At 42.1% G+C, this 130,467-nt stretch overlaps 2 protein-coding genes and 1 long non-coding RNA gene across 3 annotated transcripts; all 3 read left to right on the plus strand.

The window, feature by feature from the left end:
* Positions 1-1,746: 1,746 nt before the first annotated feature.
* Positions 1,747-12,730, plus strand: btbd17a (BTB (POZ) domain containing 17a). The gene is made up of 3 exons (XM_033611428.2): positions 1,747-1,902; positions 5,820-6,114; positions 8,029-12,730. The coding sequence occupies exons 1-3, from the start codon at positions 1,827-1,829 to the stop codon at positions 9,101-9,103; spliced, it is 1,446 nt and encodes a 481-aa protein (XP_033467319.1). The 5' UTR covers positions 1,747-1,826; the 3' UTR covers positions 9,104-12,730.
* Positions 12,731-15,446: 2,716 nt separating this feature from the next.
* On the plus strand, positions 15,447-62,945 carry map2k6 (mitogen-activated protein kinase kinase 6). Its single transcript, XM_033611440.2, has 12 exons — positions 15,447-15,807; positions 37,742-37,805; positions 39,497-39,545; positions 42,517-42,630; positions 42,916-43,035; positions 46,210-46,326; positions 46,436-46,487; positions 50,695-50,822; positions 53,574-53,651; positions 56,117-56,256; positions 58,053-58,098; positions 59,381-62,945. Exons 1-12 carry the CDS (start codon positions 15,717-15,719, stop codon positions 59,456-59,458), a joined length of 1,077 nt encoding a protein of 358 aa, XP_033467331.1. The 5' UTR covers positions 15,447-15,716; the 3' UTR covers positions 59,459-62,945.
* A 1,981-nt stretch (positions 62,946-64,926) lies between these two features.
* On the plus strand, positions 64,927-66,984 carry LOC144459480 (uncharacterized). The gene is made up of 2 exons (XR_013488446.1): positions 64,927-65,133; positions 65,211-66,984. It is a non-coding gene; the product is annotated as an uncharacterized LOC144459480 (long non-coding RNA).
* The last annotated feature ends 63,483 nt before the right edge of the window (positions 66,985-130,467 follow it).

The raw sequence follows: 130,467 nt of genomic DNA on the forward strand, positions 1-130,467 counted from the left end.
AGAATGGGACCAAGGATTGAGCCCTGGGGCACCCCATATAACATCAGAGTAGACGAGGACACATAGTTACCTATGGAGACACAAAAACGTCTATTTGACAAATATGACATGAACCATTGTCCGGCTTTCCCTGAGATACCAACATATGTATTTAGTTGGTTGATGAGGATGGAGTGATCAATGATATCAAAAGCAGCACTCAAGTCCAGTAAGACCAAGATGGAGAGTTACCCTTTATCAGCCTGCATAAGGATGTCATTCATGACTCATAACAGAGCAGTTTCAGTACTGTGGTTTTGACAAAAACCAGATTGAAATTTATCTAAGATATTATGTCCTTCAACAACTTGGAGAAGCTGCTGAGCAACCAGTTTTTCCAGTATTTTGGAAATGAAAGGTAATTTTGAGATGGGTCTGAAACTGTTCAAAACGGCTGGATCAGGGCCAGGGTTTTTTTAGGAGTGGCTGGACATTGGCTGTCTTAAACTGATCAGGGACAGAACCAGAGGTGAGGGACGTGTTTGTAATAGTGAGTGCAGCAGGGCCAATGACAGGAAGGACCTCTAAAAAGAATTTGGGGGGTAAGATATCAAGATTGCAGGAAGAGAGGCCCCCAAAACTGGGTATTTTAAACCCAAAAATGATCTTTTCCTAACCATAATAAGTTGTGTTTGTGCCTAAATCGAACCACATGTAAACCACAGTGGTGTTGAAATGTTTAGTTTGATATTATGCTGCATAATAACAGGCAAGTTTGATGTACTTACGATGCCAACATTTACCCAGCCGATCATGTCCCCAAAATGTGGTTAGAAATGTAATATTTGAGTTTTTTCAAGCTAAATTAAACTTTTAATTAAGCTTTCTCAAGAAAAATTAAAAGGGCAAATTTTTCTATATGCACATTGATTGAATGACTGACATGTTGGCTAACATCCAGACACACAGAGATGCTTTCTATCTAGAGCCAGACTGGTACAGAACTCATCCTGGTGGATCACCATCGACTCTGACACAGATCAGGGTCAACAACTCCGACGTGACACCACAAAACCAGATCTCAAACATAAGCTGCACAGGTATCAGATGCAGAGTCAGTCTCACTGATTTTCTTGTCGGAAAAAATAACTTGAGTTTTGCAGTTTTTGGTTTGTGATTTTAAACATTTTCCAAAAACTGATGACAGTTTCAGTCAGGATCAATCAGCGAGGGATATTGATCGTATAACTTACTCCCTCCTAATGAAGCGTGCTGTCGCCTGAGGCTGTGAATAAATTGCTTGTGTTGCTGTGTCACGCACATGTGCTGAATTGGGTGAACACACTGACACACATAACTGTGTGGTGTGACTCCTGCCTCACTTCTTCACAGCAGTAGTTCATTATCAAGCTCTCATATTTCTCCATTCATAGCAGCAGATCCATTCTCACCTGCAGACCTCCAGTCAGGTCAAACCACAGTGTTGTAACTCCTCACACCCTGAATGTCACAGCTGTGTCTCAGTCCACAGCTGTCTGAGAGTCCCCGCGGCCTCCTCGTTGGATCAATGTCATGCAGCAGGCGTTAATACCCAAGGATAGGAAAGTCTGAATCAAAGTGGTAGCCATGGAAACAACCCAGGCCTGTTTCCACCCAGCAATCGATGAGGTTCTGTGTGTATGTGTGTGTGTGTGTGTGTGTGTGTGTGTGTGTGTGTGTGGTGGGCCGGATGTTGCGAGGAGAACCCTGTCCCACATTCAGACACAGACCCCCTCGTCCTCCACAGCAGAGTGGACAGAGACCCAGACGTACAGCAGTGAGGACGGACGGAGGGACGGAGGGAGACGATGGTGAACCAAGTGGAGATCTATGCTGGGATGCTGTTTTTGGCTGTGTGTGTGCACTCAGGGGCAGCTGCTGCAGGTAAGTTTGGTTCCTCTGCAGCTGCACGCTCACACATAAAGACTCAAACACCATTAAACAGGATGTTGAATAACTTGTGATCCAGTTATGTTTCATTTTATCAAGCTGCAGCACAAAGAATTTACTGAGTCTGGTGTGTTTGATGATTGTGGGTGTGTGGGCCACAGGCAACACTGTAAATGAGTGTTTGATGAGGCTTTCAAACTAATAATAGTAATTATTTATTTTCATGAAAATGAATCTTGTTCCTTCGTGGTGCATTTAAAGGCTCGGTCCACCCGAAGAACTTCTGTCCTTTAGATCAGTGTTTCTAAAATTGTGGTGCGTGTTCCCTGAGGGACGCCTTGGAGTACTGCAAGTTTGTTAAATGTTAATTTAAATAATATCAGTCATGCATAATTCCTAAAACACTAAATTGTCAGTGCCGCTTCCCAGAAAGACACAGCTCAATGCAACAGTGCCTTTGCATGATGACAAAATATTAGTTTTGCTTTCTGATCCTAAACATTTGAAAGTACATTTCAGTGTTGTTGTTTGTTTTTTGTTTGTTTTTTTTTAGAAATTCAGATCCTGATTGTGCCACGCTGTATCTTCCCTCTTGTGTTTTTAAAAGATGTTTTGTGCTGGTCTGGGGGTACTTGGGTACTTAAAGGGTTTTTCTGGGAAGTTTTTCCTTCTCCGCTGTGACGGTCCAAGGACAGAGGGATGTCGTATGCTGTAAAGCCCTCTAAAGGCAAATTGTGATTTGTGATATTGAGCTTTATAAATAAAATTGAATTGAAATCAAAAGGGGTAAGTTATTTTAAAAAAGTTTAAGAACCACTGTACTAAAGGAATACAATAAGAGACAGTATGAAAATTATTCAGCGTACCACGTAATATATCTAATAGTTACATCACACATCAAGGTGTGCTTTGACATACGCAGTGAATGACATATTATATCAATAACTAACAGAACCAAAATGTAAGTTTTGAAAAGAGAGAGTGGCTGAAAAATTAACAATTTTTTCGTTTTGTACCCTCTGCATTAACTTTTAATGTGGCACAAGGGCTTTATTAACATTACAATAATATATCTACAAATATATACACATTAGTATTTGTCATATATCTTAAAAATATAGAAATGAATGTGTAAGTAGTTGTGAGAATGATGTGATAAGCTTATGTGAATCTATCTATCTATCTATCTATATCTATCTATCTATCTATCTATCTATCTATCTATCTATCTATCTATCTATCTTGCTGTTGAATTATTATGACATGTTGGAGAGAGGGAGTTTAAAAAACAGTGAAGCATTCAATATCTCTTCTGATCATTGGAGATCATCACCTCTCCCTCAATATTTAGGACATGTGCATTCATTCTCGGTGACAAAAACATTAAAGTATTAGTGACTTTTATTTTGATGAACTGCTAGAATGTGATTCAGAGATGCAAGAATGCTTCACTAAAGTGCATAGCAAAAATGTGCAACCTCCAAAACAATGGTTGCAATTAGGGCCCGACCGATATGGATTTTTTGGGGCCGATGCCGATTCCGATATTATGGAATAAAAAAATCTGATAATCGATATATCGGCCGATTAAATTTTTACGTTTTTCAATTTAAAAAACCCTGAAATACCTGCTTTTGATGGCTTAAATATAGTTCAAACACTTGTTACAAAGATATATACTGAAGGAAGAACATTTTACTATTTTCAAATACTTTTATTATCAGAAATTGTGTGGAACAAGCAGCATATGAACAATCTGAACACAAAATAAATCAAAAATATGATGTGCAAAAAGGCAGTAAACCTCCAATCATGCAAAGTCTGTATGAATTAAGACATTCACATGTATGTTCACAGTACCACAGTTCTTATTATTATTGCCAGTTTAACAGAGGCAGGTTATAGTGCAAAAGGTAACACAAGAACATCATTTCTAAGTAAAACACCATATTCCCTGCATTTTATTAGTGATGAAAATATAAGTGTTAACATCGGCGTCAATCGGTCAATCGGCTAGTCGATAAATCGGTCGGCTGATAAATCGGTCGGGCCCTAGTTGCGATCACTATTAGACAAACAGAAGATGCAGCAGCTATGCACAGTTGAGCAGCTCGGTCACCAGGAGAAAATGTTTCATTAAGATTTTAACATTTAGCAAAGTGCAGGTTTGTCACAGTGTAGAACAACTCTTACTTTATTTCTCTGTTGTTTTCTTTCTTTCTTTTTTGGTACTAGATGTGAGGATTATACATAGGATATATTTACCTAACTTTCACTCACAGATTCTTTCAATGTGTATTTTTTTCTAATTGGGTTAAACCAATACATCATGTGACCTGTGTCACATGACCTCTATATGCATTCTTAAATTGCACACCTGTTTCCAATCCATTTTACACCCTGATGAAGACCTATTGGTTGAAACGCGTTGGTTTTTCCATGTATTAATAAAGCATTTTAACTACAGTCAGAGAGCCTCAGATGCATTTTCGGACTGCCTGCCTGTATCATGGACTTTCAATGTGACTATTCGCCTGTTCTTGAAGAGCACCTGACATTTTACAATTATCACTGTGCCTTAACCCAGTGCAGCACTCCTTATTTTTTCCTGAGGAGAAAATATTTGTTTCTTGGCATTGTTCATTTCTGTAAACAGATACGTTACATTTGTACATATGAGCTGACTGTGTCATCAGGAGGTGAAGGAGATGGTGGATGGCGTGACACTCAGGCGAGACACCTGCCAAGCTGCAGAGCACCACAGGCCTTAGTTTGAGACCAACAAACAACAGAACTGTCTGTTTTTAATGAGACATCAGTGTCATTTTCAGAAGCGATTGCGGCACCAAAATCATGTCATTTAAGCCAAAATATGTTGTTATGTTTTCCTAAGCATGACCAAGTGTTTTTTGTGCCACAGCTCCGCTTAATCATAACGAGATGTAAAGCAGCAGACAGTGCCATGACACTTCCATCATGAATTGATGCAGAAAAATTTCCCAGAATGCAGGATATGTGTTTAATGCACATTAAGGGAGGAGCTTAATATGCCCCCCCCCCCCCCCCCCCCCAAATATTTGGGGTACACCATAGGAAAAGAGCTATGCCCATGCTCCTGACCTGAATAATTGTTGCACAGTTCCTAATAATGTGCTTATTGTTGAAACCAGTGACCTATCTATGTCTTATTTTGATGCATTAAAGCTGACAGATGCTCCATTTGCAACTGTTTTCTACAAGTATTTCGTATGAAAATCTCCAAATATTTAGACTTTTTATTTATTTATTGGGTGAAACAACCCTGACATATCTCCCCTCCCCTGGGCTCTGGACATTGGTGGAAACTTTTTTCTCCACCAAACAGTAAGATCTCTGACCAGCTTCTTACACCTGAGTACCTCCTGCTGCGTGATCAAGCTGCACCACAAGCTGTCTTTAGTCCAGCCTGTGGTTTAAAGGGAACATCATGGCCCACAGCTGAGCTCTCGTTTTGTTCCGTTTTTAAATCGGGGGAAAGGAAGTGCCAAATATTTATGAAGAATCAGAAAGAGTAAGCACTCTTTGCGTACATGAATCAAGGCTCAGATCCCGTCAGTTACAGTAACAGCAGTCTGCAGGGGAGGTGGAGGAGGAGGGGCGTGCTACAACTGCCTCAACTGAGACAAAGCTTTAATTAAACGTGACCCACAATCCTTCATTATCCAGACAGCGAGTGCAGCTGGACTGATCAATGGCCTGGAATTGGATGTGACTGCCCCACTATCTGCCCCAGTAAACAACTGACATGCAACTTCCGTGCACTCTCTAAGAAAGTTCACTTTTTCATCCTGCCTTCAAAGTGTTTGGTTTTTACATTTTCTTTTCTTATAACTCTGCGTCTCCTCCCTCCTCCTCCTCCTCCCCCCCACCAGGCATGCTGAAGGTTGACATGGTCCAGGATGGGAGTGGCGGCGGCGGGGACACCATCAGCCACTCCCTGACCCTGGTGCAGCGTCTGGAGGCCCTGCTGATCCAGGGGAACGGCAGTGACGTGTCGCTCAGGGTGGAGACGCCCAGCGCAGACGAGGTGAAGGTGATCCAGGCCCACTCTCTGGTGCTCTCCCTGCAGAGCCCCGTGTTCGAGGAGATCCTGCTGAGCCGCAACAGCAGCATGCTGGTCCTGAAGGAGAGCTCAGACTGTGCCGCTGTGTTTGACAAGTTCATCAGGTGAGGACACGTTTCCATCTCCCTCACTCCATGAGTCACTTCCACCCTCTGCTTCACCCACTTTGATTGAGTTATCACGCCCTCTAGAGGGATGAGCTCTGAAACTGCAGCCCCACATCTGACACACAATCAATGAGTCCAACATAAAACAAACTGACCAATCAGTGAGCTGCAACAGCAATCAATAACTTAATCTATTTTTATCTCAGATGCTAATGAGGTTGATCAAAAGCTGAACTACAGTAAACCTGCCATCTGCCAGACGGACAGTCTCCTTGTTCCTGTTCTAATCTGGATGTTTTCACACAGCGCCAAAATAAAAGTGTTTTTTAACAGTGACTTTTTGTGAGAAGCTGCTTTGAGATTATTTCAGAAGAAGAATTAATTCAGTCTAACTTAACTCTTTAAAGCTGCACTTACTGCTGTTTTCATTTTAACAATGAATCAAATGAATAATTTCAAAAGGATCATCAGAACTCACAGAGACAAGGGAATGTGTCGACATCAACAGCGAGTCGGCCATCTTGGAAGGATAAGGGTTGAGGCAGATTTACACTTACAGCCTACACATATAGCCTACACTGTTGTGAGCATTTATATTTGTGCTGTCACTCAGCAGTTACACCTCCAAAACACTAGGTGGTGGTGGAGGAGTTCCTGTGAAGTGCTGTAACACACGTTAAACACACATTAAACACACATTAAACATGGCTTAATAGAGACAGTTTCAAACACAAATCAGCTTCACTATAACTCGCAGCATTCACAGACAAACACTTGTCTTTATCTGGACACATTTTCCCCACAAATACAACATGCTAACGTTATTAGCACAAGTCTATGGCATTTTACATTGTATAAATTAGCCTAGCAGCTAGCGGACATTTCCTCTACTCATATGAAGCCAGGGACAACAGCAACATTTAACAGTCTGCAGAAATGTATTGCTCATTTGGGATTAACAAGGCAATCTGAATCTGAATCAAAACAGGAGTCCACAAACTAATGGGTGATGGTCGCTACCTCCACTGGTTTTACAATCTTTAGCCCAGAACATCAAACAGACATCGAGGAACTTGAGGTGACAAAGTCTAACTGTTGCGTCACCTCAAGTTGCCTGTGTCTCAGCCAAAAAGTTGCATTTGAACATGCCACAAAGACTACAGCCAACGGCCACCTAGCACGTTGCTCTGCACCTGAGTGAGAGGAAATAACTGTCTATACCAGCAGGCAGCAGTATTTGTCATTAAAAAAGGTAAATTGGAAGATCGTAAAGATGGATTCAAGATGCTCGTATGCCAGTTAGCACATTAACAACAAAACCAGAAAAATATCTGATAATAGCTGACAGTTAGCTCGGTGCAGAAGATGTAATTTTATGCCACAGAAGTCAAACATTTTTGGCTTCATGCATCACTGAGCAAATTTCATACAAATGAACACACTCAGTAAAATATGATCTTGCAGATTTGTCTGGTTCTTAGGTTAGTTTTCAGCTTGTTGTGGCGTCTTATGCCCCCAAGTGGCCAAAGCAAGTTATTGCAGCATTAGAATGGTCAACGTATCCTCATACGACAGTTCGTATGATATCTAAAAAATGGTATTGTCACATTACATACTTATCGTATATCGTAAAGTTACATAGGTGACATGATCGTAACGTGATTGCAGCCTTACCGATTATGTGGGTTATACAAATTTGGCTAGTTAATTTTTGTGAGTGTACATATGAGCAGTGCATGAGAACAGCCTGGAATAAAACATCTGGATGTGGGTAAAATATTTTTGGAACATCCTTTAGCCTATATGGTCACATTTTGTACGTACGTTTCATTCTACACAAGTCATTTCAAAAGGTACACGTTGTGCTTCAGATGCTCCGACGTTAACCCTCTCCTTCCTGTCTCTGAGCAGGTATCTGTACTGTGGAGAGATTTCTCTGCGCCTGGATCAGGCCACACCTTTACACAAGCTGGCCACTAAGTACCAAGTGATGGGTCTCCAGCAGGGCATCACCCAGTACATGACCCAGAATCTGGCCCAGGAATCCACCTCAGGCCACGTGGCGGGCTGGTACGAGTACGCCCTGCAGGCCGGGGACGTGACTCTGAGGGACAGCTGTCTTCAGTTTATGGCGTGGAATCTGTCGTCGGTGCTGCAGAGCGGGGAGTGGGTGACCATCAGCAGCCAGCTGCTCATGTCCCTGCTGCAGCGCTCGGACCTCATCCTGCAGAGTGAGATGGAGCTCTTTGCAGCGCTGGAGGCCTGGATTATTCAGAATGAGCCCGACGGTCTGACAGCGGAGAACGCCTTGAGAGCAGTGCGTTATGCCATGATGCCACCACGGGAGCTCTTCCGCCTGCAGACCCAGTCATCGGTTCTGGCTCGCTATCAGGAGTCGGTGCGTGACCTGCTGTACATGTCCTACCAGTTTCATTCTGCATCGCCGCTGCACATGGCCAAATACTTTGACGTGAACTGCAGCCTCTTCATGCCCAGGAACTACCTGTCGCCAGTGTGGGGGTCGCCATGGATCATCAGCAACCCCTCGCGTGACGACCGCAGCACCAGCTTCCAGACCCAGCTGGGGCCCAGCGGACACGACTCCAGCAAACGTGTGACTTGGAACGCCCTGTTCTCACCGCGCTGGTTACCCCTTAGCATGAGGCCGATGTACACGGAGACAGGCGCCATGCAGCCGACACGTGTGGAGGGAGGGCGCCCTCGCATCATCATCACACCGGCCACATCCAGTGCAGATTTTGCCGGGGTGAACTTCCAGAAGACGGTGATAGTGATGGCTCAGCAGCAGGGGAAGGTGGTGGTCAAACATGTCTACAACTTCCACCAGAGCACGGAGGAAAACGGGGATTTCTTGGCCGAAGCCGACCTGTACCGCCGGACGTCGGAGTACCTCATCGACAGCTCCCTCTTCCTCCATATTGTGGTGAAGCCGCTGTACCAAACCCTCATAACCAGCAAGAACTGACCCTCTGCCCTCCTCTCCGAGACACCTTACCTCACCGAACACAGTCCAACCGTGAAGTGACATCTCACTTCTATTACATCATGAGGACGTGGATCTGAATCGTCCTCTTGTGTGATGTTTCGATCATTTGTCTCGTCTCATTTAACTTCTGTTTTCACTGGGCAACTAACGACCTGACTGTCTGAGAGCAGTTTGTAAATCATGAGTGTAAAAATCATAATGAAACATGTTTAAAGGATGAGTCTGGTGCTGTTCCATATTTTTTTTACCGTCAACAAATCCCACAAAAAAACTTTCAATGAATGTTTCTACCAACAAGTACTTGAGTGTATCAAGGCCAAATGTGGATCAGTCCACCGCTGACAATAGTCCCAAACAAATGCATGCTTTCCTCCTGTTTGAGCAATGTTTGATAAAAACTACAGTGACCAGCTGTTGCAGGAAATGCTTGTGCTGATTTTTTTTTCTTCAGAAATCATTTCACAATTCTTGTAAAATGGTACACCGTAGACACACCAACGTCTGGAAGTTGTGTGCAAATGCTGCCAAAGAAATATGACCCCAATCAGCCTGATGAGGGCGCTATAATCAAAGGTCAAGTTTGAACAGTCATAACCAGTGGTTCCTAACTGATAGGTGGCAGTCTAAAAGTGGGTCATGGGTCCATTCTGAATGGACCGCAAGGGACTCATGAGTGTGTCAAGTCAGTGTGAAATTTCTGGCACAAGCTTTTATTTTGAAGTGCCAGCTGTAGAGTAAGTAAATAATGTACAGCTATTCACAGAAACAGCAAACTAGCTCGACAACATGGCCAAATGCAAGTACGACATGTAAACAGACCTAACTCCACAACCACTGGACCAAACTTGTAGGATATGTTCACACAAGTACCTGAAACATACCCTGAAAGTTTCATTCTACTTGAACACTAGGGGGTGCTGAAAATGCTAAAAATGGGCGTGGTATGACACAAATCAGATTTTAACCAGATACTACTGTTTCAATCATAACAAAACTCACAGGATATGATTCATAACAGCATTGAACCAGGTGTGTAAAATCATATTGAAATCGCTCAATAGGTGGCGCCACCAGTGTAACATTTGGCCATAAATTAATAGCAGTTTGTCCAAACATCACTAAACTCTCTATATCTCGCTATTTTTCAATAAGGCGTCATGGTGGTGCAGTGGTTAGCTTTGTCGCCTTGCAGCAAAAGGGTTTCTGGTTCGGGGTGGGGGAGCCATGTTTGCATGTTCTCCCTGTGTCAGCGTGGGTTTCCTCCAGGTGCTCCAGCTTCTTCCCACAGTCCAAAGACATGCAGGTTAATTGGTGACTCTAAATTGTCCGTGAGTGTGAATGGTTGTCTGTCTCTATAGCCCCTTTTACACTGCCAGATTTTCGGCGAATGTTGGGCCGCTTTGCCGACAAGCTGCGAGCGTTTAGACACACAGAGCCGGATTGGCGAGTTGATCCGAGGTGCCCAATTTTCCGCCTCGTAGGGTAGACATATTGGTGGAACCCTTTTAGTTTAAACAGACCGAGGCAGCCTTCCACCACGGGAGGGGCTGTTGATGACTTGTGGGAGGAGCTGTTGATGACGCCACACGTGCGAGCCACTGGCGGTGGATAAACAGGAAACAGCTGATAGCAGGAATTAGCGAGCAGCTAGTAGCAAGAGGGAAACACAAACCTGACAGACACTGTAAAGATGAGCAACTGGGGAGACAAGGAATTGCGCGCCCTCCTTGTCCTCGCAAACGAAGAGGCCATTAACTGTTAGATGACGGGGACGGTGAAGAACGGGCCGACTTATGAGAGAATCGCCGAAGGACTGACCAGCCGCGGCTTCCCTCCCACGTCACTGTTTACGACACACGCTGAGCTACACGTTTTGTTACTTGCTCACGCCCCCCATTGCCCCGAAAAAGGCACATTCTGTATAAACAAAAGTAGGTAGGCGGCATTTTGCTGCACTCCCCGATTTTGTTTTTATACTGCCAATGCTGAAAAAACACTGATTGAGCTTTCCTGCAAATTTGCACAACTCCTGTTTAAAAAGGGTTTATGTGTCAGCCCTGTGATAGTCTGGTGACCTGACCAGGGTGAACCCCGCCTCTCACCCAATGTCAGCTGGGATCTAGTCTCTATATACAGACTCCACATTCAGTGAATGTAGAGTCTGTAGGCAAACCCCGGAGATCTTGCCTCTGGAAGAAGAGCAGAAGAGCCCTGGTTTCCAGTTGTAGGCTGTTTGTAGTCCACGTGATATTGACCAATCACGTTTGAGCCGGCTGCAGTTGTTGCCAGGTTAAACGGTCTGTGTGGTGAACTAACGAGGTGGAACATAATTGGTGTCACTGCAAACTCTGAATCAATCGCAATGGTTCATCATATTTACTTATATATAAACGAAAGTTGGAAACGGAAATTCGCCTCCTCCGCCCAAATCAAACCGGAATGCCAAAAAATTGGGGGTCTGCCCCCAGAGGCTGTATCACCATCTGCCGGAAGTCAGACGCCGAATACAGCCGATGGGTTCCGAGAATGGTTGCAATCCAACGCCCACCCCCCGCGTCCCTCAAGAGGATAAGCAGTAACAGAAAATGAATGAATGAATGTATTGAAGCATGTTTTCCCAATTGACCAGTAGAGGGCGACAGCGTTGCTGCAGAATAGCATGGCCTGACACATATTTGGTCATTTGTGAGCAACTGTCTAATCGTCATTGAACCATGTAGTTATTTTTGACGCAGGTGTCACAAACTATCAAAGGTCTTGATCCTTTGCAGTGTTCAACATTTAGCAGTCAGTGCTTACTTGAAGACCAGAACTGCATCTTGCGGCCATATTTACAAGCTTTTTTTAAAGACATCAGTAACAGACCGACAAAATGTTTGTTTTGGGATTTATTGAAAATAAGAAAAATGAATATTTCCAGTCTCATCCTTTATGCTTAAGATTCAGTTCCTGCCACACTGTCTTTGTATTAATTTAAAATATTGGTGCTATTAAACCCTGTTTACAGTTTAGGGGTCAGAGATGTCATTGATCACCCAGTACGCACTGATCTGGTCATTTGCTGGTTGTGTTTATGAATTTAACAAAGTTTTTGTATTTGGAAAGACTTTTGTAAGAACTCTTGGTTGCTGCAGTGGCTCTATGGTCAATTTTCTAGATTCTTCTAAAAGGGATTGAACAGGATTGGCTACAGTTTGAGGGCTTTTGGTTTCACCTGTGTTTCACCTGTGCTCTTTCCCAATAATTGTTGTTAGCCACTAGGAGCAGACGTCCTGTACACAACCAAGGCGAGACATGTTTGAGCTGCAAATCACTGAATCAGTGCTTATTGGGATCATCCTGTTGAACGTCAGGTGCTCCAACAGGCACATTTTTACTTTGTACTTTTACTTTAGTCATAATGTTCTTTACAGGCCAGTCTTATGAGCCTTCACACCACATTAGATGTCAGAATACCTTGTAATGTATTTATTACTGTGATTGAAGTTGTTGCCTAGATTCACTGTCTCATTGATCAATGTTTCCTGATAATAAAGATTTTTACTGAAGTTTTAAAAGTAAACTGAAAAATGTCCTGAATGTCCTTTGATTTCATGTTTTCATCAACTTCACCACAAAATAATCCATAAGTAATATTTATTCAGTTCTTTACTCAAGTCAAGTTTAATTTATTTATACAGACCAGATTAGTTTGTCTCAGAGGGCTTCACAGTGCCGGTTCTAGACTCTGGGGGGCCCTGGGCAAAAAAGCCCATCAAGACCCCGATGAATTGTGCTAATGGTTACACCTAACTTTGTACATATGACGGTCCAAACCAGCAGCATCCCGCTGTCATACAGCTGCTACAAGGGCCCACACACAGGGATGTTGGGGCAGGGGTGATGCACTGTATGTCGCCTCTATGGGAGGTTTAACAGGGAGTTTATAGTTGTCACTGCAAAATGTGCCAATATGAGCAGCCATCAGGGGCCCTTTCTGAAATTTTTTTTGGGGGGGTGAAATATTTCTCTCGTTTGCATCTTCTGACAAAGCATCCCTGGGGATTTATAATGTATAACAGAGGTGTGGCCACAAGTCACAAATTTAATGACTCAACTAAGCAAACTCAAATAAGACCTGCAGCTCGACTTGGACTTTAAAAAAAAGACTCATGACTTCACCTGGACTCGAGCCTTTTTGATTAAAAATACCTGACAGAATTCTCCCAATCAAAGATTTAAAAAGTGGAACACAAATTAATTCATTTCCCGAATGAACAAACGTTAACGCTGTTCATTCCCAGTAAGTCAACACTTAATTCCCCGACTCAGGGTAGCACACATCACAAGTGGCCCGACGCATGTGAGTAACAAAGTATTTTTTAAGCAACAATTATTTTTTTGCTAGCTAATGTTAGCTATGTTAATATTTCATGAATAACAATAATCTTTGACGTTATGATAAAAAAGAGGGGTATAGTGTAAGAGATGGAGAGAGAGTGCGACATCGTTCAAATCACAGTTGTAAAGCTTTTTCTTCTTTGTATGATTACTACCTCCCCTTCTTCATAATATATATATATATATATATATATATTTAAATATATGTATATGTCAAAATCAGAAATACTTTGTTATTACCTTATTGATCCCCGAGGGGAAATTGTGATTCATTAGTCACTCCAATGTAAAAAAGTACAGAATTATAAGTAAGAAAAAGAGTATGTAAATATATAGTTATACATAAAATAAAAAGATAAATAAAAATTAGAAATAGAAATAGAAATACAAAATATATAATAGAAATTAAGAATAAGAATCTGCTCACTGTGCTGCGTCTGTAAGTGCGTACAGATCTACAGATATGTGCTACATCACACTGTATAAACCAGTATGTTACATTCAGAAATATAAAATATGTATTTTGCTATAATGTTAACTGCAATATTTACATACAAGAATAAGAGTAACATAAGTTGTGTGCATAATATGTTGAATTAATACATAATATATACTGTAGGTGTTGGTGAGAGTAAATTAGTATACAATATATATATTTATATATATGAATAAAAAATAAAATAATAGTAAATACAACATTAATATATATATATATGTATATGTATATATACATGGGAAGAACAAGTACACCATTATCTGTATCTGTTCAACCAATCAAATGATCTGTATTTGTACTGGGAATGGGCGGAGTTTATGATAGAAGTGGGCGGGATTTAAACCGGAAGTTGTTATTTTTAAGCCTGAAATTGATAGGAATGATCAGATGTTGCAACATTTATAACCTATGAGAAAAGTATTTCCAGAACAGACTCAGAATTGAGCTTCAGACCATTTTAAATCCCAGGAGTAATTAATTAAACACAGAGGATTTTCCTTCATCATGAGAACAGATAATGACACACTTTACTTGTATGATACTAATACTAAAAAAAGTACATTATCTGTTGAGGAGACTCGTTTCATGTCAGTATTCAGTTATTTCAGTTCCTCTTGAACACTTTATGGACAGTTGAGGGTTGTTCTTAAAACATATTCTGCACATTGGCCTTTTCAGAAAAGGGAAAGCATCAGTCGTTGGCTCAACTGTGCATGTTTCATGTGAATAATATGCATCCTCTTATAGCTCAGCAGAACTGTGTGTTTTTATTAAAGAGGATCGATTATGCTTTTACTTACTTTCTGTCATATAATTACATATATATATATATATGATTATTTTAAATTGTGTATATCATTAAATTGGAATTAGATTTGTTGAAGAGCGCATTATGACTTGTTTAGGACTGGAAACTTAAAGTTTAGGACTTGGAGCTTGAGTTCAGAGACTTGAGACTTACTTGAGACTTGCAAAACAATGACTTGGTCCCACCTCTGCTGTTCAACATGTGACACTGTCTTTCACCAGACGCCTGGTACAGGTCAGGAGAAATACTGGCGTAACAGATGTTGTAAACAGAATAATAAAATCCCACGTGATTATAATTTATATAATGTGATGCATTGTTAAAATTAAACCACCAGACTGTGTGTAAAGTATCAAACTGAGCTCCACCTCGGCAGATACAATATTTGAATTTATAATTTGATTTATAATAATTTAGTAATTTAGCTCATAAAAAAAACTGTGCTTAAATATGTTGTTTGTATAAACGTCACTCTTCCTCACTGCACACACACACACACACACACACACACTGCACACCTCATTAAACCTATAAACACACACAGTCAAAACTAAACGAGCACTGAGACATGTGAGTTCGCTGTCGTATCGCCACAGACTACGTTTCCCATGATCCTTTGCGCTCCAAGCAGGAAGAACGTTCTCTCGCAGGGGCTCACACTGATCCAAGTTAGGAGCTTTCAGCTGCCAGCCTTGGCCCATCATGTAAGTGCTGCGGAGAATTCTTTGCAGTGCAATTGCAAAATTACCTCTTTTCCCGACGCCTGCGGAGCCTGTGCAATTGTAACAGCGCTCCGTGCACGGACACGCACGCTCCGGACGCAAAAAGGCTCCAAGTGCATGAAGATCGAGGCTTGTATTTTGCATCTTTGTTGCAAAGCAAGCCGCTGAAGCTCCAGTGCGAGGGCGATGGAGGGAGGGAGTGAGAAAGAAGGCAAAGTCTTTTGTGCTTCCCCTCCCCCTCATCAAAGCAAAGGGGAAATGTCTCAGCCAAAGGGAGGTAAGAATATGAAACCGATCTGTGCAAAACTACCGACGTGCAATCACGGCTGCACGGTTGGCAACATGCACCGCTGCAGCTCGAGCACGGCCGGTGCATTTTAAAGTTACATGGTTTAGAAGGGTCAGTTGCATTTCCTGTTTAAGATCTTCCCCTTTGCACAGTTCCTGGTAAGACGATGCTGTGTGTACTCACTCATATTGACGTTATTAGCGGCGCACAGGCAGGGATGTGGGGCGCCTTTAATAGTCACGAGATAGACAAGGACACTGCAACTCTTTATAATAAAGTCTGCACGAGTTGATGTATGGCTCAAGGTAAATACTGACAGCCATGTCGCGTGCAGTGCTCCAAATATGCGTGGTTTGGTGCAGGAGGGCAACATGACGTGACAGCCTGCCTGCAGCTGTCAGTGGGCAACTTTGAGTGTTTATTGGCTGCTGATTTGTTCCTGCTTATGGGACAGAAAATGAAAATCTAATAATAGAAATGTGTTGTGAGCATTGAAGCAGTGGTGAGTTCAAGAACAGGGGGCTTCTTCAGGCTATTAAAACACAAGTCTCCAAGCAAACAGTCCCATTCTGTCAGCTGCAGGCAACTGGATATGTGTCAAACCCCTGGGTGCGTGTCCACTGATGTTCTGCTCTGTCCTCAGCATGCGTACGAAAGCGTGCGTGTCACACTTTGACCCCAACTTTTATCACCGTGCAGCAACAACAACACGAGCTGTGGAACAACGTCCTGCAGCCTCAGAGCTCTCACACATCAGCAGTGAATGCAGCTTGCAGGAGAAAAAAAGCAGCTGCAGTGAAAGCAGCTCAGGCGTTTTTCCTCCCTTGTACCGTGTTTTCCAAGAAGTCCAAAGTGAGGCTGGTTCATTGCACAACATGCAGCACACGCACACACACACACACACACACACACACACACACAGAGTCAGGGGCTGTACAGGACGTGAACAGGTAGGAGACAGAGCCCCCGATGGTCAGAGCCTCACAGTGTTTATCTGGTACAGTCAATTGTCCACCCACCTACACAGAGGAACTGTCTTGTTGCAGCCAGTTCATGATGATGAATAATGCACAGACATTTTTTTTTCTTTGTAGATGAATGAGTCGGTTTGGGACTTTCCTGAGAGCAGAAGTAGGTTTCTCTTGTCATTCATTGATGTTGTACGGCGCAGGAAACAACACACACAGATCACACACAGATCTGAGCTGAACGGATGGTCGGCTGATCAATTGGTTGATTATTCAACACGTAAAGTTGTAGTCTGGACTTTTTGGAGTACGACAATGAAATTACTTCTGTGAGTCGACTCAAGGCCTGGTACGTGGTCGTGCTGCAGCTGTGTGAAGCATGAAGCCTCATAATGTTGACACAAATAATTTATTAGTGCTGCAACGAGTGGTCGAATACAGATTTTGATAATCGATGCATCTCCAAGTCGTTTATAAATTAACAATGCTGGAAGTTCTTCAGATCCAGTTCATCATACATGAGACCGTGCTGCTGATATGTTCCTAAATTCAACGCATTTTTAATTTTGGACAGTTGGTCAGTCTGATGACATCGCCTCGGACTCTGTGTGACAGATGTTTTTCCACAATCATTGGTTGTGTATCAGGTAGTAATGCCAAACATTTGTTGGTTCCAGATTCTCCACTTTGAGGTTTGCTGCCTTTTATCAGTTTAATATGATTGTAAATGGAATATTTTTTGGTTTTGAATAGTTGGTTGGACAAAACGAGCTCTTTAAAGACATCATCGTGGCCTCTGGGAAATCCTGATGGATGAATTTAATTGTTGTAAATCATTCATTATTGTGGGATTAATTTATCAGATAAAATGTGATTACATAACTGTTAGCTGCAGCTCTAAACAAATGTTACCACGTAAGTGCTGAAGGAAATTAATACACATCTGTCAAGTCACAGTAACCAGCCATAGATTGTATAAAAATAATGGATGTAGCCACGATGACATCGTCACCCACTGGATTGTGGACTCCTGTTTTGAAGCCTCGATTTTGGCATTACGGCCGTCGCCATCTTGTTGGTTTTGGAGCCAGAAGCCACCATATTTGGATGAGAGGGTGGAGCTGTGGAGGAGCGAGGGGTGGGTCGTACTGATAGACTAGTAACGCCTCACAGACAGCCTTTCACTTAAAGCAGCCCCGCCCTTAAATGTCTGTAACTTTAAGTCTTAATGAAAATGTAAACGAGTGAGTTATATAAAAAAATCACTTCCTGTACAGTTGTCATGAATGTTGAAATTAGCTACAGAGACCAAAACTGTTTTTGTGCCAGGCTGTAAACATGTTTATTTCTGCTGTAAAGTTGGACATTTAAACATGGGTAGACCCACTCAGCCTCAAGTGGACATTAGAGGAACTGCAGTTTTTGGCACTTCTGTGTTGGCTTCATTTTTTCTTTAGCTTCCGAGCTTCAGACCGCTTGGTCTCATCCATCTTTACAGTGGCAGCGTTTTCATCCTGACTACAAGTTTCGTTTGTCGTTTGAAAGACCTGTAAACACTCGGCGGACGACAAGTCATATGAAGTCGTTTGTTGCAACCATACCCCGGCCTAACAGTCGTGCTCACACCACAGAGTGACGCAGCACAATTTATTTCGGTCTCCTCAGGACAAATTAACAAATTCTGGGTCATGCAAATAGTCTTCACTTTGGACTTCCTGGTTCTTTCCATTGTTTGAAGGCCAGTGTCATTTTAACATGGGGGTCTGTGAGGAGTGACTCGCTCTTGGAGCCAGCCTCAAGTGGTCATTAGAGGAACTGCAGATTTTGGCACTTTCACATTGGCTTCATTTTTCAGGCTGCTGCTTGTGACCAGCATGTCATTGCTACACTTGTCAGTTTATGAAAAAGTCGTCTTTGAAGGCATGAGACCTAACACAAATATAATTTAACTTAATTCAAAGTGAACACCTGCAGCCTAATTCCAAACTTTGATGTTGGTTTTTGTTCTTTCGTGGCGCATTTGGTGCTGCAGGGAGTGACAAGCTAACGTTGCTCTAAGGCAACAAACAGCTTTGCCTTCATGCACGAATGTTGAATCCAAATTGCTCCTGCGCTTGACTCCACAGATTGTTTGTTGTTGTGATTATCTGTTCAGCATGGCTCGCTTGTTTCCTCCATTTTGGGTTTGCAAAAGGAACAACAGTCTATCTTAAGTGCTGTGTCATAGACAACTGGACCTGCTTGAGTTTCTTAAAGATTACCATGACCTGGATGACTGATCTCTTCACCAACACCACAACAGTCTAGTTTTATTGACAGGTCAACAGGGCATGCTGTAGATCAGTACACAGTCCCTTCAGGATTTCACAGGCTTTATTGGGATTTTTGCCGTCCAAAATTTCATATTTCACAGCAGCTTTTATAAAAAAAATCAGGTGCATGTTGCTTTTTTAGCAATGAAATTCTGGAAGCAATTAAAATTGCTAAATAGTTTTTTAAAAAAATTTATTAAAGATCAAAGGCAACTTGTTGCAGTGAGAGTCAAATCGCGCTATTCTGATGATGTGATTTTTGCTAGACTTAAGTTAACGGCTGAGTAACGTTTAAAAAAATTACGATATCAGTACCAACACAGCTTCTCTTGAAGTGATGCCAATACTGGTAGAGTACTTCATCTGATACCTTTTGTTCTACTTTATTCGACATCCATTATGTGAACGTAAGTATTCAGTTGTGTAAAATCCCACAGGATGCCATGGGCGTGTAGTATCGGTAGCATCTCGATTTCACCACACCACTGACTGTATGGGTTTTAGCAGCTGTGGTAGTGGGCCAATCACAAGTTGCATTTAACAAAAGAAAGCTTGTGCTGATTGGCTGCGAGCACAACCATGCAAATAGCAATAGTTTTTCCAGATCTGGCTACAATAAAGATCAAATGCAGGTGTTGTTTGACTGGAACAGTTTCAATACTACTTGGTACTCGGATATTTTGATCAATGCCCTAAAGGTATTGAGTGCTGATACCCAACCCTATTAACATCACCACTAACAATGCATGTTTAATTTAATCATCTTGAACCTTTGAGCATGTGCAATAGATTGTTAAACAACAGCCTCCGTCTTGGTGATTTGTCTGTTGTCCACTGGTGTCTTTTGTGGTAGAACAGGTGTTTGTGGTCGCACACGGTGGACATAAGTGAATTTCCTTACATGGTCTCTAGCAGTAATTTTTGTTGGTACACGCGAGGCATTCGTGATCCACGTCTGCGTCTTCACAGCCAGAACGAGGAAGTGGGCTTGGTGACGTTTTGTGGGGGACTGTTGTGATTGGTGAAACTTGTGGGAAACCGAGGCGGCTAGTTCAGATTGGCAGGAAAGTTGCGGTGATCGGAGAAAATTGCAAAGTTGTGCAGATTTCACAGGTGTTGCAGTTGCAACATCCTGGAGGTGCTGGATGAGCTTTTTACTCACGCTCCCTGCTGGAGTACCAGACCTTTAAATTAAATTGCATTTTTCCAGTGTTTAAATAGTAGTTGTTGTTGTGCTAACAGCTTTTTGCACTGACTCCAGTTGGTCAAAAATGCAATTTCTCTTTTTCATGTAACAAAAAAACCCAAAGTTCTTTTAATATTAAATGTTGTGAAACACATGCAGCAGTCAAGAACTTTGCATAAATAAAACAGCCCTAAAATATACAGAATTATCTGATAAAACTATCTGATCAAAGAAGAAGTATAACCCTGATCGGACATTTGATACAAACTCCCACAGCTTTTGATGCTCAGTGTAACGAACACTTTTTGGCTGGTACCAAAAAAAGAACCCAACTACTAACTGTTCCTCTGACACAGACTGTACAACATCAAAGTGTTGTATAACTTACACCTACTGAAGGAAATGAGTACAAATCTGCAAAGCTATAATAAGCATCATGTCCTTGTGTTTTATTGAAATCATGCCAGACTAAGCAAAGTCCCTTCACCCCGCTGCAGGTTTCCTTCTATTCTCATATCATTCCTCCTCAGATGCACGTAAAGTCTTGCGTCTCCTTCTCGAGCGCTGCCCTGTGTGGCCCCGGACAGTTTTCGCCCTCACCATTGTGCGCTCTGTGCTGAGTGCTGTAGTGTGCTCTGCTCGGCTCGGCTGGCCGATGGCAGTGTGACAGCGGCCCTCCCAGCTCGTGTCCCCCTGCAGCCTCGGGCGGCCCTCGCGCCCCTGCACAAATGTCCCGTTTGTCATGCAAATGGAGGCTTGGTTTTTCAGCTGCACAGATACTAAATTTGCTGTTTCGACGGGCCGATTGTTGGTTCAGTTCCAGGCCTATAGTGGCTTTTTTTGCTGCAATAACAGTCGAATTGTTCAGAGCATTGTTCACATGATCCACTAACTGTACTTCTCTTTTCTGGGGGGGGGGGTTGACTGAGTAAGCGTGCATACATTCAGGCTGCAGCAACTTCTCTGACTCAATATTCAGGACATTTAAACAATTCCTGTTTGTTTCAGCTTTGTTGCACGCATGCAAGCAGTGGTGCTGTTGCTGTGTGTGTTTGGTGCTATAAAAAATGAGTGTGTGCTCTGCTGAAAATGAGAGACACATAAATCCAGGTCTCCTGGAGTAACTCATGCTCGTGATGGCAGCAGGTTTCCAGATTTTGCTGCTGGAATGAGGATGGGGGTGAGGATGGGGCAGGGAGGGTGTGTTGCACCGTATCACAGCCTTGCAGTGAAAGATAGTGAATGCAAATAATGGAATTTATTACAGGTGGATGGAGACATTGATCTGCTCCGTTTACTTGCATAATGCATGTGTACTTCTTTTCTTACCAGTGCCTTTAACTCCACCCTGCAGCTCTTCTCTTTATATCAGTTTGTGTGAAAAATATATAAAGATCAAAGCTGCAAGTCCGCTTCCTTTGGAGGAAATTATATTTGCACTACACAGACATTACATGCATTTGATGAGTGAACGCTGTACGTCTCCAAAACAAGAATTCAGTTATTGCCAAACATTTCTCTCCACATGTGGATGGTGATTTCAGGAAAGCGTCTGCGCCGGCTGTTTTCTCTGGGTGGAATTTTAAAACAGTTGTAATTGTATGAGAGCAACCTGAAGGCACTCGTCATGCTGACATTACCCAACAGTCAGCAGTTTTTACACCTGTATGCTTTTTTTTAAAGCACTAAAACAAGTCATCGCCAGCTCCAATTAACACCTCAGCAGTGATTTGACAGAAAAAAAAGTTTGAGTGAATTGGCTCTTGCCTCTTTATGTGTGTGTGTGTGTGAGTGTGTGTGTAGAAATGAAAGATTAAAACACAGTGGAATATTTTATATGTGCTTCAAGCCATTAGGGCTGCAACTGAAGATTATTTGGATAACTGATTTGTCTCTTGATACATGTTTCATAAACTGTTTATTAAAAATCTGGAAAAAAAAATACTATAAAATGTGCCAGAGCTCAAAGTGATGATTTTTTTTTAGTATTGTTCGAGGGCTGCCACTTGAAAGTCAGAGATTCAAATGATCAGAGACGCCTCAGTCGACTGAGATTGCTTCAAATTGAGCAGTCATTATTATGATTTATTTATTTTTGCTAGTCAGTGTGCTGTGCAGTGAACTTCTGGGGACATTTTGGTCCCCAGATTTTGCTGCGGAGTGAGCGCTCTTGACTTCCACCTGACTCTTTGTACAGTCAGCTGCTGTTTGATGCAGCAGTACAGAGGTGGAGAAATTTTGCACCATAAAGCTGGATTCATACTTCTGCCCAGAAATGTAACTAGACATCACAGTGACACAAAGCTTTGATTTACTTTAATTTCACAGATAAGAAACAATAAATTGTGAAGACAATAAAGCCTCCACACACTGTGTGTGATTTATCCTGGCTGAAATATGAGCAGAGGAAAAGTCTGCTAGCTGCTAGGCTAATTTATACAATGTAAAATGCCATAGGCTTGTGCTAATAACGTTAGCATGTTGTATTTGTTTGGAAAACGTGTTTAGTATAAGACAGTTGTTTTGTCAGTGAACCTTGTGAGCTGTAATGGAGCTGAATTTTGTAACATTACCTTTGTTAAATGTTGCTGTTGTCCCTGGCTTCATATGAGTAGAGGGAAAAAGTCTGCTAGCCGCTAGGCTAATTTATACAATGTAAAACGCCATAGGCTTGTGCTAATAACGTTAGCATGTTGTATTTGTGCGGAAAATGTGTCCAGATAAAGACAAGTGTTTGTCTGTGAATGCTGCGAGTTATAGTGAAGCTGAGTTGTGTTTGAGACTGTCTCTATTAAGCCATGTTTAATGTGTGTTTAATGTGTGTTTAATGTGAATTTTGAATCAACTAAACTTTACAGCACTTCACAGAAACCTCCGCCACCCACTAGTGTTGTGCAGAGTGACACACACACACCACCACACAAGTTAAATGCTCACAACAGCGTTGGCCACGTGTGAAGGCTATAACAGCGGCTCTGCGTTGAGCTGATGCACATATGATGATGATCATAAATCTGCATTGAGGCTCTGAGATAACGTTATCTCCTCTCTTCTGTGTGGAAGTGGTGAATTTACAGCTCACAGATATTTATCATGACACACAGTCTCTGGCTTTTGTTTGATATCTAGTGTCAGCAAAACATGTTGCACATTTCCAATCCGTCATCAGCCCAGTTAGCTTGTTTTCTTCATTACATGAATGCTGCTGTCACACTGAACGCCCCACTGAGCCCTGGTTAAACTGCATCAGTGACTGGAGGCTTTGTGTTTTCAGGTTATCCATCTGTATGTCCATTCTTGTGAACGTGATATCTTAGAACATACTGAGGGAATCAAATTAGGCACAAACGTCCTCTTGGACTCAGGAATGTACTGATGAGATTTTGGTGGTCAAAGGTCAGCGCCTCACAAAACACGTTTTTGGCCATAACTCAAAACTTCATACACTGATTATGACAAAATTTCACACAAAGGTCTAATAAAATAAAATGATGAAGTCATGACATTTATATCCAAAAGGTCAAAGATCGGCTTGACTGTGACATCATCATGTTGTAACGTCATATCTCAGGAACAGAAGGGGAGACATTTGGTCAGATACTGAATTAGTGACTCTAATCTTGAAACTGCGTCCATGTTTTCACTGACATGGATGGAGACTTGTCAGAGAAACTTGGCCGGTTCGCAGCGGCATACAACCACAAGGCAGTGATTCTACTTTGAGTATGTTGCAGTTGAAGGCCTGTTTGTCGACCATTATGAATGTGAGAGACTCTCGACCCTGTTTGTCACAGGTGGAGGATCCTCTGATAAGTTAATCTTGTGCACTGTGTAGCCTGTCTGTTGCTGTGGCGGTGTTCATCTCAGGCTTCAGCCGTGTTAGAGATGTTACGGAAATGCTTCTACGTTCGATGCACTAAGTCACCTGTCAGGATTCTTACAGAAAAGCAGACTTGGGTGCTTCTTCAGATAAAGACTGACATGTGCTGTCACATTTACGTAATGAAGTGCACGTCTGAAAGAAGCTTTGCAAAACAAAATAATACTTGATGTAAAACAGCAACAAGGCCTAAAGTCTGTCTCTAATTTAGTGTCCAGGGACAAGATGTTTGAACAAAGCATACGCGCACAAACCATCACTCATTCACAGGCTGCACAGTGCTCTGTTAAATGATGTTCAAAGGTGCATTTATTAACTTAATTTTAAATGATTTATCATTCTTTTTATTTACATTCAACATCATATCCCTGTGGTAATGGTTGCTTAATTTGATCCAGAATTGTAGAGCACTGAACTGGAAAGTCAGTTTTAACACGAGCTCTATATTAATGAATCATCAATCATCCCTCTGAAGTTTAATAATCATAACTATTTAGATTTTACCGCAGTGATGGTTTGCAGAAACAGGATGAATTAGTGGTACGGACACTACAAATATACACAGCTGTGCGTAATGACAGCTGCTCTGCACCGTTGGAGATTTTTCGACGCAGTTGGTTAAATTGCACTTCTTCTGTGCCGACATGTCTAATAAGTAGTGATGGGCACAAATATCGATATGCAAGCAGTTGTTGTTTAGGGGCACGTCTATATCCATTTATGTCCAACTGTGTATGTGCACCCAGCGCCACAGTGATTGAGGTTTATAAAACAGAGCAAGGCGTGCGCTCTGCTATATAAATCTAAGGGAAAGAAGTCATATGCACGTTTCTGCCTCTGTTCGTACACACAGCTTTATGCATCTGGCCCCTGCACTCGTTCTTGGTTCCCACATGTTCTTGTTGCCTGGCAGTAAATCAAATGAGTGGTAGAATATGTGCTTGCATGTGGACAAACATAGTGTCCTTTACATTGTGTGGTTTCAGAATAAGAATCTTTTTTTGGCCGAGTATGTTGATACATACAAGGAATTTGGACACATTTACAAGAACGATATGAATACAGACATGCAGCCGAGCAGAAACATCAAGCTGTTATGTGCAGGCCAGAGTCTGGCATTTGTATACAGGTCAGAGTGTTCCTGTCCGTACAGGGTGGTGGCACAGGAAGTGCTGGATTTTGAGGTTTTGAGCCACTCCAGATGACACTTGATCCAAATCGGTGGTCCTCGATTGCACTGGACACACAACAGCTGCCCATGTCTTCAAACCAAATAGTTTATGGCAAGACGAACCTGCAGGATCTCTCAGTTTATTCAGGCCTCTCGTTACGTGTCACGTCCGTGTGGTCTCAGGTATTTGTCCTGTGTTTTGTGAGTGGAAGCAGCGTTGTTGCTCTGAAGTGACCAGTGCCCAGACACTGCCCGCTTCCTGAGAGTATTATTCAAGTTGAGCTGAGCACACAGGAAGTGTAGCGTGAGCCGATGTCGACATGATTCCCAAAGGAGCTTCCAACAGCTGTAATCTAAAGGAGCTGCCATCTTTGGAAGTGTAGAGTATCTCACATACTGCCAGAGCGGTCAGAGGGGGGCCAAAGAGCCGAGGGCTCCAGCTGGAGTTATTTTCAAATCTCCTCCCTCCCTCCCTCCTGCTCTGTGTTGCTATCTGTGTCTGTCTCTTCCTGTCCTTCCTTGTGTCGCTGCCTCCCACCGTCTGTGATTGATCTGTCTTCCTCCGGCTCTGTGGAATTCCATTGAGAAACTCTTGGGATTGTTGGAATTCCAGCCGGAGTGCATGTGTGGGTTAGCAGCGGGCGCCTTGTATCCCCCGTGATCCAGGGCTCATTATCACGCAGGCAGGCCATCATCTGCCCTCACACACGAGGCTTTCTGCACGCATGTCTCTGCTTCTGCACACTCTGACCGCCCTGCAAACCTTCCTGTCAGCATTATTTTCTCCTTTCACTGCTCACAAATGGACACGCATGCATGACGAGGCTGATTGCATGCTCACATCGGGTGTGGCAGAAACCGGGAGCAGACACCCATCTCCTGTGGCCTCACTCTGGCATTTCGCTGCATACTTGAGCTCATGTGCTGCAAATCACTGGGAATGATATGTACTGCTGCTTTTAATTAACCCACACTGCCTACCACAGTATGTGAGTTCAGTGCTGAGCTCAGCAAGAATAAAGGAAGGAATTGTGTATTCGAGTTATGCAACATAATCTGGAGAACATCTGAAATGGGATATTTTTAGATCTCTCACTGTGCCTCCCTGTCAGCTCAGTGGAAAGTAACTAAGTACATTTACTGTAAGTGCAGTCTGAGGTACTTCTACTTTACTTCAGAGTTTCCATTTTATGCTTCTTAATACTTTCACTTCACTGCTTGTCAGAGGGAAATATTAAACTTAGCACGTGATGCAGTGTTACAGGTCAGATGAGCCACCATGTAATTAATCAGCTCCAACAATTATCAATAATTTCTGTTATTCGATGAATCATTTGATCTATAAATGTCGGAAGAAATCGATATATGATCAGTAGGGATGCAATGATACACAAAATTCACGGTTCAGTTCGGTTCAATATTTTAGTGTCGCGGTTCGATATTTTTTCGATACAAAAAAAGAGAAATTTCCATGCCTTTTTTTTACTTGTAGTTTATTCAAATTACCAACATTTTTGTTTCAACTCAAAAGTACAGTTTTTAAATTGAATTAAATGTATCTGGTTCAGCTATACCTGCCCCATTTTCTGCTGTGCATACTTAGAACCATATTAAACAAAAACAGCACCTTGTAAAAATAATAATAATAAAATAAATGCATCTGATAAATCACCCATCTTCTGTGGTGCATTCTTAGCAGCAAAGAAATAGGAATAGGAATAGGAAATATTACAAAGAAATAGCTCCCTGTAAATATATTTTGAAACATAATCATTAATATTTTTAAACATTTGAAACCTTCTAACAACACAGTATCAACCAACATTATGGTGTACAATTCTATAAGAATATAAAAAAAACATCAAATGAAAAATTAAATGTATCTGGAGCAGCTATACCTGACACATTTTCTGCTGTGCATACTTAGCACCGGGCAAAGTTTGTATCATGTGTATTGTTGTCGTTTCTTGTTTTTGTTTGGTTCCACCTATTTTCACATCGGGGTGATGTTGGCGTAAATGTGTTGTCATGTTTGTTGTATTTCCACTGTCGTAGTTTATCGTTGTGTGACACTCGGGACATACCGTTGTATTTTTGTCCACGACACACTTGCCATCAGGGTCATACTTAACACTAAAACCAAAGTAGTTTCACACGCCAGATCTGAAGGATGGTGGAGGATCTTCGATTTCGGGTATATTTGAGGCATTAGCCATGTTGCAACGAGCTAGCTTCGCATGTAGCTTCTGTCTCAGCAGCTTGTTTTGGTCTGAATGAATGTGTGAGGCGCAGCTCAGTGGATCTGCGCTCAACAATGCAGCCTAAAGCGGCACAGTCGAGCACCGATCCACTGAGCTTTCAGCACAGAGCACATCGTCAGAAGTTGATAAAATAAATAAATAAAATTGCGTATTGTTCATTTCATAGTGCGTAGTACCGAACTTAGGCCATTGTACCGAACGGTTCAATATGTATACGTGTATTGTTGCACCCCTAATGATCAACGCTCCAAATCCCAAATACACTCCATTCACTGTCATAGATGACTAACGCCGGGCGCACACTACACGATATCAGCCCAATTGCAGCCCGATGCAGCCTCGTACAGTGTCGGTTCAGATCGTGAGTAACAATCAGTGTCGTACGTGATAATCTATGGTTTCATCTCATGTAGTGTGTCATAGTAGACGACAGTCAACACTGTGTTTGGAACACCTCACACGTTTTATTTTCTTTTTGTCATCCACGACTTCTCTCGTCACAGCCGTCACTCTGACCAATAGGAACAAAACCTGAAAGTCTCTTCAGCTTGTGTTAACCACGGACCTTATTTCAGGCATCTAACCAAAAACCATTTGACTTTGAAACGAGGGAGCCGTGAGTGCTATGCTAACTCATTACTGGGTTTCAGGACGCATCCCTGGCGAACTCTATGAGTTAGCATTTTAGCACTCTTCATTCCCTTGTCACCTCCCTCGTCTGTGGTTAACATAAGTGGAAGAGACTTTCAGGTTTTTGTTCAAGTGGCAAAATGAGACTACACAACGTCATCACACTGAACAAAGTTTTACAGCGTCATTGTGGTAGAGATGTTAAATCATGTGACCGTGGTGTAGTTGGTTTAGCCTAACGTTAGTTTTTTACTCCTAGCGCTTACATTTGCGCTCCATAAATGATTAAAGAGGTGCATTTGTTGGTGTTTTGTTTGTTTGAGTTTATTTTCTGCAATAATCCAAAATCCAATATAAAAGTCCCACTGGCTTTTTGATGAGGGACCCAGGACAATGCTTACTTCCGTGGCGGCCTAGAGACAAAGGTCATCCCTGCAGCACTCTATTTAACAGGTGGTCAGCAACGACAAAGAGAGACTGGGGGGAGAAACAGCATATTTTCGAATACAACTCGGCAAATTGTGGATTTATTTCAACCAAACTAGTGCAGTGAACAGTAGACCAACTAACATGATGGGTAACAAGACTAACCAAGACAGTTTTGGTGAGTTTTATCTTGTTGAGTTTGCACCGTACACAAATACGTCATATATCTTAGAAAGGAAGGTATGAAAAAATATATGCTGCCCAAACCTTTTTCCATTTTTAAATTACTTTATCTATTACGTCACAAAGCAACCACCGGCAGATCCATGCAGCGTAGCTATACAGCTAGTTAGCTAACCTTAGCTTATAGTTAGCTCATTGGTTGCCAAGCTAGCTGGCTAACCTTAGCTTAGGTAATGGTTAGCTCGTTGACCGCCCAGCTAGTTGTAACTTTGCTACACTGAATGATTCTAGAGTTGGTTGCTTTTTAGCTGATAAAGTAATTTGCAACCCAGCCCCGGGAGTCTGGATGAATTAGCAGACGTTATCCACTGAATACAGTGCCACGTTAGCTAGATAGCAGTTCCTCAACATTAGCAAGCAAACATACGTTAGCTAACATGAGCAGACTAAAATATCAATATCACAATATATTTCACTTTTCAGCGTTTCCTCCGGGATTTCTGGGGTTTCCTCTGCCTCAAATGACACAAGAATTAGTCAGCGTACTCCGCCGCATTCCCCACTGCTCGGAGACTAACATTACTCCACCAGGAGGAGTTCGGACAGCAGCTCTGGAGACAGGCCTTCAGTCGGTTGCACTAGCAGCCTAATTTCAGCCAGCACAAACCCCAAAAACTAAAGATCCATCTCCGAGCAGACTCTGTGATGTGGCTGGTTCCTGTAGTTCGTTGACAGCTAACGTTAGCAAGTGTTGCCCACTTCTAGCAGAGCTGAAGAGAGGCGAGACACTTGTCATCTTTGGGATTTTCCCCCAAAATTTATCTCCAATCTTTTACGTAGAAATTAGTCCACGATCTGTTTCAGGAAACTGTGAACGCTGGGGAGGTCTCAGTTTTTAAGATTTTTTATAACCTGTTCACCCATCGGTGATTTAAAAAAAAAAAAAAAACTATGTAAAAATCAACATGTAGAACCTTTAAGTCGAGGATCTGAATCATTTTTGATCATTGCTTTGTGATACAAAGCAGAACACATGCTATTCCTGCCAGGCACATAGATTACATAACCCAGTGCCCCTCCGACCCCCCACCACCTCCTCTCTCTGTCTTACACCTCTGTTTGCTCCTCTCTTTATGCCATTTCTTCTCGGTCAGTAGCTGCAGGTTCTCCAGCTCTGAATCCAGCGTTCCTGTTTGTGGAGACGTGTCTCTGTACATGAGCTGCATGTCGGTCTGATTTGCATGTGCGCCTGCTGGATCGCCTGCATCACCACAGTGTGCAGCTCTCATGACTTACTGTACTTTATAAATCTGTGCCTGCAGCCCACAGTATTCATGTTGCTGTGTGTGTATGAAAGTGGACTGAAATGCGTTGTGCATGTTGATATGCATGCTGAGGTTTGGAGAATAAATCCATCTTTAGAGCATGCTGCCTCTTGTCTCATGATCTGAGCACACTGACGGCTGTAAGGCAGAGGATTCAGTGTATGCACTCATGGAGAAAGAGAAAGGATGCTGTCACTTAATTGTAATCACACAGGGAAGCTTTTGTTCTGACATTGTTTGAGGTCAGTCATCTGACTGACAAAGTTGCATGTCTGGTTAATGAAATGCAAAGTATTTATTGATTTGTTGTCTTAACATGAGGAACCTGTTGTTATTCTGCTGAAGAATCTGTGTTTGTTAATAAGCAGACAATCTCATGCATCAGACTTCAGTGAAACATGGAGGGGAGCCTGTCCACGGGCCAACAGGAACTGATTAGTTTTGGGTGTGGATCTGGATCTGCACCATTCGTGCAGGTCATAGAAAGTGTCAAAGAAAAAGCCTAACGCATGCTTTTAAACTCAATCTGTGCACAACCATTAGGAGAACATAATGATAGATAATATTTTTGGCATTTTAAGATCTGTTTAAGGGATGTATGTCTACATCTGTCAGCAGGGCTGCAGGCATTGTATCGATCCATTGTGGTGAAGGCAAAGCTCGTGATTTACCAGTCCAATTACATTTCCACTCTCACCTACTGTCAAGAGCTACTGTATGGTAGGGCTGTCAACGAATATTCTAAATTCGAATTTAAATTCGAATTTGAAAAAAAAATGGACCTTCGAATGTGAAAATTGATATTGGCCTGGGCCGCTGCACTGAATGCACTGCATAAGGCCACACCGCCCGCGGAAGTGCTACGAAGCGCAGCGCACCGAAATTCTTGCACGAGCCGGAGCACTTCCGTTCACATCAGACACGCATTTCTCCACGCTGGTCGACAAGCGGTTCTGCTCCCAGCTGTTGTCTCCATCACCCGGCTTGACACATTTGCTCGTGGCTCGCGCAGAAAATAAACCAGACGCCGAAACGATCGCTGCAGGGCGCGAGCCGGCCACGGAGCTGCACGTTGCGGCGCAGCCATTGTGGATGACACAGTCGGTTAACATGGGCGCCGAAAGGAATCTGGCTTTGCTTTGAGGCTCTGAGGGGTCAGAGAGGGGGGGCGAGTGAGAGGTCCGCGGTCGTTTATAACGTAATGTTATAGATAATTGTTTTATGTCTTTTAATGTGTAGGTATGTAAATTTTTTCAAAGACGTTTATGTTGAAATAAAAATATCTACAAGTAGTTATGTTTCCTTGTGTTAATACATATACACGTATGTTTCCTTGTATTAGTTTGCCCTCTTGTGGACATAATGCGAAGAAAAAAAAATTTGAATGGTTCGAACCTATGAGTTATTTTTAGAAGGAATATTCGAACGTCATTTTTGAGCAATTTTGACAGCCCTGCTGTATGGTCACAGTGACTGGAAGAATGAGTTTGTGGAAGAACAACATGTGAAAGACAGCAACAAGTGCAGCTGCAGCTCCACCTTGAGTTCTTGATAGGAAATGTTCATATTTTCTGAATTCTGTTCTGCACTGAGCGCTGCACATTTGCTGCTTTTCCAGTTGCTGCGAGTTAAAAAATGTTCAGCTTTAGGTAAGGGCCCCGACACACCAAGGGGACGGTTGACCAACGGTCAAAGTTGGGCCACTGGTGGCCTTTTTTCCACTGATTCAGCATGTTGAATCAGCATCAGCACAGTGGAGTCCCCCGGTGAATAAAATAACTCTGACTGGCAGTTCAGCTCAGCACACGAGAAGAGACATGGAAGTGAGGAAAGTAAACAAAGAGCTGAAGTCCAAAGCGAATGAGAGCAAAACAAACTTGTTACATAAGGTCGGATTATTTTTCTTCAGCCATTGAGCTCTACAACAGAAACGATTCATGATGGTTTGTGTTATTGTTCAATGGCACAACGTAAATATGCTCTGTTCTTTAAACACTGGATTTTATTCTTAATGTGCTAACTGGCTAACTCGCATCAAGACGGTCTTCCAGTTTCCCTTTTTGAATGAGGAATACAGAAAAATGCCACCTGCTGGTATGAAGGGGTGTGTCCTCTCACGCAGGCGCAGAACATACAGCTTGTTGGCTGTCAGTTTGGTGTGTTCATGTGCAACTTTTTGGCCGAGACAGGGCAACAAGAGGTGTGAGTTGCTGCAAGTTCTCCGATGTGACTTGTGCTGCGCTAGTCAATTTCACTTTTTACCCAGCCGTCCAATCACGGTGGAGGAGGGGTGGGACAAATAGGGGTGGGGCAAATAGCAACAACAATGGAGGAGAAACATGTTGATATACTGTAGGCTACATATTAATGTTTCCTCGCTCACAAAAACTCATGATTCCACTTAGTGTTTGAGGCGGATCATCAGGGGCTAATATCAGAATTTGAATTAAATGTAAATGTTTTTTATAAAAGAAGGAGGGATCACTTATCTCATCTGATCTAGGGCTGCAACTAACGATTATTTTCATTGTCGACTAAACTGTCGATTATTTCTTCGATTAGTCGACTAATCATTTTATCGAAAAATGTGTTAAAATGTTAAAAAATGTCGGTCTGTCTCTCCCAAACCGATGTCATCTAATGTCTTGTTTCGTACTCACGCCAAAGGGTTTTAGTTCACCGTCATGGGAGAGTGTGTAAAGCTGCCAATATTTGAACGTAAGAATCTGAGAGTATTTTGGGTACTTTTATAGTACTTTTCTATGAAAAATGACTCAAACCGATTAGTCGACTACTAAAATTGTCACCGATTATTTTAATAGTCGATTAGTCATCGACCTGAAAGAAGTGTACGCTACCACCCACGCAAATGTTCAAGACAAGGGAACCAGCTCGTTCCTAGCGGACTCTATAAGTTAGCATTTTAGCACTCCTGTTTCTCTCGTCTCGGTTTTTGGTTAGATGCCTGAAATAAGGTCTGTGGTTGACACAAGCTCAAGAGAACAAAGCAACACCAGGGCTCTGCTGGAACTATCCTTACATTTGACATATGCTTTTATTTATCTGCATATGTATATATGCACACATGTATGTATATATGTGTGATATTTGCATGTGTATGACGGCACCTTGGTGTTGGGAGAAAGCGTAATTTGGTTCCCATGTACTCTGTATGTGGAAATGAGAATTAAGTTGAACTTGACTTGAAGACGACTGACAGCACCCTCAGTCACTGAGACATCAGGAATTTTTTTTGTGACCTCTCTGGTCAGTCGGGAGCTGTTTTCAGCAGCAGGCTGGCAGCTGTGTGCGGTCGCCTGGTTCCTACAAATACTGAACAGCATCCTTTATATTAATATCCTTGGTTATGTGCTTCAGCACTTGTGTCCGTCTCCCATCAGCTGTGAGGCCACAGTGAACATTGGACTCTGCTTGTGCAACACTGATGTGAAAGTGAAAGTCGTCAGGCTGCAGACAGTCTGATCTAAATGAGCCGCTTGGATTTGTTGCAGTTTGGTTTAGATTTTGGAAGAAGATTTGTGAATGAGAGCGAGACATAGCAGAAAGTAGCTTGTTGCAGATATGTCAAGACCTCCCTTAAACATCAGCAGCCAATCAGCATTAGTTTCTATCAGTGTGTGCAGTGTGTTGGTGCAGATTAACATGCACATAAAAACTGTCTGTAACTCACTGAGAGGACTGTGCAGGTGCTCTCTGTCTCTCTGTCTCTGGGTGTTTCCTGGTTTCCAGTGTGTGTGTTAGCACAGAGCTGGTTTCCAGTTACTATTGTTGTCTGTGTAAATGCATGTAGGAGGGGCTCAAACTGACATTTTAGTGCAACAAAGCTGCTTTGGAAAGTGGAGACCAGGAGGCAGGCAGCAAGAGGCCACCGGTGGAGGGCCGCATAGCACAGCGCTGTCACACCCTGCACTGTTTGAACAAACCAGGACACACTGGACGCACTGCACTGTGTGTGTGTGTGTGTGTGTGTGTGTGATATGCCTTCAGGATAGTTGTTTGACTGACAGATCTGTCCACAGCTACATGTGTTTGTATTTTCTCACAAGACAGCAATGTGAGAAATTCCAGTTACTCTTCTGGAGCGGCTCCACATCTTTTAAAGAAGACACACCTTTACTTTTTTTTTTTTTTTTTTTTTTAAATAGCACCATATGACATCACAGGGCGGCGCACGGTGTGGTGACCTTAACTATTACCTTAAAACTTTGTGCGTCAGCTGCTTGGAGCGTCTCTCACACACACACACACACACCCACACACACACACACACACACACACTCAAAGAAAAAGCACAAGTTGTTGTGCATCAGAGGCAACATGGCTGCCTGTCCTGGAGTCAGCTTTGTCAGAACAGAGCTGCGTGCACGTTTACTGCAGCTGACAGGCTGGTAGCAGTTCAACCCAGTCTGAGGTGGTTTGAGCCAGATGCTGTCTGGAGACACACACACACACACACACACACACACACACACACAGTCACACCCTCAACCTGTGACGCCCCATTAACAAGGCGCCCAGCCATTAAACCATCAGTGCAGCACCTCCAGATGGAGCGAGCACACCTGAGCTGCCAGACCTCCTCCTCCTCTTCTTCTTCTTCTTCTTCTTCTTCTTCTTCTTCTTATTCTTGCTCTCAGCGCCTGTTCCATTCAATTAGGATCTGGAGTCACTTACTGCATCCAACCGTAAGTGTCTAAAGATGAGATGGAGTCTCGGTCGCTGCTGCAGTTGCTATATCAACAGGAAATTCAGGACTCGTAGCCTGGACGTGATACATAAGAAGTGTCGGTCTTTGTTTGGAGTGATGGCTGCAGGAAGTTTGACTCATTTTACACCAGTGGGAGTTTTTTAAGTGCTGGATGGCTGCTGCAAGCTCCGGACAGAAGCAGGGAGTCATCAGATGTAGATGCATGCAGCCAGTTATTCAGCACAAATCTGCCTCGTAAAAAAAAAAAAAAAGCAGCTCTGAATCACTCAAAATATTCTCAAGGTTTGATTGACGTTTTCCTTAAATGGATTTGTGTTCGTCTCAGATTTAGCTGCCCGTCTGGAAACTGGTGTGAAGTTTTAGTGATGAGGTTTAAGTGCTGCACACTGTGCTGCAGCCGAAGGGAACGAGGAGAGTTAAAGGTTGACCACTGTGATCAACTGATCTCTCATCCTGAGCTGTGTTAAGAAGTTAAGTATGCTTTCATCTTGTGGTATGCTGGGCTGCCAGTGAGACCGTCCTCTCTGGACTCTCATCAGTCTGCCAGATATCTGCACAAATGAGATGCTGCTGCGTTACAAAGAAAATCATCCTGCAGAAATTTGCATTGTATTTCAACTTTTATGAGAGAAAATGTGTTTGTGTTTTGAGTTTTGGTCAGACAAAAAAAGGTATTTTAAAAATGTCACTTTGGATCTGAGAAATTGTGATGAGCAGTTTTTACAGTTTTGTGACATTTTACTGACAAATCGATGATCGTCTAAAAGGGAGACAGTCGTCAGTTGGAGGCCTAATTCTTTAAATGTCAGTCCTAATGTTTCAGCACTGTTTCAGTATTAAATGTTGCACAGCTTTTGTTTTTTAAAATCGTTCAGATTTGTTGATTTAATATGGGATTCGAGTGGAATCAGATCACCTGATAAGATGATTCGGTTTGTCTCGAGGATCCAGATTATTTTTTTTATTTTTTATTTACCTTTATTTAACCAGAAAAACCTCTTGAGATTAAAAATCTCTTTTTCAATAGTGTCCTGGCCGAGACAGGAAGCAACATAAGTCAGTCCCTCCAGAAAATCACAATATTGCAATCCCAATAATTAACGCAAATTCAACAAAAGTCCGCGATATTTGCGGGGGCTTGCAGTTTTTTAAAAGTCCCACGATTTTTCCGCATTTTCCGGCCGACCAGAAGTCGTCGCGCATGTGACGTCATGTGAAACGTGTGCTAATGTGCTAATGGCATTGCAGTATGGAGAGACATAAGAATGTGCACTGTGTAAAAACAGACAATACGTGTTGAATGTATTAAATGTTATGTTTACAGAAGATGTAGCTGACATGTTGTTGTACAGTCACATTGTCTGATTTGAGAGCGACAATATTCACTCAGGATATTTTGCAACGTTATTGGAGTCCATGTTTTGAAACGAATTAAATAAAACTAAAGAAGAGAACTATAAAAAACATTTGCAGCTATTTTTGTAATATTCAGTATGATTATTATAGCAAGTGACTACATGACTTATTTTTTTGGAGGCAGTCATTTAAAAAAAAAAACAACACTTTTTTTCTCCTTTTGTCATTAGCTGCAATATCCTGCAAAAAAATCACATAAAAATGCCGCAATTTTGGGGCGTCGGTGGCATGGTGGATAGAGCAGGCGCCCCATGTACAAGGCTGTTGCCACAGCAGTCCGGGTTTGAGTCCAGCCTGTGGCCCTTTGCTGCATGTCATCCCCTCACTCTTTCTCCCCCTTTCATGCTTACCTGTCCTGCCCATTAAAGGCAAAATGCCCCCTAAAAATATGTTTCAAAAAAAAGAAAAGAAAGCCGCAATTTTTGACAAAATTGGCTGCAAATTCAAGTTTTTTTTGCTGCGAGATAATCTAATAGTGGATATTTATCTAGGACTTTTTTTTAAGAATTACTTATGTATTGTTATTTATGCATTTCTATATTACTATTTTATTTAGTTATTGTGAGTTTTTTCCTTCTTGTGTACGTACATATATTTGATTTATTAACTCTCGCTGACACTATGTCAGAAAAGAAGTTCAATAAAATGTTGATGATAAATCTTCCTCTGAATAATATTCTTAGTGTTTTCTTCTCCCTGACTGTCGGCCATTCTTCTGTCACCTCTTTGTTTAACTGTTTAAACTCTAAATACAGACGAGGCTGCTGAGCAGAGATTGAAAGTAACCTGTGGTCATGTGTTCATGTGTTCACCGTGCCCCAAACCTTTGAGACGTATTTTAGGTTTATATCCTGAATAATAATCTAAACTTAAAAAATAACAATTTAATTTAGTCTTCTCAACAGAAATAAATGAAACAGGCTGAGACAAAGGCTCACTTTGAATATTTTCACGAAGTTTTCTCAAACCCTTTAAAATCAAGAAAGCCTTACAACCCCCTGCTAAGCTTTGGTGACCCCTAGTGGGGGTCAGGACCCCAAATTGGGAACCAGTGGGTTAAGTGAACCAAACTAGATGTCATCCTGCAGGTAGCTTTGCTGTAGTTCAGCTTCTTCCAGCTTCCCCAACACTGGTCTTTGAGTTTTGGACAGTTGGTTTGAAGACGTCTCGTCAGCTCTGGAAACTTATGACGAGCATTTTTCACTGTTTTCTCACATTTTCTAAATTAATTGATGAGTTGAATGAATCAATAATTTGCTAATTGCTGTTCACATTAGTAGCGATTAAACCAAAGTTTTGTGAAAAATGAGTTGGACTGTTTTTGGACACAGGAATGTGTGAATTAAATGCTCTATCAGTCAAATGGCTCACACATGGTCTGACACAAATGTCTGTCGAGGGTTTCTAATGACGTTGTGTGTTTTGTGTGTTTCAGGTAAGAGGAAGCCATTGCTCAAGCTCCCCAAGGAGGTGTTTGAGCAGCCTCCTCCCGCCGCAGTGTAAGTCTCCTCACTGTGTTTACAGTCACATCCAAGGTCTTTAATTCATCCTCCTGTTTGTTGCTTCAGAAGAATGCTGAACGTCTGAAATGAAAATCTGACAAACAGCAGTCAGCAGGAGACAAAAGTTAAATGATGCTCATGTCATCATTTCTCCCACATTTCCTATAATGAGGACGTCGGCATGTCTCATGTGTTGTAACGTGAATATAAAAGTGTTAATTTCGTCACATCGCTCCCCTGACATTTGCAGTTTCAGTTATTTGTGCACACCGTTCCTCCTCCATGAGCGTGGTCTCCTTGTTAACGTGAAGCTCAGACTGTTTGTGGAGCAGCAGAACCCAAAATGTTTCTGAGCTGCAGAGAAACTAAATGTTCAGTTCGTCTTAAAGTGAATCATCTTCATTGAGAAACTGCAGCAGCAGCAGAGGCGTTTTGGTTTCAGGCCAACTTCATATGAAACGTCAGTGTCAGACACTGTGTGTAAATCTGCGCCTTTATTACAGTCATATTTTTTTATTTTTTTTTTTTAATTACATTTTCATTTTATTTATTTTTAAATTTCAGTTGCTTTTTTTCTTTTTAAGTATTTTTTATTCTTCACACAAACAACATGAAATATAAATAATGCATAAAAAACGACACTTGTTTTAACTTGAACTACTTTTTTAATGTCCATTCTGAACATTGTCGTAAAATATTTGAATGGTGATTATAATTCTCATAATACATACACAAGAGCGCATGATTTATTTTATTTTATTTTTGATTTGATTTTATCTTTTTAATTTAATTTTTTAAAATTTATTTCATTTTTTTTATTTATTCATTTTTAATTCTGTCATTTTAATAATCCAAATATTTTGGATTAATACTTTTTTTTATTAAATTGTATATATTGTTTTACAATGATATTGTACAGAACATACAACCCTCTACACACACATACAAAGTATAATAACAGTTATAATTGATGGTATAAAATGAAATGAAAAAGAGGAAACGAGGAGAATTAAATATATATATATATATATATATATATATATAAAAAGAAAAAATTGAAATAAGAAAAATTAAAAATTAAAAAAAAAACAATGAGAATGTTGATGGATGCAAACTTAATCGTGCCAGACGATTTAATATAATTGAAGTGATGTATATTAAGGTGCAAAATTTTGTAAAAAGATATTCTTTGATCTTATTTAATTTTTATAATTTATTTATTTTAGAAAATGTTTTACTTTATTTGTTTTTGTTATTTTTTTTTTTTTTTGTTTGTGTTTTCAACAAAAAAAACATAAAAAGTTCAAATATATCTAATTAAATGTTTTCATTATTTATATTAATGAATATTTATTTTTATGTGTTTTCATCAGATGATTTCATACAATTTAAGTTATCTATTTAAGGTTGCCCAGATCTGTAAAATATGTTTCTTATTTAGATTTTATAATTTATTTACTTTAGAAAATGTTTTATTTGTTTTTAAGTTTTATTTTTTAATTTTTTTTAATTTGTTTGTGTTTCAACGATTAAAAATGCATGAAAAGTTCAAATACATCTAATGAAATGAAAATTATTTATATAAATAAGTGGTGTTTTTTTGTATTTTATTTTGTTAGGTTTTTTTTCCCAGAAGACACTGCTCCCCAGCTTATGTAAGTAATTAAATGTGTGTGTGTGTGTTTCAGACCCCCAAGAGATTTGGATTCAAAGGCTTGCGTAACCATCGGAGAGAAGGTAATTTTATTTTTTGGGATCATATTGACTTTGATCTTCGCCTCCTTCCTGATCCCATTCATTATGATTTTTTCTCTCCTACCTCGGACTCTTACGTAACTCCTCTCTGTTTACTCTTTTTCCTTCTCCCAGTGTATTTTTGGGTGAGTAAGGTCCACAGAGGTTGGCTGCTCAGTACAGGCTCTGTTAGCTATAAAGAACGGCCCGGTGAACATTACGGCCGAATTGAACACTTCTGATTGTGGCGAGACTGGAATGCCTTTTATTGCCCATCAGGCAGTAAAAATATTTATTTTGAACTCATGAAATAAGTGGAATTTTCCATTGGCAGAGATGCCTGCTTTTTCTGTGCTCGAGTTGGCCCCAAGTCAAAGTGAATGATTTCTTGTGTTTGCTTCACTAATGTCAAAGAAATTAAGTTTAGCATCGTGCAGCTCTGAGGAGGAGACGCAGCTCTGAGGAGGAGACGCAGCTCTGAGGAGGAGACGCAGCTCTGAGGAGGAGACGCTCATTCAGACTTCAAAGCTTCTTAAAACAGAGAGGAGAGATACCAGCACCTGGTTCTACTCTCTAATCTCTCTTCCTGTGTTAAAGGGGAACTCCAGTGCTTTTTTAACCTGGACTCTATTTTCCCATGATCCTGTGTCTAAGGGACTCGTGGGAACAACAGTCATTGAAACTGGTCCAGTATTGAGCGAGAGCGACAGGCTGCAGCGTCACCACTCGGGGCGCACCGTCAAAAGTGTTTAATTTGCCACTGACAGGCTCAGATTGTTCCTGTGAGTGTCTGACAACATTATGCAAAGGAAACTTTTACTGGACCTTTTGCTCATGTGCATGGAAACATACTTCTGCTGAGGGTTGCTGCACAGTATAAATGAGCACGTATGACCACACTATTTAGTGCGCCAGAGAAAGATTTAGTATGTCCCAATACAGAGTATGTCAAATGCAGTGTGCCAAAACTACCAGAATGTTCTACTACATCTAGTCCGATTTTGCAGTCTGTAAGCCAGCATGCTTTTTGGGCTGTTCTGACCCACAGTCCTCTGCTCAGTGGACGATACGACACATTAACTGTCAGAAGCCACGATGATGGATGACAGCGCATTCAAGTAACTGATGACTACCAGTATAGTGATAATAGGAATATTAATTAGGTGAAAATATATATATATATATTTCAAACTAGTCCATACCCACTGAGTACAGCATACCATACCATGACTTAGTCATACCAAAAATTAGAAAACAACACCAACATTGGTCCACAGGGGGAGCCACAGTGATCGGTCACATTTTAGCCATTTTGAAGCATTTTTCTGTTGTCATAGCGCCACCCAGTTGCCAATTAGAGTTAAATTTCTCCAGTCACCTTGAGGCGTCCTGTTCTACATATCTACCAAGTTTAGTAAAAATCCATATGGCGGTTAGGCCTAGATAAGAAATGAGCTCTCTAGCGCCCCCATTTTGTTTGATGGGGTCAATAATGGAGGGGTCCCCTCAGATTATGTGTGGTCATATGCCTACAAAGTTGCGTGGTGATGGGTGAAACCCTTGAGATGTTATACACCTTTATGTGATGAGCCACGCCCTCCGCAATATTCATTGCCTTATAGAAGCTCAGTTTTAGTAAGTTTTCCAACTTTTGCCAAGAGGGAACTTTAGATATTGGTCCCTAGATTATGTTCACCCAGTTTCATGCAGATCGCTCAAACTTCCTAGGAAGAGATCCATTTGAAGTGTTTTTCAAAAAATTCAAAATGGCGGAAAATCTATATAAGCGGAAGTTATGGGTTCTTGAGGCAAATGTGTTCCTCATGAGGAGAGGCATCTCTGTGCAAAGTTTCATGTCTCTACAACATACGGGGCATGAGATATGCCCATTCAAAGTTTGACATTTCAATGGGTTGCTATAGCGCCCCCCTTTGGCCAATTGATGTAATATTGCTTCATTGGCATCCTCCCATGACCCTCTACCACTGTGCCAAATTTCACATGGATTGACCAAGTCAGTGAGGAGAAAAACGTGAAACACACACACAGAGTTTTTGTCATTATATAGTAAGATAAGACAACAAAAGGACATATCTATAAAGATAACAATGACAGAGACCTGCAGATGTGATTTCATGTAGATTCAGTAGATTATCGTTGGTGTTTAGGCTGGTGAATGAAACATATCGAGCAGCCACTTGTAAATTTTATCAGCATTTTGTTACTGCTAATTTCCAGCCTTAGTTCAGATGGTTTATAAGTTATGGTGAAATTCTGAACCATTTACAGACTGTGTTGTTCTAACCGTTATCAGTAGTGTGTTCTGTGTCACCCGCAGCACCCACCTTCCCGTGCCCATGCCTTTTGTTCCTTTCTCTTTTGTGTCCAGTATTGTTTTTCCAGTTGTATCTTTTCCTATTAAATACAAAAGTCAAATGTTAGCCGGTTTTATTGTGCAGTGGGACAGGGACTCAAGTCTCGGTAAAGGAGAAGGTTGGTTCTGAAATCTCAGGAGGGGTGACTTGTTGCAAGCAGAAAACAGTGGAAACATGAGTGAGGAGTGGTGGAAATACTTTGAGGTGTTGGAGTACAGGAAGTGTATCTCAGTGTTACCTAAAAGATTTTCAGTGTCATGGCTGAACATTTAGCTGATTTAGACATTGGGAAAAAGTCCTCAATTTCAGAACGAGACCTCTCCTTTAGTGAGACTGGGAGACAAAACAGACCAGAACAAGCAAAGGTTCAGAAAGAGGTTTAATTTCTCTGAGGGATCCTCTCCATAGTGTGGTCAGACACTTATAATAACAAGCTGAGGCATTTCAAAAACTGGCGTTCCCACGAGTCACTTGAACACGAAAATATTGGGTCCAGGTTGGAAAGTTCTGTTGTCCTCCTTTAGGTTGTGTTAGCACAGCTGCAATGATTGTTGATCACGCTTGTGTCCTCCTCTCATCTGTCCTCGTCTCCGGAGCAGAACTTCGAGGTGAAGGCAGATGACCTGGAGCAGATCTGCGAGCTCGGCCGAGGAGCGTACGGCGTGGTGGAGAAGATGAGGCACGTGCCCAGTGACCTGATTATGGCTGTGAAGGTGAGTCACCACCAGAGGACGGTCGACTTCTGCATTCACAGAACTCTCTCATGCTTTTAAACTGAGTGTGTTTTGTTTGTGAATGAAAGAATCTTCAAGGTCGTTTTCACATTAACCAGCAAGAACTAACAGCCTCCTCCGTCTCTTCAAAAGAAAGTCAAGTCACAAGAAGAACATCTTGAAAGCTGTGCAGTGTTTGTTCACTTAAACAGAAAGGCATAAAGACATGAAGACATAAACATGAGTAAGGGTTGTGTGTCGTCTCTTGTCGTCCTCCATCATCAGCGGATTCGGGCCACAGTGAACACTCAGGAGCAGAAGAGGCTGCTGATGGACCTGGACATCTCCATGAGGACGGTGGACTGTTTCTACACAGTCACTTTCTACGGAGCGCTGTTCAGAGAGGTAACATGTTGTACAGATGTTTACACACCTGCACATGTGTGTCTGTAGTGTAATTACAGCCTGAACGTCTGAGCGGTGCGGGAAAACACAATATGTTTATAATACAGCTGAAGTGTGTCTGTAGTAGGGATGGGTCATGATTTTCGTTTTTTGAATAGTCGTTTTATTTTTGAAAAATTGCTTTTTTAATGCAACTATTACTATTTGCCGTCTTATTTCCCCCCCCTTTATTTGACATGCAATTCAGCTCCTAACCGCACGAGGGCAGTCTAGGATTGCTACAGTAGTGTGAGATGCTCTTCTACAAACAGGAGAAACATGCAGAGACTACTACTCCGTGAGGAATGTCCGCAGTCATTCGGGCTTTCATAGTCGAGCGCACTTCCGCGTTGTAGTTTCCTGTAAAAATGTCCGTGAAGAATCCCCGCGATGTGAATGTGAATAGTGTTTTTGCTTGTGTTGCCCATCCCTAGTCTGTAGCACCAGAAGTTAGCCTTGAACGTCGGCTCACATTCACAGTCTTTTTGCTGATTGGTTATGATTTGGATCTTTATTTAAGAATTTTAAAGTTTTTATTTAGACGAGTCGTGTGGCTGCTTTTGTTAACAGAAAAAATTAGTTTTGTAGGAAAAATATTCTGATTTCTAAAAGTTATAAAATCAAAATTGTTATGACAGCAAACTGAAACTCTGTTTTGTTGCTGCATTAGTAAAAAAAAAATGTCAGACAACGTCCAACCGTACTGATGGATACTGGATTTTTGTGGCTGATACTGATACTGATTTTTAGAAATTACATAAATGTGATAGCAATAAATCACCACAAATATAAACACATTAAGGCGATATGGCCCCAAAATAATATCACAGTATTTCAGGGTATTTTGGCAATAACGATGTTCTTTACAATATGACAAATTAGTAAAAAAATATATATACAAATCATTAATTTAAGAACATAGAATTGTAACAAAATGTGTGTGTGCATGGGGGGCGTTCAGATGTAGCGTCTTTTTGCACGCACAAACCCATTACTTTCAATGTAGATGCACGTCATGCGCGCTCACAACCCAAAGCGATGCACATTTGGTGTGACGCCCTTGTTTTGTCATCCGGCACACAGCTCCACGGACCTGCTTCTCCCTCCGGTGTTGTGTCAGATCCCGGTTCCCCCTCAGGCTGTGTCTCGCCTAGTGTTTCCCAGGGAGCTCTGCCCCGTTTGAAAGGCGAAGGAAGCCCGTATGTGGAAAGACGTCGCCTCCGAGATGTAGAATGTGTATTATAGAAGAGAAACACACATTTCAGGACCGCTGACTTGTATCATCAGAACAAACATGTCCTGTGAGGGGGGACAATACCTGACAGTAATATTCTCAGCTGTCAGGATGTGCCTGCTGTAAAGGGTAAATATAATCACAGAAGGCTGAAAATCACAGGACATGTCTGTTCTGATGATACAAGTCAGCAGTGTAAAGCTCAAGCATGTGAGGGCCTCCTTTCATATTTAACAGAGGAGCGTATCTAAAGTACAGCTGTCAAGATGCCCCCCGCCACAGGCCTTTGCCTCCTCTGTCTCCAAAAAACCCAGGGAAAACCCTGGTATCATTTTTCACATTATGTTGAAAAATATACTGGGATATAACAAGATGATATAACACACCCCTCCAACAACTTCATCCTTCACTACATAAATCCACCAGCAAACTGTCCCGCTCTGAGGCCGTCCATCCCCGGCAGCTGACTGCAGCACACCGGTGGGATTACGGTTCACCAAGCTTGTTATTAGTCACAAGAGGCATCACTTGGTTGGGCTACTCCTACTAAAGTATTGTCATTTTAATTATACTGTCTCTTATATATTATCAGGTGTTTATTACTTTTCTTTTTAAAAATGTGTTAAATATTTTTCTCATATTTTTATTCCAGTGAATATTCTAAAGAAAGTTCACTGCTCTTTGAAAGGAAGTTCTTGCATTATAATGCTATTATATTATAATTATAGGTGGCATAAAATGGTCTCAAAATTACAGTAATATCATTATTTGACAAATATTCCTGGGGCAATATATCATCCAACAAAAGTAGTTATCGTGACCGGCCGACCTGTGAGACAGACGAGTGGCATCACTAAGAGAGGCTCCGAAACACATGGCTTATATTGAGGGTTGTTGAGGAGATAAATTGTCCGGTTGAACCATTAACTTTATCATCAGATGGCAGCAACAGTAAAGTTAGAACAATAAATCTTAGTGGAAATGAAATCTTAAATAATGATTATAAATAAAACAATAAATATAATTTTTTATTGAGAAAAGTGAGAGTTCAATAAATGTATAAATGCAGCTTGTAGATTATTTAGTGATGCATTTTTTTGTGTATGTTTTACTGACATTTTCCCACTTTGTTTAATGTAAGTTTATGTTTTTATTTTTACTGCACTGCAGATTATTTTTCATACCTGCCAGTGTTTATGCGGATATTACAGGGCGTCTACAGGTGCTTGAAAATGCAAAAATTCAAATATTAGGCCTCAACAGTCATTAAATTGTCTGAAATTTGAATTTATCTAAATTCATTTTCTTTATTTCCTTTTTTTTTTGTCACAATGAGTGAAGCAGTTCTGTGTGAAAGGTCCCATCCCATCTCTGGTGTTACAAATCTTTTAACCTCCCACTTTCCTGTTGGCAAAATATAACTCAATCTAATAACCATATTCCTACATAAACCCTGCCTCTGCATGGGACTACATATATACTACTTACCTTTATACTTCCCTGTAATGTTTAGATAAGAAAAACATGATATGTCCAAAAGTGAGTCTTAAATTCGGTTGAAATTTGTCTCGAAAAAGTCTAAAAATCATCAAATTAAAGTGTCTGACACTCTGATTTAGCACATCTGTGATAAGCCGACATCATCCAGTATCTGACAGTGACTCAGTTGAGTTATAGTCAAAATCTCCGTGTTGACGTTCAGCAACACTAAAACCAGCAGCGTGCGTCAATGAAGACTTTCGGATGCAGACGACTTCCTGCAGCAGCGAGTGGATGTTCAGGATTTCCTCGCCGTGACTGTAAACACTGGAAAATCTGTCACTTCCCGTCTGGAGCGCGTCCTGCTGCTTTGTTGCCATTTCTTTCCTGATCTCTTTCCAAATGTGCCTGTCTGTTGCCAGGGCGACGTCTGGATCTGCATGGAGCTGATGGACACGTCCCTCGACAAGTTCTACAAGCAGGTGATCGAGAAGGGCATGACCATCCCCGAGGACATCCTGGGAAAGATCGCCGTCTCAGTGGGTTCCTTCACTTCGAACAGCATCACGCCAACGATTTAAAAAGCTGAATTGTGATTGACCTCCTGCCTCCCTCTCATCTGCTTATTAATGGGCTTTGTTATTACAGATAGTAAAAGCTTTGGAGCATCTGCACAGTAATCTGCAAGTCATACACAGAGGTAAGAGCCTGAGTGGGAACCCATTAAACCTCAGAGACAAGACAGTGTCAATATCCATGTCTGTGCTGCGTCATCATCACTCAGCTGCACCGAGACGCCGTCTTTACCATCACTCCATCTGCGTCTCATTAAAGGACCATCCCGCTGTTTAGCATGTGTTAGCTCGTTAAAGTCAAATACAAATTTAAATCTCTTTTTCGTCTGACCTTTCAGCAGTGGCGACCCCAGCACATGTGGGCACATTAGTTACCAAAATGCAAATTAACAACCTGACTAACAACAAAAAATTAGATAAAAATATGTGCTGTGCATGTTATAATGATCATATAAATCAATAATCAATAAAACAAAATGCAAATTAACTAGTTCAGAAGAATAAACAATAAAATAATATATGGCATTGTTAAACAAAAAAAATAAAGTACAAATCAACTTTCCATGTGAACTATGGATGCATCATTTTATAATTCTGGACAGATGCTGATACCAGTGGTTCTGAATAACAATTTTGCCGATACCAGTATTTTTATATTTGTGTTTCATTTGTTTTTGTTGTTGTTTATTCTTCTTTTGTTCCAGGGAAACACAAATCTACTATATAAAGAAATAAATGAACAGCTTTACGTTTTTTATATGAGCACAAATTCAATAATACACATTTGTGAAACAACCTTTAAAGGAAATGTCCACTTTAGAATGAAAATACAGACAGTACTTACTGATCCTCATGCCGACAAGAAGTCCAGTGTGATTTTTTTAATCCACAAAACTCGTTCGGGGTATCAGAGGATAACAGCTACACTTGAAGTGCACAGAACCCACATTTTGAAAATGTAATAAAACTCTGCTAATGCATTTCAAAAACGTCAGAACGGCTCGTCCTTCGTAATCCAAGTGCCCTGAAGCCGCGGCATGCAACACTGACTTGAAAAGACGTAATTTACTCCACTTTTATAGCATCATTTCTCACCGTGGTCAGTTAGCCTGCCCTGCAGGAGTGCTGTGTTTACATGGCAACTTGTGTAAGACTCGAGAATTAGCACCACCACTAGCCATCAGCTAGTCTTGCGCGCTTCAGGGCACTTGGATTATGAAGGACAAGCCGTTCTGATGTTTTTGAAATGCATTAGCAGAGTTTTATTAAAATGGCCCCTCCCCTTCCGCTACGTAGCCAAGATGGCGACCATTGAGGGCGAGAAGTGTCCATAGTTCCACACTCACCTTCTTGAGTGCACCATCCGGGTACTCACAGTGCACTGCATTTTCCATACTTCTCAGTGTGAACGCACTTGTGCACTCAAAATATTAAGTGTAGGTACAGAAGTTCATTAGTTGACGATCAGTTTAAAGGTTGATCTGCCTCCAAGTGGCCAAAGACAAAGCCATTAAAGGAATAGTTAAGATTTTTGAGTTGGGGTTTTATAAGGTACAGTATACATCCAGAGTCAGTGTATTACCTACAGTAGATTGCGGTCAACATGCCTCCAGTTTGGAGAAGCACCACAGATGCTAAGCAGTGTCCTGCAGTGGACGGGGTCAGCAGCAACACATTTTTTAGCCACTTACAAAAATCAATATCAGTTGAAGTAGACGCCATATTTAGAATATTTTCACTGCTTCACCCTGCAGCCACACAGTGATTTTCAATGGGTAACTGAAGTTGTAATGTATTCTCTTGTCAAAGCCAGTCTCCATTGAGAAATACAGTCATTTAATGCTGAACACAGGAGCTGCTGGTCTGCTGCTGCCTGCATCAGTTAGTCAGTGTTAGTGTGTGACTTGTGTTTTAAAGGGTTACTTCAGATTCAAAGTCACACAATAATACCAACAAACTAACTAACTGATGGAGGCAGCAGTCGACCAGCAGCTCCTGCGTTCAGCATCAAATTACTGTTTTTCTCAATGGAGTATGGTGACTTTGAGGAGAGCATAGATGGGGAACTGAAGCTGTACCTTTCCGTCACTTATGGCTTCAGTTCCCTGTCTATGCTCTCATCAAAGCCAGACTCCACTGAGAAAAACAGTCATTTCAGCTCACTGAACACAGGAGCTGCTGGTCTACTGCTGCCTCCATCAGTTAGTTTGTGTTATTGTGTGACTTTGGTGAATCCAAAAATCCTCCAATTGGGGGAGCGACTTTGCAAACACAGTGTGAAACAATGCACTGATCACGAAGAATATAGTGATGTTGCACATCAAATTAAACAGCAGGACCTGGACTACACGGCTGTTAAAACCCTTTTTACATTCCCCAAACACAGCTCAAACAACAACTAAATAAACAACAACAAATCCAACTCCATACAGCACCGATATCCCGACCCACTCGGTATATTTCGGGCTCTAACTCAACCACACATTATGCAAAACACACGCCGTTCATCTCAAATAAAAGCTGAGACTCGGCCGTTTCCACACATTGCGCCAAAGCACTCAAACCATCAGAGAGCTCCAGGCCGAAGAACAACAACAACAGAAATCTTTTTGCCAAAATATATTTGTAATATCTCTCTTACCTTGTTTTTGCCATGAAAAGCGCATTCTGCCGTTAAATCACGCTTCATTCCTGTTTACTGACATGTTGTCCGTCATTCAAATGAATCCGGGTGGAAAACTTGATGGCCGGAGGTTCCAGGGGAATCATAAAAATGACCACTCACAGCAGCCAACATGGGTATACATGGGCGGCAGTAGCTCAGTCCATAGGGACTTGGGTTGGGAACCGGAGGGTCGCCTGTTCAAGTCCCCGTCCGGACCAAAAATATGGAGCGTGGACTGGTAGCTGGAGAGGTGCCAGTTCACCTCCTGGGCACTGCCGAGGTGCCCCTGAGCAAGGCACCGAACCCCACAACCGCTTGGAGCGCCTGTCATGGGCAGCCCACTCTGACATCTCTCCACTTAGTGCATGTATAGGTCCAGTTTGTGCATGTGTGTGTTCGGACCTGTGTGTAATTGACAACAGAGTGAAAAATTGAATTTCCCCTCGGGGATTAATAAAGTATATAAAATTAAATTAAAAAAAAATAATAACGGCCGAGCCGTCGCGGAGATACGGGCCTCCAAAGCTCAGAATAGAAACTCAAATGTTCAAATGTAGTAGGTGCATATTGGTCAGTTTGGAGTGGGAAATAGAGGAAAAAACGAAACAGACAGTTGTATGTGTTTATCCTAAACATCAGCAGGGATTTACAGAAACAAAACATGAAAGATATAGGATTGTACATGACAAAAATCACATGCAAACATGGAGCAGTTTTGGAGAGCTCGCCTGAATTTTCTGTACTAAAACCTCTCTTTGATTGTTCTGCTTCACTTTATCAGAGTTAACCTTTGCAGAGTTAATGTTCACATATTGTACTATGATGTGATCGAGCTGCATCATTCCAAACAGATACTCATCCTGAAAATGCTTTTTATTTTTTTTTAGGCGAACCTCAAAATATTTCATTTGTGCTGTGTGCCATCTTCATTTACTCTTCACATATAACACATACACTGATATTTACACATCTTAACAAGTCTCACAAGTGTTCCCTTTACCATGACACCAAAAGTATTCAAATAGACCTTGTGGTTGCAGAGATATATTCATTTCATTATGGATATGCAGTTTTCGAGCAGAGGCCTATAAAATAGGCTTAGCTTTGAAAAGGTGATGACAGAGATGATGGATAAATCGACGAAGATAAGACCCATGCTCGAATTGAATTTCCTTTAAACTGCATAATCCTGCAGCGATCAGGTGTTCAGCCCATGGATTACACAACTCAGGCAGGTTTCTCACACCATATAGACAGAAATGGACATAAATTACTGCCTGAAACGACAGAAACATTACATCCATATCACATCACATCCAAACAGTGCAGCATTATTTGAACACAGTAAGCAGACATTAAGAACACATCATTTGTAGCCACGGAGCTTCAACTTGCACTCTGTTATAGCCACGGTTATAATTATGGTCCTTTAAGGGTTAATGCTTCCTGTGTCAAACCTCATTGGCCCGGCCGCGACCACTGTGTGTCTCCTGTTGCATCACGACGTCATGTCATCGTTAAGAAAAATTATAAGTGACAACAGCAGTCGGTCTGTGTCAGCGACCGCAGACTGTGACTGCTGTTCTGTAAGAGACCATGAAGAGGCTGCACACCAACTCAAACTGCTGCTCGTCATGTCGTCTGTCTGTCTCTGTCTGTCTCTGCAGATGTGAAGCCCTCCAACGTGCTGATCAACACTCAGGGCCAGGTGAAGATGTGTGACTTCGGCATCAGCGGCTACCTGGTCGACTCTGTGGCCAAAACCATGGACGCTGGCTGCAAACCCTACATGGCGGTACGCACGAAGACACCAAATTATAACTGTTGTAGTGACAAACCTGAAGCTTCTTTTTAAAGCATGTGACATGTCAAAGGAGCTCATTGTTCATCCGTCCAGCCCACAACTTTACTGTTCTGGTTACTCTCACTGCTCTCACAGTGCTGTAAAACCCACTGTAGTACACTACCTGCTCAGCAGCAGACTGACACAGTTGGAGAGAAGCTGGTGACATTCAGGTGAACACAAACATGACTTTAGATAGTGGATCATCTTGCACCCTGATTGTAAGGTGTTCAAAGGTTCTTCATGTAACTTCCAAAACACCATTGTCATCAGTGACCTCTCTCTGAGGCCGTTAAATCCCCGTCTCCACAAAACCCTTTCAGTCCAGTCCCTTTGGAACCAGCAGTGACCCTTCAGACATGGTACCTAGACCCTCGGTGTGTTCAGACAGTCCTCTTAAATGTGGGCGGGGTTGTTGTCACTCACTGCTCCGTCCAGCACTCGCTGTATTTCCTCATCAGCGGTGACACAGATGGAAGTCTGCACCTGGTTTATCGTCCACAGAACGAGGCTGCACGCCCACATTTTCACAACAAAATAGAACAGGCTGCAGTGAGAGTCTCTCTCCATGGGATATTTAAAAATAGCAGCTTTGTGCATTTAGTCCTTCTCAGGCAAGCTCAGGGGTTTAGTGTTGCTGTAGCCCACAGGAAGTGAGGATTAGAATATATGACCTTCACATAATCCGCTCCAAATTCATCTATATTTTTAAAGTCATTACTAAAAGTGTGTGTCATATAAAAACTAAAGTGATGGTGAAAGTTGTCACAGTGAAATTTAAGGTGTGCTGATGGATTCACGTCATCAACTCATGCATTGAGTAACATTACAAGTTAACGTTCCACCTTAAAAGTTGCCGGCAGTCGGCCCAGTGAATGAAGTTATTTTTTCTCTTTCATTTTATAGTTGTAGTTTACTGATGTATGAACAGAGGTTACATAAAACCAGAGTGACCATCCTCTACTGACCAATCAGACTGCAGGGTTTCTAGCTCCACCTTTTAGTACCAGATCTGTGTGCTAGGTACCCCAACAGAGGGGGGACCAAACATGGGGACGCTAAGGAACGCTTCTGTTGGGACCATCCACAACTTTCACTGTGGGAACGGGGAAAAAGCGAACTGAACTGAACCGAACCGTATCAGACTGTTTGGTGGAAATGGGTCTTAAGTGAAGGTCCGTCTCTGAGCCGTCGCTGCAAAATGTACGCAATGTTAACAGAGCTTACGTGAACTCTGTGTTGTAGTGGGTGCCACTTGTTCATTGACATCAGCAGACTCAATTTCTTAGTTAACATTAGCTTCTGTTGCACACTGTTAGCGCTGTAGTAAAGCTGAAGAGTGACAAGGTGCTCAGAAAAAAGAGAGAAATGTCACATCCTTTTGATTTTCCCGGAAAGTTACGACAAATCCTTCACGTAGAAATCAGTCACAGGCTGTTTAAAGGGATAGTGCACCCAAAACTGAAAATTCAGCCATTATCTACTCACCCATATGCCGAGGGAGGCTCAGGTGAAGTTTTAGAGTCCTCACATCACTTGCAGAGATCCAAGGGGAGAGGAGGTAGCAACACAACTCCACCTAATGGAGGCTGACGGCGCCCCAGATTCAAACGTCCAAAATTTACAGAATTGAAACCACAAAATATCTCCATACTGCTCGTCCGTAGTGATCCAAGTGTCCTGAAGCCCCGACATAAAAAGTTGTTTGAAAAATACAACGCAAGCGCACACACGTGAGCTCGGTGCCCAGAGAGGCAGTCAGAGCTACAGGCTACAATGAGGCTAAAAACAGAGTTCAAATGAGGTTTTTCCAAACAACTTTTTATGTCGGGACTTCAGGACACTTGGATCACTACGGACGAGCAGTATGGAGATATTTTGTGGTTTCAATGATGTGTTTTTGGACGTTTGAATCTGGGGCGCCGTCAGCCTCCATTAGGTGGAGTTGTGTTGCTACCTCCTCTCCCCTTGGATCTCTGCAAGTGATGTGAGGACTCTAAAACTTCACCTGAGCCTCCCTCGGCATATGGGTGAGTAGATAATGGCTGCATTTACATTTTTGGGTGCACTATCCCTTTAAGGCAACCCGAGAAAGTCAGGAAGGTCTCAGAGTTTAAATTACGTTACAGTTTGTTCATTCATTGGTAATAAAACGCGATTAATACATGTCAAAAAATGACATACAGAACCTTTAGATATTGGTAATATGTCCATGTTGTGTTCACGTCTCGTCACTGGAACTCCCAAGTGGAAAAAAAAGTGAATGATCTTTTAGCTTTAGCAGAAAAAACTTTATCCAGTGGTTTTGTTTCATTCAGATATTTGGATCTTTGCTCTGGATGATTAAGTGTCCAGAGAACGAGAGAAAAATCAGAGAGTCTAAAATCACATTTACATCTCATAACTTTGGTCATATTTCACCATGAGGACAAACCTTGTACATGAAAAGCCTTTTTGTATCTGAGGCCTGGCTCGTCAGTCGGCAGATGAACAGGTTCACTTCTCTGTCTCATTATCATCCACACATTTAGTTACATTTTAACTGCCCTGCTGCTGATTGGCTGAGTGGCTTTTAGGGCCAGTTACAATCAGGGAACATAGTGGCCCGTGTGTGTACAAGAAGTTTAGGATGACGGGGAGGCATGCAGGTCGTCCCTGACAACCGCTGCCATAAGTGACATCACTTTTGCTTGTGTCCCGCAGCCAGAGCGGATCAACCCGGAGACGAACCAGAAAGGCTACAACGTCAAGTCTGACATCTGGAGTTTAGGAATCACGATGGTAAATCAGCTTTAATCACTTTTTATTTTTCATTTTGCTGTGAATATTTGTTGGAAACCTCTCTTGCTCTGAAGACGAGTTCCTTAATGTGTTCCTCTCCATTTTTCTCAACGTCTTCATTACTGCAAAAAAATAAAAATAAGTGAAGGGTGAAAATGATTCATAATGAAAAAGAAATGTGCCTCTCTATGAGCACGGCTCGAGACGGAGCGGTGTCTAGACGTTTTATTATGAGTTGTTAAATATTCATTGCCTTCTCATTTGCACATTTCCAACTCAGACCAGAGAATATTTTGGCGTCAAGGATTCAGCAATCTGTGGCAATTTGCCATCGTATGAGCCCGGCTCGTCCTTCTCTCTGCCTCTTCTTCTTCTTCTTCTTCTTTGACCGCTCATTACAGACGAGCAGCAAATGTTCCAGCATGAGTCTAATGTGAACAGCAATAAGAGCGCTAAGTGTTTGGTGGGCAGAGGAGACGGGCTCTAAATGACAGAGGTGAAAAGAACAGTTCAGATTTTGGAGAAACGGTTTCATTATGAATTCTGAGAGATAAAAAGTTTATGTTTTAACTCTGAGATCTCGTCAGAGACCGGGTGTGTAATCAGCGTGGGAATAAAACGCACTCTGAGTGATTTTGGGTTGATTTTTGGAGCATCGGTGACTCCTCGAGAATTTAAGAGCCACGTGGACCGACAGCACTGAAGCAACTGCAGAGTGAAGCAGGTGATGAGGTTTGGTTTGAATAAGTTGGAAACGACGTGGCTCTGTAGCTGCTGTCATTAATGTCCTGACAAAACATGAATAATATTTTAGTAGTTCACATGTGGACTTGTGTTCTGGTTGTGATTTTGGAGGATCCCTGTGTGTGTGTGTTAGTGTCATTTACATGTAAATATATCCTGATTTCAGAAACCTGAATAATACAATCAGCACATGTGGCAAAGTATGCTGCAAATAAATAAAACACAAAACAATTTGATTTTGCATGAAGAAATGTGCCAATTCAGAAACAGAGTCCACAAAACAACTCAACTAAATGACAACATTAAAGAGATACTTCACCCTCCAAATGATCACTTGTTCGTCAGTTACTCGCCCTGTGTCATGACACATTCATGAAGAAACCTTTGTTTTTCTCGCACGTCTCTGTGGTGAACTAAGAATCCAAAAACTAAGAAAATTCTTGATGAATTGAAGTCGTAGGGGTCCACGTTTAACAACAGCTAAACTACATCAAACATTCATTTACAGACTCTCGCACTCGTGCAGTATAATCCAAGTCTCTGTCAGCCCTAGAGTCGTCTCCTCTGGTCTGAATCAGGGACTCATGTTGTTCCAAAGTTGTATAATTGCCTAGAGTTGGTTCGTGTTCTCACGGCAGCATTTACAAGAGGACCAGATCAAATGCCTTGTGTGAGAAAGCTGCTCTTGATTGGTCAGAATTTCCATGTGGGAAAAATCCAGGAAGTAAAGCAAACGTTGAAGAAGAGTACACTTGCAAGATAAATGTGACACTTTCTAATGTCACAATGGAGGGACAACTACGCAGGTTGATTTTAGCGCTGCTCATCGTGGACTATATTGCTGTCATTGTTCATTTTAGTCAAACCATACAGTTTGAAAACGAGGCGCGGCTCCAACTAGAAAACAATGTTTTGATGCATTGGATGTGCTGAATGTGCATATTAAGGCAGTACAGGAGGAGGTGCACATTAATAATCCTCCAGGACTGTAACATGCTCATGTTTAACCCAAACAATGTGTCATGTGACTGCAGTTGCTTCACATCCAGGTCGCAACACCTTCTCACCACAAACCAACCGCACCAGAGTTCCTTTGGAACCGGACCGAGACCACCTCTTCAAGAAGGTCTCAGTCCGGTTGTTTTGCTGTGTTCACACCTGCACAAACGAACCACACTGAGGGGGCAAACGAATTTGAGTCTGATTGGATTGAACCAAACAGGGCAGGTGTGAAAGCAGCCAAACAGACGGCCCTTTCTGACGGAGACCTGACCTGATGTGTGCTCTCTAAAATATCCTGGCCCCATTGACAAAAACAGTAATTGTAGCTTGCTGAGCATCAAACCTTTATTTAAGACTCGGGGTGTCAGTTGAGGAAGCATGAACAAAGACGTTAGAAACAATCAAAGAGCAAACAAAGCACCATCATGTGTATCAGTCTGAACAGAAATAAAATCACACAGACAACAAACAAGAATATATGATCACTAAACGTAGAAACACAGAGTGAGAAACATGTTAAAGTGTAGATTATAGTTAAAAACATTGACACTTAATTAGAAGAAGATCAGAAATACAGAGACAACAGTGTGGCTGATGTCAGAGAGTCAAAGACACGTCTGCATGTGAGATCAGAAACCTGGATGGTGTCAAGTGTGATGACAAACCAGACCTGTCATGCACGGTTCATGTTCTCAGTGTCGGAGTGACCTCTGTTTCAGATCGAGCTCGCCATCCTGCGCTTCCCGTACGACTCATGGGGGACGCCCTTCCAGCAGCTGAAGCAGGTGGTGGAAGAACCTTCGCCCCAGCTTCCTGCCGAACAGTTCTCCCCCGAGTTTGTGGACTTCAGCTCTCTGTGGTACGTCTCTCTCTCTCTGTCTCTCTCTCTCTCTCTGTCTCTGTCTCTCTCTGTCTGTCTGTTGTTCACTCTCATTTTATTTTACCAGCCAGAAAAACATTCAGTTCCACATTTCTGATTGTCTTCTGTTTTCCCTTCCACACAATAACCCACTCAAGACTGATCTGCGCAGGCGTCGAGCCAGCAGAGTCTCTACAGTAAAGCAGATAGAAATGTGTGTCGATGCGCGCTGAGTGGGCTTCAGTTAATTTCCCCTTCGTCAGATTGAGTTCATTATGTTGTTCTTTTGTTGATGTTCTGACAGGATGTACAGTGTCAGGCGTCTGCACAGGGAATATATCTGAGCATCTCACCATCGACACAGTGACGCTGTACTTTAACATAAATTGATTAAAATTTGAGCCGTCTCAGTTCAGCTCCAGATTATGAACAAGGCATTTAACAGTGAACTGCTTCTGCACCGTCACATGGAGGCCACGATGGATTTCATCTCTACCACCGTCCCATCAGCTGTTACTGCACGCCCACTTTTCAACCATCAAATCAAACTCCTCCCAACATTACTTCCCCCTGCCTTTCCTGTTTCATTTGGAAATATGTCATGATACTGAAGCTAGAGACTCAAAATGTCACTTCATCTGGACTTTAGAATAAAACAGAGAGAAACGGCAAATCCTTCGATTTGAGAAGCTCAAACTGACAAATGTCCCTAACGTCAGGTTTAATTTTCCAGTTCTTGCTTTTGATTTGAACTGAAGTGGCAGAGCTGCTTGCTTACCCACGCAGGTATTCATCCTGTGACGAGTTCTTTTGTCCCGTCAGCATGGTTAAAGACACGTTGGCATTGTTGTGAGTTAAACGTTACAGCATTAGGGTCGGGCGATATGACAGTATTTCACTTTGGGACAGTAAAATGTGTCCACTGGTAACTGAGACGCAGACTGAAGCAAATCAAGACTTCATTCTTGATTGATCTCATGAGTCCAGCTGCCGACATGAAGGAGAGTGAAACTGTAAATACAGAAACCTGTAACACTTGAAATTATTGTTCTCAAAACCTTAAAGTTTCCATTTTCAGTTTACATTTCTGCAAACCGTGGATACATTACATTTGTACGTTCTTAGCAGGTACCTTGAAACTTTACGTTTCACAAGCGCTGTGGTTGAACTGTGGTTAGATTTAATGGCCTCTGCACACGGAGTCCATTTTTATTGTCCAATACAATCTCACGTTGTGTCAGTCACGTTCGCACAACTTTCTTCCGTCATTTAAGTTTTCGGAGCAGGTTCATTTTTCTGTGTTTTTCGTATCCGTCAGAGCCGTTAGAGACATTTGACCAAGAATCAGTGATGAAAATGTGGCGGCGGGACACAGCTGCCACAAGACAGAGGAACAGAATCATGTCATAACTCAGACAGCTACTGTCAGCAGGTCAGATAGTCATATTCAGGTGGATGATGATGATGAAGAGGAGGAGGATGTGGACCACACACAGCTCCGCCCCCTCATGCAGCTGTGGTGCCAAATGAAAGACAGGGAGGAAGTGATGTCAGTCAGATAGGTGACTCTAGTGGAGCGAGGCAACGCAGGAAATGTGTCTTTTCATTTTTTCACGTACGGCGAAATTTTGCATCGAATAGAACGATAAAACGCATCTGAATCAGTGTGAGAGGGTTCTGTGAGTGACAATGTATTTTAGGATGATGGATTAAAAAATTAAAAAAAAACAAACAAACAAACAAAAAAAACTAACACATGAACTGTCATGAACTGATGTTGATTTTTCCGTCTGCAGCTTAAAGAAAGTTTCCAAAGAGCGGCCGACTTACACAGAACTCATGGTGAGTGTTGTCCTTTTTTTGTTTTAAATATGATATTTTATTGTCTGCTTGCAATCAACCATTAAAAAATACAAAAAAATTTGCTCCAGCTTTATGAGCTAAAAGAGGAACTAGTATCAATATTATTATGTATTCCAAACAAGGGCAAAAGTTTCCTTTCAACGTTGGGCAGAAGACATATAACATGGAGGGGTTTGAGGTCCTTCACTAAAAAGCTTTAGTGTCAGACACTTCCTGCATTCTAGTGAACTTTTTATGCACCAGTTTGTACATTTTCTGCATCAATCTATGGTGTAAATGTCTTTGATAATGTCAAAAAAAAGGTCCTCTGCTACTTTTATATTTTTATGCACATGGTCTAAATGTTGAGGGGGGCTGTGTCCCATGTGCCCCCCTTGAAATCTACACCTATGAATCTAATAATATATATATTTTTTAATTAAAAATATATATAAAATATAAAAAATATATATATAAAAAATATATAAAAATGATGATGAATTTCTATTTTTATATATTTTAAATATTTTTTTTTGTTATACATTGTATGTTTCTATATAAAATATGAAAAAAGATAGAAATATAAAATATTTTATATTTTAATTTCTTTATTTTTTATATATATTTTAAAAAAATATATAAAAAATATCAAAATATAAAAAATATATAAAAAATATATAAAAATGATGATGAATTTCTATTTTTGTATATTTTAAATATTTTTATTTGTTATACTTATATTTGTATGTTTCTATATAAAATATGAAAAAAAGATAGAAATATTTTTTATATATATTTTAAAAATATATATAAAAATATTAAAATATAAAAAAATATAAAAATGAAAATACAATATATTTTTATTTTTCTATATTTTATGTATTTTTATTTTTTATATTTATATTTTTTGATGTTTCTATATAAAATATGAAAAAAAGATAGAAATATATATTTTTTTTAATTTTTATATATATATTTTTTAAATATAGAGAGATATATATAAAAATTAAGAAATATATAAAAATAAAATATAGTAATAAGAATATGAAATATTAAAAAAAAAAACAAAAAAAAACATTTTTCTACAGTTTGAACGATGCACAGCATGTATGTTGTAATGCTGTTAATCAGACACTGGAGGGCGCACTAAGACCATAGCTTATATATGGCTGACAGTCCCTCACATATGAGTAGATGCTGCTGGAGGTGCTTCAGTGCATCATTAGACACACAGCTGATATTCTCCTGACCTCAGGCTGACTCCTTGTCCTCTCCTCCTCAGCAACATCCCTTCTTCACCTCCCATGAGGCCAAAGAAACCGACGTGGCTAGCTTTGTGAAAGTCATCTTGGGGGACTGAGTCGCCGCACTTGCACAGGAGGGAGGGGAGATCTGTCATGAAGAGAAAAAATACAACAAACTAACAAGAAGCACCAATCGCAGCCCCCCAGTTACCTGCAGGACTCCCCCCTGCCTACTCTCACCCCTCCCTCCAGAAGGAGTCCAGAGGAGACGCTGACGGAGCAGAGCGAGGAGTCTGTCCCCGCCCCCACCTGGCCTCCATGTCCTCTGTACATGACCTGACACGGAGGGGTGGGGGAGACGGGTGCCTCACACATAATTTAAGATGTCTGTATGCAAAAACTCCCTCTTTGGTTAGATGTGTCCCTCCTCTGTGCACCGCCTACTACTCAAACGTTGTTAGTGAGCGACCGTGAGGAGTTCGGCCTCGTCGCGGTCACACTCGAGGTTGTTTTGTTTTTTTCTTTTTGCTGAAAAACAGAAGTGAAAAGAGATGCAGATTATATAAAAAGATGAATGATATAATGCTATCTATGTATAATCTAAATGTTTGTATACTCAAAGCAAAGTGTTGCATCGGTTTATTAATTGACTGCATGTACAGAATATATCTGCGGGTGACACAGGCTCAGATGAGGAGCAGTTGTAGAGACCTGCAGATTTAAGGCCCTCCTGGTGGCCACACATAGGTACTGCACTTCAACTGCTCTCCTCTCTCTTGATGACAGCAGAGGTCTACTACACGTTTTGGGCTCTGGCTGCCTGTGAGTGTGTGTGTCAGTGTGTGTGTGTGTGTGTATGTGTGTGTGAGCTGGTGCATGATATGTGTGTGTTTGTAGGGCTGCACCGGTTTGGGATTAGAGTTGTGATTGTTGCGCTCAGAGTCGAGATGATTTTCTCTGTTTGATGAAATGTTTCCTCTGCAGTCTCATCGTGCCTGTGATGTCATCAGTTACAGTGACGCTGCTGTTGTTTATGTGTTTTATGGCAAAGCGGCAGGTGTCAGGTCACTGGGGTACCTTCATGTCCTTCTTGGTCGTAGCGTTTCAATGCAGTAGTTTGTATTTTGTCCTGTTCAGCACATGCATGTGCTCATCGTGTTGAAATCTGAAACCGTCTCTCAGCCGTTCCTTCCTGAGGTTTTTCCAAACCTTCGTAAAGTTTTTGCAGAACTCGGGTTGTAGACATTAATTTCCTTGATTCTGACTCCTGTTCTGTATCCTTTGCGGTTGTTTTTGTCAGACATTATTTTTGTTACTGTATTGACGTCCGTTGAAACACGGTTCAAGAGCAAAATTTCTTCCCAAAATCAGTTCAGTCTGATAGTTTCCGTAGCTTTGAAATTGGTGTTGTGGTAGTTTAAGTTGCGAATACTCGCTAACGTTTCCTTGATCCTAACTAGGGATGGGAACTGATGAAATTTAATGATGCCGTTATCGTTACACTTCATGATTTCTGATCAGTTTTCTGCATAAAAAATAGGCCTACACAGATTTTCAGCATCTGTCAGAAAAACATGCCAGCATAGATAAAAGGAATTAAGTTTGGAGACATACCTCTCCGAAGGATCGGACGATTTAGAACTGGTTTTTAACTGGACTCAGATTTTGATTCCCATCTCTAACTCTTACATTAACAATGATTTGGTTGAGTTCATATAGAATGACATTTGTCACTGTGCGAAGTTTCAAACGATACTTTCTGTGTTCACACGTCTGTGAGAGTCTGTGTGGACCATCGACACGCAACTTAAAATTTGTAAATATATGTACGGAGCGAATTCTGCAACACACATGAACACGTCTACCACTGCAGACGTCAAGCGTGCTGTAAACGGAGCTGTGTTGTCCCTTTAAGACTCGGTCACACCAGCACCCGAGTTAATCGCTCTCAGTCATCACTTGTGACTCACTGTCAGTGTGAGGCGCTGTGTTGGCGAATTTGCATTTCCTAGGATGGTGAAAGCGTGACCTGCCCTACTCTGCCTTGCTTTGCATGTGATTGGCTTACCGTCATGTTCATACTTAAACCAGTCCCATTCCTCTTGCCAACCACCCAACCAATGAAGGCAACGAGCACCAACTAGCCAATCAGAGGGAGAGTGAGGCAGGTCATGCCTGTGCTATATAAGGAAATGCAGATTCACATTCAGGACGTTAATGGGCGCTCAGGTGAGGTCTGGGTTCTATAAAAGGGTAGGGAGTAGGTGCCAGACCGTAAGCAGCAGGGCTCCAAGAGACACACAGAAATGCGCATATCGCGAGGCGAAACGCCAAACGAGTCTGGTGTTGGCTTTTACTTTTACTTTCACTGGCGATCGTGTTTACAAACCGTAACAGACAATCCTGCAGTGTGTACCTTTAAATATGCACATATGTGCCATGGACCCATTTGCAAACTGGTTTGATGGCACCGACCCTCATACGAATGGAGAGAACCAGGAAAAACAAAGTGTAGACTGTTGTCATGAGGAGACCCAAATAAATCGTGCTGTGTCACTCTGTGGTGTGAGCACGTCCGTTAGGCCGGGGTATGATGTCATCCGCCGAGTGTTTACAGCTCTTTCAAACAAAAAACGACACTCACAGTCGGGACGAAAACCCTGCCGTCATAAAGATGGATGAGACCAAGCAGTGACCTCTGAAGCTAAAGAAAAATGAAGTCAGCACGAAAAGTGCCAAAAACTGCAGTTCCTCTAATGTCCACTTGAGGCTGGCTCCAAGAGCGAGTCAGTCCCCACAGACCTCAAAGTTAAAATGTCCAACGTTACAACAGAAATAAACAGGTCTCTGTAGCTAATTACAACATTCATGACAACTGCACAGTGAATTTTCATATAACTCACCTGTTAAGAGTGCGTTAAGGCTCCTCCACAGCTCCACCCTCTCATCCAGATATGGTCACTTCTAGCTCCAAATAACCAAGATGGTGACGACTAAAATGTCGAACTCAAAGCTTCAGAGGTCACCACAAACCAGTGGGTGACGTCACAGTGGCTACGTCCATTATTTTACACAGTCAGTGGTTCAAATTAATAGTTACAGATGTGCGGAGAACAAGAGCTTTGTTGTGCCTCTATCTCATGTTGTGGGTGCAACTTTAGGACAAAAGAATACTTTGCACCTCTATTTCCAAACAGGTGTGTAGGAGAAGGACGAGCAGAACACAACCTGTAGAAAAACTCTGGCACGCTGTTTTATTCAGTCACCAGGGGTGTCATTTATAAACACTGCGTAGGATCCATACTCAAAAAATACGTATGGACAAAAGCCAAAAATGGCGTACGTCAAAAAATATTTGTCAGTTTCTACAGTCAGGCTCCACCTCATCATCTGCGTCGCCAATTTTCCGTCTCCAAAATGTTTGTAAGCACGGGTCAAAGTTTCTCCCATCAAGTCTGTTTTTATAGATCACAGCTTTTGCGTGGGAAGTGGCGTACGCCTCTTGAAGGCCTCGTTTTGTGCGTACGCAGTGTTTATAAATGAGAACTCGCAGCTGCTCTTTGTCACAGAACTGTTTGCCTGATGATCGTCCACGAACCAAAACGTCACATGCGGGACTTTTTCTGCAACAGTGCAACTTTAGGGAACGTTAGAAGCTCTTAGTTAGGTGCAGCAGACGTCCTGCTAATGCAGAAACACGAGCGTAATGAGACTGCACACGTAAACAAAACTGCAATTTCAATCCGACGAACCGTGCAGCCCTACTGGACACATTTTTAATTGAGGTGTGTGTGTGTGTGTGTGTGTGTGTGTGTGTGTGTGTGTGTGTGTGTGTGTTGACATTGTGGTCAGTTGTGGGAGAAGATTGCCCATATTCTCCTTGTTGTCTGTACTGAGCCAATCACATCCCTCTCCACTCCATGTTCAACATGAAAAGAACTGGATATTATTATTATTATTAATATTATATTAATTATTATTGTTATTATTTAGATCCAGGTTTTTTCCCCAGACATATTTACTGCAGTTTCTCTTTATTTATTACAACTGCTGTTTTCCCTCTGAAAACTTGAGCGCCCCATCAGAGACTTCTCTCGTGTGTTCGTGTGGGCTTTCTATGTTCCTGTCGTGTTCGTCTTGGCTCAAACACGTAAATGCTTTGAAACTGTAACTTGCAAGCCTTCTATGTGCCTCTCTATAGAAAACAAAGTACTATGTTGTAATAAGGACGATGCAGGGATCTCTGCCTCTCCCATCACATCAGCGTCCTCCCTCTCCACACTCACAGCATCATAATTCCACTTCCTGTTTCATCGCTCTGTGTTTCTCTGGTTGTAGACGCAGCTCCAGGTCGTCAGCATTTCTCTTCATTTGTCTTCTGTCGTTGCCTTCTGGCTCTTGGCTTTTTTCTCATGGTGGTTTCTGATGGCAGGAAGCTCGGGGCTGCCGACATGGAGCTCAGCTGACGCCTCTCGTTGTTATGCAAGTACTACTCTAATGACAAAATGGGAAACTTGAAATAGTGTAAGAGGCAGGATGGCAGGGTGTCGTCACAGTTGGATAATTTCCATCATCCTATTGCCTATAAATATTTTGTTACCTGGTTATCACTTGATGTTTTCTGCATTTGTGTTTGTCTGTTGTGCTGACGATGTTTGATTGTTGCTTAAAGGCTCATTCTGTGATTTAAATTAAGACACAAAGAGAATTTGAATCTGCTGTGAAATTTATCAGTTTTAACATGTTACCACCCACAGGATGCCACCACTGAATATGATGATGATGTAAAATATATTTATGAATAGATTCAACTCATCTTTTTAGTCACTGTGGTCATTTTTAGAAAGAACACCCCTTTTTAAAAATAATTCAGGTACCTTAAAAACATGGCACCTGGCTGTGTTAAAGTGTAGTTCGGGTTTCAAGTGTTACAGTAGGAACATGAGACAACGGCCTCATTTAAAGCTGCATTAACTGAGTCTTTTTCTGGCCACTTGGGGGCAGCAGAACATTTTCCAAAACTGACATATTGTCACCTTATAAAATAGTTAATTGTGTTTGTGGTGACTCGACTAACGTGAGTCCAACATTCACTCTCCTTTTAGCTTTGTTTTGGTCTCCACCAACTCCTGAGAAAAATGTCTGGCACTTTAGTTGCTAAATGCTCCTCTGAGTCACACGATGAAGGCGATGGCAAGATGGCGCCCGCTCTGCTGCGACAGCTCAAAGTCTATGTTCAGCAGCTAGTCACTAACTTTGACCGCCCTTGTTTGGTGCAGTTTAAACTTGGTGTATCAGGACTACGCTGAAAGCAGCTGGTTAATCGGAGCAGTGCGACTGAAGCAAAGTTGCAGGGCTGCAAAAGCAAAACAAGGAATTAAAAGATGCTAAAATGCTCTGCAGACTCTGGTGATATCCAGAGGTGCAAACTTTTCAGCATTCGGCCAAAATCGCCATTTTAAATCCAAAATAGTCCAAAACCCCTAAAAAGAAAACAGGTGGGGTCACAGGGAGGTAAATGAGGTTGGTTTTTGACTTCCTGTACGCCTTAAGGTGAGGAATATTATAATATAATAAGGCTTGTTTTCAGCCTTTCAGTGTTTTCCATCTTTGCTCATTTTGCTCGTCCATGACAGCTCACCAGCAGATGGAGACAGAAAATACTTTTCAATGTGTGTAACATTCATTCATTGTGCAAAATAAGAAAAAGCATGTTGGCAGATTCAGATACAGATGGTGTGCCGATATCATTGTGCTTACCTAGAGGTTGAAAAAAACTTATCTTCATGGGGCGAGGTGCAGCCTGGACAGATGAGTTTTCACTCTGTTACAGAACATGTAGAGTTTCTACTTTTTATAATTTTGCAGACAGTTCATTTTAAAGCTGGTGTTGGCTGCTACCAACGATGTGCTGATATTATCGTGCATCCCTAAAAACTGGGCTAGAAATCAATTTCCAATCATCATCATTAAAGCGACTGTGTGAACATGCTCCAGGCAAAGTCTTCAAGCAACGTAGATTTAGTTGTAATTCACAAAACAATTACAGATTGGGCCTTTAACAAGCATCGCAAGGTTGTACTCTGAGTTTCACTACCTTTTATAAGCATTTTTTTATTTGTTGAAAAAAATTGTGCTTGTGCTGTTTTGTCACCGTTCACAATCTCTTCTGTGCTTCGTCCAGTTGAGTCCACGCTGTCGTTGAACTCGTTTCCTGTTTTGTAACTTTCCTCTCATCCCTCACACCACACTCTGCTCCCTGCTGGGCTCAGGTCCCGCTGCCTTTGGCTGACTGTCCACCAGGTAACTCATTAAAGTGTCACTACAAAGACAAATGTGTGGCTCATACAGCTTCGCTCTACTCCTCCTCCTCCATTAGTTCCTCCCATCACGGTTAGCAAACGTTTCACCACAGCCGCTCTGCTGAGAGCAGACGACACGCTGGATGTGATTGCGTTTTTACTCCTACGTGCGTCTCACTTTCCTAACTCTTCCTTTGTGATGAGTCAGAGTGTCGGTGGCAGTCTGTCAGACCAAAGTCACTGCCAGCTGCCGTAATGAGGTCATGAAGGGCTCCCTCTTCCTCATCAGTATGTTTTTGTGCCAAAGATGGAAATATAAACTTGAGAAACTGTAATCTCCCTCAGTGTTTTATGGCATGAGGAAGTCTTTCTTCTCAGCAGAGTGAAACGTTGCAGCGCTGCCTGTGACACATCTGTCCTGATCCATAATCCTTCATCTCTGGTCCTCTTCCTCTGTCAGATAACCATCATCATTTCACTGCTTTAGAGTGTGACCAAAGAGCCGGGGTAGGAAAGTGAGCGTGTACAGCCCGCCTGCAGTGTGTTGAGCATCCAAACACTCTGACATCCCACCTGCTCCGCTCTCACTCATCATCACCTGCATGCTCTCGTAGCAGTGATCTCGGTGTGTCTGTGGTATTTGTGGGTCTTTAAGTGCCTGACAATGTATTTCTGTGGTGAACTCTGACATTGAAACACTTCTCCGTCTTTGTGAATGATGCTTAAACACTGTTTTTGTCCTTCGGGTTCCTCTCTGGGACACACTGACACTGCATGTTGCTGTGATGTTTTGCACTGTACCGAGGAGCCGAGTCACGGAGTCACGTTATGGGTTTGTTACTGTAAGAAAACTGTCGGTCTGACCATGAAAGGCTGCAGTCTGTGTGGACGCTGTTTCACTTGCAGCAAAAGGTTTTTGGCTTTTTCTGAGAGAGACTGGAGGTATGAGGTTCTGATGTGATTTTGAATGAAGCTGTAAATTCTCAAATAGCAGCGTGAGTTTCTCACCTGCAGAGACTTCGCTTTGAGACACGTTATTTTGAAATATATTTAAGAATATCTGCTCTGCTACAGACTTATCTTACCTGCGACCCTTTGACCACGTTACCCACGTGTTTAAAACTGAGACCGCTGACAGTCATGTATGACGTCACTGTCGTTTACCGGTAGGTGCACTAATTTAGGAAACGTGACTCACCTGGTTGTGAGGGTTGAATTTTGACATTAACTTGGGAAAATAGAGTAATTTAAATATGTCAGAAATATCAGTATTGGCTCCACATTGGCTCAGCTGGTGTAACTAATCACTGATCCAGCAAGAATATAACACTAAACAAAAATAATAATTTGGATCGGTCAAACAAACATGGACTTTCGACCAGGAGACAGCTGTTTGTGTCCCGTATGAAGCTAAAAGTCATGTAGTTGCATGACTTTATGGACTTAACAGAACTACACAAAGTCCATCCAATTTCATCCGCTTATCTGGGGCTGGGTCGGGGGGACAGCAGGCTGAGCAAAGTACCCCAGACGTCCCTCTCCCCACCAATGCTTTCCAGCTCCTCCTGGAGGACCCCGAGGTGTTCCCAGACCAGGTGAGAGATATAATCCCTCCAGTGTGTTCTGGGTCTGCCCCGGGGCCTCCTATCAGTGGGACGTGCCTGAAACACCTCTAACAGGAGGCGCCCAGGAGGATCCTGATCAGATTCCCGAACCTGAACTGACCCCTTTCAACATGAAGGAGCAGCGGCTCTACTCCGAGCTCCCTCTGGATGTCTGACTCCTCCCCCTATCTCTAAGGCTGAGCCCAGACACCCTACAGAGGAAACTCATTTCGGTCACTTGTATCCGCAATCTCATTCTTTCGGTCACTACCCAGGTGAGGGTTGGGACGTAGATGGACCAACAAATCAAAAGCTTCGCCTCTTCACTCAGCTCCCTCTTCACCACGACGGTCCAGTGCAGCGGCCGCATCACTCCAGACGCTGCACCAAACTGCCGATCTATCTCACGCTTCTTCCCCCCAGCTGCGCCTCGAGATCCTGTCCATGAATATCACAAACAGGATCAGAGACAAGGGACAACCCCGGTGGAGGCCAACACCTACCGCAAAGTCCAGATTATGTCACTTAAATCCCATACGTAGTTATTTTAAACCACAATCTTTCCCTAAACTGCGACCATTCATAGGAGACTTTGCATTCGTGTTTCTGTGTTGTGAGAACGTAATCTTACACATCATGCCACCACCATGCAACGCGTTGTTAAGACTTTGTGTCCTTTTTATGCATGTTTGAGACTGTTGTTACAACATGATGCTGTTGAAATGTTTACAGAGCTCTTAGTGAAGGGTTAGTCATTTTGTTTCCCTTCCTGTTGTTCAGCATCAACTAGCAGGGTATCTGACTATCATTTGAGAATTTACAGTTTCTCTATTAATTATGGTATTAAATTAATTTATGGTTGTGTAAATCTCTGTAGAAAGCAGTTTATTAAAGTTCTCCACGGGGCTGTTTTGTCACATGTTTGACGCTCAGCATCCCGAAGCGTCACTCAGAACCTTATAACTCCAACACTGTTTATTTGTTCTGCTCAGCAAACAGCGCCGACACTTCTGGTCACTGTTGACTCATATTCAGTTTTCAATGTGATTTAATGAGAAAAGAATCGAGTCCAGTCACCCGTCGTTTGACATTTTCCTGTGTATGTGTGTGTTTGTCTGTCCCAGTCAGTGTGCTGGCTCTATCTTTACTCTGCTGTTCCTCTCTGGGGAGATAATGAAGTGAGTCACTCGATAAAACAGTCATCACCTTCCTCCATCCTCAAACCTGCATCAAGAAAAGGTCTTTTGATGTCTCCGCTCCTCTAACATGTCAGGCTTTGTGTTTTCTGTGTGAGCACCAACAGTTTTGTCTGTCTGCTTGTGGGAATTCCCGTCTGCGAGTCTATTTGTGGCTCGTGCTCACCTGCTGAGTAAACCTCTGTCACTGGGGGTCAACGGGGGCAGGACGTCCGAGTGGAAACTGTCCTTAGTGGGGCGATTATTGTCACATCCCATCACGAGTCCCCTCTTAACCTCTGAGTTAATCTGAGTACCCAACAACAGGCACGTATTTCTGGATGATGCGCTGGTAAAATCCAGTGAGCGAGCAGCTTTTACTGGAACAAGACGCCTCTTGTTTTTTGTTTAAAAGGAACTAGAGGAAATTTAGCTCACCTCATCCTCAAAATGTGTCAGCGGATGAATCAAAAATATCGAAAAGCCCGTGTGTAACGCTTCCAGCCCTTTACAGATCGTGTTGCGCCAGATTATATTGAGTGTAAATCTGTCGTTTGTGTGTGTGTGAACCGTGCTGAGGTTTCTTGAAGGCTTTGTTTTACCATCTATTGCACAACACTTCTGGCTTCGAGCGTTCTCGAGGTCGAATACTACGACATGACTTGTGAACCGTGAGGCTTTCTGTTTCTCTGTTGCAGGTGGTAAACTGCTGGTACACACAGCTGTATGTGACTTCTGATGTTGCGGTGTTGTGTTCTTTTATTCGGGGTGTTGGGGCGGCGGCGGCAGCGGGCTGTTTTTTCAGAATAAGACGTATCCAGAGATGCTACTGTACGTGGACAAGGGTCTTCGGTTGCTGTTGGGCGGGTTCGGGGAGGGTCACCGTGGCTACAGCTCCTTGCCCCGTGGAAAGTGAAGTTCTCAGTATATTTACACATCTCTAAAGCCTCTGCTAAAGACTGATGACTGTTCATTTAGAGCTCAATGAATTTCTATGAATATTTTAGATTGCTCAAACTGATTATGTGCAATTGTAATGATGGAAATTCAATAAAAAAGAGGTATTTTTACACAATAAGCTCCGTGTGTGTGTTGTTTAGGCTTGTCTTTTACTTTAGGAGACAAGGAGGGTAAAAACACCAGAGGGTTCAGTTTGCTTTAAATAAACTGGGATATACTTCTTTTCTTTTTTTAACCCTTGTTACACTTGAAAAGCGGGCGAGGGTACAGAGGCCAACAAGGGCAAACATGCTACAGCAGCCCAGTCACGCTGCATCTTCAGAAACAATGCCAATTCAAAAACAACTGCTTGTCCTGTTGGGGGCCGCTGGGGGCTGGAGCCTATCCCAGCTGACACTGGGTGAGAGGCAGGGTTCACCCTGGACAGGTCACCAGACTATCACAGGACTGACACATAGAGACAGACAACCATTCACACTCACATTCACACCTACGGACAATTTAGAGTCACCAATTAACCTGCATGTCTTTGGACTGTGGGAGGAAGCTGGAGCACAATTTCCCCCCGGGGATTAATAAAGTATTCTGAATCTGAATCTGAAACCCACGCTGACACAGGGAGAACATGCAAACTCCACACAGGGGGGCTCCCGCACCCTGGAGTTCGAACCCGGAACCCTCCTGCTGTGAGGCGACAGTGCTAACCACTGCACCTACATTCCGCCAAAAAAACAAAAACCAAATGCATATGGAAATAAACAAAAAAAAAAAAATAATACAACAATGAAAACTGGCAGCAGAAAGCCAAAACAAATACATCAGCAGCAGACGCTGCAGATACACTAAGGATGCTAAATCAAAACACTAACCCGAAAACAAAAGCAACAGAAAAACACCCAGGCTCTGGGGAATGCTGCTCAGCCTTGCAGCCAGTTTTTTCCCAGTGGCCACTCGTGGTATTCCAGTGACAAAAAGCATTTCCCCATAGACCACCATTATAAAACAGATGTCTGTAAAACTATTGATCAGACACCTTGAACTGCAGACAAGCTCAAATATGACTCCTTCCATTATGAATTTTTTTTCCATGTTGGTTTTATATTTGTTAAACTTTCCTCAAGCTGAGATAAGTGTTTTAAAGTCTGTGATGTCATCACAGTGTGAAGTCTATGAGTAGGAGCTCGTGGGCAGGGCCAGCAGGTGAAACACTACTGTGCATATTCAGCAGGTCTTACATGGTGGAAGTAAACCTGGAAACCTTTTTCGCGTATGCGCCAGGTGAGCAACTCTACTGGAATGAAAAGGTGCCGTTTTAGCATCTGGTATCTACGGAATATTAAAATCTATGAAAACGCTGCAGATCCAGTCAGAACAGCAGAAGTTCTCCAGGCCTCCAGCAGGGGGAGTGCTGAGTAGAACAGCCCCCCAAAAGGGAAACCAGACAAGAGATTGTTTGTTAACATAACAAATTAGCAACAGATTTACGTAGCTAACGTTAATGTCACGCTAACGTTAGCGCTCCGTCACGAGGCCTGTGTTGACTGGATCTGCTGCATTTTTCTGCTCCACCTGAGGTTTGTGTGTTTCTGACTCGGCTTCATTTCTGTATTTGCAGCTCGCTGTAAATGTATTTGTTAGGAACATTTTTCACTTGCAGCACGTTTTTGGTTTGGATTTTCTGACGTGTTTTTGAACTGGCATTGTTTCTGAAGCTGCAGCACGTGTTTACCAATGGAAATGTTTTTGGCCCTTTTCAGCCACCACAGGAGGGCGGTTCAGACATTGTTAGACATCAGAGAAGCACTTTGAAGCCAACTGAGGCCTTAAGCATGCGAGCAGCTCTGTGAAGCTGTACTCAGGCACAGCAGTGCTTTGACCGACATGCTCATTTCAGCACAGCAACAAGACATTTTGACCTGATAATGACGATAAAACAAAGGATCACCAAGGTCATGGTAAGGTGTGGTGAGGGCACACTGTGTTTCAAGCTAATGTTAGCTATATAGATATAAACAAGCGAAACTATTAGCAACATTTTCTCTCCATCTCTGAAACACTTCACTGATACTGACACGTGTTTTATTTTATTTATTGTCAGACTCTCTTTTTGACTCTTTGATCAGCCCGTCTTCTTGTTTTGGGTTGCTCTGCTCTGTAGGCACTTGATGCCAACGCTACAACGTTCTCTGCAGGATTCTTCGCAACTGAATCAGGCTTTCACAATCTAAAGGGACGTGCATGCACATCTGCATTGGTTGAACAGCCAATAGGAACGCACTTTCCCATCACAAGTTAGATTTTCTAAAGCTTGAAAACAGAGCCAAGAGGAGGTGCAGAAGTTCAGTTTCCTCTCAGTCTGCTTAAATAACAATATACTCAAAGTTTATGATGAGATTTTCGTCCAATGACGCCAAAATAAAATTGCTTACCTCAGCTCTACACCAGGCAAAGCTGCGTTGAAAATTTCGAGACGTCCAAGTTAACAGCATTTTTATTTCATTATGAAACAGGTCCCAGCAACATGGTGGAATATAATGTGATTTAAATCCTTGTAAAACAAAAGTTTATGTTACCTGAATATCTAAAAAAAAAAGACATCTAACAAAAATCTTGAGTATAACTTCAGCGTAGACGTTGTGATGTGTTTGAGCTGCATTTCCCTAACTCACTTGCTGGTGTCTTTGTGTGTCTGTCCTCGTGGCCTGCGACTAATGTACAGTATTTAGGTTGTAAACTTTCCTAAGGAGGCCAGAGAAATGTCACGTAGCGCAGCAGCTATGAGGCGGCGTGCCTCAGGGCTGGGAACTGGACCGGTTGAACTTCCGTGCACAGTGTAGCATGCGTGCAGAAAAACAGAAAATAAAAACATCTCCTGCACCCGCTGGAGAAAACAAAAGCAAGATGAGAGCGTGAGTGGCTGACACAAGCAAAACAAAGCTGAGGAAACCTAAACAGTGCGCTGGGAGATGACTGGACCTCACGACAAAGCAAACTACCTGCCGCTCCTTGTTTCTCACACACCACCTGCTCTGACACACTGTGTGTGTTTTGACGCACATCCCCCCGCCGCCCCCTGAAGTCTTAGCCTCAGACTTTAAAGTCTGGAGGAGGATATTTTTAGCTTCACGCAGCACAGCACAACGTCTTCCTTCCTTTCACGAGCATCTCATAGACTTTGTGGATCAAAGTTCATCGTACAGTTTGGAAAACCGTCATCCTGCATTCTCAGAAAGTAAAATAAAATCCACATGTGACATGTTTGTGTTTATTGTTTATGAGGACAGGAGGATTGTCCATCAGCCCACTTCTCTCCCCCTGAACCCAGACACTTTGTGTAAATCAGGCCACCTCTCAGGGTTAAAGGTCAGGCTTTGGGAGATGACAGGCCTGTTTTTTAAATGCCCAACACTCTTCAGTGTCACTGGAACGCTCTTCTGTTTATTTTTAACAGCTGGCTTCTTTTTATGCTCCAACACTGTGTTTTCTCCCCGATCCTCCAACGTCATTTGAGTTTCCTCTTTCGTTTCAGAGCCCTCTGGGTGCACCTTTACCTCTCTGTGGGCAGGAGGAGACTTTGTTTACTGTCTCACTGTTACACAACACTTTGAGTTGTTTATTAAAATCTGTTATTTTTCTGATCATTTAAATTACAGGAATATTTACAAATAGAAGTTGATCCATGTCAGAGATGGAAAAAAGCATTTTGTGTTTCTAAACTCCCTTACAAACATGATTAATGTGCACAGCATCAGAAAAACAGCTGGAGAAGTTTTTGGGAGCGCACTCTGACACAAACTGAAGCGTTGATAAATTGGGAGCGCTGTCTGAATGTAGCGTTGGGTTATCCAGAGCAGCGCACTCTCAGAGTGGCAGAGCGCACTCTGGACACTCTGTCTGTGGAGACGGAGCAGCAGAGCGCCGAGCGGAGTGAATGTGTGATTAACTTAAGCGTTGGTTCATTCATGTAGAAATATAACGCTGCGTTTCTTCCACCAACAGGGCTCTCATTTTAGTGTAGAGCGTCAGACTGAATTTACCAACGCACCATGTCAGGTCACTCACTCTCCGGGACCGCCAGTGTTACTTGAATAAGTAAACACTGACCAACGGGACCAGACTGGCCGACCCGTATGCTCTCACTCAGTGGATGGATGATGTCACAGGAAGCCAATCTTACAAAGGAGGACCACACTTGTTTGTTTTGCTATGGAAGCTAACGTTAGCTAATGTGCTAAAAAGTTAGCGTTCCAGAGAAATCCAATCTTCCTCTTAATCCCTCCCCAAACTTAAAGTATTAAAGCACACTTTATCCATTACACACCCTGTGACTCTGTTCTCAGAGACGACTCCCCCACTATGTCTCAACGTCCCTGGATTCGTTGCCCCCTCCTCCCTTCAGCCGACACCGAACTGCCATCGGACTCCACCCTCCAGCCCCCCAACCAACCCCCACACCTTCCTTCCTTCCCTTCTTCCCTGTCCCTCCATCCAACATCCCTCAATCCTCTCTCCAACTTCCCCTAACCCTCATCCCCATCATCCATTATATGTAATAAACTAATTGCAACCTATAACTCTCTTGGCGTGGTCTTGTGAAATGTTTTTAAACGTTTTCCAGGCAGCCGTTTTCTTCCACTCATTTCACAGCAATATGAATATCAATTGATTAAAATCAGACTTTTAAAACTGAAGAAGATGCAGATTTTATTTCCTCTGTAAAACTGATCAAATTAATTCGACACTGAACTCTTCATATTTGCAGAACAGATTTTGGCCTTTACAAACAGCAGCCACACCTGTTTATTCAATAAACATTTATTGTGTTGCTGTGACTTCCTTTTAAAGCCTTTATTCCCCTCAAGGTAAAAAAAAAAATCCTCTTGACTCCAAACCAATACACACTTTACATTTATCTTTCTCCAGTGTCTCTTTGGCTGTTTTCATTCATATATTATAAAGTATTCATGTTGCAGGTTGTGTGTCACCAGTTCTACATCTTTCCCAGCGGGAGATCCCTCGTCGCTTGCCTGCCATGTTGCTGCTGCGTGCCCTGGTTTGAATTTCAGAATATAAGCGACTGGCTTCCCATACTGACAGCTGATGATCTCATGGAAACTCTACTGAGCAGTGCACTTAAAAACTGCAGAATGATTTATAATGAAATGCAGCCCCTGAGTTTTTTCTGGGGGGATGTGAAGTTTTGGGTTCAGCGCTGGACGCGGGGCACAAGCGGGGATTTTTTATGTTCATTAAACTTTTGACATTTATGTTTCTAAGTAACCAAAAGCAGCCTTTACATCATGTTATGTCCAGCAACAGAATTGCTTTTGTGTTAGTTGGAAAAAACAAAGCGTGCCTGCAGACATGTGGGGCCTAATGTATGTTTTACCTCCGGCGCCCTGCAGCTTCTAACTGTGAGCAACACTGGAAGCCAAAGCCTCACTTGACCCACTGTCTCATCTCAGCCCAGTCGCCAGTTGAGGAAAATGTTGGCATTGTGCGTTTCTGCCCAGTCTGACCCAGTTCAGATTATATCTATATGAGCTGACATTGTCATCGGGAGATCCAGGGGATGGTGGATGGTTTGAAACCTGGGCAATACAGCTGCTAAGCTGCAGACCGCTGTTTGACACCAACAAACAAGCAGTTGTTTAAAGATTGTGGCACCAAAAGAGGGTGATTTTTAGTGACACAACACTGCCTTTCCAGTGGAGTTGTGGCACCAGAAGCGGGTGTTTATTGATTACATTGTGCAGCATTGTCAGTGGTGATTGTGTCATCAAAAGAGAATAAACCTAAGTGAGACATCATGACATTCACAGCGGCGATTGTTGCACCAAAAGCGGGTGTTTTTTTAGTGACTCAAAGCTGCATTTCCCGCGGCACGTCGCCACATTTCAAGCTGCAATTGTGGCACCAACAGTGAGCATTTCCTGCAGCAACTATAACACCAAAGGCAGGTGTGTTTTTAACAGCACATCGTGAAATTTTCAGCAGCAATTGTGGCACCAATAGCAGCTGTTAGTGTTTTGTAGTTACACATCACAGCATTTCCAGGGCCAAGAGTGGCACCCAAAGCAGATGTTTATTGGTAACACATTGCTGCATTTCCAGCAGCAATTATGGCACCAAAAGTGGGTGTATTTTAGTGACACATCGCCACATTTCAAGCTGCAATTGTGGCACCAACAGTGAGCATTTTTGGCGACACATTGCTGCATTTTAAGCGGCGATTGTGGCACCAAAAGTGGGTGATTTTTAGTGACTCAAAGCTGCCTTTCCAGCGGGGTCATGGCACCAAACCCAGGTGTTTATTAATTACATTGTGCAGCATTTTCAGTGGTGATTGTGTCATCAAAAGAGAATGTACTTAAGTGAGACATCATGACATTCACAGCGGCGATTTTAATGACTCAAAGCTGCATTTCCCGCGGCACGTCGCCACATTTCAAGTTGCGATTGTGGCACCAACAGTGAGCATTTCCAGCAGCAACTATAACACCAAAAGCAAGATTTTTTAGCAATACATTGTCAAATTTTAAGCAGCAATTGTGGCACCAATAGCAGCTGTTTTTTAGTGACACAACACAGCAATTCCAGTGCCAATAGTGGCACCAAAAATGGGTGTATTTAGTGACACAACACTGCATTTCCAGCTGCACTTGTGGCACCCAAAGCAGATGTTTATTGGTAACACATTGCTGCATTTTCAGCAGCAATTATGGCACCAAAAGTGGGTGTATTTTAGTGACACATCGCCACATTTCAAGCTGCAATTGTGGCACCAACAGTGAGCATTTTTTGGCGACACACTGCTGCATTTTAAGCGGTGATTTTTAGTGACACAACACTGCCTTTCCAGCGGGGTTGTGGCACCGGAAGCGGGTGTTTATTGATTACATTGTGCAGCATTTTCAGTGGTGATTGTGTTATCAAAAGAGAATGTACTTAAGTGAGGCATCATGACATTCACAGCGGCGATTGTGGCATCAAAAGTGGGTGTTTTTTTGGTGACACATTGCTGCATTTCCAACGGTGATTAAAGCACCAAAAGTGGGTGTTTTTAAGCAACACGTCAGCATTTCCAGTGGCAGCTGTGGCATCAAAAGAGGGTTTTTTTGGCAACACATCTCAGCATTTCCAGCTGTGACTGCAGCGTTTAACAAGAATGTTTTAAAATGAGACACCATGGCATTTCCAGCAGCAACTGTGGAACCAAAAGTGGGTGTTTCTTAGCAGACACAACCAGGAATTTCAGGCCAAAACATGATCTTTTCCTCACCATAACAGTGTTTTTTGTGCCTCAAGTTTCAACATATCCCCTACATAAAAATGCACAAATGTTACATATCTGTGGTTTGCAGAAACGTACTATACTCAACATTTATTCTGGCATTTGGGTTGTTCTTCCCTAAAATAACACCAGGAGAAAAGCCCGTAGAGCAAAACAGCAAGCTGCCCTGGTCCAAACTGTACAACATGACTGACAAGTAAATATTTTCATCCTGTTAAGAGAAAAAAAATTGTTACATAAAACAAAAAAGTGCTCCTGAAAAATCTCTGATCCCTCCGCCCTCCTTAATCTCCTCAGGCTGCTAATACATGACCAATGCCAAAAAGTCCGTACAACAATAAAAGGCTTTGTGAGGAGAAAAGTTGCCACCAAACGGGGGAAGAGCTGTACTTATTTGGGCAAAAAGGGGGAGGGAGCGAGGGCGGGGCTTGGCAGTAGGAGGGGGTGGGTGTGGAGGAGATGGGGGGGGGGGGGGCCTGCTGCTGTTGCACCTGCGCTAGAGTTGCTTCTTGGGAAAAGAGATGAAAACAGGATCTGAAACTCAAACAACATCCTGTAAACCTCCCTCCTCACCCTTCGCCCCCCCATCCCAGAAGTGTTTATGCTGTTTTTCCTGCTCGTCTCTGTAGAAAGTGGGAAAGAGATGAATCAATCAGAGTGAGGCTTGTGTAAGAATGGGAGGAGGAGGGAGGAGGGTGAGACGGGGTGAGGGGAACTTCCTCCTGACTGACTTCTGCTCATCAGCGTACAAGTCATCTCCCGCTCATTCATGTTTTTTATTCAAATTGTAGTTGTGGGACAAAAACTTATGAGATCCTGCTTCAGCAAATAAAAACTTAACTGTAACATGTTGTTTGCTTTCTTTAATCCTGACATATAACAATGACTGACTCATATTTATGAGGTCACACTACTCCTTTTTGGGAAGTTTTGAAAGAGAGGCAATTCCATATAATAATAATAATAATAAAAAAATCCCAGGATGTCGTCATGTTAGAATCACTTACAGTAGCTCATGTGCTCCTCGGTACGGTTATGACTTCCTTTCTGTATTACGTGTTGCACTTTGAAAATAATGTGACATTTTATTAACTCTGCCTACACATATAGACCATAATGCAATGCAAGTCTGACAAACAAGTAGATACAATACAAATTAAACAAAATCAGACCAATGAACATGACAGACCAATGACATTTTTTTTTTATGGAGACATTTTTAGAGGCATTTCCAGCGGAGATCATCACACCATAAGCCGGTGTTTTTCAGGAGACATTGCTGCATTTCCAGTGATGCTTATAGCACCAAAAGTGAGTGTATTTAAGAGAGACATCACTGCATTTCCAGCGATATTTGTGACACCAAAAGTGGGCATTTTGTTAAGTGACACACAGGGACATTTCCAACAGTGATTGTGCCGCCAAAAGTGAGTGTATTTTAGTAACACGTCACTGCATTTCCAGCTGCATTTGTGGCATCAAAAGCTGTTTTTTTTCGCAGCACATTGCTGCATTTCCAGCAGCAATTGCGGCACTGAAAGCAGGTGTTTTTAGTCCAAATGAAATACTAGTTTCACAGATAAATGTAGTTATAATCTTTTACTTCTCATGACTTTTCTTGCTTTATATAAGAACATTCAAACTTCATTTAAATGTCCTTGATAATTATGGTTCTTTGCAAGCGGAGATTCAAAAGAGGCCATTTCCCTCATTAGGGACTGTACCAAAATAATTGGGGTGGGGAGGAGGCCAAGGCCCTTCCTCAGGGTTATTAATATTTGGACCAGTTGGATCAAATGGAAAAAAACAAATAAAAACAGAACCCAGTTGGAAAATACATAACTGGCTCGTCCCTGGGGAGAAACAGCTTGCATAAGATAGTATCGCTTTACTCGCCTGGTCTGACCACACACACACACACAGTGAACGCCGTGCCTGCTGACCACAGAGGAAGCGACTGCCAAAGAGGAAGTGAACACGTCCCGTTTGTGTGCGCGGCCAAAGGGAAGAAGAAGTGTTAAAGTTATTAGCCGAGTGGGAACGGTGCGTTTAGGGGGCATCCTGTGCACAACAAATGCTTCCTGCTCCTGCCTCCAACGCCACAAAACAACCGCAGAGGGAGGGGTGGGGGAGAGTGGAGCGGGGCAAACTTAGAAACCTCCTGACATGTGAACCTGCCCACCGCTAAACACAGGTGGAAACTATATGGTGCCCTCAGGAAAGTACTCCCCAGAGGGCTGCCTCTCTATCTATACAGCGGGCTCCTATAGAGGTCCTCCAACTCCTCAATGGAAAATTCATGTTTTTCATTTTAGCAGGCACATTCCTGCACACACACACGATGGGGCCCCTCCTGACATGCAGCACGGATAGCTTACTAAACTCAAGAGAACATCAGATTACTGCACATTATGAAATTATTGAATCAAATCTGCAGCAGCAGGATTGACAAAGCCTGTTCCTGGCTCTCCGCCTGCCGTACCTGAGCCTCCACATCCTGGCCCGACACACCGAGCTCGACAGTCATCTGATGAGGCTCATCAAAATTGGAATAATAAGTGCAGGATGTTTTCATCCCTCCTGCGATCTGAACAAATACACCTCTGTGCACTTTGCTGTGGCTTTGAATTGAATCGATTTGGCCTCCAAGTTTGGCTCAGGACTCGTATTTACCAGGCTCTGAGGATTAAACCTGCAGAATGCAATAAAAAAAGTTCTGTGGTACTTAGAGTGAAGCGTAGCTCTCAGGATCACATGATAAATCACATGTGCTCAAAGAGGAATAACCAATCAGAGCATCAGTAGCACCTTTTACGCCCGGCGGCAGCTCGTAGTCCTGTATAGGTAAAGAAATGCAGAACTAAAAGTCCAGGTTACGAAAATCAGGGATTTCTTTCTGAACACAGTGTACATGGTTTAACTGTGTAGTACTGAACTGTGTAATTGGACCATTAACAGGAGCTTCTGTGTCCAGATTGTTTTTGGGGCAGACCTGATATCATGGCTGGATGATGCACTGCAGCCATCTTTAACATTCTCCCTTTCTCACAATATAAAATCTAACTTAAGAAGAGCGTCAGCAGCATCAGTGTCCTTTCGTCCATCCCGTGTTTGAGCGACAGGTTCGTCACAGGCTCTCTGAGTTCTTTAAGTCCAGTAAATACATGAACAAACGGCACAAGCATTAGCACGTTAGTGAAAGCTGTCACTAACGTGCTAATGCTTGTGCTTTTTATTCCTTTCAGTCTTTCAGCCTGGATCAGCTATCTGGCCCGACATGTGTTTACAGGGACGGTTTTTTGTTTTATTTTGTTTTTTTGACGTAAGGGGAGGCGTCACTTCCCAGCATTAGACGATTGATGGGTGGGCCATCTCAGAAAGACACCAGCAGTGATTGTGGCACCAGAAACACGTGTTTTTTCATGTGGAATTTCCAGTTGCGACTGTGTCACCAAATGCAGGTGTTTTTAAGTGAGATATCACAGCGTTTTCATCTGTGATTTTGGCACCAAAAGCATTGTTTTTTTTGGCAACACATCACAGCATTCAAGCAGCATTTGTTGCACCAGAAACAGGCGTTGAGCAAGTAACTGCAGCATGTTCAGCAGAAATTGTGGCATCTAAAGTGGGTGTTTCCTGGCAACGATCAGCTGGGATTTTGGCACCAAAGCAAGTGTTTTTTAGCGTCACATCACAACATTTCCAGCGGCGACTGTGGCATCAAATGCTGGTGTTATTCAGTGAGACATTACAGCATTTCAAATAGTGACTGTGCCACCAAATACTTGATCTTTTCCTCACCACAACGACGTGGCTTTTGTGCTTAAACATAATCACAACATGGCGGCTCATTTGGAAACTTTCTCATGTTAGTAAAACAGCTCATTGATTTGTGTTTCTCAAAACATTTGAGATGAGACATGAGCCACGTAGCTGCTGCATCTGCCTTCATCTTAGATTTACAACAGTTAGTTTAAACGTTTTTTTGGGAGTCTCCAGAGGTGGCACCCTGATTTACACAAAGTAGCCTAGATTCAACTTTATGCAAATGAGGAGCAGACGCCAATCTCTCAAAGTGCAACACTGCTCTATCAGAATGAGTTTCATGGCTGCTCACATGAACAATAGCCTCGCGTCACCAGGCTCTTCACGTACGGCGAAGAGCCTGGTTTCCATTCACTCTGAATTTTGTCTGGATTCTGGTTCCGGTCTAGAGAGTGGATCCGTAATTCACCAAAGTAAAACTTTAAGTTCTGGTGCACCATCGATTTACAATAAAAGAAAAAGGTTAACTTAATGGCTCGTGGCTTTTCTTGTAAATTATATTCTTTAAATTAAAAAGTTTCACCGCATTTTTATTAGCTTGGTGCTTTTATTTTGACAGAAAGGCGCATCTATCAAATTCCGGATCCTGTCTCTCTCACCCTGGTTCTGGTTCCTTACCAAAACAGCCACTAAACAGCCCCGGACTACTTGAACAATGAATGCAAGGCTTGAAATGATGGCTCTTGTGGACACGTGTCATTACTGCTGCTGGAGTGTGCTACATGCTAACCTTAGCTGCTGTTAGCTGGTGACAAGATTCAGTGGCTCGTTCCTCAGCTTATCTCCTACAGCAAACGCCACCAGCGTGTCAGAGCAGAGCATAGTGCTCTTTTTTTATCTCACAATTTTGTAACCTCATCTAATATACTTGCTGATTTTTTTAATAATTAAAATTTGGCTGAGTGGTTAATACCATTTTTCTGTAGCGCGGTAAACTCAGTACATGTTTGTTTTTGCTTTAACTGAACTTTTAAAAAAGCAAAATCAAAGTGAAATAGAATAAAAAAGATGTAAGAAATTAAATATTTGATTGAAAAATGAAACAAGATACAAAAAGACAAAAGCAATAATGGGCCAGTTACTGGTAATTACATTGCAGTAATAAGATGCTTCACATTTGATGAAGGAAATAAAATCTCAGTAAGGTAACACTCAGTAAAGTTGTGGCATATTAAGATCATCAGCCACAGCGTGTGTTTGGTTCTGTCTCGAGACACTGACACATGAATTTAACCTATAAACTGTTCCATTTTTCATTCATTAAAAAAATCCAGACATTGTCAAAATGATGTTATTCTAAATCAATATTTCTAAGACCTTATTTTGTTTTTGTTAAATGTTAAATATCTCCAGAGGCAAATCAGATGAGAAACAATAATGTAGAAGAAGAAGAACTGCAGCTACTGGGAAAAAGGAAATTCAGTGAAATGGAAACAAAAAGTGAACGATTCTGGAAATCTGTTATTGTTGTTGTTTGCAAAAAAATAATGATGCAGCATTTAACCAAAAACACGACCTGTTTCTGCTGAACAGGAAATGACCTTCAGAATAATTTGTTTCTTTGGAAGAGCACCTCAGTGAGTGAGAACAGACAGTACTCCAGGATTAAATTATTATAATGTATTAATGCCTCCTCTCTCTGTCCCCAGTCCTCTCCTGCTTGTCTCTATCAGCTGTTAAAGACAAAACTGTCCCAGAACTCTTTGTAAAGATTAAAACCAGCTAACAATAACAGAGCAGAGAAAGAGAAGCCGTCCTCTAAGCTCGTCTATTCCTGAAGCTCGCTCAGATGTGTGCAGGCCTGTCCGCTCCAGAGTGGACATAGGTGCCCCTCTTGTGCCTACGTGACGTTCCCCGGTGCCAAACATGTGCCCCGCCCCCCAGAGAAAGACCACATCCCTTGATGCCACCCCTCTGGCTTTTGTTTGAGCGAGTGGCACTGACAGGTTCAGCTGTTGTTAACCATCTCGTGGCAATCTCACCTCCGCTGCTGAAGCCCACCTCACATGCCCGACAGAGAGAGGAGGGCACACACAGCACGACACATACCAGGTCCACTCTCTGTCACTCTCTTCATGCATTAATAGCGTCCAGTGGAGCTGGATGGATGCTGCAGCTGTCTGAAATGGCAGTGAGGGCAACATGAAGTCACTTTCCTCTCACTGTTCCCAAAGATTAAAATATTCAGATGCTTTTTTAATTTTAGAGGATGTTATATTTAATTTTCTGAATAAGCAGATAGATTTGAATTGTCCAGTCAGAGGTGAGGGGACGCCCTGCAGGTTGGGATTAAGGGTCACCATGTCACACCTGGATCTGCTCTACATGTTACCTGCATTAAAGAGGTCATTCACAGCGTCCCCACTCTCCTTTGCTGAGCTCATACAACACTGCACAGACCACAGTCAGGTTTGCAGAGATGATAAGTGTGCATGATCTATACACAGTATATGTGAACACGTTAATGCAGTAACAGCCTGCAGCGTCTACGAGCTGCAGACATGTTGCAGTGTGTCGTCACTACAGACAATATGGCTTCTCCTTTATGACTCAACAGGTCCGATTAAAGCCGAGGAGAAAATACATCACATGAATTTTTTAGGTTTTCATGTATAAGGACTTTATTTTGGTGTATTGGTGCATAGAAAATGAAATTAACTAAACAAGTATTGCAAGAAATCAAGACACATTTATGTAAGGGATGGGAAAAAAATCAATACAGCAAAGTATCGCAATATTTTTGTGTGAATATATTATCGTCGCACAGTGAAAATTATTAATATTTCAAATACAATTTAAACTGTAGGTAGCCTACTAGAATAAATCAATTGCTTTTTTAATTCACTAGACACATTTTGCTGCTGCAAAAAACACACTGAAAACTTTATCTTATTAGATAAAACAGATGCTGACAGAGTTTTCCTTTGGGGACATGATTTACAGTTGAAAAAGGGTAATGCACAACAATGTGTTTTATCACAATACTCAGCATGTCGTAACATATTTAAGATTGCAATAATATTTTATTGTGACTTAAGTATCGTGATGATATCGTATCGTGACTCCTCTGGTGATTCCTGCAGTTTGTAGAGGTGGTACTTTGTGCAGAAATGTGCAAAATTATCCATGAATGGAGCAGAACATTCATTTTATAAGGCTGTTTTTATTTTTATTAGGATTGAGAAGAAGAAGAAGAAATATAAGACATAATTTTTTAATCCCTGGGGGGGAAATTAATTTTTTTCCACACAGGCCCGAAACTATGGGGTGCCGTTTGTAAAGTGTCTCACGCTGAAAATAACATCAACATTTTGCCACATTTAGCTTCAAACAATGTTTAAAAAAGTGTTGTGAATTTTTTAACGTCACCTTTTACCACATTTACAGCAATATTTGTTAACTTAGAAATATATTAAATAGTTAAATCTAAATATTAAATGTGGCACCTAAATGTTAAATGTTAAATCTAAATATTAAATCTAAATCTAAATGCTAAATCTAAATGCTAAATGTTAAATGCTAAATCTAAATGTTAAATCTAAATGTTAAATGTTAAATCTAAATGCTAACTCTAAATCTAAATCTAAATGCTAAATCTAAATCTAAATGTTAAATGTTAAATCTAAATACTGAATCTAAATGTTAAATCTAAATGTTAAATGCTAAATCTAAATGTTAAATCTAAATGTTAAATGCTAAATCTAAATGTTAAATCTAAATGCTAAATCTAAATCTTAATGCTAAATCTAAATGTTAAATGTTAAATCTAAATGCTAAATCTAAATCTAAATGTTAAATCTAAATGCTAAATCTAAATCTAAATGTTAAATCTAAATGCTAAATCTAAATGTTAAATGTTAAATCTAAATGCTAAATCTAAATCTAAAATTAAATCTAAATCTAAATGCTAAATCTAAATCTTAAATGTTAAATCTAAATATTAAATCTAAATCTAAATCTAAAATCTAAATGCTAAATATAAATCTAAATGTTAAATGTTAAATCTAAATGTTCTGGGTGAAACTAAATATTTAGCTAATATGCAAATTCATACTGCCGGTCACCGGAAGTACCAAAATAAAAGCTCGAGATGGTCAGACTGTGTTTATAGAATCAAATAACGAATTAAAACCAACTTATCGGGGGAAATGAACACTTGAACATACATTAGCGTGATAATAACTACCTAAAATAACAAGAAACATGTTTGGAGAAATTTTATTTGACGTGTACTTTGAGTTGTTAGTGTCCCTTCGGAGGGAATCACCTTGTTGTTAACAAATACATCCGGGTAGAAAACCAGTGGAGTTTAGCTACATATATATATGAATATCTCACATTTTTCACGTCACTATATCACCGTTTAGACTAATCTGGTGTTTGTAAAGTCTATGAACACAATGATTGAACAAACATTACTATTTCTGTGTACACGTTTTGAAATTAACTGGCTAACCGTTAGCTGTTAGCCCTGTTAGCGGTGTCTGTAATGACGCATTAACTCTAAACAGTCAGTGAAAAAAATATTTTTTTCCAGCGGATGTCTTAGTTACATTAACCTGACAAGCGGCAAACATTAACGAGATCATCTCAGTTCAGATTAGCCTTCTTTTAAGTTAGCATTAAGCTAACAGCTAGCGGCTAATAATAAAACGGCTAAAAAGAAGAGAAATGCATAAGAAACATAAGAAATTACTGTTAGATCGGCTCGGGGTCGGAGGGTGTTTCACAAATCAATGTTTCACAAATCCAGGGTTAGTGTATCATACACTATATTTATGTGTAGGCTGAAAATAAACAAACATAACAGCATGTCATTGTAAGTTGGTGGTACGTGTTATTTTCAATATAATGTCTCGATCTTTCTCCATCCTTTTCGACTCGTTTGCCATCCTGTCACTAACGCTGTTTTCCCTCTCACATAACGCTGTTTCTCTTGCATTCAAATGCAGACACTTAGCCAATGCTGTTCGTCTACGCACCACTCAGCCAATGATAGTATGTCGCGTCATCAGAAGTCACGGGACCCCGAACAAATCTGGCAGACCGGTCACATTCGGTACCTACACCAGCACCTCTCTAGCTGCCAGTCCACTCTGCATGCTTGGTCTATACAGGGACTTGAGCTGGCAACCCACCAGTTCCCAAGCCTGGTCCCTATGGACTGAACTACAGCCCCCAGTTATTATGGTAAATGGATGGATGAGCACTCAAAGTGCTTTTACACCACGTCACATTCACCCGTTCACACACACACATTCACACACAGGTGGCCGAGGCTACCACACAAGGAGGTGTTTGGGGTTCAGGATACTTGGACATGCGGACTGAAGGAGCCAGGGATCAAACTGCTGATCTTTCGATTTGTTGACCACCTGCTCTATATTATATTAAAAATATCATGTTAAAATTTAATAGCTGCATGGACACAGTTAGTCTCTGTTTGACTAGTAGATTATTAATTTATAGACAGTTCATTAATCAGAAACTGTTTTGATGATCAATATCTTTTCATTTATCCAGCATAATCCGTCATTTTCTCTCCAGCTTCTCAAATGTGTTTTTTTTTTTACGTCAATAAATAGATAAATAAATAAATAAATAATGTATGTAATGTAATGTATAAAAAATGTATTTTTCTTTCACACGTTTCTTCATGTTTCACAGCTTAATCAACCTTATAGACTGATTAACTAATCAATAAAGTAATGATCATTAGTTGTAACTCTCATCTCCATGTATGAGGTGAAACCAGACATCTTACGCTGAGCATTAAACTGACACGTGACTTCCGGCTGTCCTCCAGGTGTTACAGATCAAACGCACCTTTTGGAATCAGGTGAGTTATTTAACCGGCTCGTGCCCCGCCCTCCTGATTAAACGGCTAACATCGCGATGCTAACTACGAAGCTAACCATGAAGCTAACTATGATGCTAGCCATGATGCTAACCATTGCACCGCTGCATTTCTTAAACAAGTTATGATTTAATGGAGTATAATTATGTTTCTGAGCGCCGTCCTGCCGCCTTCTGTCACCAGCTGACCTTCAGCTGCTCCTCTTCGTCGGCCTGACGTCAGAAGTTAGCCTAGCCTGTTAGCTGAGGATGCTAAGGATGCTAACTACACCTGTCTCCAGACTGTTTGGGAGTCACAGCTTCACTTCAACACAGTAAGGACTTTATGTTTATGACAATATGTGTCTGTGCTGATGTCTGGCTCTCACCAGTCTCCATTAATAATCTGTGAGACTGTGTTGAGGTTTTAAAGGTTTGTTTGTGGCTCCCTGTTGTTGTTGTTGTTGTTTACAGTGTTGGTGTTTGCATTATGAATATTATTTGTTGTGTGGTTGAGCTGATTTAATGTTTACTGGCTGCTGATTGGCTCAGTTATTTTAGTTTATACTGTTAGTATTTTGCTTTTCTGCTGTTAAAGTATTTATGTTGAGGGCTGAGATGGTTTTGTTGGTTGTTGATTTTAATCTGGAGGTTTTCTGTTGCTGATGTTGTTTATTGGCTGAATGGATGTCAACATGCAAAGCTCTTTCTTATAATAATTTTCCCATAATACTGGCTTCATAGCCTCGCGTCACCAGGCTCTTCACGTACGGTGAAGAGCCTGGTTTCCATTCACTCTGAATTTTGTCTGGATTCTGGTTCCAGTCTAGAGAGCGCATCCGAAATTCACCAAATTCAGCAAAGTAAAACTTTAAATGTGCAATATGTAATTTTCTGCCGCTGGAGGTCTCAAACCAAAACAATAACAGAGGAGTTGGATGACGTCACAAAGTAGCGTGGGATCATGGGAGTTGTAGTCATATAACAGTTACAGATCTGACATTCCTCACTCCGTGAAACTGAAACTGACCATGGCAGTTTTTTTTGGCAGAGCGAGCTACTTACTTTAGCTGAGCGGTTAGCAATCTGCCTGTTACTTGAGCAAACTGCTAGTTACTTAGCTTTACAGTTAGCGATGGCTTCTCCCTCTCTGCTGCTCTCTCTTGCTCAGTGCGTCTTATGTTTAGCTATTCCTCTGCCTCTTTTATAAATGCAGTTCATTTACCGGCATCAGCTCAGCATTATAGAAACCTATCGTTAGATGTTGTGGTTAGCCGGCCTCCGCTGCGAAGCGGTGTGGAGCGGTGGTGTCCCGGCGGGCAGCAGTGCTTGCAATACACTGGTGGAAATGATTAATATTTCGATAACATCAGCCAGATGTTTGCTTACCTGTCTAGTAGAACACACGTGAGGTCGGCGTCGAATTGTAGTCCTAGATTTTCACGAAGCTCTCTCCATCTCAGAAAGGCCACACCAATATTTATCCTTGATTTAGCTCTCTTCTTATCCCAAATTCTTCTGGGATCGCTTGGTTGACCCGTACGTTTCCATTTTACTGGCTTGTTTACCGGGACAGCTTCGGTGTCAGAAAGTGCAGCAACCGTCAATGCATAATCATGATCCATGACGAGTTAGCTTAGCCTAGCAACAGTAACGCTCTTTCTCTGACGTCTCATCCGGTCTGATTCTTCTTCTTCTCCTTCATTTAATGGCTATGGTAACTGGAGCTACGTCGCCATTGACATGCGACCTAATGACACGGTCCGTAACTTTTATTAATATTTCATATTTATCTGGGTTTGAAAAATTGTTGGAAACATTTCTGTTAAGGCAAGGCAAGGCAAGTTTATTTGTATAGCACAATTCAACACAAGGTAATTCACAGTGCTTTACAAAGACATTAAAAGCAACAAGACACAATTTAAAACAATAAAAACAGTCGATTAAAAAGGGAAATAGAAATTGAGAATGATAATCAACGTACACAACTAAACAAAATATATAATATTGGTTTAGTCGTTTTTGGACATTTTTATGTGGAAAAACTACATATTATACCTTTAAATTCTGGCGCACCATCAATTTCCGTCTCCGGTTTAGTACCATATTGTTGTTGTTGTTGTTGTTGTGGTTGTTGTTGTTGTGGTTGTTGTTGCTGTGGTTGATAGAGCATGCTACATGGCGAGCATCACACAGTTTTCCTCTCTCTTCTGCTCCCACCGCCCCAAACTTTATTGAAAAAAAATGCATTTACAAACTACAGGTATAATGTACAAAACTAGGATCAAGTGCCTATTAAATAAAACAGACAACTGAAATAGACAATAACTTGTAATACAGTTAAATACAATAAAAGAAAAAGGTTAACTCAGTGGCTTGGGGTTTTTCTTGTAAATTATATTTTTTAAATTAAAAAGTTTCACCGCATTTTTTATTAGCTTGGTGCTTTTATTTTGATGGAAAGGCGCATCCATAGGATTCCGGGTCCTGTCTCTCTCGCCCTGGTTCTGGTTGCTTACCAAAACGGCCACTAAATGGCGCCGGACTACAGGCTTCATATGGAGACACAGCGTTGCTTTGTGACACAGGACGCTGTGGTCACTGTGGGTGGGCGATATGGCCCTGAAATGACATCACGATAGTTCAGAATACTTTTGTGATAATAATATTGAGTCTGTAATAATTTTGGTTTCAGCCATGCTTGTCTTTGCCGTGGGTAACAGTATGACGTCAGTATGTCAACAAGTTGAAATACAGTGAGTATCGTGATAAGAATGTTTTATAAGATATTAGAAATGATACCGGTGTTATCATGAATGATATAATAAGACACACCTCGATGTTGACTTGATGTTGATATGACTGCTGCTTTGCAAAGCTCATTCCTTTAATTATTTTCCTATAACATTGGCTTCATATGGACACACAGCATTGCTTTTGTGACACAGCATAACTAGTCACATATTACATCTTAACATGATGGGTTTCAGGGCTGGGCGATACGGGCAAAAATTCATATCTTGGTATTTTCAGGCTGAATGGCGATACGTGATATATATCTGTATTCTCTACGCAGTGGGCGCCATGTCATTTGCAAATCAAAGCCGTATTTGATATGTTATGAGCACTTTTGTAAAAACAGACTGAGTGGTTTATCAAAGATCATACAAGAGCGACACGGTTCATAAAATCAGAACAGCAGAAATTCAGATAGTTTGGACCACAGCGGTTAACTATACATCTTTAAACGTTACAGCTGAAAATGACAGAAAGCAACAAGTTAGCAGATTTTACATGCCTGCACAGCTGGAATCAGCTGCCAGCTGTCTACTCGATGTTGTTGTTAGCATGACGTCATTGTGATTCAGTCTATAGACAAAAACCAAAAGATAAATACTTTTAATATGATATTTGAGGATGAAAAAAAACACTGATCACTGTGAGGGATGGGACTTCTTCCAAAGTTTAAACAGTCATATTACCCGTATTAACCCCGTCACTATTCCCACCCAGTGTGTCACTGTGAGTACTTGTAGAAAGCACTGTGTGCATGTTTTGAGGTAAACATGGCGTGAGGTAATTTTACTACATGCCAGCTTTAATAGTATTTGATAATACCGTGTTAATACCATTTACCTTGATATTTGTGGCCACAGTAATTTGATAGCAGCAGATCCCGAGCTGCAAATGGCGAACTCAAAGCGTCAATGCTGAACATCAACTCTGCACGTTCTCTGCACTTACCTCGTTCCACACAAGGTTCCCGCCTGTCCTGTATTAGACTATAACAGATATGTTAATGCTCTTTTAATGCTGGTGAGGAGCGTCCATCAGTTGTGACCTTCACACAGACGATTTACAGACCTGCCAGTGTGACCAACCTGATACTGTCCCCTGCGTCCAGCTGACACGCAAAGAAGCCGTCCAGAGTTCTTTGGCTCTGCGAGGTGTGAAAGGCTCAGGGCCGCCGCTGGAGGAACTGAGGATTAACTTCACTGCAAAACTATTCATCACAATGCCTCCGTGTCTTATTTTAAACAAGGAACTCTACCTGGTAACAACAAGGCATCTCTGAGCTTAAAGCGACAATGTGGAGGCCACGCTGAGTGACCTGGTGGAGGCTGCACATGAAGAAAGTGAACGGCCTCAATAAAACTCCTCAGGCTTTAGAGTGTAAACACTATACGGACTGACAGACTTTAAGAGTTGTCACGTGCCCACGTTACCGACACCCAGGTCCTATATAGGCCGCTTCTTGATATAGATGCATGACAGAAGGGGACACCCGACCAACGCAGGGGACTACCAGGCCGTGTTTATGTTGTGAGCTTCAGTTTTGTTTTGCACGATTTGAAATCAAACATCAAAATAATGAGAAATACAGAAAAAAATATAATCAATAGGAAAAGAAGGCTTTTTATTACCTCCGCCAAATAATATAAAACAGTATTTACAAAGTCAAAGATTTATGTAGAAAGTAAAGCATGTTTTTGTGAGGTCACAGTGACCTTGACCTTTGGCCACCAAATTCTAATCAGCTCACCACTGAGTCTAAGATGTTTGTGCCAAATCTAAGGAAATTTCCTCAAGGAGTTCTGGAGATATTGTGTTCACGAGAATGAGACAACATCACAATGACCTTCACCTTTGACCACCAAAAATCGTAGGAGTTCATCGTTGATTCCAAGCGGACGTTTGTGCCAAATTTGAAAAACTCACCCAAGCGATAGCCAGGGTCAGAGACATAATGGATTTAGGTTGTCTGACCGTCCCTGCCACTATCATAAATGCAACATCTCAACAACGCCTTGAGGAAATTTCTTCAAAATTGGCACAAACATCTATTTGGACTTAACAATAAACTGATTTATTTTGGGGGTCAAACGTTAAGGTCACTGTGACCTCACAACATGTTTTTGGCCATAACTCAGGAGTTCATACACTAATTGTGTGAAGTGATGACATGGAGGCACAGAGGGCGGTATGGTGGTGCAGTGGTTAGCATTGTTGGCTCACAGCAAGAGGGTTCCTGGTGCATGGGGGAGCCCTTCTGTGCAGAGTTTGCATGTTCTCCCTGTGTCAGCGTGGGTTTCCTCCAGGTGCTCCAGCTTCCTCCCACAGTCCAAAGACATGCAGGTTAACTAGTGACTCTAAATTGTCCGTAGGTGTGAATGTGAGTGTGAATTGTTGTCTGTCTCTATGTGTCAGCCCTGTGATAGTCTGGTGACCTGTCCAGGGTGAACCCTGCCTCTCACCCAGTGTCAGCTGGGATAGGCTCCAGCCTCCTGCGACCACTAACAGGATAAGCGGTTACGGAAACGGTATCCCAAGAACGCCTTGAGGAAATTTCCTCATGTTTGGCAGAGTGTGGTTGCCAAAGTTCAAACGTCGAGGTCACTTTGACCTCACAGAACATGTTTTTGGCCATAGCTCAGGAGTTCATACCCTAATTATGACAAAAAAGCTTTCACACAGATGTTTAATAGGATAAAACAATGAATGATGACATTTAATATCCAAAAGGTCAAAGGTCAACTTCACTGTGACATCATTATGTTCTGCAAAAACATTTTTCCGGCCATAATTCAGCGTCATATCTCAGGAACAGAAGGGGAGACATTTGGTCAGATACTGAATTGGTGACTCTAATCTTGAAACTGTGCTGATTGTATAGATCTTCTGTGTGTGAAGCATCCATGTTTTCACTGACATGGATGGAAACTTTAAATGCAACTTGACGGGTTCTCAGAGGCAAGACGAGCGCAAGGTGGTAATGCTCGTTTTAACTTGAAGGATTATTATAAAGGCAGAAAATTTGAGATAAGCATTTTAACCCACTGTTTCAGTTATTGCAGATTTATTTCATATTGATTTATTAGAAATTTTGATTTAAATGAGATTCACCAGCTGCATGAAGAGATGAACCAATCAGAGAACATGAATGAGGTCAATGAGTTGATTAAACATTTCAGGAAACAGTCATTCAGATGATTAGGTCAACGCGGCATGTTTTTCTCACACAACAAAGGTGGAGAGAAAACACGGTGGGAGGTGAGAGGACTGTGGAGGAGAGCTCAGACTTAAACGTTACTGTGAACCGATCCAGGCGGCATAACTTCAGCAGACAGACCCAGATGAGTGTTTCAGATCAGGGATGTTTGGAGTGAATGAGCGGGGGGGAAGCAGAGCGGAGATGTTGGCAGCCTCACACAGTTTCTCCCCATTGTATCGTGTGTCTCCTGCCCGTCTTTCTTTCCATCGCTCTTCCTCTGTGTAATTCAAGACCACACAACACAACTGGCTGTGGCTCGGGGTAAAATTGAAACATCAGAGGGGGAGTTGCTGAACGGATAAAAAGAGACGAGAGATCATGTATTTTTTTCTCCCCCCTTCTGCTACTTTGACTTGTCACGTTTTTTCCATCTGAGCGTCCGGGGCCGATCATGTTCCTTGATTGCAGTTTGTTTCCCCTTGTTAAAGAGAAAATAGGAGCAGAGGGGTTAAATTTAGATTTAGTGAATATCTGCTTGGAAACCATACCCTTCTGCATCTGCTGGGGTCAGTGCATCTGTCCCGCTGTCTTTATTTGTGTCTCTGCAAATAGCAGTGGGGAGGGATGGGTTGACCTTCGATGGATTTAATCCACCAGTAAGACCAGTAAGTATTACCGTATGGTGATGAATTGAACACGTCCCAGAAAATATGTTCGTGTTACTAGATGAATGACAGATAATGAAACTAACGGAAACTGAATGAAAGAAAAATGAAACTGTGGGAATAAATACAGAAGTTGAACTTTTATAAAGTTGCACAACCCTGCTAATTAGCATCTTTCTGTTACCCTGCACGCTGACATACATGTGAAGTCAAAGTGTCGGCCATCACTGACTCTGAGTTAAAAACCAAAACAAAAAAAAACAATTTCTTTGGTGCTTTTTGCTGAGCTCACTGACTGAAAAAGTTTTTAAGGTTTCAGCGCTCCTGAAAGCAGCGTCCTTGGGCCACTTGCAGGAAATGTCTGTCACTAGGTAACCGTTCACTTGTTTACTTGTTTACTGTCTGTTTATGAGACTACATTAGTTACACCTGCGTAGTTCCTACTTGGTGCGTGTCTACAAGTGTATGATAGTCCTGCTATTGTGAGGGGAATGGAAGAAATGCAAAGTGATTTTGCTTGATAAATCAACATGGTGTGACGGGACATGTTTATTGTGAAAGACAAGCTGCGGGCCATTTAAAAATCCCACTGAGGGACACTTTGGACACGCCTGGTCAAACTCTGCTGTATGTGACAAATCTTGAATTTTTTTTACTTTATACTTGCACTAAAAAATAAAATATATATAAAAAATAAATATAATCCTAACTTTCTTTAATAACCACATTGCTACATAAAACTGTCCCCTGCATGGGAACACATATATTCTACTTAGCTTTATAGTTAACTGCAGTGCTTGAATTAAAAAAAAGATGTCTTAAATGTGGTTAAAATGATCTTGAAAATGACTTAAAAAGCATTCGTTCTTAGTGTCTGATACCTGGAGACACTCTGTCTAATGCCCTCTATACACTGCGATTTTAGCAAACTTATAAGACCACTGCATGACACACCATGCGACGTGGATCTAATAAACTTTGGTACGACGTCAAGGTTGATGTGTGCAGATTGTACGATGGCCGTTTACCACTGAATTGCAGGTTACGACGTACGTCAATATGCAACGTCATCAGTGTAATTTAATTTTAATTTATTTAAGTTTTGTGGGCACTATTGCGGCCTGTGTGTGTGTGTGTGTGTGTGTGTGTGTATTGTGTTTGCTAGCTGCTAGCTTGCTCATCTGGAAGTTACAGTTCCTCCGCAGTTTCCTTCCATGCCGCGTCTTTTTTCTCGCTGTCATGATAGCAGCTGGAGGAAACATCAAATCAACAAGGCTTCTGCTGCCACAGCTCCACCAAACTTTCCTCTTTCTGGGAGTTCCACACACTTCTTTTTGTTCGTTTTACCTCCATGGCAAGCGACCATTTGTTTGGGTTTAGCGCCGGTGTCGCGGTGACCATTGCACCGTTTCCTGCTGCATTTCTGTTGGCTGATTAGTAGACATAGGTCGGCTAGCAGCTGTAGCAGCTGTAGCAGCTGTCACACCGTGAGATAGTCATCCTAAATTTCTGACACCATCAGAATTTTATCTCAGGTTATCTTTGGTCGCAAGACGTTGACAACGGCCGTTCTTGAACCTGTCTCACAGTGCAACGTAAGACCACCGTTTTAGAGCCACGACCAAAGATATCGCCACGTTTCTCCCATGATGGTCATCTTTCGTCTGGGACAGCCCAAAATCGCACAGCGTATACTGGCCATAAGAGGGCCTGAAAAGTTGCTAAGTTGCCAGGTTGACGGCTGTAAAGGAAAGCAGTGTGTGAATGCAGCACATCAGTTGTTTTGTCTCGATTATCTTGTTTTTCAAAATCGTTGGAAGCCGAAATTATCTTGAAAATAAAATTCGATCAATCGCTGAGCCTGATTTTACATCATTGTACATTGAACATTTTTTGTTTTTTGGACTGTTGGTCAGACATTAAACACAATCCGAAGACGTCACCTTGGACGCTGGGGAAATGTGATTGAATGATTACAGTGAATTTATTTAGCCGATGGCTTATGTGCATTCACCCGTGTGGGTACAATCCCAAATTGCAATAATCAACTTCTGCAAATATGCTGAACTGCTTCAAGTGCTGCATTTAGAAGCATTAAGAGACAGAAAAAAGTTTTTCCACTAATCATTTATAAATATCATTTTATAGGCCGAGGTGTGATCTGAGCAGATGAGATTTTAATCTGTGACAGATGATGTAGAGAGACGTTGGCTTTATACTGATGCATCAGAATAAACTCAGATCTGCCCTGACACTGACTCTGAGGATGAGCTCGGGACATCTGCAGTTGCCTTAATACTGTGATCCTCCTGGTTTCACTGACACAGCAGTGACTCAGCGGCCTTTGTTTCCAGCCTGGATACAGAACGCACTTTAAGCTCCTGGTCATAATCACTTCTGTGTGATTGACATGACATTCACAGTTACTGACAAATCTTCCCCTAATAATCACCAGTGACAGAGTGAGAGGTGGAATAAATATGACCCCCGCAGATTCACCGTGAGTGTGCACGTTATTACGGTCGTGGAAAATATTTGGGTATTCCCATCAGTCCTTTAATAGGTGAGGTGAGAGACACAAAACAGAGAAACCCAAGCCGGGGCATCTGCAGCACGTGCTGTTTACTCAGCGCTCAAGACAGGGCCGATAAAAAGAAACTATTTTTGAATCTACCCTTCGAGTGGAAGGTGAAACACAATATTTACCTGTCACGAAACGGGGACAGCTGCCGTCCACAAACTGGACACAAACACATACAGGCAAAGGTCAGGAGGACAGCTATGAATCATGGGATTTAAGGGGCTGTAGGATGGGTCCATGAAGAAATGGTCTGACTTTCTGGAAGCTGCAGAGAAATGCAGAGACGTGGCACTTCTGCTGTTGCATTAAGGGTTCATTTTGTCCAAACTGAGATTGAGAAAGAAACCGTTTCCTGTAACTTCTCTGTGGGAAATTACCAAAGAGGAAGACCGATAATGTGCCCTGAAGAGTGCACTGCAGCCCAGCAGAAGCTTCTCTAATCTGGCATCTTAATATGTTAGTATTCGTGAATCTGTCAGAATGAAACTTGCACAACAGAAATATTTTGTCACATAAAGAAATCAGTGAAAAGAAATCAGATGTTCCCCTTAACTTTGTTAAAAACTGCACAGTAAAATGAATTTGTCAGGGTCATTCTGAACAGGATAATATTGAACATTTCAGCAAAACTCTGCAGGAAAACATTTATTCATTTAATTGATGGGAGTTTAGATGTAAGGACATTTTCAGTAGGGGCAGTTTTTTGCCGATATCCCGATATATAACAACTAATGTGGCCGGTAACTGATATCGATATATCCACTTTTTCCCCACCTAATTTTAATGATCATCAAGTCTCTTCTGAAGCGGAATTAACATCATATTATACATGCATACTCTTATCATGACAGCCTACCAGCAGATGGAGACATGAAATACAATACTTTTCAATGTAATATTCGCACATTGTGCAAAATAAGAAAACACATATTGGCTGATTTAAATAGTTCATTTTAAAGCCAATATCAGGTGATACCGATGACATGCCAATATTTTTTTGCATCCGTAATTTTCAATGTTTTAGGGTAGGGCTGCAACTAATGATTATTTTCACTGTTGACTAATCTGTCGATTATTTCTTCGATTAGTCGACGAATCATTTTATTGAAAAATGTGTTAAAATGTTGAAAAATGTCGGTCTGTCTCTCCCAAACCCCAAATTTAAAAAAAATCTAATGTCTTGTTTCGTACTCACGCCAAAGGGTTTTAGTTCACCGTCATCGGAGAGTGTGTAAAGCTGCCAATATTTGAATGAAGCTGCAATAAGAGTATTTTGGGTACTTTTATAGTACTTTGCTATGAAAAATGACTCAAACCGATAAGTTGACGACTAAAATAGTCACAGATTATTTAATTACTAAAAAGCCTTGAGGAAAATTATTATTATTATTATTGTTATTTTTTGTTTCAGTTGCACAACACGCTTATGTTATTTTCGCTGTTGATAGCCTACATAGCTATAACGTGGATGAGAAGCGTGCATTGTAAAACTATGGAGAAAAAGGGACAAGAAAAGCGTGAGAGACACCCCGAAGAAAACGACCAAGTGTCAAGGGTGTGGGGTCATTCCAAGGTTAAAGGAAAACAGTTCAGTGTGTGTTGCAACGGGGTCCACTCATAATTTGGACATCCCATTATTCCGAAAATGACCCACTGTTCTCAAATCTCAATGTTTCGACATCCCATTGTTCCGACCATATTAAACCCATTGTTACGAAGTGCTGTTGTTCCGAAATCTAATTTTTCATTGTTACAAAATAACTGTTTCATGGTTAAGGTCTGGTTAGGTTTAGGCACAACTACTTGGTTAAGGTTAGGAAAAGATCATGGTTTGGTTTAAAATTATAACTTTCAACATCGTTTCTACTTTCTCAAAACAGGGCGACCGTTGTCGTCATGGCAAGAGTAAACAACACGACAACATGATCTCTTGCTGCTTTCCCTTGCTGCTTGCTTTTTCAACTTTTTGCAACATTGAGATTTTGGAACAATGGGATTTCGGAACAATGGGTTTAATATGGTCGGATCAATGGGATGTCGAAGCATTGAGATTTTGGAACACTTGGTAATTTTCGGAATAATGGGATGTCGGAATTATGACATGGCACCGTTGCAACATGTAGTTAGCGTACGACAATAGCACGTCCTCAATGCTACAACATCTAAGCAGAAAACATTCAGTGTAATTTCGCAGCGCGGACCCGACACAACAGGTTATGTTAACGTGACGTTTAATTGCATTTATCCTTAATCAGTGATGCTAGCTGAGATTCATGTAAAGATCATGCGTGTATTATGTCTTTATAATGGCTGATTAATAACAGAAATCAATGCGGTGGCTAACGTTAGCTTAGCTGGACATGTATCATGTGAATTACCCAAGTTTTGCTGGAGACTACAGCAACACGTGGAAAATAAAATGCTGTAGTCAGTTTGTTTGAGCCTTAGCTTCCCTCATGTTGTTAGTCACACACCCATAACATTATCATTTAAGCTGATGTTTCCTGCAGTTATGATTATGCACAGTGGATTTTGTATATGAGCACAGGAACATTTTGAGCAGTTGTCTATTTATCAGCAAACCAATTATGAAAACCATTTTCTTTAGTCACTTAAACACAGACTTATTTTATATGATGGTGTGAAATACATTACTGATGTCATGTGAGTCTTTCTTCATCCTCTGTAGTCGCTCCAAGTACCGTAACTGCATGAATAGACACACATCAGAATCCAAGCCGCAGTTGGTTTGACCTGATTTATGATGCTTCACTTGACCGCAGTGGCATGGTGCTGCTTCTGCTTCTGTCCATGCAGTGTCAGTGTGAGTTATGAATTTGTTTTTCACTGCATGAGAGAATGGACGTGTGGTGTGAGAGTCTTGTGATCAGTGCACGAAGGTTGGCAGCCCTGCACAAAATATTTTCAGTACCAAGTTCAGTGTTTCCCACAAATATGGAATCTGTGTGTGACTGTAGTTGATGACGGTGTGTTTTCTTTCCCTGTGTGTCCTTGTGTGTCGGTCTGTGTCACCTCTCTAAATTCAGATGTTTTTGCAGGTTTGTAAATGCAGCACAGGCAGAACTCTTTACAAATTAATTTTTTCCTCAGCAGCAGCTTGTAGAGTTTTGAGTAGCTGGGTGGATAATCGATCAGTCGAACCGATCATTTTAGATCCAGGTTGTGTTTCACTTTCACTGCACCTGATGTTCTGCTGCTCCGTCTGCGCCTCTGAACGCTCTGCACTGTGAGAGTGTGGATGTTGCTTGTATAGAAATTATTGCACGCAGTGATGAATAGTCTACAGATTTTTAAATTTAGAAGAACGTGGTGTCTGATCTGTATTTGATCTGAACTGGCAGACGCCCTGACATGATGTATCAGAGTGGGTATAAGGAGAGGAAAAATTGGATTGTTGGATCTTACTTTAAGTTACTTATTCTGTGCACACTGTACATTTTTAATATACAAAAAGGATTGAAGGGATTTCAGGTTATAAACTAAGTCAGTCTAAAACCAAACTACAACATGAGTTGAAACAGACTCAGTGAACTTTGAATCTTGAACCTGAGGTCAGACAGTTGCAGATGCAAACTCTGCAGCTTATATATTTCAGTCGTATCCATCAAACATCCGCTATAGATAAACTTCATTGTCCTCAGGGTGTCATATGGGGACCTTGCAGCCGTGGGGACCTTGCGATGAAGGCTGACCTTTCCCTGTGAACCAGTGAACACACACGGGTCCGCAGCTCCGCGGGGCCGCGCTGCGATAAACTGTGTGAGAGCTGACGTAGGCGGGTGTCCGGCCTGAGGCGAGCGGCCGGCAGCCTGTAAACAGCTCCTCCACTGAGTCACACTGACTCCCACAGCAGCTGGTTCCACCTATTGTTCCCCGCTCCCGGAGAGAGCGTCACAGGCCGCACAGCGACACCTCTCAAGGGTGTCCCCAGAGCGACCCAGAGCGCCTCTTTCACACAATTCATCTCAATCTGTCACGAAAATGGAGGCAGAGTGCGTAATGGAGAACTCCACGACAGGTTTCACTGCACGGAGAGACAGAGTCCTTTACCTGAACATGTGTCGCCGCACTCAGCCATCACCCAAAGGCCTTTACCCTCTTATATAATGTGTTTTATTTATGTTTAGAGCCACAGTATTAATACACGCCCTTTATACAGGCACTCTGAAATCATACGAGGTCCAGCTTATATAACATCTTCTCAGATATGTGCTGCTGCTGACTGACGCATTCAGATCATTCAGTGTGTGAGATCAGCACCAGCAGTGGTGAAATGTACTCTGTGATACAACACAGACTGTGTGTGTGTGTGTGTGTGTGTGTGTGTGTGTGTGTGTGTGTGTTTGAGTGAGAGTGTGCAGCAGTGTGAAGAGGCTGTCGCTGGTCAACTGTGTGTACAGGAATGTGAGTCAGACAGGTGTACAGATCTTTGACAACAGCTCCGCATGTTAGACACGCCTACACACTCCTGCAGAACAAGACAGGAGAGTGTGGCTGCAGGCGAAGGCTTTCAGCTGCAATCAATAATAATAATAATAATAATCATAATCATAATAATAATAATAATAATAATAATAATAATTAATAGAAACCCTGAGGTGCCTGTGCCCTGGTTGACCTCAGCTGTCTGCATGTTGCCACTGTTTTCACTCTGTGTTTGTCTTTAGTCGCTGAGGGACGCGATCACAGGAAATTTAGGGGAGGATCTGAATCCGGCCCTTCCTTCTATCTTTTTTTCCTGAAGTTAGGAAGTCTCTCAGTATATTTAGATCACAGCTGTTCACCATGGAAATATTCAAGGCCCCGAACGGCTCATGGAAGGTGAGAGTGAGCAAACGAAAACATAAACTCACACAGAGCCAAACAGGGCAGGACGAGGGATGGTTTCAACGCACACACACACACACACACACACACACACACACACACACACACACACACACTGATGACGTGAATCAAATCCAGCTTCTCTCAAATGGGATTTGATGCTTTTTTTATCGTACCCTTGTACAGTGAGGAGCTCAGGTAGCAGAGAGAGTTCTGTGTCGGTGGTTTGATGCTCAGCTCCTCCTCTCTACATGTCGACAGTGTCGGTCAGTGTGTTGAGTTTGTTTGGGGCTGTTGTTGTTTGGATAAAACAAACAATTTTGATAATGTTATCTTGAGCTGTAAGAATTGTAATGAGCATTTTGATATTTTAATGTTTCCCATTAATTAAGAGGTAATCATAACTGATAAACACATGCAGTTTAGTCTTGAATGAAACAGTTTGCTTGTTAATAGGCTTTATATCTTTTATATATATATATATGTTTTTCTTTTGCTGTGCAGTGAACTTCTGGGGACATTTTGGTCCCCAGATTCTGCTACAGAGTGAGCGCTCTTAACTTTCACGATATCTTACAGCTGCAGACGTGATGCAGCGACATAAGGCTGCAACTAACGATTATTTTCATTGTCGACTAATCTGTCGATTATTTCTTCGATTAGTCGACTAATCATTTTATCGAAAAATGTGTTAAAATGTTGAAAAATGTTGCTCTGTGTCTCCCAAACCCCAAAATGATGTCATCTAATGTCTTGTTTCGTACTCACGCCAAAGAGTTTTAGTTCACCGTCATGGGAGAGTGTGTAAAGCTGCCAATATCTGAATATAAGAAGCTGCAATAAGAGTATTTTGGGTACTTTATAGTACTTTTCTATGAAAAATGACTCAAACCGATTAGTCGACTACTAAAATAGTCACCGATTGTGTTAATAGTCGATTAGTCATCGATTAGTCGACTAATCGTTGCAGCCCTACAGCGGCACAGAGGAGGAGAAACTGTACGTCATAACGTTATCTTCTCTCTTCTGCTCAGAAGTGGTGAATTTACAGCTCACAGATATTTAATATGACACAGTCTCTGGATTTTGTTTGATATCTAGTGTCTGCAAAAAGCGTTGCTGCACATTTCCGATCCGTTGTTAGTACGGTTAGCTTGTTTACTCTATTCCGTGAATGCTGCTGTCTAGTGATGGGTGTCATTTTTTCAAGATTTTAACAATACTACTGCTCTTACCAGTACTACTTATCGATCCAGTACTTCAACCGTGCTCTTATCAGTTCTTCTGGGCACTTTTTAAGAGGAAAAAAATGAAACAAAATAAGAACAGAATTAACATTGCTTTATTTTTTATGTATGTTAGTACAGTATATAAATTAACATTCTGCTACAGCATGGTTTACAATTTAAACTCCCCAAAAAACCCTTTAACAGGCAAACATGGTAGAAACCTCCACAACTTGAATAAATTACTGATATAGACTGTAACATACCCAAGGTGGATTAGGTAATGGTGCTGATGGTATTTCCAAAGATTGCTTGTGCGTCTGCTCTCACATGCAAAGGAGTTGTTCAACTTGTGGCAACACGCAGTGTCAGCATCAACTCTTGTGAAGTATGACCATGCTCTAGAGCATTTTGCTTTCTCTACCATTGTCACCCTCACACATGCAGCACGCTGTGAGGCTCCGACACAGAGAGCTCTCCTCTGGATTGAGTAACAAAAATTGGAGTTGGGGAGATAAAAATTATAATGAACAATAAATGTATCTTTTGAATTTCTCCAATACTGACAGCAGAACCGTTAACGTCAGAGCTCATCAATGCTACGGTCTTTAATAACTCGGCCCCGGGGCCTGTTTAACACCAGGTTTTGGTACCCGTCCTTACTGCTGTCACACTGAATGTCTCGCTGAGCCCGTTCAAACTTTAAAATTTAATCAAAAAGAAAAAGTTTATCCTCAAGTATTTGTATTTAAAGGCTGAATCTGACTCTACTGACATCCTGATTCGTGTGCAGCCCTAATTTCTAGTGAGGAAATTATATAATGATAATTATATTTATCTTTTTTTTTTTGCTCACCAACAAGTAAAAGTTCAAAATATTCTCAGGTGTCGACCTCTGAAATGTGAGGATTTACTGATTTCTCTGTTTTACAACATTCATGTTTCAGCTTTGGGATGTTAGTCAGACACAATAAGACATTTGGATGCCACCTTGGACTGTGGGAACAAACGATAGGCATTTCTTTTCTATTACATTTTATAGACTAAAATGAAATCACTCATTAATAGTAAAATACAGTATAGTTTGTTACAAGTCTAGTTTAAAATGACCTGTAAGTGAACTTATTTCATAACAAATATGCCGGTGAAAATTAGGAAGCATACTGATGGAGGTGAGATTGTTTCCTCAACTTCTGTTTGCATGGTCGGGAACGATTGATAAACTATTTAGAAAAGAGCAAAATACTGGGAGAAATACATTTTTGCATGATAAATGACTAAACGATCAATTGATTATCAAAGATGTTGATTAATTTTAAAGTGAGCGTGTGGATTTCCTTTTGAACACATGAATATTTGGAGTATGTCTGCGAGGTAAGAAAAAACTATTAATAAAGATGAATTGCAATGATAAAACTTTATTTGTATTGTAGTTCTAACAGTGTTTAAGTGATTTAGAAATAAAAGAGAAATTAAAATGACAAAGCAGACAATGAACAAATGCAAGAAGACGTTAAAACGATTAAACAAAATGGATATGTCAACAGTTTCGGGGCTGTGATGCAAATGCCCGGTATCCTTGTGAGAAAGAGAAACAGAAAGGAAACAGTTATTAATCTTTAATAGCTGACGGGTACTTTTAACCTTCTACCACTCCTCATCACTTCCAGAGCCTCCGCTCTGGGGTTTCCCACAGTTCAGTGTGCCTCCACACTCCCCTGACCTCGCTAACGTGCACGTTCCCCGCAACCAGCTGTCATTTTCCTCGTGTGAAACAGCTGTGTGTGAGAGGAAAAAGGGTGTGACGGACGGGAGACAATAACCGTTGGAGGGCCGACGTCCATTTTTAGACTTCACTGACCGGTTTCCAGTGTCATCCAAAGATTCCAGAAGAGCTGTGAGAGCTCCAGGAAGGGCAGGACAACTGCGCTGCAACCTGAGACTCCATCAAAGAGCCTCTGAAAATAAAGTTTTCATCCTCTCGTGATTTTATGTAAAGGTTAGTGAGGCTGGATGCCCCCGTCTTCCTGTAATTGTCCCAGTCATGCTCCTGTTACCATGACTGGGCAGAAATAACTGTGAGTGTGATTTACAAGTGAACACAAATGAGTGCTTATAGTGACAGACGATGAGTTTCCTGAACATCCTGCAGATACTGAAGGCAGATATTACAGCAACTTGTTTCTACATTTGAAGCCTCTGTGCAGGAGCAGCGCTGAGCTGTGAGGTGAAGTTTGGTGAACTGGTCACAGTCACAGTTCCAGCTCATCTAAAACACTCTGGTCCAGAAACTGCTGACACTATTGCAAAAGAAACGATAAACAAAAACAATCTGAGCATTCAGATATCATGTTTTATATTCACTGTAAACCCAAATTTTAATGTAAAGGCTACACATATGCCACACTTTGACAGAACATGTTTATGTTCACTTGACACAAAAACTCCTCCCTTGTCAGCTTGATGTATTTTTTTTATGTTGAGTCAACAATATTGGAGTTTTTAGTCAATTTGACCGAAATGTATAAAGCAGATTTTGCCTTATTAGTTTAAGACCAACAAACAATACTGTCATTGTACACTAAACATATTGTGGTGTGTCTGGGCTAAATGACTTTTCCAGCATGCTTTGAGTCTTGAGTAGTCTGATGAAGAGCCTCACGCTCGAAATGTTACTTACATTCGAATAAATTCGACTGAGCATTGGAGCCCTGCAGTGTGCGAACTGATTTAATCTTCCTTTGCCAGCATGCTTTGAGACAATGTGTTTAAGGCCATGAGCTGAAGACAAGTGTGTTTAAACGTGTTGTAAATCACTTGTTACCTGTTACACAGAGATAAATGTCCGTGTGTTCCACAGTGGTTCTAATGGGTTACAGTTAATGTGGTTAAAGACATTTTAAGTCGTATACAAATAAATAAATAAATGAATAGTTGTACAATGTAGGGATGCACAATGTATATCGGGCCGATAAATTATCTGCTGATAATGGGATATTTTTAGAATTATTCAGATAAGATTATAGCCGAAAATACCAAGCCAGACTTCTTTCATTGACTAAACAAGGGCAGCATCTGCACACCTGGCACAGTGGGTGGTGGTACATGTACCTTTAAACATGGTTTACGAGCCGCCAATAAACACAGAGAAGAAGAACAACAATTAATTCAACTCGCTGTCGCTACCTGGTTCCTGTTGGAGACAGGAACCAGGTAAATGAAAGGACGTTTGAAATGTGTGCTCCACTCACAAGCCCCTTTTACACTGCCAGATTTACGGCGAATGTTGGGCCGTTTTGCCGGCAAGCTGCGAGCGTTTAGACACACAGAGCAGGATTGGAGAGTTGATCCGAGGTGCCCAATTTTCCACCTCGTAGGGTAGACATATTGGTGGCGCCTTTTTGGTTTAAACAGACTGAGGCGGCCTTCTGCAATGGGAGGGGCTGTTGAAGACTTGTGGGAGGAGCTGTTGATGACGCCATGTAACGGAGTTAAAAAAGCACTTAATTCTCAATACATATTTCCAATCTATATTTGAGAATTTGTAATTATTTTATTTGAATATTTTATTGGGTATTTGTGAATTTTATCTCAATTAGTTGTTTTTATTTGTGGTTATTTAAATTTTCCTGTGGAAACTGCTTTTTTGCCATTCATGGCTCCTGTACCTCCTGGGTTTCCGTAACTCCCCCTTCTCTGACCCTCACAGTGCTGTTTCGCATTGCTGAGGGTAAGTTGTGTGTGAAAATGCTCCGACATTATTTTGTTACTTACATTATAAAACGAGCTACATAAGCCGTAACCCTCGGTGTGCAGTGTTAACTGTTGTTAATATGATGTTATCCAGCCGTTTTGAGCTGATTTGAACACTGTTATTAGGAGTTTGGACGGTGTTTTTATATAACTTTTTGGGCGCGATTTGCAATACAGCATACCGCCAAAAGTCGTGTCGAGATTTTCCACCTCATTCATTGTTAAAAACCTGTTGTTTAGGAGCTGAGGTGCAGGCAGTGGAACAGAGGGCAAATTATGTGCTTTGTGTCTTCTGCAGACCAAAATAAATGCTGAAAACCAGTCCCAGTGTCGGTCCCCATACGTGCCCTAGCTACATCTGTTACAGCCGCACGTGCGACCAACTGGCGGTGGATAAACAGGAAAAAGCTGATAGCAGGAATTAGCGAGCAGCTAGTAGCAAGAGGGAAACACAAACCTGACAGACACTGTAAAGATGAGCAACTGGGGAGACAAGGAATTGCGCGCCCTCCTTGTCCTCGCAAACGAAGAGGCCATTAACCGTCAGATGACGGGGACGGTGAAGAACGGGCCGACTTACGAGAGAATCACCGAAGGACTGACCAGCCGCGGCTTCCCTCCCACGTCACTGTTTACGTCACATGCTGAGCTACACGTTTTGTTACTTGCTCACGCCCCCATTGCCCCGAAAAAGGTGCATTCTGTATAAACAAAAGTAGGTAGGCGGCATTTTGCTGCACTCCCTGATTTTGTTTTTATACTGCCAAAGCTGAAAGAAGACTGATTGGGCTTTCCTGCAAACAAAAGTAGGTAGGCGGCATTTTGCAAAACTCCTATTTAAAAAGGGCTTGAGTCTAACCGGCAGCCTTGTGAGGAAGTCACATATTCTATTTGTCTTAAAGATCAAAAGGAGCAAACTGAGAAACATCCGGGGTGAAGCAGACACAGCTAGTCTGTAATTTAGTTCAGGGCGCCCACAACCACAGAAAACGTCTCAGGTGAAGCATCACCAGGTCAAAGGTCAGCTGTCCTGTGCAAGTACAAAACTACTGTTAAGTCTTTGTTTGACGCCACCATGGAGAATTCCCAGTATCTGCTTACACAGCAGGTTTATCTGGTGCCCAACTCTTCTCTCCATCTTTCACCTGATCGCAGGAAAACCACTGATGCGTTTGACAGCGTGAGCTGGTTTACAGATAATCCACTTTAGTGTAACACAATAGCCGCCACAGAACCACAGAACCACAGAGCACGTGCATTTTGTTGGAAGATCACAGGTAACGTCTACAGAGTGATGCTGAATTAGAGAAAACAGAATTAAAGATATCAGATATTTCAACTTTAATGGAGCTAAGATCAAGCTGTGAACAGAGCGTATGGAATAACATTCTCAGCTTTACTTTAGTTGCGTCTTTGTTGCTTGCTAATGTTATCGGGATCCACCCAATAAATATTTTAATCCACAGTGTAAACACACCAAATTAAATGCTAATTTAACTCTTCCAATTTCCTAAAGTTGCTTCTCCCATGTGTTGCCAGCCTGCAGTTGCCTCGAGGCCGTGTCACAGTGTCACAGTGTCACAGAGTCACTGATCACGTTTCAGATAAGTAGAAGGCACAGAAGAAGTTGTGAGATAGGATTTCCCATCAAAAAAACACAAAACAAAAAGGAAAGGAAAGATGGAGCCTTGATGTTAAAAGCTTGACCCTGATCCTGATCACATGTAGACACGCTTTAGGAGGTTTGTGGGACAGAGCTGATCAACACGAGCTACAAGTCAAACCAGTGAGACAGCAGGTGGTCGTATGTTAGTGTGAACTCATTAAATACCAAGAAGATAACATTAGTGAAGACAGAGCAGACCTGTCTCTATGTTTGTGATGTTCTGCAGGTTATATTCTCTTAAAGCAGAGCAGATCTGCTGCTGATTACCTTTAAATGTGTTTAAAGTATCTTGATATAGGCTCACTGTAGCTTGAAGGGGTGGTTAGGATCTCTTGAGGTGGAGTCTATGAGGTACTTATTCAGTGTATTACAGACAGTAGATGTCAGTCAGCACGTCTCCAGTTTGGAGAAGCAGGCAGGGGTACGACACAGAAGACAGCAATGTACTGCTGTGGATGAGGGCAGTAGAGGCTGACATTTTTCCGGGAATTCTGTGAGTCACGGGATGCCTCTGGGATAGGAGTCGGTATCACTACACATCATGTGACTGATGGGACAGGAAAAAAAGTTCAGCAGGAGCAGGCGGGACAGAAATCAACAGCCCTTTTTAGAAAGGAATTGTGCAAATTTGCAGGAAAGCCCAATCAGTCTTTTTTCAGCATTGGCAGTATAAAAACAAAATCGGGGAGTGCAGCAAAATGCCGCCTGCCTACTTTTGTTTATACAGAATGTGCCTTTTTCGGGGCAATGGGGGGCGTGAGCAAGTAACAAAACGTGTAGCTCAGCGTGTGACGTAAACAGTGACGTGGGAGGGAAGCCGCGGCTGGTCAGTCCTTCGGTGATTCTCTCATAAGTCGGCCCGTTCTTCACCGTCCCCGTCATCTGACGGTTAATGGCCTCTTCGTTTGCGAGGACAAGGAGGGCGCACAATTCCTTGTCTCCCCAGTTGCTCATCTTTACAGTGTCTGTCAGGTTTGTGTTTCCCTCTTGCTACTAGCTGCTCGCTAATTCCTGCTATCAGCTGTTTCCTGTTTATCCACCGCCAGTTGGCGTCATCAACAGCTCCTCCCACAAGTCATCAACAGCCCCTCCCGTGGCGGAAGGCCGCCTCAGTCTGTTTAAACTAAAAAGGTTCCACCAATATGTCTACCCTACGAGGCGGAGCACACGTTTTATGTCAAGCATGTGAAGTACAATGGATCATTTGTTAAGATCATATTATGGCAATCGTGAAGGTAATTTCTGTTAGCTCGTTAATGGTAATTCCTAGTATGTATTAGCATCGAGCTAACGGACTGGTTATTTGCCATGTGGTTGTAGCAGTTGGAACCAGAATGAGGTTTATTATCAAGTAGGTTCTCATTGATAAGGAATGTGCCTTGGTGTTTAGTGCATACACCAAACATTAAGAGAAAATAAAGTGAAAGGCAAAGTACTGCAACAGTCAAGAATATGAATATGGAATAGAGAACAATAATACAAATATGAAAACTACTTTGGCTGTGTCCTATGGAAATGTGCACTCTGCAGTCCAGCGCTGGTCCGACCTGTGTGGCAGCGACAGAAAGTTTGCTTCCAAACTGACTGACTGATCAGTGACTAAAACTTAAACTGCAGAGGCAAAAAAAGCATCAACTCATGAAAAGTTCATGGACCCAGCGAAAAACCTCAGAATTCAGAGAGTGGACACAGAGTGATCAAGCTGCTACGAACGTATGAAAAAGAATAATGCTGATCCGTCCATCTGATTCTGGAGAGAACACTAAACAGTCACGTCAAATATCCACAAGTCTTCCATCAGTGGAAAGGGTTTGTATGTAGACAGAGTTTTGAGGTCATTTAATGAACATTTCTGTTTTATATGCTTATGATGCTTCCTCCTCTTCTGAAAGTAAGAAGCAGAAGTAAAACCTGAGAGTCTTTCACACCCCTGACTCTCACCAACCTGCCAGTCAAGCGACCCCTCAGCTTTTCAGTGACTCAGCAACATTTAAAATGCTCCACAGCTACAGAACTCCTGCCAAACAGAGCGGTTGTTTTTGGCCGCTGTCCGACGCACCAGGACTGACAGAGATAACTCCTCACGGGGTATTTCCTCATTCGCTTCCTAACAGATTTGTGTCAGTCCGCGGAGCACATGACGAGCTTTACCACTGAGCCCAGGAGGTGCGCTCTGCTGTCCGAATAAAGGAGAGGTTTAACATCAGTGTTGTGTTTAAAGATCCACCGAGAGCATGTGGTTTTGAAGTATGTATCCCAGGTTACCCACTTGTCTCACGGAGGAGTGGAAAAGTACAACGGGCCCATTTCGGACTGCACAAAGGGCTGACTGGCCGAGGCCTGCTGGTTAATTTCCATAAACAGGCAAAAATAGCTGCCTGACACCAGAGGAACAATGACAGATCTCTCCAGGATAGTTTCAGCCATATGGCACGCAGTGATCAAGGAAAAGTATTTCCATAAAAATCACATATCACAGAGAGGAGAAACCACTTTTAACGAGATCTGTCTTCCAGCCAGCAGACGGCTCCTCTGTGGAAGTAGCACGTACAGGTTTAAGTGTTATGTGCATGAGATTAGAAGTCGTTGGTTCCCAGGCAGCAGCAGACCTGTTCCTGAAGCGAGCACTAACTATGACATGCTGCAGATTCATCCACAACATCAACTGTCAGGAGGTGGAGTCACACTGGAGGAACTTTGTTATAGTTTAAGAGAAGGTGTCTCACAGCACCTTTTTATTAAAGAAAACAAGCTCTGTTTTGATGCTTTTAATGCACTCTGGCACCAGATTGTAGGGCTGCAGGATTACGACCAAAATGATAATCATGATTATTTTCAACAGTACTAAGGTTCACGATGATTCGTTGTTTTTAGGGACAAAGCGTTTTTATCGCACTCATGTCTTTGCATCAAAATAAAGCCCTTTTTAAACAGGAGTTGTGCAAATTTGCAGGAAAGCCCAATCAGTGTTTTTCAGCATTGGCAGTATAAAAACAAAATCGGGGAGTGCAGCAAAATGCCACCTATCTACTTTTGTTTATACAGAATGTGCCTTTTTCGGGGCAATGGGGGGCGTGAGCAAGTAACAAAACGTGTAGCTCAGCGTGTGACCTAAACAGTGACGTGGGAGGGAAGCCGCTGCTGGTCAGTCCTTCGGTGATTCTCTCATAAGTCGGCCTGTTCTTCACCGTCCCCGTCATCTGACGGTTAATGGCCTCTTCGTTTGCGAGGACAAGTAGGGCGCGCAATTCCTTGTCTCCCCAGTTGCTCATCTTTACAGTGTCGGTCAGGTTTGTGTTTCCCTCTTGCTACTAGCTGCTCGCTAATTCCTGCTATCAGCTGTTTCCTGTTTATCCACCGCCAGTGGGTCATCATCAACAGTCCCTCCCGTTGTGGAAGGCCGCCTCAGTCTGTTTAAACCAAAAAGGTTCCACCAATATGTCTACCCTATGAGGCGGAAAATTGGGTACCTTAGATCAACTCGCCAATCCGGCTCTGTGTGTCTAAACGCTCGCAGCTTGCTGGCAAAACGGCCCAACATTTGCCGTAAATCTGGCAGCGTAAAAGGGGCTTGTGGAGCACACATTTCAAACATCTGTATTGAAGTCGATCATGTTCATTTAATTGTGGGAAGCCCAGATCATGATAGCGATTAATATTCGATTATTGTGCAGCCCTACGTTGACGTTCACAGTAAAAGAAAAGACCTAGTGTGAATCAATTCGTTGTTAATGTGTGAAGAAAATGTTCAGCGGGACACCCAGCACCCTCTCACGGGCCAGATTTGGTCTGCAGGCCACAAGTTGAGTATCACTGTTCTCATCTTTCTCATTAAAAATCCTTTTCTAGACAAAGTACATCCCTGCATCCACCACCCTAACAAGAAAAAGGAAGTCCTTTTATATGTAGAGAAACATTTTTCTGTGATGTCTCCTCACAGTTCGTTCATAATGGGAAACGCAACACATTTGCACCAGAGGACATCGTGATCATTTCACCTATGTAACACCAAGCTGGTCATTGTGAGCCTTTTTACAGATGATGTAACCTTGGAGCTGCACAAAGCCCTGACTCTCCCTGACAGTGTGTCTCTGTGTGTGTGGGAGACACTTGGGAGGAGGCTCTCAGCTGAAGAAACAAACAGCTCTATTGATGACAGAATGAGAGGAGCTTCTCTTTCCTGTCCTCCTTATCTCAGGATGCATCTCAGGCCTCTCTTTATACCTGCCACCCTGATTAGATGTTGGAGGAAAAAACGGTGCCATCCTTCCTCCTCTAATTGGATCACCTGGACTGATCATTCTCAGATTGAATTAAAAAGTTTTAAAATAGACTGATGTGGAATTTAAAGAACGCTGAGGCAGGAAATATGTGGTTTCAAGTGTTGTAGTTGAGCAGGTGTCAGCTGGTTTGTGATTGGTGTTGGGGTCTTATGGGGCCACCAAAGAGCGGATGGCTAGACTTATTTGTGATGCACCAAACATCTGTATTAGTCAGTATTCACCTTGTCGACTGTCACCGGCTTATCTGCGAACAAGACGACATTGACCGATGGCAGCGGCTGAAGTTTTTCCGTTGTGTCACATCAGTTTTGCACAGGCTGAAAAGCAGCAGGGCTCGAGACTAACAGCATTCTGAGACATTTTGTCATTCTAGAGGCAACAGGAAACGTGTTTGGGATGAAAAGAGATTTTCACCTTTAGTACAGAAGGAAGCAGTAAACTCACTATCAGTGTATCAGAAGACGCACCCTGTTGTTGACCTGATAATGCTGCACTGTGAACAAAAAAATCTGTGTTAACATTAGCTGTTAGCAGCCAGTGGCCTGAGCTAACAGCTAACGGAGGCTGCACTGACTTAAGTACTATTCGGACGGGATTAGTTTTACATAGGGATGTGGACTAATGTCAGTTTACCACAGGATATCTGTCATATAAATGTCCGATTCTCACGGGACAAGAAATCTTCGTAATTCTACCAGAGATGGGAGTGCTAACTCGGTTTGCGCCCTGGCGTCACCTCCCTGTCGGCATGTGTGTGCTACGTTGCTACCTGTAAGCATCAGCTGAAGGATATTGCTCATGATCAGGATTGTGTGTACACAACGATTAGCAATATATCAGGCCTAGCTAACACAACCAGAAGTCTTGTGGCTTTCTTCTCGACCTTGTTGATTGGTCTCCCACGTAGGGCTATATGCCATCATTAGAAGAATGTCCACTATCACGACTGCCGACAACACCGAGTGCTTCTTCAAACGCCTCCATCATCAAAACAACGTGGAAAAATTGTTGTAAAGGCGGAAAAATGGTTGTAAACAGGACGTGACGAAATATTTACATACATTTTTACAGAGGATCGCGTTCACATGGGATTAATATTACCCGAGGTATTTTCTCTGTACCGTTTTTCAGAAGGAAAAAGTCGCCGTAATTTTTACTGACATTATCCATAATGATTACAGACATGGCACGTTCGGATGGGACTAAAATCCCCGGTGATACTTACTTTACCCCACGTCTCCACATTAAGCTAATCCCATCCGAATAGGGCTTTACATTATGATGCCTTCAAGCTCTATTCGGTAAAAATGAGTATGGGCGAAGCTAAATGATAAAGTTACCATGATGTGTTCAAATGTAGTCTTGTAAAATGTAGTTTTTGGGGAGAAACTTGAATAAATTCAGTTATTTGAAGGAGAAATTTGTGTATAACAGATTTCAGAGACGGAATTGAGTGAAATAACTTTTGAAGCAGTTTTTTCATAAATTTGTATGGTTGAATTTAGAGGGTGACCAAGTTATGTGTGTGGCTCTTTAATCAGCGCTGATGTTTGTTTATGTTTAACAAACTGTCGTCGTCAGCAGAACCAGGCTCAGACAGTGGCCGATAGCTGTGTGGCCTCCACCACTCTCATGGGGACGTACATCTGTGACCTGAGCCGTAGAGGGGAGGGTTGTGTTAATGATCAGTGGGAAAACCGAAGATCAAGGACGCGGCGACACGGCCCTGCCACGGCAGCCGCCCGTGGGCAAACAAATCAGTCTCCAGCGTGCCGCTGTCCAGCAACCTCGAATCTGGGACACGGACACGACTCGCGGCAGTATTTTGAATTTGAGTGCAGTAACCGTTTTGGCCACATTCTTACATACAGCGCCTTTAACATAAACTTCCATTAAAAAACATTTGTTAAATCAAAAATTACTCTTCCGATTGCATTACTGTACGTTCAAACCAAAAGTGATAGAGCATTCATTTTCAATGAGAGCCCGGAGTTAAAACTCGTTTAACTTTATGATAATGAGCTCTGACGCGGTTTGGCAGCAACCAATCGGAATGCTGACGTGCTTCGATGAAGCGGGTCCCAGAGAACAAGCCATGTAACTTTGGTTCCTACAGCACACTTGTTCCGACAATGGATATCGAGACGTTGGTCACTGAAGTTTGTGCCCACTCAGTTCTTTATAATGTGTCGCTGTTCGGTTACAGAGGCCAAAATAAAAAGAATGAGGCTTGGGACGGCGTCGCGGAGGTAGTTGGTTCGTAATAGAGGAGAGAATTGCGTTTTCTGTTTCCATTGACCAAACATAACTTTCTGTAGGCCAACTATGAGTTTTCTGACTGGACAACAACAAGCAGTAACTGCGCTGCTTTCGAGCCAGTAGTCGCTTTGCAGCTCCTTTAAATTGACAAGCACGATCGAATGTTCAATGATTCATGTGATGAGCAACTAGAGCGACCAAAGCTGCCACAAATATTTTTGACAGTCGTGCTTCTTGAGCGTCCGTGACAGACTTTGCCTCTTTGGAAGCTTCTGGTTTGAACGTACAGTTTCAGTTATACCGTTAAATCGCAATATTTTCTGAGACGGTTATCATACTGTGAAAATCTCAAACCTTTGCAACCCTAGTCGGTGAGTTCATGACTGCATGAATTCTGTCACTTGCTGTTACAAATTAAAAGCCCTCATTTCAAAATAAAAGCCCTCTACTGTTCCAAAAACACTTCAGCCATATACTATATTTTTTTTTTAACATTTTATAAATCACTGAGAAAGTGTTTTAATTTATTTGAAAATACAAAATGACTTTAGGCCAAAATGTCTTGTTTCAAATTACAATTGAATATTTTTTTTTTTTATCAATTACAAAATAAAAGTAATTGAAATGCATTTTTCAAATACAAGAAACATAAATACAGAGAGACCATCTCTGGGCACCGTTTGGCTCAGAGCCTCCATACACAAAGTCAAAGTTATGTCATAACAGCTCAAAATGTAAGAATCACTCCCACTTTGATGTTCAGTTCCACATTTGTAGATGCTCAGTTCATTTCTGACACTGCAAATTTTTGAGGGATGGTTTCGGCCAATTAATCAGCTGTTGTCTTTTCCTGCTCCAAACTATCATTTTTGAATCAGCCTTTAAAAATCCAGTATTGGTCAAACTCTGGTTGAATCAGTGCTCATTCAAAGGTAGTGTAGTAGTGTGGTAGTTCGAAGATTTCTTTCCTTGCCTGGCACAAAACGGGAAATAAATAGCAACAAAAATAAAATGTACAACAGCAACATAAAAACATAGGTATCTGCCCGCGGTTTCGGTGCGTCCCCACTTGTTATGACACTCAGGGCTGTCAGAGGCAGAGAGAACACAAAAATTACATCATCCATAAATAGGTGAGTATGTTTCAACCTGATGAAACTCCACCACGTATACGACCAGGGTGTTTACAATAGCTGACACATCTGGGACGTGATGGGCCTCCCACTCTAAAGGTCCCAAGGCTTTCAAAGGATTCCCTGGTTTCTGGAGGAGACCTGTATGTGACCTGAGGGAGTAAATACACTGAACGTCCTGAGAGTCGACATTTAATCAAGAATCCTCACTGATGGAGTGTTTACGTCCAAACCAAGATGACTTTGAAGACAGTCGTGCTGCTGAGGTCATGAGCATACTGACATGAGAGAGCAACTTTTAATGAGCAGTTAACAGACTCCAACAACACACACCTGTAACACAGCTGTTGATGACTCAGTACTTTCTGATCATTAAGTCACATATAACTGTGTATCAGTCACTAAAGAATAAAATATGGGAAAGCAGAGGTAATGTGGTTAAAATCTAACCGTCAGTAAATGTTCTCAACATCACACTCAAGAATGTCTCAGATGTGTTTACCTGACTCCACACACACCTGGTTGCTATGGAGAGGCGAGAGCTGCGAAACGACGAGTCTGTGACTAAGGACTCAGGCAGCAGCGACAGCAGGGGCATCAGGCCAGGTGACACCGGCAACACACACACGTAGGCACACTTACACACACACACGGCACCATTAGCATCCATAAAAAGCCGGGGCTTGTCAGCATTAATCACCCATGGCCTGTTATTGTGAACGCTTTAGCGGAGGTCTACACGGACGCCGAACAGCAGGTTTTTCCCCATCATCATGTGTGCACAGCTCATGTGATCCGACCGGCAGCAGTCGTCCTGTCCTCAACCAGGAAATCATCACTCGATGTGAAACAAGTTCTAGATTTCTCTGCCTCCGACACCTGAAGGCTGTTTGATGTAACACCAGGTGGAGGGTCAGGCGTGTTCAGATTCAGAGCAGTAGTTTTATTCTGGAAGATGTATTCCTGTAACGCTGTGCAGGTGCCACATAATCTGTTCACCACTTATGTCCTGAAATAGGTGCGATTCAGCCTCAATCTTCCCCAAAATACATTTATTATACTTAATTATGCAACGAGCATGGTTGTGTAAAGCCACTTCAGTGATGACCTGCGTTTAATATCACCTGCTTCAGTCAGGTTAAAGCTCACGTAATGTCTGACATGAACGTTTTGGTACGACATGTTGCCTGAACGCATCTTTACACGAAGATATTTATACTCTTACTGTTCACATCTCTTTTGGGCAGTGTCCGAAATTAACTTTTTGACTTACCAGCCAAGCCAAAGTAATGGTAGTGAGCAGCAGAAAGGCAGCAAGTAACAGGTTATTTTATTTTATTTTGGACATGCATATTGTGTTGGCCAAAACGTATGCATATTGGGTATGACTAGTATTTTGTTATTTAAATTCTGCAGTGAAGCAGCTTAAAAATTAGTGAAATGAGATTTTACATTTTAAAAGATTAAATAAAAGTCATGTCCATGTGGGAGGTTGGGCAGAGGTCACTCTATACACTGAACAAATGCTGACGTCCAAATCGAGTACTCGAGTACCCCCTACTATGTGCTCATATTGAGTTATAGTTACAGCGTCACCTACTGGCAACAGAAAATACTTTGACGTACTTGTCCAAGCAGGTTTACAAGATCAACCTCTGATAGTTCTACAAACACGTAAGACCTTGGTTGAGATGTAATGATCACTGCCATCATTAGTAGAACTACCAAATACAAATGAATGCACATTGTGGACGTGTCCCCACGTTGCTTCCTGTTTCAAAGAGGACCCTAGCTAATTATTCACTGCACTGACTGGGACGTCGTGTGGTAAAATAGCTATTAAGGCTTCTGAGGACATTTCTCTCTCACAGCGGGCTCAGTAGATGAAGGGTCTTTGTTGGTTGCCTTGGTGTTGTCAGGACTAAATTAAGCCTCTAATTCAATAGTACGTCTGGTCCTTCAGCTCGAGACTGGTGTTCCTTTCCACTCCTGTTAATAATAAGATGATTGAAGGTACAGCTGGTGAGAGCTGTGGCAGAAGGCATTATGTTCTTAGATTGTCCGGTCATTCGTACTGGCCATTACTGAACGTCATATCTCAGGAACAGAAGGGGAGACATTTGGTCAGATACTGAATTGGTGACTCTAATCTTGAAACTGTGCTGATTGTATAGCTCTGCTGTGTGTGAAGCATCCATGTTTTCACTGACATGGACGGAAACTAGGGTGTTTCTCAAAGTCAAGGAAGGATCTTTAAATGGCTGAATTTCAAGGATGCTATGTCATCAGATTCTGCCAAGGACTGTTTTAATGTCAAGGATCCTTCAAATTCTACCGAGCACTGAGTCCGTCCTTTAGATAATTTCAAGGATTCATGTGTGTATCCTCAGCAGGTATAAAGTACCCACAATTCTTTGTGCACGATTTGTTGGAAGTGAAGGCGGGGCCTCTTCAACAACTCGGCAGGATTTAGATCAATATGTCATTTATTTGGATCAATGACTCCAGTAGTTTTTATCATACAAGCATGAAAAAAATATTGACGGGACCCTCATCATTTACACTTTCCAATGTGTCCGCTGCCAAATAATGGGATTTTTAAAATCTTGTGATTTAGATAAAACATAAAACATTTTAAGTTAATCATTTACAGCAGTGATGGAGCGCTAAGTGTTCTGGTCTCACCTGTGAACAGCACCTTTTGCCTATCCAGTGAAAAGAAGGATGACCCTTCCCTCTGCCAACTGTTTATCCCAAAACAATGAGACATACATTTTTAGACATTTATTGTCCAAATTGATGGAGCAGATGAAAGTGTTAATGCGTCAAACACCCCTAAGGCCTCATTTACACTGCAAGCGATGCGTTTGCGTAGTGCTCGCGAAGCGGTCCACAAGTGTCATGCAGGGGCCGCTGCTGTCCCGTCAAAATACAAACCACACCCGAACAGTTGGTGGCGGTAGTGCACCGTTTTTGCAAATCTCCAATAAACCCCAAAGAAGAAGAAGGGAGTTTGGACCCAAAGCCCAGGGTGGACAGGTTCGCGCGACAGTGATTATTCCAACACTTGGAGAATTAATATTTAGCACTACAAATGGGTAAGTACGTGAAACATATGCCTGTCAGGTCTCGCTTGGTCAAGGAGGAGATGTCTACGGTGGCTGAGAGAGATCACAACACATGCAAACTCGTGTTTTTGTGACTTGCGCAAAAAATCGGCGTCTCTTCTATTTTCGAGCTTGCTCGCAAAAGCAGCATGACTTGAGCAGCGTGTAGAACAGATGCAGTGTGAATGCTCTAACCTGTTAACATGCTTGCCGAAATGAAAACGCGAGTAAACAGCGACTGTTCGTGAGCGCTACGCGAAGGCATCGCTTGTGATGTAAATGAGGCCTAAGACTCAACAGACTCACCTCAATGGACCTAAAAATTTCATTGCAATGGAAACTCAGTTTTTTGTACACATTGTGGCAGAATTCCTAAATATAAAACAAACAGGTTCCCTCAATGAAACTTCTGTAAAAAATGCAGAAGTTTCATTAAGGGAACCTGTTTGTTTTTCTAAGTATAATCCAGATATATATTTAGAAATGTATTCTCCCTAAAAGTCATGTGACTCTGAAAATGCCTCTCACATTTGTTCAAACTGTACAACAACATTCGAGAGTGCCAAAATTACCACAGGATCCTGAAATCCCCTCAGTCTGCTGAGGGTTAATGACGCACACCTGGGGGTGTTAGCTCGCCTCTTCTAATGTGTGTTTACTGAATGCTAGGAACGACTCCGGTCTTGTCTCTGTAGGATCCTTCCTTGGTAGGATGGGTCGTTTACTTTGAGAAACACCATGTAACTGCAACTTGACTGGTTCATGGAGGCATACAACCACAAAGCGGTAGTTGTAGTTTCAATTAATTGATTATTTGCTATTAAATGTCAGAGTGATGGAAATTTCCCAGAGCCAAAGGCAACGTCTTCAAGTGTCCAGCAAACAGTCCAAAACCCAGAGACATTACATTTTCAATATAAACACAGAGAAAAACAGCACATTGTCACTCTTAAGGAGCTGTAATTGGCCAACATTTGGTATTTCTGCCTAAACAATACTTGAATGATTAATCAGTTACCAAAACAGTTGCTGATTTCAGCTCAATAATTATAAACCAAATCAACTTATGCTGGAGTTAACTTAAATTCAACAAGAGCAAAGTGAGCAGACATGTGCAGCAGTATTTGGAGTTTTTGGAGAAAACTGAATCAAATAAAGAGCGAGTATTAAAATCCCCGTGGCAACAACAATGACGAGATCTTTTGATCTACAAAGTTCATCAGTGGAAAGCCGTTGGTTTGTGTTGACATAATCTGGTTTGGCAGTGGGCCGGTACTGGCACAGCACCGGCACAGCAGTGAAGCCAAATCACCAGGTCCTGCAGGACTGAGAGTTTACACAGCCTGTTTCTTCACAAGGCTTTTAACTATCACTCCACCATCTTTACACAGCTTTATTTGAATATAATAAAACCAAATGTTTTTTAACAAACTGTCCACAGTGTGATAAGAATCAGCCTGTTCGCTCCTTTGTTGGTGTTGAATCTGAGACACAACACGCAGCCACACTCAGCTTTGTATAAAGCACTTACAGATCTGCTGCTTAGATCACGAACCAGTCAGGTATTTTTGGCAGATTAATTCTTTTATTCTGTTCCCTTTCAACTCATGTACTTGTATGCTACCTGTTCCTTCTTCATATGGCCCTCACAGGGGAGTGTGGTTGTTAGCGTCCTCCGACTGCAGGCTGTGTGCCCATAGCAACATCTGGGTACAGTGGGGAGGGGGGGTGTCATCTCCGGTGTATGCAGGATAAAGAAAATGCATGACAATGTGCTGTGCAGATACAGCGCAGGGTGTGCTGCTTTATAAAAAAATATGACACATGTTGTACTTTTAGTTCCTGGATGTTTAAACAATGTGAATATTTTTACAGTTTATGGCTCTAAAGAGGACGAGTCCTGGCTGAAAGAGTCACTTCATCTAAATTATAAAAAGACTTATTTTCTCTCTTCACCCCGGAGATATCCACACAGACAGTCTCAGTTCCATGTGCCAAGATTGTCAGATGTGTGCCTCGGAAACTTCTGCTGCAACAGAGATGAATAGAGTTTATTTTCCTCAAATCACTGAACACTGAAGTTTTAAAAACTCAGTATCAGTGTGTTTCCATTAACAGTGTCAGAGTAGCATCAGAATGTGGCACAGAGTGAAATTCATCTGCACAAAACAGATGGTGATGGAAGTTTGGTAGTGAAGTTACAACTTGGTGCGAGTTGGCTCACCTTTGTGGTGGCGAGCTAACCGCTAACATGCTTGTGTCAGCCAGGGTAGGAGGCTTTCTACCTGTTATTAAAATAGATAGCATGGTCACTGCGTGGAGTCATTTAAGCTCCTATGCATATGATTTAGGGGGATTTTGTGGCATCGAGCAGTGAGGGTTGCAGATTACAACCAGGCAAAACTCACGATTAGAATTCCCTTTGTGTTCAGTTTAGTGTTCAGGAGGTTTTTACCAGGAGCCAAATTATCCGCTGAGGACTCTTCTTCTCTAAAGATGCGGACACACCGAACCGACATCAAAGAACTAGCGGCGACGAAAGCCAACTGTTGCGTCGTCTACATCGCCTCACGTCGCCTCACGTCGCCTCACGTCTCATTTGAACACAGTACACGGACGGTGCTCTGGTTGGATCCAAACGGAGAGCCAGGGCTAGCTCAGAGGCTAACTGGCTGTGCTTCCCTGCGGTCATGCTGCTGCTAACGCTCCGCTGGCCGCTCCCAGCTAGCTCCGGCTCTCCGGTTGGATCCAAACGGAGAGCCGGGGCTAGCTCAGAGACTAGCGGAGGCTAACTGGCTGTGCTTCCCTCCGGTCATGCTGTGGTTAACACTCCGCTAGCCGCTCCCAGCTAGCTCCGGTTTGTTATTCAGGTTAAAGTGGGAAGAAGCAGCAGGTCTGTGGGGCAGCTGAGTGAAGTGGAGCCTGAGGAGGAAACACTGGTTAGCCCCGGTTTCACTACAGGCAGATTCACTCGCTACAGGGGCGAGGAAATAAAACCTGAACAGCCAATCAGAGTGATCGCTCTCACCAACAAGCTCACCAAACATGCTCAATCGGCCGAAAAGCCACCGACGCTGAAGTGCCGACGGTGCGGGACACATTGCAAAAACTAGGGCGACAGACGCTCACTGACGGCCCGACTTTGGTCGACGGCCGACCGTCGGCTTGGTGTGTCAGGGCCTTAAAACAAACAGTCCAGGTGATTCAAACTGGTAAAAACACTGATAAAAGCAGTTCCACATTACAGCTCAGTGTTTCTCCAATGCTGTTTGGAACGTTGCAGATGAGCATCTAGCCCAGCATCTGCTAATGTGCTCGGCTTTATTATCTGATAACGTAAGATCCAGATGTTCAGGAGGTTTTTACCTGGAGCTGGTGAAAACACTGAATGAAGCAGTTTCAAGTTAAAAAAAAATGTTTTTCTGACGCTCCCAGTCTTAGAGGGCTGCTAACGATGTAGGCCCACGCCATTTTGTGCCTTTTTAATAGTGAGTGGGGCCTCAGAGAGCTTTCACTATATTTTTCTTTTAATAAAATGTTTAGTCTTTAAACCGATTTATCCAGCCAGTTTTAAATTAGTTATAGCATTAATTACGTAGAGATAAAAATTGCAAACACAACCAAACTATTCATGCCAGGCGTTTTGAGCGCCCCCATAATCCAATCTTCCTCTTAATCCCTCCCCAGTTTCTGATGAGGTGGACATGATAACCCTTAATACACATAACCTTATTCATCCCTACAACAGGAAATACTTTTTCCCTAACCTGATATGAAGTGTGCGCTGCACATGTGAGCATTTTTGATGATGGCCTCCGTCCAGTCCTTTGGTCTTATCACATTTAACCATAGTTGTCTTTGTTTTTGTTGACGGGCAGTGGCGGCTGGTTTTGAGCCATGACTCCTTCTATTCTGGCTCCCAATAACACAACAAGACAAACACATTTTAACACTCCTGTGGAGCCTACAGCGTCAGTGGCGTTGGCCCTAAAATGGTCCATTAGTACTGATATCTCAAATCCTCTGTATTTAAAACCAAAGCTACCTGCAGGGCTACGTGCTACCCAAATAAAGCACAAGTATCCCTTTGTGATTTGGGTGAACTGACCCTTTAAAGCCCTATTTCAGCTCTGATTGGATGGTTTGTCCTCTCTGTCATGTTTTGAGGTCAGGCAGAAGTTGGAGTAATGTATCCAGGATGCGGCTGCTCTCAGAAAAGGTGAGAGAAGTGAGGTGCTTGCCAGACTTCTGCCAGTGTAAGGCTCGCACTCTGAAACAATCCCATCCTGTCCACAGCTGTTGTTTTCTCTCCTCTCTGCCCCAGTCCCCGATTAACCACACTGACCAGTGAATAACCCCCCCCCCCCTCCATTCACTCCTCCCTCACTCTGAATAGTTAATCCCTCTCTCTGTTTGTCTGTAGATATCTGGCACACACAGCAATGCAGCCTTATCCCGAGCTTCTGTGGTGTCCATTTAATCATTGACAATGTCTTTGTATATCTTGCATCCTGTGCGATAAAATCACCATGCTAACAAAGCCACGAGCCGTCCTGACAAAATGAAAATGAATGGCAGTGTACATGGAGCTCTGGAGTTACTGTTTTCAATGCTAATTGTTGACTTTGTGTGCTCGCTGTTGGGGAGATTGTACTCCAAACACGTCATGCATGAAGTGTTTGTTATAGCAAAGCTTGTTTTTAATTAATCTTGCAAGGGCTTGTCATGTGCTCCATAACGAGATCACAAGATGTTCCTGAGGGCTGCAGCTAATGATTTGAACTACTGATTATCAATCTGTATTATTTTGACTGATCGGTTTGACCATAAAATGTTAAGAATAACAAAATGTTGACCACGAGAGCCGAACAGGACGCCATCAGATGTCTTGTTTTGTTCAACCAACTGCTGACAAACAAAACAGATTTATGTTACAGTGATATTTTAGAAGGCTGAAACATAATTTGCAGTGTTAAAAGAAAAGATTTGAAAACTGTATCACTGATCAAAATCATTCTGTCAATCTACTAATCCAATAATCCAGTGATCCAGTTTAATTTTCCCCCACTTCCTGTTTTGGACACTGACCTGCAACAGTAATTTGATGAGGTTATTTTTGCTCTGTGGAGAAAAAGAGACACTGAATGAAAACACGATTATTATATATAATGACTGTGTCATGGTCAGAATTAGGGGTGTAAGTTCACCTTCACCTTTCCAGAAGAACTCTTTTCATTTGAATCCAAACCCTGATCTTCTTTCTTCTTCAGGCTCTGAAGGAAAACTTCTCCCAGCAGCCATAAAACATGGATTAACAACAACAACAACAACATGTCACGAAAAAATTAGGCTCAATAATAACTGACAAGGTTTACAACAGGTCCCTTGGTCCTCCAGTGGCCACTCTCAGTATTTTCCCCATAGAGCTCCACTGTAAAAGAGACGTCTGTAAAACTGTTGGCAGGACACCTCAACCTAGAGCTTAGATCGGGCCCAAAAAATCCAGCCCGACCTTAGCCCGTGCATGTTTTGTCTGAGCCTGGCCCGTCCCTTTAACTGTAATTACGAACCCGAGGCCAGTTTAAACACGACATTTTTTTAAGGATACGAACATGGACAGTGAAGGCTGACTCTCGTCTTTCTTTCCATGCAAGCCTTCGTCACGTGCCTCTTAAGTGTCGAGGTCCCCGTCTTTTTGCTGTCATATACCAGCATCGTGCTGCACTTGGTACACTCGATGAAGCCGACACACACGTTGTCACTAGAGATGTACCGATACCACTTTCTCCTTCCTGATACCGATTCCGATCCCTGAACTTTAGGTATCTGCTGATACCGAGTACCGATCCGATACCAGCGCGTAAAATAAAAATGGATGGGATATGAATTGTTGTATGTCTCAACTCCTAAAACTCTGTGTAAAATATTAAGAAATAAATACATAACAGTAGAATGAATGCCATAAAACTTTTTTTATTATTATTATCCAGTGTTGACACAGATCAAGACACAGGTTAAAGTGCAGCCACACAGTTTGGTAAAAAGACATTTAAAGGCTACAGTAGAATGCTTTTTAAACTCCGCTCCGTTTCCGTTTTGTTTGCCTGTAGCGTGCGTATGTGTAATGACGTGAGGCATTACGTGGTATCGGATCGGTCATAGGCTGTACTCGCCGATACCAATACCGCATTTTAGGCAGTATCAGAGGCATTTCAGATACTGGTATCGGTATCAGTACAACTCTAGTTGTCACTATGGACAACTCAGGTGCGTGGCCAGTGGCGCCGCCAAGGGGTCACCATTAGCTTAAGTACTTTTACAAGGCATAAGCTAGCGGACTTTTCCTTGACTCTCAGCGCAACCAATGACACATTTTATTTATTCTTTTCCTGCTCACCATTAGTTTAAGTCACTGTGTCTCCTGACAGAACAGCTCAGTTGAGTTTCAGCCTGCGTGCAAGTTTTTCAGCGGAACATTGTTGAAACAGATCAGCTGATGTTGCTGTAGTGAGAAGTTAGTGGAGTGAGATGCCCGTCCAGCAGGTACGTTGTGTTTCCTGACTATTTTATCACATGAAGGTTTTGCTAACGTAAGGCATGTGCGGGATCAGAAATGAACGAGCACCAAATGCAGGTCGATTTTCCATTTGGTGAGTCAGTGACAGAGGACTAGCCGCCACACTGGCAGGTAAATATTTGTACCAAAATAGACACGTAATTGGAAAAAACGCTCTGTGGCTCCTCTGCTGTCAGTGTCGGAGCTTCACAGACACACACACTATAAATGTGTTTAATCATCTTGAGTGCTCTTAATTTTACAGCACTGTTTACCATACAGGACGTCAGCTGATCCACTAAACTATCACTTGCCGCCGATCTGCTGCTGATGCTAATGTATAGCTGAGGAATATCAGTTGCACTCATAATAATGATGGTAACAAAACAATAACAGTGAGGCTCTGCAGTCTGAATTAAAACAGCTTCACTCTGTCCATGCTTACCTTTCAGAATAAAGCCACAGGCCTGTACTGCGTCACTGCGGATGAGCGGGAACTTAATCTCATACTGAAGCTGATGGTGATGAGCTGTTCAATATACTGAAGTCATTTTGCTTCAGATTTTGCTCTGGCCTCTTCTTTAAGTCTGTATTCAACCGAATACCTGATTATCTCAATGAAATTTAATTAAACAAATGTATAAGTGACACGAAAAGGCAATTTATTATCTTGGCTGGTAAAAAATATGCTCGGCCAATGGATGTTTTCTCCTACTGGTTTGGCTGGTGAGTCACAAAGTTGATTTCGGACACTGGGCATGTGCTCTGTCTGTTGACCTGTATTTTCTCTGAATCCAAAACATCTCACACTGCTGATTTATTCTCGAGTAAATAACATTAAACTCGCCGTCTTGTTCTTGGCTGTTTGCCATCATATGCCTGGTGCTGTTTGACGGTGGCACAGAATTTAAAAATTAGGGCATTTCCTAAAGATGATGATATCAATTTTCACTTTGTATTGATGTTATTGGATCAACAATCTTTGGACATATATTAATCAAGATTGTTGGATCATTACACGTCTAGTCACAACAAAACTTGTGGTTAACAAACAGGGACATAATGTGGCTTTTAATATTCAGTTTGTCAAATGTATTTTGACTTTGTGTCTCTGTGAAGTCAAAGGAGCGACCTGCAGCCTGTCTTTATGGACGTTCTGTCAGGCAAGGAGCTGACAGCAGCAGAAGCCCTCTGAAAAGCTCAGGGATAAAGAGACCTGCAGCTCACTGCATTGTTGTTCCAGTTATAGCACTTCACATCTTTAAATCTTAGACAGCAGTGAGGGAGGTGCTCAGAACTGACCTTTCTCTTTCAGGGCTAAACCGGTAAAAACCAGGTGAGCTGACTCTGAAACTGTGCAAAGACATCATGACCCAGATCTGGAACAACATATTTTTAGCTCAGCACTGGAGTAAGTCACTGTGACATTATAGACACCATACAGCACATGTTCATGTCACGGAGCCCTTCCAGTACAGACGGATCCTGTACTCAGAGTGAAACCACTCGCCCTGATCTTGACCACCCTGCAGAGGAAGTGTCACGTATCAGCTGGTAAAACCTTGAGCAAACAGTCAGTAGATACTGTGAGGATATCACTGTAATCCCATTTATTACTGAAACCGGAATCACTGACACCTGGACGTGTGGCAGGAGCTGGTGTGAGAGTGTGAAACACAATGATAGTGGTCAAAGAATATGGCAACAAGTGCGTGAGCCAGCAGGTTGGCATGTGACAGTCACGACTCGTGAGCCTCGTGGAAACTCTGACAGGCCCAAGCCTATGTTGGTCAACAACAACAGAGGTCAGAGGAAGGGAACATGAATGTCTGTACCAGGCGTGGATGGTATCTACGTATCCAATGTCAGCGGGGTATACAGTACATGAGGGTATTGTGCCCCTTTTTAACAATCATAGGCAGACTTGACTTACAACAGGGCTGCCCACTTAAATGTGTGTCTGTATCCTGTTGTGTCTTGATCTCCATGAGCACCTGACACAAAGTTCTGATCTGCGTTTGATTAAACAGAGCAACCAGTCGTCTCTCTTTTTTTTCTTTTTTTCTTTATCGGTTTGTCATATCGGCAGAAATTGGCATGTTGGCTGTTTCCGATATTTTATTTTAAAGCCAACATTGGCCAATAACAGTGACATGCCACTATTAACGGGAATCCCTACCGTTACCCAGCGATCAGGGTCTGAGGCCCCGTTTATACGACAATGATTTCATCTGAAAACGGTAAACTTTAGTTGTGTTTTGGCCGATCGTTTACACGACAGCAGCGTTTTGGGTGCCTGAAAACGCAACATTTTGAAAACGGGTTCCAGAGTGCAGCCTTTTGGAAATGGCAGCATCTCCGTTGTCATGTTAACTTGCAATATGCAGTTCCTCTGAAAACGGAGACTTTTCACACATGTGCATTACGGTTCCAGTCACTAGTCACGCCGACCATCACAACAACAATGCCGAGCTCTGTTTGTGCTGCTCACCCTGTTGATTTGAAGTGAAGTGTAGATCTGTTACTGTAGCAACTGCACCTCGTCGTCCATCCAGACAAAGTTATCTGTGCATTCTTTCGCCATTGTGTCTTTGTTTTGGTTTGTAATCATCGTGTTGTAGAGAAAGGTGCTTCAGCGCAGGCGCATGGCGTCATGCCGTGGTGTTGCTTTGCAAATTTACACTGCCACCCATTGGCCTGGCGTGCATACTACAGCGTTTCCAGTAGATTTTGCGGCTCCGTGTGAACGGAGATCGTTTCAAAACGTCGTCATATAAACGCAGAAGTTTTTTAAAACGCAAAGGACAGACTTTTCCGTTTTTAGAGAAACCGTTGTCGTCTAAACAGGGCCTTAATACTAGGGGTGGACAAATAATCGGCCTGGCCAATTATCGGGCCGATATTATGAATTTTTAGGGTTATTGGAATCGGTGATTTTTTCCACCGATATGCTGATATACAGTTTTGTTTTCCTTAGCCTCGCTGTTTTGCCCCTGGCATACTTCTCACTGCCTGAACATACACTCTAGGCTCTTAAAAGCAAACTCAAGACCTACCTTTTTAGTCTGGCTTTTAATTGAGCTCTCCTTGATTTTATTTTATTTTATTTTATTATTATTATTAATATTTTTTATCGTTTTTCATTTTATTTTTTAAATGTTGTATTTATGATAATTGTGTATTTATTTATTTATTTTTATTAATCAGTTTTTATTTAGCTGGCATGTTCTTCAACTTCGTGACTTATTTATTTATTTTTAACTTATTTATTTTCTGATTTATTGAAAGATCTAAAATTTCATTCTTTATTCTTTAGTTTTTATCCTGCCTCTGGGGTTTCCTTACTCGTGATAGTGTTTCCTCAGTTACTGTTTTTATGAGTGCTGTTATAATAGCCTGCTACTGTTTAGTCCTTACCATTACAGTCTCTGAATTTATGTGTGTGTCTAAGTGTGAGTGTGTGTGTGACTCTGATTTTTGCAGCAGACATATATTGGTTGTAATATCGGCTATCGGTATCTCTGTTTTATAATAATCGGTATCGGCATCGGCTCTGAAAAAAACATATCGGTCGATCCCTATTAAACACAACACAAAATTAACTCCTGCCACAAATGTTTGTATGTAAACTATTAATTAAAAATCAATAGTGTTTTTGAGAATGGACAGAGTGTAACAGAACATAATATCCTGACCCTCGAGTGTATTGATATTTTCTTACACCCATAATTAACAGTTTTGCTTGTGCTTGTGTCCCAGTTGGACCTATTGTTAGCTCTGTTGCTGCACTGGGATGATCTCCATCGACAGCAGAATACTGTGAATTAAACCTTCATGGAAGACCCAGCTCTGACGTCACCAGTCAAAATATGATCATCAGCTACGTTCCAGTGGGTGCCACAAGCAGTGCAGTTAACACAAGCTCTGTGTGTGTGTGTGTGTGTGTGTGTGTGTGTGTGTGTGTGTGTGTGTGTGCCAGGGCCTCTTCAAACTCTGCACTTCAATAGATCTGCAGCCATCAAACATTACACAATGTGATTTAGCTGCCCAGCAGCTGCCACGCAGGATCCACACTGTCAGAGTCCAAATTTAGGAGGAGCGAAGAACAAAGACAATGAACACTCATTTACATAAGTCTTCACAGTGCATCAGCTGACCTTAAACATGGTTCATGTACAAGTCTCTCATTGATAAATCTCTGTATATGTAGTGTTTCTGCTGTCCTCAGCTGGGCTGGGATGTCGCCTGATGGTCGGACTGATGTGGCGTTTTGTTTCACGTCATCGTTCAGTCTGACATCGTGTTCAGCCTGTTTCTGTTTGGGGGTCATTTTGACCTGTAAGCAGTCTTCAATGGCTGATGAGCCATCCTCTTTATGTCATTTTCAGTCTGTACAGAAGCTGCTGCAGTGAAGCTTTGACCCTGCGTGAGATCCTGATGTCACTGTGTATCGTCCCGTCTTCATGTTGTTACCGCACATGGTTGTTGTCTGCTCTCCTTCCCCGCAGCAGACCTGTCAGGGAAATTCTGCTCTCTGATTGGATTTGCCCGACGTGTCATGCTCTATAAAAAGACCAAGTGAGGCCGGATTGAATTAACAAAATGATTCAGACATGTAATGATGATAGTGATGGGAACGCTTCCTAATCGGCGGTTACAGTGTGTGCGTGCATGTGGTTATCGGCGCGATGAGGCAACAGAGATCTCCGTTCGTCCCACAAGGTGTATTAACCCGTGACATGTGCTTGTCACCCTCTCTGAAACATTGTCACCCCGTTGAGGTCCAGCACAAAAGACCAAATGACCCTGCCGTTACGCAGCTACATCACACGGGCGCTCACATCTCTCACATTCTTTGGCTTTTTTGCCAACCTGACATTCTTGTGGGCGTTTGATGGGCGGATAATAGGAGGATCAGATCTGGAATTTGTTGAACAAACTGTGGTGCTTTGACTCGGAAACCTTTATTGTGGGTCCACTGGGTCCCTAATGCTGCATTCTTCACCCAGGTGAAGCAAGTGGAAAATGGCTTTTTAACACTTTTAATGCTCTTTTTATGTGGTGTGAAATCATTATAGATGAGCAAAAGAAATAGATAGAAATAGATAGAAAAATAGAAATGGAAATAGACAGAAGTAAAAAAGAACAACATCCAACCACGAATCGCAGCATCCCTGGTTCAAGACTGTCCAGGGAGGTTTGCTCCATGTCGTTGTCAATCTGTCTCTCACCTCATCTTCTGTCATCATTTTTTTTAGTAAAGACATAAAATGCCCAAATTAAACACAACAAGAGCAACAGAGAGCAACACCTGAAGTAGTCACCTTTGGTGTATTCAGTCTTTACTGAGGAAGACAATGCATCACTGATGGGAAATGATTCTGTGGCCGATCACGTGTCGAGAACCAAAAACATTTTAGTAGAGCTGCTCCCTGAAAGTTCCTCCAGTGAACCCTGTTGTTTATCATCAGTCAGTGTATTAAGGTTGCAGTGATGTACTGGTTTCAAGGTATACTGTGATATAAAAGTTGACGGTTATCATATGTGTATATTTGCTTACCTATGATATTGAAAAAAACGAGACGAGACGTGTTGAAACAGGCAACTAGTTGCAATGTAGCGTTCTGCAACATTCTAAAAACCTGCTGGTTCACACCAAGTGACCACCATGAGACGGTGCATCATCTCTAGTCAACAACTCTCTGTGCTTCTGATCTGTAACGCTGACAGGAAGTGACCGCCATGAGACGGCGTATCATCTCTAGTCAACAACTCTCTGTGCTTCTGATCTGTAACGTTGACAGGAAGTGACCGCCATGAGACGGCGTATCATCTCTAGTCAACGACTCTGTGCTTCTGATCTGTAACGTTGACAGGAAGTGACCACCATGAGACGGCGTATCATCTCTAGTCAACAACTCTCTGTGCTTCTGATCTGTAACGTTGACAGGAAGTGACCACCATGAGACGGCGCATCATCTCTAGTCGACGACTCTCTGTGCTTCTGATCTGTAACGTTGACAGGAAGTGACCGCCATGAGACGGCGCATCATCTCTAGTC

Source organism: Epinephelus lanceolatus, chromosome 21 (assembly GCF_041903045.1).
Source record: "Epinephelus lanceolatus isolate andai-2023 chromosome 21, ASM4190304v1, whole genome shotgun sequence".
In the NCBI taxonomy this organism is placed as follows: Eukaryota; Metazoa; Chordata; class Actinopteri; order Perciformes; family Serranidae; genus Epinephelus; species Epinephelus lanceolatus.

Excerpts from the sequence above, each read along its gene's own strand:
- btbd17a (XM_033611428.2), top strand. The coding sequence starts at position 1,827 with ATGGTGAACCAAGTGGAGATCTATGCTGGGATGCTGTTTTTGGCTGTG. Across the intron at positions 1,903-5,819 it reads CTCAGGGGCAGCTGCTGCAG|GCATGCTGAAGGTTGACATG; the intron begins GTAAGTTTGGTT and ends CCCCCCCACCAG. Across the intron at positions 6,115-8,028 it reads GTGTTTGACAAGTTCATCAG|GTATCTGTACTGTGGAGAGA; the intron begins GTGAGGACACGT and ends GTCTCTGAGCAG.
- map2k6 (XM_033611440.2), top strand. The coding sequence starts at position 15,717 with ATGGAGGGAGGGAGTGAGAAAGAAGGCAAAGTCTTTTGTGCTTCCCCT. Across the intron at positions 46,327-46,435 it reads TGGGAAAGATCGCCGTCTCA|ATAGTAAAAGCTTTGGAGCA; the intron begins GTGGGTTCCTTC and ends TTGTTATTACAG. Across the intron at positions 50,823-53,573 it reads GCTGCAAACCCTACATGGCG|CCAGAGCGGATCAACCCGGA; the intron begins GTACGCACGAAG and ends TGTGTCCCGCAG.